Source organism: Chaetodon trifascialis, chromosome 16, assembly GCF_039877785.1.
Source record: "Chaetodon trifascialis isolate fChaTrf1 chromosome 16, fChaTrf1.hap1, whole genome shotgun sequence".
NCBI classification, from domain to species: domain Eukaryota; kingdom Metazoa; phylum Chordata; class Actinopteri; order Chaetodontiformes; family Chaetodontidae; genus Chaetodon; species Chaetodon trifascialis.
This window is the reverse complement of record NC_092071.1, coordinates 8,216,489-8,360,667: the sequence shown is the minus strand read 5'-3', so window position 1 is coordinate 8,360,667 and position 144,179 is coordinate 8,216,489. Positions and strand designations below refer to the sequence as shown.

The window sequence follows — 144,179 nt, the reverse complement described above, 5'->3', positions numbered from 1 at the left end:
AGTGACAGCTCACTCACCATCAAACATCTGAGATCAATGAGGTAGTTTATAACGTTGATGTCGAGACAGATAAAATGACACGAACTCTGCGACGCAAATAAAAAGAGAGACAACAGTGGTCGCACATCAGTAATCAAAGTTAAGTTTACAAATGCACCTCTGATGGGTGTTTTACAGATGGCTGTGTGAAACTGGCTCTGAACCTAAACAAATTAGTTTTTACTTATTTACTTACTCAATCACCTCATAATACTTTATATTAAAGTCCACATATTCACCATTAACTTGTTGCTAATTACCATTCATATTAGCAGCATATTAGCTCTTTAATAGTCCTCATAAAGCACTTATGAATGCCTTATTCTTGACAATAGGATTGTTAAGGGTTTGGATTATGTTCTTATGATCATAATTCATTCATTCAAGGTTTTTACTTTCTATGAATTAGCAGTAATAAGGAGTTAATTGAGGGAAAGCTATTAGTTAATGTTAGTAGATGTAGAATATGGTCATGCAAAATAAGGTGTTAATAAGAGCTTTATGATGTCTAATAAAGAGCCAATATGCTACTAATACACATGCAAATAAGCAGCTAGCTAATGCTGAAGTCTGCGTGATGTGTGCCAGTTCTCGCATGCATAGCTTATCCATCTGGCCCAAATTGAAGAAATATCTGTTGGATGAATGATGTTTGTCCCTCCGGGGCAGTTCAGAGACTCAGAGAATCGATCTGGATGAATGTTGAAGCTGCACTGGCGGCCTTATCTGCACTCTATGTTGGTTTTCATTTTAATTTGTCACCCATCGGTGTGATTGTATCACCGTCGAGAAGCCAAACAAAAAAACAACCCCGTCAGTCTCCAGTAAGAAAATCTATTCCAGACAAACATGGTGTCTCTTTGAGTTGAGATACCTGTTCCTCCATCAGGTTACCGCTTTGGGTTCTCACCAAACCTCCTGAGAGAGGAGATTTAAATAATGCTTTGCTGCTGATTTTAAGATTCACCACCTCTCCGTTGTTTGTTAGTCCTGCAGTTATTTTTGTGCTGGTGCTCTTTTGGTGTTTTCCTTTTTGTATAATGCTTGAATTCTCTCTCATCTCCTCCCCTCTCTCCCTCTCCTGCTCTCCTTCAGTCTTTGAAAAGGAGTGTGAGGAGCGAGTGGGTTGCAGGTGTTAACACTAAAGAGGGAAAACACGTCTCTGTAAACTGCATCAGAGCTTACCTCAGACTGGGTCCATTCAAACTCCATGCCAGATTGGAAATAAATAAATCATGTGAGTAAAACAATTAAGTCATGCATTTAAATCAGGGGAGAGAGAAAAGACGAGCTGCTCTTTAATTTCCTCACAAAAAGAAATATTTGGTTTGATTATTTCCACATGAGGAGCATTTTATATAGCACTTGCTCCTGCAATGACTGAAATTAAAAATCCACTTTCTCCTCAAATATAATACTGTTATTTCTATTTCATGATAGTCTTTAACCACTCTATGGAACGGACCACAATTCAAAGTGAAAAGTAGCGGTAACATGCATTTCTAATGAAGACTCTCCACTGATGCGTTGAGTATCTCATGAATCAGCGACCGGATTTCAACAGTAAAAACTGAAAGCGTGTGAAATTAAAATGTCCAGAGATGAAAATGGGCGTGATCGCGCACACATGATGATGAGCGGTGATAAACTGAAGACCAGAGAGTCCGGCGTGCCTCGGGTTGTCCAGGCACTGGGACAGTTTAATTGAGGTTGTATTAGAGACCTCCAGGGAGGAATTTAACTTGTCAGGCTAATCATCATAATGTTGGCCTTGGGTCAAGGCCCATTTTCATCCTTTCCATCAGAAAGGCAGGGTCACTTTAGTCAGCTGAGGACTCAGGCCACAGAGAGAGGCGAACGGTCGGATTGATTAACTTTTAATTAACTGTCATCTGCTGGGTTGCCATATTGTCCCAGCATTATTGTTTTTGGAGAGGAATAATTCAGCGGGTCATTCAAAGTGCTCTAAAAGTTTCCTCAGCTTTTATGCAGAGTCAAACGTCCCCGTATGGAAATGTGTTGAGGAAAATACATTGTTTCATTGCAATTCAACACAAATGTTGTCTTTTCTGTTTCACTTTGGTTCTGCTGGAAATGGCCAAGCAAATCATGCTTCTTTTGAAGTCTGTTTATGTCCCAAGGGTGTGAATAACTTAGTTGTGCTTCTTTGCCTAAAACATGCATATTTGAGGGGAGAGAAAGCAATGAATCAGCTTGTTTGCATTTAAATTAGTCTCTTACACCAGCGTGTATTCAAAAATAATCTTGCAAGCCTATCAAGTAATTCCATGAGGGTGTAAACTGTACCATATGCATATGTGTTATGCTGTTAGACTATTGCAATAAATGTGATTATCATTAATAGGAAAGCAGGTACTTGTGACACAGTGGACACCGCTGCTTGAATTTTATATCACATCAGAATCACTTTCGTCATCGGCATGTCTCCCTGAGTTAAAATAAACCTGCAAGACTTTCCCTGTCTGCCACATTTACACAGAAGTCATGACCCTGATTAGCACATGTAGGATAAATAAGGATCCTGAATATGTTTATGATGTGAGAATGACAGTGGGGGATTCAGTCAGCAAATCCTGTTGACACTGCAGTAGTGAGGGCCTGGGATTTATCACCCACTGACACATTTTGATGGAACCAGAAAAGCATGAAATTGAAAATAAACCATTGGATATATTGATCTATTTCCATCCTGTGGTGGTATAAAAATGTTTCTGTTGAAAACAGAGAAAAGTTTCACATATTCAGGACTGCATTTTAGAATATTTGCATATGAAAGGAACAAAAGGGCACAGTGTTGGGCATGGCATTGACACAAGTTAACAAAGTAATGAAGTAGTTTTGCTTTCCAGAGATATTAACCCTAAATGTGACGCGTTAGCTTGTCTAATCTTCTGATTGTTCCTCTCGCTGAAAATACCCTACCACAGCTGGAACCTCATAGCCGCTGATGTTATTGTTTAAAGGGTAATTTCAACCCTTTGATTCTGCTGCAACCCTCCCTGCCAGCATATTCAAGGCAGTGACTACATAATGTGGACACATGGATGCTGACTGACCATCGCTCAGTGCAGCCTGGACCATAGCGACTTAGAGCTGGTAATCAGAGCTAACCAGACATGTGCAGCAACTGTTGGACTCCCTGTTTCTCTGCTGGAAGAAGAGATAGTCTGTTGCTGCTTTGACAGTCGCTAGAAGTATGTTTATGGCCCTTTGAGAGAGTTACACTGTGGGTACCCGGGTTATAGCTGGGATAGCAGCTCTGCTATGAGAGGCTCTCCCACTGCGTGTCTATGTCTGTGGGGGAGTGTCAGCACATAGCCATATCCCTGCTGTTCATTGCAGTTAACTTAACTGTTCATCAGCCCTAAATATCTTGTTAAACTCTGAATGTAACACAGTTAGCAGCAGGGTCTGGTGTTGCATTTACTGCCACTGAATACGTCTCGTTCATGCGCTGATCAGGCTGCCAGCAGATATGTGTCAGCCAGTGTTAAGCTATTTGTACTTGGCATGCGTTCACTGTATGGTGTGTGTTGTTAGAATAATGGCTTGTACTAACATTATACGGCAACAATAATGTGTAATTAAAATTAGTTTGCGTGGAGCTCCCCTTTAATAGAACCACTTACATTGATATAAAGGTAAGTAAGTTAAATCTGTGATAGAAAAAAACATAATTGCTGATGCCAGAGGGAGAGAGTCTATTGCTAAGCCAAGGGCATCTTTCGTCGATCTAGATGTTCCTGATCCCTGCAGTTATGTGTGCATCCCACCATATCACAGAGATCTTAAAATGGGGGCAAATTTAAACAGCCTTTTCATTTGCTGTTGTGGCCCTTTGTGTCACCGGGCCGGGTTAGTCCATTACCTCTTCTTAGCACAGCGTGCAGCCTTACAGAGGTGAACTGAGAGATGCAGTATGAGGTCATGACAGATGAACAGCAGTTTAGTCGGAGGGAAGTGAAAGTTCAGGGAGCAGGTGCGTGTTGGCTCATGGATGGAGAAACCATCCGTCAGTGAGATGAAGGAAACCGTCTTTAAATCTGCTGAAGTGTCCTTGAGAAAAATTAAATCTGTACCATGTTAGGGCAAAAAGTCAATGACATGATCAAATAGATTTTTTTGGACATCCATTCATTTAATAATGGGTGCTTTTGCATATTTGTCCTATGTTATCACGCAGTCCTGCTTGGACTACACAAAAAAAGATCTTACTCTATAACAGGAGATATAAAAAGAGCAAAATGAACACAAGTACAAAGAGGAATAAAAAAAAAAAAAATCCAGCTAAAAACACTATGACCAAGATGTGCAAATTATGCACTTGGTGTAGGTGAAGGTCGTCTACAGTAGGTTACAAACCTCTCCTGCAGAGACTGTTAAGTGCTTTTTGTGCTAATGATATGCAAGATGCAAAACAGCAGGCATACCAAGGACAGGGACAGGACACAACAGCATTCTGCCATTCTCGGGTCATTGCAGGAAAAACACGCTTGCCATGAATCCAACGCTTCATTACGGATATTAAAATGTGTTAAGAGAGGATTTGCAATCTATCTTGTGTTCTTGTGTTATTATTAGTCAGTATCAATAAAAATGTAATATCTTGAAATACCTGACAAGCAGTTTGTACCAAATCTGGTTCAAACAGTCTGTGTCTTAACCCTGAAGCATATTTTGCCACAAAACCAAACTTGCCAGAGGTGCAGCATAATTGATCCGTGCAAGTCGGGACCAATGTTCAGGTTGGCAGCACTTTCTTAAAACAAGGCAAAATGTCCTTTCTTTGGAATGGATATCTGTATTCAAAACGCTGCACAACCAATGGTCTATTCAATTGTAAAAGGTCATACGGACTCTAATGAGGTGCCTGCTGGGAAAATAACAAGCCCCTTATGCCTCGATAGGCACCTCCCCATGTCAGAACAGGTCAGCTGTAGCAGGATGGAACCGCTTCACCTTGAAGAAGATGGCAGCTTTTGGAAAAATGGGACTTTTGGGGGGGGTTTACACCAAATTTGTTTTGTCCTATCTAATAAATGTAAGATTTAAAAGTCCCACATGTCCCTGAAAATGAAGCCAACATCAAGGAAAATTATAAATAATTCATTGCTGCACATCAACGTTAGATCAAATTAATGTTTGTGAGCGTATTTCCACTAGTGCCCTTCACCACCTAATGGATAATAGATACCACAAGTCTAATTACTTTCTAGCACAAAGTCACAGGTGGGACAGAGCACCTCCATCACGCTGTATGAGGTGAGTTGAGCTTTTTGCTGATTTAATTAACAGTTTATGTTAGTAACATTAACCCTCTGTGTCCTTGGTTACTCATTTAGCAGTCACTCTTAGGACAGTTAGAAACCTTGTGTTGTACTGAGCTTTGAGCTGAACTTTGTCCTCACAGTTCATATTCAAATACTTCAATCAAGCCTCTGCACAACACTGGGGACACCCCTTTTTAAAATCGGACGCTATGACTTTTGTACTAATTCTAACTTTCAAAACAATTAGCTGCTTTCAAGCCCCAAACCAATAAACACACGTCAACCTGAAATAATTCTTTAGTGAAATTAAAAACAGAAAAATAAAAATGTACGCCACATGAAATTCCGCAATCGTGCAACATTTAGACAGTACGGTGTCTCGAAAGCTCTGGAAGTAAAATGTCGTTTTCTTCCACCCAAGGTTTCTTAACTCACTATTACAGAGCCATAATCCTTTTGACATTTGAGAGAGTACTCATACAATAGCACACAATGGCTCCTGTCATGTCTAGGAACAGACACTGCACACATGGGAAGATGTGAGTATTCTTCGCCTGCACATGATACCGTAACTGGCAGGGGCGTGTTGAAACAGAGCAATGTTGTCAGTCTACATGCATGTGCATATGCATGCTTACATATGCATATATACACACATGTGACTGCGACCGCAGTGACAGACATGCAGAGAGGGAAAACAACTGCTGTGGCTGAATAAAGGTGAGAGCACAACAGTGGGTGGAAGAAAGGTGGGCTGAAGCAGTCGTCTCAGTGTGCAGGTTTTTGTGATGAATGTGGCAGCCGCTGTGCTATTTGATGTCCCTCCGTCATGGTTGACGGATTGTGGGCGAGTGCAGGTTTCTGTGTTGTTGACACCGCACAGCAGCACACAGTGGATTTGATGTTTGCTGACAGTTTGTCACACGGCTGTTACAATGAACCTTGGGTGGTGAGAGAGGGGAAAAAAAGAGAAAGGTCTTGAAAATGTCAGAATAGATTCCTGCATTTGGTTGCATTATGTGCGCCATGTACTGTCTTTGGGGTCTTTGAGGTGTCATTTACGCACAGAGCATATGCAGATCAAAGCTGACTTCAAAACAAAACGAATCTGACATTATGCCGCACCAAACTTTTCTGTCCTTGTAATAAAAAATAAATAAAATCTGTGAACCTATTCTGCTCCACAAGAAGAGGTGATCAAACACAATCAATGCAATGTGTTCCATTAAGTGTTTCCATCAACGTATTTTAATGCACATTTAGAAGTATTGCATTAGAACAGGCTGATGGAAACTGAGTGGAAAAAATTTCCTCAATCGCAAAAAAGTTCAATTTTTAAAGAGCTAATGTGCTTAATGGGAGATAGAAACACCTTTAGAGAAAATTCTTAAAAAAAACGAACATTTAACTCTTAACAGATCAAAGCATCTCCTCATCTCTAAACACAGATGTGAACTAACCTTCCTCACATTACTACTTGAAACAAACAGTGCTGATCACCTACTGGTTTCATCCTTGATTTGGATGTGTGCTTCCTGTTTGCTGCACAGCAATGCGATGCTCTGGTTCCATCCTGGAGCTTTTCGCTTGAAAAGGGACAAAAAGTGAGCAACAGGTTGGCAGCACATTCAGAACAACAGACAAAGCAACCGAGGGATTTTCATTTTCACAGAGAGATGCCTTCTCGAGCCAAATCCCACTCCTCAAATGTGTGGCACCTAAATGATATTTGCTCACTTTGCTGATGTTGCTGCTGAAATGTGTTTGAAAGACTGTGCTCAGGGTTTAGTTGAATGACCCACTTTCTGGTGAAAGGCGTTAATTCAGGGTTCAACTTGGGTTGAACTCTAACCTCAATCAAACTGAAACTGAACCATAATCTGTCAGGATTAGCATGTTCTGGGACACCCAGTTATGGTTGGGGGTTTTCTGTGCCAGTTCATGCTGTCTCTCTCTTTCTCTTTCATTTTCTCTGCGGGGTTTTCATCAAGACAGACCATTCCCCTTTCCACCAAGGCACATTTTACACCAGAAATAATGTAAGACTGGTCAGAGAGTTGATATGAATTTTAAAGTGCTTCTGATGAACTGGATATTACTTGAGTCCTGTATCATCATGCGGTAAAAGTTTAAGGATAGGTTTGGACTTTTTCAATTCTTAGGTTCGTGATTCTCATAAAGTGAACTTTCACCTCACTGCTGGAGTGTTTCTGCAGGCTGTGTTTATTTGACACAGATGGCTAATGCAGCTAACCGTGCTGATGTGAACTCTAGCTAGCTAACCGTGCTCAGACCCCATGTGGGTCTGGACTGTTTGTTTATGTCTCTATGTGACACCTCAGCTGTGAATTTAAAACTCGGCCGCTTCTCTTATTTAACTTCACACCCTCTCACTTGTAAGGACGGACACAAAATGCTCTGTGTCCATGTTTTTCCAGCATGTTCTCAAAGGAGACTGCAACTTCAGAAAATAACAACTTGATCTGGCAAACACAGGTTGAGCATATTAGCTCGTAGTCTTGTATTAGCTTCAGATGATTTGGGATGTGTTTTTGGACAGAATGACCAGTGCTCTTTTAGTATAGCATATGAAAGAGTTGAAAAAAATCTTTAAGCAAGAGTTCTTTAATTAAAGTTGAGTATAACTTGAATATTACTTTTAATAATGATGCAAGTGCAACACAATGCCTCGTGCCTTTGATATTGAACTGAACCTCCTCCGTTAGCTAATATCTCTTAACTGGCATCATGTGATTCACAGCAAACTCACTTGTCACTTGTTACTCATTAATTATAAATTATGTCGTGATGGCGGCTGTGATAATAATCTAATGATAATCCAATATATATGCAAATTTAGAACAGATGCAATAAAGACGATGCTCCAAGATGCATTATTAATATGTTTCCTCACCCACCAAAGCAGAAGTCAGAATCGAATGATCACAGTAAACTTTAAGAACTTTAACTCCTTAAGACTCATCAAAGTAAAAGCCTCTTTTGAAGTGGATCAAGGAAAATGTAAATGGGATTTGGACTTGTATCAAGTACAAAGAATAGCCCTCATACCTTCATAGACTGCTTCATCATGTTAGACAATCTGTTGCTGGTGCCTTTAAGTGAAAGTGCGGAACTCTTAAAACTTATTAAAAACGAATATTAACACAGCTGAACAATCAGTTTAATGTACGCTCATGTGTACATTTGCATGTGCATGCACAGACATTGAACCAACACTGACGAACACAGAGCTCCTTTCTTTAAGAGCGCTTTGTAATGGAGACATATTTGAAGTGACACTGGGCCGTTTTGATCACATTTTCACTGCAGAGAGAATTGAGAAAGCATCAGTCCAGCGCCAAGACTCAGGGGAGGGCTTTCTACAAACTTCACTTCAACTTTGCACCACTGGGTGTGAAAGAAAGTCAGGGGAAATCATTGAGGTCAAGCATATTTAGTATGGAGTGCACCAGTATATCTCGCAGTGCAAGCTGAGACTGACTTTTTTTTATATGGTTACATCCTTTTGCTTCCCTCACCGTGGACATTTTGAAACAGTCTGATATCTGTTTCATGCCTGTCTGAGCCTTTGATATTGTAAAAAATTGATTACCTCTACCAGCACACTAACTTTCTTGCCCCGTATGTCTCTCTCACTCTCACTGTCTCTGTCATGTTGCTCGTATTACACTTTCCATCCTCAGTGTCTTTTTCAAAGAACTGCCAGCATTTTATTAATAAACACCTTCAATCCCTCATGCACAGTTAAATAAGAACTATTCCTGAAAGTACATCATATCAGATGTAACTTAAATCCCTCCCTCAAATGATTAGCATTACATATTTGATGTGTAAATCAGCAATTAAAGACACATGGTGCAGTTAAATCTTTCAGTATTTCAGTTCAGGATGGACACTCGATATCCTGGCTAGTTAATGTTATCAACCAAGCACGCCATCAGCCATTATAGCAGCATGATGAATATCAGGAGCTGTAGGGGAAATGGACATTAATACCGCTGACTGCCTTTAAGCCAGTGAGAATCCTGGACAGGTGTGAATGATCGAAGCTCAAATACTAACATGGCAATTCTGGCCCTTTTTAATGCGGAGCCAAACTTGTACGTGAGGTATGAAAATTCTAAGGATCACCTGTATATCCAAGGATGGAGTTTAAGGATTTGGTCTGGTCCAGTGGGCTTAGTTGGCTCTCACCTCCATGTTTTTGCAGTTTGGCTAACATTCAGCTTCTGGGCTATTGAGGATGCATTTGCTTGACATGAAAGTGCAAGCTGTGGTTTTAATGAGATAGCAGAATTTCTGTCTCAGCAAACTGCTCATCGAAGCTCAAGTTTGGTCACGTCAGCCTGTCCTTGGGCAAGAGAGTAAATTACTACCTGCTAAGTCAATCTGCAGTGTCACTGAATAGAGCTTCAGCTAAATGCATTAGATCTCAACCTGAATTCACTCCCCTGTAGACCATTTGCTCTGGCACTCTGCAAACCAACGTGCTAACAAAGAAGTCAAAATCATGCCATGCTCTCATAAACTGGTCTGAAATGGCTTGGCTCAGCACCAAACTCATTGTCAGGCAGAAAAGTTCAGAACTTTTTGACACCCTGAATTGATTTCCTTTATGAACAGTGTTCTGCTTGTGTAGTGGATGCTTTGACATTTTAAATAAGAAAGTGTCAGTTTGCAGGTTCTTGGAGAGGCATTAAATGCGATCAATATGACGTCCAGGATATTGCCGACGCAACAATGAGGGACAGTTTCAAGAGTGATTAGTCTGATGTGCCTCTGCCAGACAACAAAGCTTGACAGATTGCCAAGTGTGTATCATTACCACCACCGCTAGCTTTTGATCTTGATTCACTGCGGTTACATCAAACACTCAAGAATCGTCTCCCACAACCCCTTCACTTCTCCTCTGGTCGCCATGACTGATATCAAATGAGACTGTGACACATCCAAGCTGAATTTTGAAGAAGGAGATGCGGTGCTTCCTTAAGAGACCAGGCGCAGCATAAGGAGGACAGTAATCAGTCATTTGGGGGATGCATCCGGTCGACCTGTTATCTGTTCTCCACCTCCCATCCTGATCAAACACAACAGGCACTCCAAAACAAACATCCGTCTATCCTGCGGGACAGCCAGCTCTTCTGGGTCACAGCTCGGATGAAAACGACCTTGACACTCAGTGGGTCTGCAGAAGCAAACTCTCAACATAAATTATACAAGGGCTACAGCGACCTAATGAAGCCTTCATAGGGTGTTTGAGTAACGTAATGAACCGTGCATGCAGTGGACAAGTAAGGTATGACTGAATCAATAGTATATATCATTGGATGGAGTGACGGTATGCTTCCTCATCAACAAGGCTCATTTGGCAGATCGAAAAGGCTGCAGGCTTGTGTTTTTGTCATGTTTACCTGTGCTGTGTATGCTTTAGTGAGTAAATACTGTACCCTTATCTTATCATATGGTGTTGGGAGGCAAGCATGATGTCCTCAATCCCGGCAACATAATAGACAGACAAGGACTTAGCATCGGTGCAGTCCCTCCTCGCTTTCTGCCAAGTGTAGCGGGGAGCACGAAGCTAGTGTGTATGTGCTGCCTGTCATCATCATACCGCATGTCTCGAGGTGGTCTGATAAATCGAACATGCTTGCATGATAAATTGGTAAAGGGAAGCCTCACAAAGCACTTAATAATCACTGCTAATTGCTCCATTCATTATCATCTGATTGGGGAGCCACATAAGGGTCTTTGCTACATGGGAGCAACAGCAGCTGTGAATGCTGTCACATGAGCCAGCTCTGCATTACTACCAGCTCTGCATTACTACTTACTACTAAACTTCTTCTTCATAGCAATACCAAGAAGAAGGATATGTAAGGAGAATAAAAAATAAAGCACAAACTCTGGTACAGGGGAGGAATGGCATGCTGGGAACAAATGGCACAAATACCACCATGATTATCAGTGAGCTGCTAATGATGGAATAATTGCAAGGCTCTGTAGACAGAGGCAGCCACCAATTGGCATTTTTCATGAACATACTTATCCATGATGAGCCAGCTACAAAGCTTTTTCAAACACTGGGGAAAAAAGAAGAAGCGACTTGCAACCCCATACTTGTTTAAAAGACAGACGCCGTTGAAAGATTGAAAGAATAGAATGAATTCTAGATCACCAGTGTCAGTTTGTAGGGTGTTCATCAATAGAATAAACCAAATGCATATGCAAGTCCTTGATCTACAAACCCTCTTTCATTCAGTGTGAAATCTGAGCCAGTATTCATCCCCAGTTCTTTTGTCTTTGTTTTCTTGCACTTTATTTCTTTGTGCGCTGTCAAAGGAACAAAGGTCTCAGCCCCTTTCTATATGTTTTTAGAAAAATCCTCCGAAAAAAAAAAAAAAGAGTCACAAAGGACATAAAGATAAATCATCTTCATTACTGTCAGCCTTGATGTCCCACACATTAAGGGTGCACAGCACAACCAAAGAACTTGTTGTCAATCGCACGTTTTTTTTTATTTAGGGAAATGATTTTTCAGTGTCATAGATATTAATGCACTGCTTTAATAATGCACAAAGTTTATAGATAATAACTTTTTTGTCACTTCCCTTGTGCAAGGCACACGGCGCTGCAAAGAGACATCACACAGAAAGATGTGAGAAGCACAACTCTAACTTAAAAACACAAGCATGGATCACAGTTTCCACAAAAGGAAATCTTGCTTTTATGTCCTTTTTGTTGGATGTCTGAAGGAGTACAGAAAAGAAACGTGCATAAGTACAAAAACAACTTCATTGTATTTACCAGTAATGATTGTCTGTGAAGAACATGCCTGTATGTTCACTTTTGACCTGATTTACCTGTTAATACAGATACTGTAATATTTTGTGCCTCACTTATTAATAATATGGCAACTCTTCATATTAAGGTACACATATTCAGCATTACCGAGGTGCTTATCAGCATACATATAAGTAGCATATTGGCTATTTATTAGTGATTATGAAGCACTTATTAATGCCTTATTCTGCAAGACTATATTCCAAAACAACAAGACCATTAAATAAGTGCTTTCCCTCAATAAACTCCTGTAAATACTCCTTATTGATACTAAGTAAGGAAGTTGCTGTACATGGATTATAATCTTAATAGCCTAACCCTAACCCTTAATAACCCAAAGATCCAGAATAAGGCATTAGTAAGTGCTTTATAATGACTAATAAAGAGCCAATATGCTATGAAAATGAATGCTAATAAGCAAGTAGTTAATGGTGAGTATGCACCTTAATGTAAAGTGTTACCAGCAATGTTTTTAAGAGTAAATGAGGCTCCTGTAAAATGCCTGAAGTGGCAGCAGGAAAAAATCTGGTTAAATTAACATTTATGTTTTGTTTTGTGACACTTCACAAAGGTTTACTTTAAAACCTTTCCAGGTGAAAATTAATGATAGAACTTTAAAATGTCTTGACATTTAGCTACTGTAATATTCTCGCACACTATTACACTTCAAAAAAAAAAAAGTAATAGGTTCAAACTGAAAGTGATCGTTTGTGGTGTTAAAAATATTTACGTATATCCCACTGTCCTAACTGTACGAGCTCCTCTGAGGATGAGCGCAATCTTCTCCAGCTATTATTCATCCACTCTGCCCTTTCTGCCGCACTCATAACTTCCAGAAGAGATCAGAGGTTTGGAGAAATCTGCATGTATAGAGTTTGCAATAAAGCAACACATTTATATACTGCTGTTTAATATTAAGGTGAGCCCATGTGTGGCCTCAAAGGCTGGAACAGTCTCAGTAATTGCCTGTGCCCCTCTGGTTAGAGCTGCATATTTTAAAGTGAAGACTGGCAATAAAAATAATAACAGCATCCATAACAAGTAAAGAGCATTTGATAGAAAACACGCACATGTAATAAAGCTCTGTCTGTCTTTTATACATACGCAAATATAGATTGAAATCATGCACCCACAATAAACAGAAAGCATGTATTCTCATATTCTTAGACTTACTGTATACAGACATAACGCAAACCCACGTCCCTTAACTTGAGATTTTCTCCCTGAGAAGCATCCATTTTCTTGCTCATTAAGTGCTTGCATTCTCAGTCATTTCACAACGATAAACAAACTCTTCCCCAGAGCAATTCTTAACACTCAGGGGGAAAAAATAGCTCTGACTTTTTTTTTTTTTTTTAGCCGACTCTCTTACACTTATTTGAGAATTAACTTTTGAAACCCACAACGGAATAACAAACATCTCCAAATTCATAAGAGGGGCCCTCATGCATATTTCAGGTGACTGACACACATTATCCTGAAGCAAGCTGGTGAAACCATCAGAAGAAATGTGAGGATTATGTCTCCCTGCTTCCTGCTGTGGCCTGTGTTTTCAATGACAATCTTTTATGCAACACGTAAGACGGTCTGCTTTTACCACTAAAAAGGATACATGTATAAAGAGTAGTTTTCAACAAAACTTTCCCACAAAAAACTTCGTTCGTTTTGTTCAATCTTGCCTTCTTGCTTTCACTGCCTCCCCTAAATGCTGATACACTGATGGCAAGTAGCTGTCATGCAAAGTTATGACCTGCTCATCAGGAGCACTTTGAGGGTTTGGTGTCTTGACCTGCATCACTTTGCCTCCTTGATAGCTTCTGTCAAGTCAAAAATTCATTTGTGCTTTTTTAAGAAGACTCCTCCTGCAAAAAACATCCGAGTCTCTTTGACTCGCTGTATGTGCAGCATTATTCACGAGCCACCTGCACACTGCGGCTCATCAACATTTTCCAACAGTCAGCTCGTGCATTTCACAGTTCTCCCAGAGGACTTTAAAAGGAACGCAGGAAGAATTTCACACAACATCCCAAGGTGGTGCCAGAGGAAAGGTCAGGGGATCTCAAAGTAACTCACCTTGATCCTCTGGGAACCATGAATGTCTAAAAACATCAGTGCCAATCCATCCAAGAACACATACTTTATTAATCACCACACAACATGCATACGCCATGCTATTTTGGTGAAATTGTTCCTCTGCATTTGACCCATCCTGGTAAGTCCTTCCTCTGCGGCAGACCAGGAGTGGTGGGCTGCCAGCTGACAGCGGCACCCGAGGACCCAGTTCCTTTTTGTCACCATTCAGTCAGGTGGTGATCTTCTTGCATATTTTTAGTTGGGGGTTTTTGTGGAGGATCCCCCAGGTGAACACGGGAGAACATGCAAACTCCACACAGAAAGGCCCCTTTCCTCAAGATAAAGGGTAGCAGGCACCGAAGGCATGGTGGAGGACACGCTTCCCAGCAGCCACAGCGCCCCAGATGGGAATCGAACCCAGGACCTTCTAGCTGTGGGTCCCACCATGCCATCTTTAACAGCATTATGGTGGCGCTACAGGAATTGATCACCAAAGTCATTGGATACCTCCTCTGGGCAACACGAATATTAACATGTCATGGCAGTCAAACCAACTGACCAACAGACCACCGTCACTTGAGCCTCTAGCTTGACTTGAAAGTATCAAGTGTGCATCCTCCTTCATTGTTCATGCACGTACAAGCAGACTTTGTTTTTGATGTGACTGAGCGGATAAGATAGCTGATAAAACAGAGGCCTGGATGTCTCCACAGAAAACATTTCAGATGCTGATTTGTTGAATAATGTGCAGAATCATCATCACACATTTCATATTTGTTTTGCTTTTACCTGACGACCTGACAATAGGCTTATGAGTTTCATAATGCTCCTAAAAGTTCAGCGCAGGATTATGCTGAGTTGACAGGGGAATCCTTGAGAAGATAAGTGTCTTTCTATCAAACCGCCCAGACAAAAGATACCTCTCAGCTTATCCATACAGTTATTCAGCAGGACAAGCTGCTGCCTGGGAAAAAAAGAAAACATGTGGGTGGAAAAGGTAATTGTCTTTCTTCTTCCACAGCTTTGATGTTTGGCAAATTAAAGACAAAATATGAAGCTGCATATCTTCACTATCCTGTCCTGAAAACAGGCAGTAGTTTGATAGCTATTGTTACACTTACTGTCAAACCCATGGCTGAAACTACTGGGCGGTTCATTTAATGAGACACCACACTGGGGGGGCTGCTTACAAAATGTGGGGTTACCTATGAGATAACAGAGGAAACTGTTTCGTAGTTCTTGCTTTCATAAAACTTCTAGCCTCAGACTGATTCATTATAGGCACAAAACTGGGTAAAAAGCATCTGATGTAGTGGAAGCTGTGCCAAAAAATCTACACAGCTGGCCAAACCCAAGCACACTGCGGCATTAATAGTCAATGCAACATTGAATTTCAAGATTTCTTGAATGCATTTGTCTATTACTATAATTGCTTCTTTAAGGTTCTCTTACAGCACACTGCTGCTGCAAACATGTAAGGCTGTCAGTCAGGTTATTTAACTTTGTCCTGTGGTGGGTACATTTGAACACTAGCAGCTCCATTTGTTGGGGAATACTGAATGTAAACATAGCTGTGCTCACAAGAAAAACTAAACTTAACCAATGCCTTACTTGCCTTAGCAAAACTGTTCTAATATCATAATATTCAGTTTGTGCACAAAAGCTAGTTTGTGTTTCAGAATTCATACTGGCTTTGTTTACCTGTGTATAGCCTCCTGCATCTGATATATAAGTAAGATAAATGGCTGAATATCAAATTTAATAACTTCTCTACAAATCTTTCCAACACATTAAACACTTTGTCTTGAAAGCCATCCAGCCAACCTTTTACTAGTGTGAGGCAAAGCTTCATCTGTCCATTTATCTCTGCAGCAAACACAGTATGTTTTGCCTTCAGATAACTCATGTAGTCATATATTAGCTTGAATTATATAAGTGGTCCCTCGTCCATCTATGCAGAGCTCTCAGATTCAGACCTGCATGTGTCTTTTGAACTTTGAGAACTGCTAACGGAGGAGAATCTAATCCCTTACATATTTATTGTATACAGTAAGTACACACTAATGGAGGTAAGCTGTATGGATCTGGAAAAGAATGACTCCTGACAGGAAATCTATTTTGTCTACACTGCAAGCATGCAGCTTAAGGCTCTATTTTTGAGACAATACACATCCCCTCTCTCTTCAGTGAATCCCCATGTCATCAGAAATCCCTTCCCTTCCTCTTTCATCTCCAGCAATTAGCTAAAATCATATTCCCAAAGCTTGTCTGTCATTGATATAGAAAATATGCTGAAAGACCTAAAAAATGATTTATACACCTTACAGTCAAATTTTGGGAGGGTTAACACACAAGCACACACACACAGTCTAATATCTCTTCCTCTGTTTTGACGATTTGCATAGAAATGATTGCCTTGATGAAGATGAGTGGTTGTAATTATTTACAAATCAAAAATGTTACAAAATCAGATTATATCTTATGCTCCAGATACGCATGTTTAAGCGGATGTTTTTAAGAAGATTATCATCTGGAAATGCTTCGTGTCACATACAGACATCAGCACTATGGAAAGGAAAGAGGGTTTGGAGGCAGAGAAATGCCATGACCTAAAAAAAAAAAAAAAAAAGCCTTTCTGTTAAATTTGTCTCTTTGATGACTTCGGTGCACTTCACTCAGTGGTTTGGATCGGGGTATGTCCTCTCCTGTGTAACTAATCTTCAATCATCGTTTATTTGAAACACAAAGGATTTAATCTTCGCTGAAAATCTGTACACGCAAGCGAAATCATTTGGCATGACGACGCTGAATTGCTCTTGCATGTCTTTGTAAATGTGTATCATTTGGCTTGCAACTGTTTGACATTCATGTTGGAGTAACCTTCAACCAACCACCAAATCCCTGCCTGCTCGACTGTCTTGATAGGCCGGGCCCTTTATTCATTTCCCACAGTGGTACGCCTTCTCAAGCAGCTGCCTTCAATTTAAAGTATGTTATATTTACTTGTTGCATGCATCGCGCCTCGCCTTTCTTCATTTTCCTCTTTTCCCCATATGCGGGTCACCTCAGGCTGATGAAGACAGAATGAAAGGTGAGTCGAGACGGTCGTTACTCCGTCTCTCCACATGACAAATGAAGTCCTCAAGTGTGACTGGCCATTTCGGGCTGCACAGCATCCGTATTTGTTTTGCCACCTGTGCCTCAAGCTGTCTTCACCGGACTGTAATAGCTCCCTCAACACCTGGCCAGAGCAGTCACCAGCAGGGGGTGGTGTTTATCCTCCCAATGTCAAATGAAACAATCTGGTGTGTCAAGATGGGCAGATGAGGGAAGCGTGGTCCTGATCCTCTGTCTGTCTGTGTGTCCGTCTACAGCGCTGCATCTATCGATCTGTCTGAGTTGCTTTTTTCTTCTCTTTTATCTCATCATTTATCTCATTTTTAAGGAGCAAGACAAGAGTTGAAGAGTGGTTTAATCACTGCAAAACAGTATTTTAAGAAATCTGCTTTCTGTTGGACCACGAGTCTGATGGTTTCCTTCTCAGGTCAGCATTTCATGAAAATTCTGTCTGGGTTTTACGATTTGCAAGGCCAGCCTGCTTGTTACCCAAAAATTGTAACTTATGGATGATGCTCGGCTGTCCTTCTCCTCTGACAAAGGCTTATTTTCTCTCTCAGTGATGGTGGGAGGAATCAGATGAGGCTTTGAAGTGCAGGGTGCCACAAACACACAAACAAGCTGTTAATGAACAGCCTCTGTTTGGAGCACAATGCTTTTGTTCCATTGGTTGGTTGTTTGGTTGGGTGGGTGGGTTGGTGAAGTGTCTGCAGGGATATGGAAGATGTGAGGGGTTTTGATGTCGAGTCATTTATTCTAGGCTCTGCTCCCAAGGCACCCGGGCAGCAGCATTGATTCAGCTGTTGTTTAGCTGTTGTTGTGTGGCATTCGGCTCTGTCCTGTGTGCTTTTTGTGGTATGCATTGTTTGTGCTCGAGTGTATGTTTTTCCCATATGCAAACGCCTTTAAAGGCGGCACGTGTGCGTGTACGTGTGTGTGTGTTACAGTACACTGCACTTCAACTTCAACTTCAAAGGCAGGCTTTAAGAAAGCTTTCCTTTGCTGTCTCATGCAACTCTTGTCCCTTTAATGAGGTTTCATCCTCCCAAAGACTTTGTGGATAACAAGACAGTTTTTGGAGTTTGTGGAGAGATGAGATATGTATACATTCTTGTTTGCCGCGCTGGTATTAAAGATCATACAATTTCATACAGGAGTACTATAAAAATATTTCAGTCACCTCATATATTAAGCCTCCATGCTGCAATAATTTCAAGAAATTGAGTGCTCCTTAACTTCAGAGGCAGTGGTCTTTACTCCAGAGTCAGTGCAGTATATCTGAAGACATTTAAAGTGAGAAACAGGCCATGCAGCTACACAGTCATGCATCATTTAGAGTTGAATGCGTCAATCTAAAATGCTCAGATTAAAAAGTTGTTCACAAGTTTTTAGAGACGCTGTCAGGTCGTTATGCAACTTGTTCCCATTGAGCCACTGATTTGTCGAGTTCCACCTGCCGAGCTCCATCGATTCTGTAGTTGTTTTTCAAGACTGAAACCTAGTAGCCTGTTGGTCACAGAGGCAGCCTTATATTTTCCAAAATAAACACATTTAGGCTTATTTAGACCGTAGAAAAACACAAGGAGTATGCAGTCATGTGATGTAAACCTTCTTCTTGTTGCTGACATCTGAATGTTGACATTTTATGTTTGGAATTTGCATCCAATGAAGCATATCCAAGACTGGTCTGGTCTGAAAGTAGAACTACAAGGTGTTAAATAAAATCCAACAAATGGTGAATACCTAATACAATTAAAGATGTGATAGATGGCAGCAGATTTCCATTTGTCTATGGAGAGGTTAGTCATTTCACCTCCCCATTGACCGGCTGCAGGAGAGGTCTGTTGAGCTGCTGGGGAATAGGTACAGGAATCCATAGTAAGTGCTGTCTCCTGGTAATGTGCTGCTTTTACAGGAACAGCATGTAATAGCATGTTTAAGTATAAATTGCTTAAGTGAGCCTCCATTAGATTCCTATCAAGAGCCTATTTCCATTAGTTATAAGGCGCATTGATCAGACTCTGGCAAGTGTGTCCGATCTGCCTTTCTACTGACTCAGCTAGGATTGTAGGATGTTTTGTGTGTGTGTGTGTGTGTGTGTGTGTGTGTGTGTGTGTGTGTGTGTGTGTGTGTGTGTGTGTGTGTGTGTGTGTGTGTGTGTGTGTGTGTGTGTGTGTGTGTGTGTGTGTGTGTGTCTTGCATGTTCGTGCAGGGCGGTATGGCTTTTGTCAGGTCACTGTGGTTAACTGATTGCTGTTTATCACATGCTATGCGACGCAATGCTTTCTGAGAATAACTCAGAAATTTGCAGCAATTTCTTTTATTTTGAAGCCATTTTCAGACATATTTTGGACTACTGTGTATGTTTCCTGGCATTCCAAAAACATGCCCGTATAAACCACAGTTCTTGTCCTGTACAAAAAAACGTTACAAAGTTCATCCAAAATTGCGGCTAATTTTGGGCCTTCACTGCTCTGAGTTAGACAAATCAACCGTTACTGTCTTTTTAAGCATAGACGTCTCTCTTTGTGTTTACTATCTCTCTGCCACAGCTTGGCCAGCAGGCACTGTCAATGGATGCACAAAGAGCGACTTTCCCACTAAAGAGACTGAAACTTGATTCATCTAACTCTGACTGCTCAAGCCTCCTACAGTAATAGCTTAAGCTGAACTTTACAATGCATTTGTGCACAAAACGTGGACTTTGGATTTTGTCCACCACCACTACTGTATTGACAGGAGGAACAATACCAACAACTTTAGAAGAATAATTGGGAATGCTTCCTCTTGGGACCACAATACATTCCATAGCAGTCTGAGCAGCTGCTTGATGGGTGGATGCACTGACAGACTGACAATTTTTTCACACTGCCAACCACCAATAGCAGGGTTGGACCACCAAGACTTGAAAGTTAAAGGAAATGTTTTCAATCATGACAGGAATCCAGGACTGGGAGGGAAACTGGTGGCAAGTGTGTAATACCTGGTCTAATAGTCTGAGGCCCACTCAGGCCCAAAGGAGCAATGTAAGACCAGTGTGTGTGGGTTTACCACCTGCAAGTTTCGGCAAAGAGTCTAGTGTATTGACAGTCAGTGACTGCCTGTGGCAGCAAAAACAGTGTCTTGGAACATCTCCTCTCTGTTGGCGAAGCAGCCGGAGCTAGTTCAGGAGGTGGATCGATACCAAATACTGTACATATTGCCTGGCTGACTGCTCCACACAGCAACAGCTCGGGAACCAAACTCTTGGACAGGCTGAACTCTCTCCCTTCCTGGAGTCGTTGAAAGCTGCTGTGTTGGGACCCCCCCCCCCCCCCCCCCCAAACGGAGCAAATGGCTACCCCAGGTGACGTATAATGGAGTAGGAAATGTTTGGATGGAACACCGTCAACAAATGCTTCAGATGGGCAAAATCCACTGCGGAGGATCATATTTGATGTGTAAATGTAGACATTTCTCATAATTAGTAGAGGCGTATCCCCCTCTGCTGTAGCACACAGTGATGAGAGTTTGAAGAAGCGCCCCTCCCACAGCTGATGTTTAGGATGACATTTAAGATGAGATTATGCTGGGAAGCACTGTGTGTGTGTGTGCGCATGTGTCATGTGTTGAAATGTGTGTCTGGACCAGTGGTTGTGAGAATATATGATGACAATAAAAACCATTTGTCATTTAAAACAATCTTGTGTACCGTTGTTAAAAGACTGAATTATTAATCTTAGTGTCTTCCATTTTTTGCATAATAACATCTGTGCTTTGGCGTACGTCCATGTGTTTGTGTGTGTGTGTGTGTTTCTCTAATCCATCATTCTTTGATGGATTTCACACAGCCAAGGAGCAGCAGTCAACTAGGCCATTAGAAAAGCTTTATTAACACTGTAAATAATGACAACAGGCAGTCCTGAGATTCACATGACATCCTGTAGCCGGGGCTGAGATGCTCCTGTCACACCAAATGTTTCCCAGCATTCATAGAAACAATTCAACATCAATGGTTATATTATTAACAATAAAAACAGTATATAATACAGTACATGACAAACATGCATCTGTTTGCAATGTTTTTCATCATTATTTTCAAAAGAATATTTTTCTTCTTCAAGTGAAGCTGAAGTTATTTCCCAGCCCACCAAAAATCTGAATTCATATTTTCTTTTTAGAAAAAAGTGAGATTTTGTGTAAGACATGTATAAAACAGTATTTGATAATTTGCTAATGCAAATTAAGCATTAGGTTTTTATTTATGTCCCAGTTGTTTTAGAAAAAGTGTTGTAGCAGTGACCTTTTCTTTTTTCAATATACAGATTCACTCATTCACAAGACGCACGTCCTAGCTGTGCAGCTGGCTGTGGGCTTCTCTTGTACAGCCAGAGAGCACATTCACTGGAGCAGTGCACAAGTGCTTGCTCAAGGACATCTCAACAAAGGGAGAAGATGACATAAAAACAAAACAAACAAACAAAATCATAAAAAAAAAGTTTAAAAAACCCACAAGCGCACGCTGACTTTGTATGCCAGCACTTCATTTCTGCAAGAAACACTATTATTCTTTCAGCAGTCTGTATATCTGAATTTAACACGTCATCCAGTGCAAAAATAAACAAATAGATAAAGATTTCTTTCTTACATGGATAATATTTTTAAAAAAATACATAATTCACCTTTCATTGTGCAGTTGTCATTCCTTTAGACACGTCAATGCTCAATACAACAAATCCATATTTGTTACTGCTTCAGCATGAAGCATTTTGACGAGATTGAATGCGAGGGGTGCAAGTCTATTGTTTTGAGCTGCCCATTTGCTGCCATGACAGTCAAACACCTGAGGGAAAGTTTGTCCTTGCCTACTACCTCTTGCTCCTCTTCAGCCCTGACTCATATCAGGTGTGCATGTGTCTGCACGTGCACGTGGGAGACAGAGGACAGAGGAGGGTGTGTGTGTGTGTGTGTGTGTGTGTGTGTGTGTGTGTGTGTGTGTGTGTGTGTGTGTGTGTGTGTGTGTGTGTGTGTGTGTGTGTGTGCGTGCGCGCGCTTGCAGATGCAGAAGTCAGCGAGTGTTTGTATCGCCGTTCGTGCATGGGTCCTTACGCTGCTGCTTACGTGTCAGCAGACAGACACCCTCTGGCCAGAGCCAAATAAAGTCTCCTCACCTGTTTGTGGCCTTTGAGGAAGACTGTGTGTGTCACCTCCCAGGGGCCAATGCCATGCTGACTTAAAGCCGCTGCAACAATCAGCAGACTCTACATGGTCAGGTCAGACAGAATAGCCTCAACCCTTCTTGAATCCAGGATCAGGAGCTGTTTTGTCTCTTTATATATGCCAAATGACTTCAGCCCAAAGTGGATGACTTTAGAGGATAAGTGCAGTGCATGAGCTGAAAGAGCTTAGTCCAAGACTTGGACTTTGCTTATGTAATTTGTTTGAAAGGTGTTCAGTGATGGGATTAGGGGCAAGGCTGCAGACTGTTTGACTTCTCTTTCCATACTATCTCCACTTGTTCGATTTACAACATCTCTGGCCAGAGGTTAGCAGGCTGGGCATTCTGGGTGATTTCGCAGCAACACATGGAGGAGGAAGGCTCCTGATGCCAGTTTAAATCCAATGCTTTTGGATTGTTCGAGAACAAAATGTACTGTACCTATTTTAAGCATTAAGCATTACGCAGATGTTGTGAAACGCCTGCTATTTCCTGTGCCGCTCAGTCGTTTGGAAAAATAAACTGGATTTAAAGAACATTTTGATAGATTGTGGGGTGGAACCTCTTTCTGAATCTGCTGCATCTTATCGGAGCCGTGCCTCTGACCACCTGTCAAATACAACTACAACATTCATTTGTCTTTAATCCCTGTTTTTCATACCGGCTCCTAAAAATATACAACTGCATCCACGGTTTGGTAGATGTTTTGTCATCTTCATTGGCTCGTGCTGAGCAACTAGTGTGTGTTTGATTTGCCTGGGTTTATGAGGGCAAGTGGGTTTTTACGTGGAGGGTTGGTGAACTAAGCAGATGGGCCAGTAGTCCATTGAAATTCTACATAGTGGTAGAGTCCTGGTGGTGAACAGTGGAGGGTGAAAGGTCAAAAACTAATAACTTTCTTACCTAAAATACATTTGGTAAGGGTGGAAATGAAGGATGCAGAAATGCCAAATATGGAAAAATGGTCGACCTGAAACATTTCTGATGGTCTGTTGGGACCTAATGTTTCTGAAGAAGAAAATTTCTTCTCTTGAAATTGAGGCAAGCTTGTACTCATGACTGAACTTTGAAATACTTCATCAAGTTAGTAGTTCTGCAAATCACAGGCGTGCCTAGAAATGTGTGTTAGCTACCCCCCAGCTCCATCTCTTGCACTTGCACAGACATTAGTGTACTGTATATGGTAACCCCATTGGGGTCTTGCTACCCCTATAGATAGATGACAGTGAGATATGAAAAAGCTTTCATAAATATTTTATTATGTTTAGGAATGCTCAGACAATAAATATTCCCCCAGTGTTCAGCTCAGAGGGAACGGCAGAAAAACAGCAATCTTATGAAAAGCCTTCGTGACCTTCACAGCAACCTTTCAAAAGCTCACTTTCCATCTCGATGAACTTATGCCCTTTTCTAAACTCCGCAGTCAGATTTTGAACTAGGGTCAGGCTAAACCAGGAGAAATGAAAGTCATTCTGATGTCGCTTTCATCTTCCAGTATGTCCTCTTTGGCTACAGTTGACTTTGCTCACCTCTTCCTAACATTTCAATCATGTTAGAGGTGGAGACAGGTATAATCTGCGTTGTAAACCCTCCAAAAATCCTACTTACTAGCTCTCAATGTACACAGTCTAGATTGAAAACAATTTCACACATGGTTTCAGTGGAGATTTCTAGGAGGCCAGCTTTTAGATCAGCTTTTTCTGTGAAAAGAGCAGAGCATGGTGAGATAGGCCCTTGCCAGAGATCTGTTTTTTGAATTAATCAACCCTGCGGGTTTACATAAGGTAGAATGGCTAAAGCAACAGTGGAGAAATGACTTAGCTGTGACAAGAAAGTAATTTCTTTAACCACCTCATGAATTTAAACAGTTTAACCAGAGATTGTGATTCACATGTGTGATGCAGTTTAAATTGCTCTTCTAATGCCATCAACCAAAACACGTCAGACATGTCATTGAATGATTCTCCCAGAGGGTGAGTTTAATCAAGGTTACCTATATTAAGCTCGTGAAAATGAAATGTGCTGCATTTATTTTGATTTTGAAAGGTGTGTTGAACTCCTTATTCAGAAGTTGGCAGGGAGACATGACTTGAAATCCATATCAAGATTTAACATCACATTTACGTCGCTAAAGGCGGCTTAAATAATTTCATTTTAAAAACATCTGCTTCCTTTTTTCACCTGTGATTCTGAGGATTTGCAGTTGAAATTTTGCACACTTAATAAACAGAAAACCATAGATTCTGTGTAAGATTTTGTTAATAAAACCCTGATTTATACCCCCGTTTTACACTGCGTCCCAACTAAGGACTCCTTTTCACATTTGTTTGCTAAAATAAACAATCACAGTGAAACAGATTAATCTTTCACATTTTAATAAAATAATGAAAAGATATTTATGGCTTCAGCTGTTCCACCGGTGGGATGTTTAAGGTTTGTAATGTGAGCTTCATCTGTCCTTACCTTTTCTTGGCCAAACACTAAATTGTGCGCCACGAGTGTATTTCAGATGAACAACTCTCTTGTGTTTCCTTTAGAGCTGCGCCAATCCATTCCAACACATCACTGACACTGACCTTATTAAGCAGATTGGATATCAGCCATGACTGATGCGCATTTGATTCAGTTGCTCTGCCTCATTCATTTGCTGTGATGAGCCAACGTTGGTATGCAAGCTACCGCTAACACACATCACTTCCTGCACGTGTGTGACAATAAATGCATTTTTACCTTAAAGTAGCATTAGGCCTTTGAAACCAGAAGTAACAAATGAAACATATATAGCACATAGTTTCGTACAGTTTTTTGAAAGGATGACATTTTGAAACATTGAGCTACTTTTATTCCATGTTTAACATGGCAATGACCATACCTGCTGGTACTACCATTTATCCCATAATTCAAAGCCTTCTCCTGTTTTTTTGTTTCTCATGGGGGACTCCCAAAACTTGCATGGCCCTCAAACTTTATTCTGAATAATTACTCATTATTCCATATGTTTTGTATATTTATTTGACATCAGTCACCAGATAGTGTATGAAACACAATCTGCATGCGCAGTCTACACACTACATGGAACTTCAACCCATCTGTCACCACAACCTGGCAACCCACAACCCGATTCAAGGGGCATGTACACAGCTGCTCTCTGCTCAGGCAGCCAGGCAGGCAAGCTGAGTTAGGGCAAGATGGCGTTCTACCTAAAAAAATCCAAATAGAAGAATTGATGTGTAGTTACTGCCTCACGTTACCATAAACACACAAAGTGATGATCAATTTCTGGCATAGAGACTTAAAGTCAATTGTTAGAGATTGGTACTCTGTACCAGTATGATAACCTAAGTTTAGCTTTTTGGGTTGGTATCAGGGCAGCGATGGTCAAATCCAGTGCATTCAGTATTCATAACAGATTTTCTTCTATTCTGTTGACTGAAGCCAACGTGTGATGATATGGCATCTCTACTCTGTATCAATTAACTCTTTCTCCTCTGCACCCTCGTCCTCAGCTGCAATTTCTGCCGCGTCAAGGCTTTTATTTCTTTGCTGCATGATTGATGCTATGGTATTTTCTTCAAGCGCAGGCAAATGCCATACTATTTCCAGTACGTCTAATTTGCATATGATTTGAACAGCTGTAGTAGCAGGATGCAACGCTGTTTGTGTGTATGACGTACTGTAGCTTTATCTCTGACAAACCCCCCAGTCGTCCATGTGTGTTTGTGAGTGCGTGTGCCTGTATGACCATGTTGGGAGCAGCGGTTCCTTTCACATCCATCCTGGTCATGCTCTGTCGATGGAGTATGTTGTTGCGTTGCAGCTTGAGATAAGAGGATCAAGGAGATACACCGCTGCCCTGGATGTGCGCTGGTGTGTTATCTCATTTTTTTGATCTTTTTGAGAGAGCAAGCTTGCGATCTTTGCCTCCAGGGGCCTTCTCAATATTTCATGACTGTGCAATGTATCTTTTGACACTGAAATATGCTGTGAATTAAACATGACTGACTGCATAATCAAAAGCTTTTAATGCAAGTAGAAGGGCAAGCCTCTTTGGGTCTTCCTTTTAATTAAAGAATAAATGGCCACAGATTTTGGTGAATTTAACGAGGCGTAGATTTGCTTGACAGAGTACAGGCACAGTCACTTCTTAGAAAGGAGGCCTCTCTCCTTTTGCCGCAACCCAACATTTATAGCCATTTCAATCACTTGTGAAGCAGGTCCACTACTTCATAGAGGCATAAAGGTGCAATAAAAGTTGTTTGTAGAGTATTAAATGTGGAGGCAGCCTTAAGGTTTTTATTTTCCTGCAGAAGCACCATCAAAGGAGATGGTTATGGTATTTACTACTTTAGAGTAGACATGGGAGTAAAATGCTAAAATTGTAAGGAGCTCAGTATCGGTAAATTCTGGCACTTGGGACTTTCAAATTAAATGAACAGACTTTGGCTTGTAATCATAGCGGAGGCAGTTAGAAATCAACACACAGCATTGCACATTTACATTTTAGAATCTTGTGACTCATTTTACGGCGAGGCTAAGCAAGACCAACCATGTGGGTGGGGTCTGCACCTGTCTTACGTGTTATTAACAAACTATTTCTAATTGACGAGGTAGACAAATTCGCAACACACCTAGGAAGTGTTAAAATACAAATCTCTTACATATAATTACTCCTCTATTGGTGAAGAGCCTGTTTGTATCACAAGTCAAGCTCAGGATTGCTTATAATGCCACCTTCTTGATGAAATATGCATCCGAAGTTGATGCAGGGAGTGCATCTGCAAAATTCACTAAAAGGATGAAGGTCATGCTCTTCTCCGCAGTGTATTATGAGCTATTTGATTCTAAAATTGTGTTTTGTTTTAAGAAAAACTTCCTAACTACCTTTGTGTGTACGTAATCAAGTGTTATCTTTGCCTCATCTCGGACTAAACTCATTTGTGCCTCCATGCCGTGAATAAATGATCATGTGCAGCACATGAAGGGGCTAAAGCCTATAGCATGGCTCCTGACATGACATTGACAGGGAGACATTGCCATAGATCTATTGTGAATGCCTTTTGGGACAGGCCCAGATGTCATAATACACTGGATATGTTAAGTCATGTTCATTTTAGATCCATCAGTTTAGAAGTTGTCAAAATTTAAATGAAAGTATGATTTATTATCAGGACGGATGAGCCTGCATCAAAATTAATCCAGCAATTAGGGCTAAATCACTGCTCTCCAGCTGCCATTGATAGGTTTCACTGTGGTATGAGACTTGTGTCTATTGTGCTTCTCTTTGCATTTGTCTAAATACACTATGTGTGTTAATGCTCTCATTAATAACATTTACTGCATAGTATGTCTTATCTTGATGCTCTTTTCTTCTAAAAGACACATCACACACAGTAGATGATTTTTTTTTTAAAGCTCAATGCTATACTGTAATGGCATCTGATCCCCTGAAATGACCTTTTTCATCTTTATTGCACGTTTGGTCAAGTGAATGAAGTTAACAGAACAACAGGCCTCTTCTACCAAAAACACGTCCCCTCTGTTACCTTTTTTAAATTTTCAGGAAACACCTCACAGTATCTCCATGCTGCATCAGCTGCAGGACAGAGTAGATGTTAGGATGTGTTGCTTTACCAAATAGCTTGAGAGGAAAAATAATCAGATTGTTAGCACCTCTAAAAGATGGTGATCGCACATGCTCCAGTGGCGGCCATCCCAGCATTTGAGCTATAATTATTCCTGAAATTAAAAAGATGGTGCTGTTGCAAAATCTGCTCTGTTATATTAGAGTAGAGAGCTTGATAAATCTGCGCCATAGTGCAGTATACTGCAGCCATATCTGCCTATGTGCCTTTGTACAGTGCTCGTATAGTAGAAATAGCAGCAACATGACCAAAATTGCCCGAGCCGTCAAAGTCAGAGGTTCAACCAGTTTCATGCCCTTGTTTAAGCTAATTATTGTTTTATTCATGCAAGTTATAATGTAAAATATCACAATCAAAGGCTATTTGTAGTACAATAGTAGTGAGCAGCGACCAAAGTTTTAGATTCATCATCTCTCTGAAAGGAACACGGAGCTTCTCTCAGATCTATATATTCAGAACATTTGTCATGACGCAAAAGGGCTGAAAGGACCAGTTGGTCAGGGTTTTTCACTTTTTAATGATCCTCTCTGGGACTTATTCCCCGTCTCTCTCTCTCTCTCTCTCTTTCTCTCTCTCTCTCTTACCATCTCATTCTTCCTCTGTCTCCCTCTCCATCTGAGGAGAAATCCCAGAAATATGGCTAAGGATTGCCCCACAGAGAGTACATGACCTCATTTCCATGTGTCACAGTGATCTAATAGGCTTGGACACTACGAGTGAGGATCTGAAGGGTTTAAAAATGTTCTTACTTGACTCTCTCTGTTTGGCCGTTCTAGTCGGGGATAATGAGGCCCTGGCTGCAGAAAGGGTAGAAGCATTTCCATGTACAACCACCTCAACCTCTCCTAGCTGTGGAACCATTGAGGTCACATCAATTTAGTGTAGCTATGAAACTTGAAAAAGACGTGTCTGGCGTTTTGTTGTTTCTTGCACGTTGGAAAACACTGAGGATTATCTGTTTATTTTGCTTAATGCTTCTGGGTAATGGCACTTGATTCTAAAAGAGAAAAAACACACTGTAATTATGCTAAAGAGCTTCAAATAATTAAACAAATTTGACAAAATACAAAAGAAAAGAAAGAGTATACCTGAGAGAGCTTTGCACAATAAGTTGGAGAAAATAAATCCTGACATTGCACCGCTGGGATTCTGTACAGAAGCCCTTCTAACGACCACTGACAGCTGAACATTAGCAAGGAACTGCATGTAACTAGCAACCATCAGCACTATAAACCAATTAGAAGGTGACTGAATCCAAGCAGACATTAACACAAAGCAATCTCCTTCACAGCTTTTCACAAGACCACAAAGGAGATGTCACTTCTTTTTTGGTAATTACCACTCTTTCAATTATCCTTGATGAGGGGGAAATTATTTTATGCAATAAATGACTGTAAATTAAGCCATAAATGTATGCAAACCTGTGAATTTGACATGGCTAATAACTGGATTTATTTAACCTGCGGTTAATTCTGCTCAGCACATTTATATGCCGTTTTTCTTTACCTTTTGCATCGTTTGAGAAGTCAGACCGTCCTTCCAATCATCTATGCAAATAAGCAGAATGAAAAACAAAATCATTTCACTATGCTTGATAATTAAAGTCTGAACCTGATGTCTAAATTTACCAGAGCACTCATCTTAATCAAGAAACTGCATTGTCTGCTTCTGCTAAAGACAGATGAATATTTACTTCAGTTTGTATTATCATTTTTTGCACAGCTTGGTTTTTAAATAGAAGCTGTTTTCACTCTTTTTCAATCTTTTTCTTAATCCTGCTCCTGAAACTCCACAGCTGTCTGCCCATCATAGTGCCATAACCATTTACAAGTCAACCTACTTTCCTTGAACAAAGCTGACATCTTACAGCAAACCACTTAGACCCTTCTCCTGTAGTTGTTTCACACAGACGAGACGTCATCCATTCAATTTTTTCAGTTGGCACCATTTTTACGTGTTTCAGAGAGCTTTTCCACATCAAGGACCCGCAAACAGATCTCTGCCTTTGTCTTTTGATGGCATGGGGAAGCGGTGACCCCCATCTCAGAGGCTTTTTGTTTATCAGATGTGATCTAATATAAAATTTCATGTCTGTCTCGAGTAGAGATGACCGTGAGATGACTGAAATGTTGAGTCTGAATAGCAGTCACAGTGCAGTCTGCCATTGTGCTAAGCATTACAGTGGAATGGACCTCAGTAAAATTAAAAATGCCAAAATTGGCTCTTTTGTTGGTGAAGCCCTCTTGACAGCATAAGGACCTTTGAGAGCCCTTTAAAAACAGTGGCTCTATTAGTCACCAGGGTAGTGGCTGATACAATAGTGTCAGTCTATTCAACTTAACTGTACGTAATGACGACATATGATTAAAAAAAACCCACCACAACAGCTGTTACGCAAATGGGGAGGGCCAACATACAAAAACCACGCGTAATCCCTCCTCTGCCTATCGAAGTTTGAGTAAATGTCGTTATCACTTCATTTCCATGGAGTCACAGTTCAGAATGAGGATGATTGTCTACCCAAAGCTGAGGAAGATAAATACCCATTTCACCAGTTTTCATATCATGTTCCTCAGTATCACAGCAGAGTGAATATAGATAGATCATTATACTGCATGTGTTCCAGGGGAAAAAAATTGAGTAGCATGGGTACAAAATAACCAACTACTTTGCATGTAATTGGGCTAGTCAGAGAATGAAAATCACATTTTCACTGGCAGTGTGTTGTTTAACTTGGAGCAAATAAAGAGCCTCTGAATGTATGTATTTTATATACATTGTTAGCTGGGGCACACGCAATATTCAAATTAAACCATTCTCCAAATACAGTAGATAAAAGCTGAGGGAGAGACACACAATGACAGTGGTGGAGGAGAACATCCTGAGCAGATGCTGTGTCAATTATGTACAGCATGACAAGAGGATGCAGGCTGGAGTGTAATTAGCCATTAATGGGTATGTCAGAAGTTCACAGTCAAACAACAACAACACATAATGGCTTCCTGTGTGTGGAGAGGCACATATTCCATAATCCCTTCCATATACATTGCACTGAAAAACAGGATAAGACAATGGAATAAAGGTAAAAAAAACAAACAAACAAATTATCTGGAAGGTTGTAAACAAAGCGAGACAACCAGCAGATGAAAACGCGCCTACCATAAGCCAGCTGATCTATTCACCCTCTAATCTTTAACCCAGCACTCTCTGACAGAGATAAACATGTTTTGTCGCAGCAGCCAGCGCGCCGCGTGAGGCCTTCATTAGGCCCTGTGTAGTCGTGTCCATTGAAGCACTGGGATCCCTCGAAGATTGATCGTGGCAGGCCCCAGATCAGTTAGGAGACCTCCCCCTCTTTCTGCTGCTGGTCCAAACCCAATAGTCTTTGCTAGGGAGGAGCGTAGGGACCCTCACTCTACACAGAGGCAATATCTTCTGATAAATTGCCTTTCCTGGCACGATTATACACCGGAGTGTTCCCCACGGTCTTTGGGAGCCATGTTTTAGAGCTTCAGCTCTGTGGGAAGGCAGTAAAAGTGGGGCAATTTGTTATAAGAATGGACAAGCAATGATCGGCTGAAATCATGTCAGATACAGGCATTAAATCAAATGTAGGCGTTAAAACTAAATATTATCTGTTTTTTATTATGTGTACATTATATATCTATATTCACTGAGCTGCAGGTTTGCGGTTTTCCCTTTTTTTTTTTGTTCTTTTTCCAGGAGGGTCCTCACTGCTTTCTCAGACAGACTTGAATACCCAGCAAAGGGAGCAGGAAGTAAATTCAAAGTGAATGGAGTGTTTTCCTCGATGCAAGTAAAGGGAAGTTGTTTCTTTCTTGTAAGACACCGTCTTGTCACATTGCTTCAAAACACTGGACAGTGTGCAGCCATCATTCAGTCTTTCATTACATCCTGACAATCACTGTTCCACTGTCTCTCCGGCTGGCACACAGTGACAGAGCAGAGAACGTTTAATCCCCAACTTCCTGCTACAGTGTTTTTGCCCTCAGGGCACTTCAGAATGGGGCGTGTTGTATTTCCAATCCTCAAATAACTCACGCCCAGAGCATCTGAAAGCTAGCTGACATTCAGACCCTGGAGTATCTCGAAGGTTTTTCCAAAGGCTTGGCCTGTACACTGGTTCACTGAAACAATGCAAAGTGATGTGGCTACGAGGGGAATGTCTGCCAAAACTGTTGGGTGCACTTTAATTATGGAGAGGGATTGTGCAACCCGCCTGACTGGCTTGACATTATTCAAAAGTAATTAGTTGCTTGTTATTTTAATTATGGATGAAAGGACACAAGAACAGAATTAACTCTGAAATGGGACTGCTGCATAGAGTGAGAGAGACAGAGAGAGAGACGGAGACACAGAGAAGGATTTTGTACACACTACATTATTTTCATTTTTTGGTCACTACCTGCACAGAACAAGATTTCTTTGATATGAAAGTCCTTTAACATGCTATTTTGCTCAAATCTGTAATGGGCTGACCCAAGTAAGACATTTTCTCAAACGTGCCTAGCTTGTACATGAATATCCAAAGTTTGACAGATGAGCGTAAACACAGAAAAGCCAATCTACAATAATATGTATAAGATAATATATCGGATAAACAATTTATGAGGATTAACTGACAGCCAAGTGACCTGAACAACTCGCAGTTTTTTTTAAATCTTTGTGAACTGCTCTGTTTTGTTGATTTCCTTATTGTGAGCATCACATTTGAACTCTGCTTTTATTCTTTGTCTCTGCAATCTTACTTGCAAAGCCCCTCAGTGATGTCTTTTATTAGGACTACAGTTTTGTCACCTGAACACATAAACACACATAAATACGAACAATATTAGGAAATTGCATCGTGTATCATACCGTAATCGTGTATTCTCTGCTGTATTTACCCTGAGGGACAGCAGTGCTTCAGGCTTCCTACAGCTTCTTTAACCACTAATCTTTCCAACAGTGTCTTGATTCCCCTCTGGGGCTCCAGATAGATTGCTTTAATTAATCACCAACGTACGCAATGCATACATAACAGGTGTTAACTACTGGCCAGGTCAACTGTTAAGTACTCCAGAGGGAAATGTCGGGAGAAATCGGGGAGCCACAGAGGTAAACTTTACACAAGGGAAAGGGAGGAATCACTGATAGCTGATGTGGTTAATAAGGTTCGGTGATGTGCACTATGCTAACAACAACGCTGCATCTGTGTCAGTGTGTGTATTTTGATGAAGATGCAATGTAGCTACTTGTTCACTGCTCGAGCAGCTAATAAATGCTCTCTTGAAGGAAACGCTGCAGATTCAGCAATAAAACGGTAGTGAAATGTGTGATGCAGGGCAAGTTAGAATAGGTTCCAATTGGGTATTTTCATTAAAAGAGCAACCTTTTTAAGCAGCATAGCAGACCATTGATGTCCTCACTGTGTGGTAATGATAACCAGAAGCACAGTTATTTCTTTATTTATTTGGATATATAGATGTTTACCACAGTTGGCTTGTTTAGGTCACCAGGAAGAATGATGTGATCATAAATAAGTGCTTATTATCATCACATATACCAGTTACTCTGCATTGACAGTAGATATTTACATTATGCATAACATTTCGTACTTCTGTAAAAGAGGCCTTTCAACAACACCTTCTTCCAATTTGTTGTATGACCAGAGTGTTTCTTGGAATATCAGTGATTGGCTTATTAATTGTACTGTTGGTGCTTTGATCCTTTGCTCCTCTGGTCCAAAACCCTGAATGTGTGTCTATGTGGAGGAATACCTGAGTCGCTTTGAATGAATGTAATGTAATGCAAGTGAGAAAGTGTTCACATTACTGTCAGATGTTACTGAGCAGTACACGGCACCGTTCTCATCAAACTACCACAAGCTAGAACTCAGGTCTTAGTAATTAGTAGCTTGACAATGTAGCAAAGGCAGTAGCTTGATATGTGGTTGCTAATGGTCTGAATGTAGAGTTACTCTTTGCTCATCTGTGCAGTGTCGGACTTGTGTGTGTGCATGCGTGCGTGTGTGCATGCGTGCGTGCGTGTGTGGTCCCTCTGAGGCTCATGAAAGGATTGTCATTTGACCCACACTCAGTTCTCAGTTGCAGAAGCAATACTGGAAGTGATTGAGGACGTCATTGTTAATGGCTTGATTACTTGCTCTGCCTGTTCAAGTTTGCCAAACACAGAGATCATACCCAGACCAACTTCGACACCCAACCCTCACGCCCCTCCCCCCATTCAGACACACGTGCACACAGTGGTTTGATTCCTCCTCAGCATTAAGCTTTTAGAAGGCAACAGCAGCAGTTAAGGCATGACAGCTCCCTGGGGACCCTCAGTGCAACTCAGCAGAGAGGTCTTTGTGACTACAGATTACCTCCTATTGCATTTCGTTTCCGGTGACAGAAGGCCCATCCTGGCCTTCCTCCAGCCCACACCTTGTCTCATTCCCATCCTCCTTCCCTCTCTTTTTCACCTTCTCTCCATCTATCTATCCATCTGTCCATAGCCAGCCAATCCTTAACCACCCTGCGGGAACCTATCAGTCCAACGATTTCTCCTCAAGCTACTGTCGACGTTTGGCATGAAAGCACAGGGAGTCAATCCCCTCAGAAACCTGCGGTGTCAATCCCGGATGCTTTGTCTGAAATAATTAGGACTTTCATTAGCATCAGGGAGCATGGCTCTATTCGTTACCTGCTTAGGCAAGCGTTCCCATAATTGGCGTCTAGAGCTTGAGAGGCTCACCTCCCCTGACACCACTCTCGGAAAACTAGATGTCTTAGATGCTATGTTTTCCCAGGCCCTATCAAGCATACACAGGAGAGCTGCTTCCTTTCCCTTGTCTCCTTTCCAACTAGAATTTAAAAGTTTGATCCCCCCCACCGCACTCTGTCTCTCAGTGCCATTTCCAGCAGCCACTCAGAATGAAGGCCGCCTGATCTGTCTCTCAGTATTTCAGTCTGTCACTCTCCAGACATCGATGTGAAAAAAGAAGACTCTTTTTGACACGCTGCCAGTGAAGAACTTTTGAAAACTTTGTAGGTGTTGAAAATAGCAGCAGTTCCTTCCCCACACATCCTGTTCTCTGTATATTGTGGAGCACTCACTCATATTCTAACTCACATGTACCTGTTGAGTTGTTGATGGAAGAAACTGTTGTCGCAAGCAGTTTTATTTCCTGATGAGATGAGATGTTGAACAGTTGCTTCTGCTGACCTCTTATTCTTCGGAGTTGGAAAATGGACGTGCGTTTGTCTCCCAGTAAGTGCACTCCCAGACAGTACAATCTTCAAGTGTTCTTTGTCTCTCACAAAAGCGGTGACGGCAAAAACATGTCAGCGGCTCCCTCTTTGACCACCCAACAGTATGAGCTCATGTGTCGTTGCTGCACTCGGGATGCGATGGAAAATACCATTTTGATACCTCAGTGGAAAGGAGGCTGCCTTGAATTGAAAAGTACACATTTTTGATTGACTTCTATGTTTTAAAATGCCTCTCTGGCTTTTCATAGCTAAAATACCTTTGTAATAAAACAAGGTCCGAAAACTTTGCAGAGTGTGCAAGTTGCCTAATTCTTACGACGCACATAAACATGATGCCCACGGTTCACCTCCCATTTTTCCTGTTATTTTTCACTCTGACTATCAAATAGAGGCAAAAACAATCTGTAATCTTGGATTTGTGTTTGTCAGGGCTTTTAGAATATCATACATGTAGGCGTTAATTCCGATAATATATGTTGGAAAACCTTTCAATCTAACTGACGATAACAGTTTTAAAAAGCAGCATCATCTCCTTAGACTTTCAGATTGTAAAAAATGTTAGAAAAAATAGTTTTCTGTTGACAAATATAAATGTTCAGCAGACAGTGTGGTCAGCACGAGGCGGTAAGCGCTGTTTGTGCTGTGTGATCGATCAATCACTTGCTGAACTCAGTCTGACAGATCCTGATGCATTTCAAACTGTTATCAATGTAGGTGTGACAGTTTAAACAATCACCTCACTCATCCAATATGTAGCCTCTTCTGTGTGCAGTAGCACCGCTGCTTGTTTTCCTTGAATCTGAATGATTTTGGAATTGTTTTTTTGTTCCCATGTGTATGGAGATAAACACAGGGTGGACAGATTTTTATCTATTTTTTTTTTTCCTAAAAGTGGAGAAATATCTGTGTGCGTGTGATCAAGGCCTCAATTCCTTATTCACCCAAATCTCGGAGAAGCAGGCCAATTAGGTTAAGGCATATGCAGTATTGAGAAGTGGGAACACTAACTGTAGCCAAGTTCAGTAATTCAAACCGAATAAATAAACCCACGTCATCAAAAATCCAAATCCATCTGTCTTCCATAGCTTAATTGAATTCATTGCTGCAAAAGGTTGCTGGTTCCCTGCTGAGCGTCAGTCTGCTTCCTCTGAAATAATGCACACCAATCCTCGCCTCCTGGTGCTGCACATTCACATTTATTTGTCACATCATATAATACGTTAAATGGAATGAAACACCGTGTTTAGTGTTGTAAAATGGTGAGGTGTCAGATAATGCAAAAAAGTGAAATCGCATTGAGAACAGCTTTTAAATTGAGAGCAGTTTCACAGTGGGTTTCTAAATGCTAATTAGCGCGGACCACCGATCAAACGGCTGTCATTCACTGGAAGTAAAGGAGTGGGTGGTGGAAGAACAGAGGAAAACAGCAGGCAATTGAAGTGCATCATTATGGAGCCCATGACATAAACATTACAGCCTCTCATGTTCTATCTTCTGGGATGGTTCTGTTTTCACACAGACTAGCTGAGGTCCCTGATTAGCCTGGTCACTTCTCCATCAGTCAGCTCAATGCTATTGCAGCTGAGGATCAAATATTGATAGAATCAGACTTTCGAGTGAGTTCCTCGAATGTTGTGATGTGAATATCAATTAATATCATCTTTCTGATGTACCAGTTCACACTCAGACTGAGCGCCAAAACATGCAAGGATAGGTTGAGATAGGTTGTGTGTGTGTGTGTGTGTGTGTGTGTGTGTGCGTGTGTGTGTGTGTGTGTGTGTGTGTGTGTGTGTGTGCGTGCGTGCGCATGTCATGTAGGTTTATGTTTTTGCGTACTGTATCAACTGCTGCTTGATATTTACCAGCCTTGACTCTTCAATAGTGAAACTAATAATTTGAGTGGTACCAATTTCTTCTAAAAACATATTATTTGGTATTTGGAAGTTCTGATTAAGCGCTTTATTAATGGTTACAGGTTACTTTATTGATCTGCAATTAGCCATTTGTCAGAAGAGCTTTAGGGTTGCCAGGCTGGAAAAAATGCTGTGTACTGACTCGCTGTGTATCTTCCTGCAGCTCAACCAGCTTTGACTTTCTCTCTTGCTTTTTAAGTCGTCAAAAGAGACCTCAAGTGGATACTTTGATCACTCAGCTGCGGGGAACCTGCATCAAAATCCATTCATCAATTAACATTTAAAACTCCAGAAAAGTTTTGTTTTCTGATGTGATAATGAGCATGACAGTCTCACTGTGGTGTTAACATGACTACAGACGTTTTATTTTGTTTCACTGTTAGAGAGGAAAAAGCTGTTGAAAAGGTCAATGTAAATGTAAATGCAGCTAGAAATAACACTGTTTTCTACCTCTTCATCACACCTACAGTGTCATATGATATGCTGCTATAGGAAATAATTCAGCATCTACTATCTGATGACATGACTCTAAAAGCCAGTGCTCCACCAACACCAAACTTATGCTCACCACACTACTTGTTGTTAATAAATTGACAGGATTAGTTGACTTTTAGACTCAGAATTATGCCATCACCAGATCCTAAGACATGCTAATTTGGATCATGGAACACATCTTATTTTAGAGCTGAAAACTTGTTGGCCTCCCTGGCAAACAGAGCGCTGCCATATGGTCCCAATCCATTTTAGGGCGCTCTCAATTCTCACCTCAAATAGATGTCATTCTTGGGACCCCAGGGCAATGAAGAGCTGTGCACTTGCAGCAAGAACACCCAATTTATCTCAGTGGGAAACTAATTGGGAGTCATGTTATGAAGTTGGAGTTAACAGGTGTTGCACAGAAGTCAGTTTCAGTCTATTTACACAATTTAACATGAAGGAATGTTAAATTAGCAGCCGGTGGTGAGCCTGTTGCCTGATATTTAGCTAGAAAACCTCAAACAACTGAGTGAATCACTGTAATATGTTTAACTGTGACACACACTACGAATTAAGTCAATGACTTGTTGAAACATTTGGAATAACAGAGAAAACTATCAGGTATTTTCTTCATTTATAAATATATGCACTGCAAATCAAGCTTGTGCTAATCCTCCAATCAAAGATATTGGATGCTGCAAAATGTAAAGGTAAAAATAAAGCAGAAAGTAAAAGAATATATACTACAAGTGGCTTAAAATGTTCAGCTGTGAAAGCCACAACATGGGGTTTTATTCCGAAAACAACTCAATCATTAATTCGCCATAAATGTCTCAAGAATACACTTCTAGTGTCCTGTGGGAGATATTACTGTAAGTGTGCTTAAAATACTGCACAGTTCATTACTTCATAGATCCTAAGCCCATTTTCACCACACTACCAGTAGCATGTATGTTAGCATGTTTCCCTGTGGAAAAAAATCTGCCATGTGACCCAGAAGGCCAATGCAATTTTCATTTATGTGTGCCTTTGCTGCAACCACATACATCACCTCTAGCGTTCCAGCGCCAGCCCGCATGTGCTTCTTACTAATAATTCAGTGTGAGGTTCAGGTTTTTGCAGAGAGAAAATCGATGAACATCTGTGTTACATGAAAGAGCATTCAATAGTGTTCAATGACATGGCTTTGGGGAAGGGACTACACCGCAAGCATTTCACAAGTATATGTGCATGAGGTAGCACTTTCTTTACTGTAGCTGGAGAAGCATTGCATTAAACATGGTGCTAATTTCTGAATCTGAAAGGTGTTTTCCATCACATTGAGACTCTCCATGTATTTATATATTTCAAATTTATGATGACTGACCAAAGGGGTCAGGTGAGGTGGATGATGTGTGGTTAACCCTCATTGATCATTACGATTATGCAAAATGAGGTTACCATAAGTGCATATACTATGAAAGACGATGCTCGTTTGCCAGCTTTCCATCATCAATCCAGCCTTTCCGACTGTAAGAGAGTGCTGGTTTAAATGGACTGCAATTATTTAGCTGTTTGTTTTACCTTAACAGACAAAGTGTTTTATAGTTTTGCCTCACATTCTCACACACACACACACTCTCACGCCATTAGCGACAGAGCTGCCATGCAAGGTGCTGGCCTGCTCATTGGGAGCAACTCTGGGTATCTTGCTCAAGGACATTGGTCAGGAAGAGCAGAGGGTCAAACCGCCATCCCTGGCATTAATGGCCAACCCGCTCTACCCCCTGGAGAGCTGGCTTGTCTTCAGAATCACAAGTCAGACCAGCTTTTTCTTGAGGCTTATGAAAGCCAAAGCAGTGGAGGTTCACATTTACCACTTGCTGAGCATAGCGAGAAGTTGGGCTCTTGCTAGCTGCTTGATTATTTTCATCACTGGGATGCTGAATCTGTGTTTTCATGGGGCTCATGAGGCTTTAGTTTACCCCAGGGCAAAGTAAGCGGTTGCTCGCTGATTACTGTCTTCACAGCATTCAGTCCTAGTTTAAAAAGATTCATTTGTGAAGGCTGTTCAGCTGTGTCAGTGGTCTTCCAGGCGTCTAGAGAGGACCGAATGTGAATGTGGGTGAATTTCGCCCTGGACCATCGAAAGGTTTCTCAGTCCTAGAGGCAGATGTCTGCTCATGTTCCTCACAGGCTCAGTGTTGAAATGAATGGTTGCAGAATGCTTGATGCCTTGTTAGCTCTCTGCAAAGACTTACAGCAACCAGGTAAAAACTATTTAACTCTGTTTGTGTTCATACTTCAATTCAATTCAATTCAATTCAATTCAATTCAATTCAATTCAATTCAATTCAATTCAATTCAATTCAATTCAGTTTTATTTGTATAGTGCCAAATCACAACAGAAGTTGTCTCAGGACACTTTCCATATAGAGCTGGTACAGACCAAGCTCTTTTATCTACAAAGAAACCAACAACTTCACATTGCCTACATTTTTCTGATCTATTTAATGCCACCCAGCCAACCATGCCACCAAGCACAAAGCCACTGTTTGGCCCATGTCAACAGTTCATGGTACTCTATGTGGAGAAGGCAGGCCCTGTGCAAGACCAGCTGGTATGACAGTGAAATCGACCACAGTGTATTGTCAGAGATCGAAAGCCTCCGTAAAGCCAAACAAGCCCCATTAGGACAGATCAGACCCTCTGGCAGGCACAGGTCTCTTTGTCATACTCACAATAAGAGAGCGGATATCCAGTGGATATCCCACTGCCACAGAAAATACAAAATTGGGTGATATCATGCACTTCTCTTATGACCAACACAGGATAGCTCTGTGTTTGTGTGTCAGGACAAAGGAAGGGGAGAATGGGAGGAAAAACCGGTCTTTCGGTCTGGCAGCAACAGTGAGTATAGAGCTAGCAGGGAAAAGAAATCCATTTATCTTGGTGGTGGTTGCAGGTGTCACTTATACAGTGGTTATTTCTGAGAAAAGTCCTGGTGTTACCATCTATCTACCAAGTATCTCCAAAATGTAACTGTTATAGGTTAGATAAATCTCTTGATGCCTGGTGCTTAGCTGGAAAAAAGACATGAAAATTGAAATAAAGCCCATACCCTGAAATGCCTCAGCACAATCTTACAAACCTTTTCTTCCCATTCTGAATGAAATCCTACAGACGAGTCCCACAGAAGAATTTATATTAGTGATTAATAAATAATTTGGGGAAAACCTGCTGCGCTACAGGAAGACCTTAGAAAGATAAAGGGTATTTTGAGATTAAGAAGTTTTGACAAATCTCCAAATGCAACAGACTGGCAATATTAACTTAATTATGTACTTTCTACTGTACATTTATTTGCAAAAATAGGCTGCAGTAGAATGCATTCAACATAGAAAAGAGATTATTACTCTTCTGTGCTATTTATTGGCAATGAAAAGAGCCAAAAATGTGACCTTACACATACTGATACATGGAATCAGTAAGTAATTTGGAGACATCACATTGATTAGGGGGTCTTGATTTTACTGCTGCTTTGTTAGCCATGACATTTGTTTACATTTCTTTTAATTATTTACCTTACTTTCAATTAAACTTTTTCTGTATAATGTGTTACCTGACTTGGGCAGGCAGTGGGACTTTATTTGTAGCACTGAGAGGCCACAGCTTACTGCACTGTTGGCCACTCCATTGATGTCCTGTTTGCTAACATGTCTGCCTCCTAACGGAGAACGGCCAAATGAGGCCATCTATCTTAGTCCAAATGAAAACTTTTAGCCAGGTCAGTGGCAGCAGTGGCAACCAGCCAGCTGCTCGCATCAGATCATTAGTGCCGGGAGCTCGACTTTGATCTCCGTGAAAGGATTGAACTTACAGCACCCCTGTTCCTGCACAGCGGCCCCCTGCAGCTCCATCACCCAAACACACACACGCACATACTGGCACGCACACGCACACCTTCACATCTGTAAGGCGGAGCAAAGCTTCTGACAGCTTCACTGAACAAGCAGAACCCCTGTGCTCGTTGGCTCTAGCTTTAGGCCATGACAGGTGGTGTTTGAATGGGTGTGTGTGTCTGTATGATAACAAGGTTCAGGGACTCTCTCTTCTCTCATGTCTGATCTTTCCACTTTAATATCTATCATGCTGTACAACTTAAGGTCTTGTGGCATAAGACTCAAAGCTCTGGTCAAAATTTAGCTTGCTTTGTCCACTGTGGTTTGCGTTATTACAAAACACCTATACAGCCTGAAAAAATAGTAAAGACTTTTTCATTGTAACAAATAGTTTTATTTTTCACAGCAGTTTTCACTGGAAGATGCCAAGAAGTTTTTCCTGTGTGTGAGAGAGCTCTATAAATACAGTGTGTGATATTTAGGGTTAGTGTGGCGCACAAGAGTTATTTGTTTCAGTAAAAATAAAAGATCAGAAGAAGAGCAGCACTTCTAGCTTCTGTTGGCATTATCTGTTTCCTTGTTGCTTTAACACATACGACAGCTATTATTGATTAGAAGCAACTACAGTTCCCTTGAGTTTTAAAGTACACTGCATGCCGTTATCTGCTGCTTTCAAAAAGTCTAAATACAGACATTTTATATAACTCAGCATGAGATATTTTTATTTAAAAATGTTTTGATGTGAACAAGAATCAGCCCAAACAGTGTGTGGCCTTTTGATAACACACGCATAGGTGAGGCTAACTAGGTTTAAAGGCCATGGATTAATCAATTTTCCCAAATGTCCTTGGAACAAGACGATTTAAGGACATCTTCAAGACGACTTTTGACTTGGGCTAATTATCAGGTCTCTTCCAAATGCCTTTGCCTCCGGCAGTAACACAGACAGCGATATGATTCACTCAGCTACCTTCCAGCAGCTGCAGCAAAGGTGGCTTAAAAGCTCCAGTGGCAACAGGGATCTAAGAGGTGTATTGGTATTCAGATATGAGCCATTGGTTGCCTTCTGGATGTACTAAACACTGCTCCCTGAGGGGCAGCACAGAATGCTGGAGGCAAATGCACCTTCACATCTCCAGCCTTCACTGCCACCAAAGGCATGAAACCATGATAGCATAGGGTTGGAGGTTTTCTGGGGGATTCAGTGAAAAGAGGGGACGGGGACTATATCATAGCTGTTTGTAATTATGTGCATTTTGTAGGAACCTGCAGAAAGCTGCATGAAATTGAGCACAAATAGGAAAGCAGCATGTGACAAAGAAATGAAGGTTTGAGAGGTTAGTAGCCATGTGAGGTGCCATTTTCAGCCTGTAGATTTTTAAACTTTACACAGTATCAGAGGGTGTTTCAGACCTTTTGATAAGTGGATTTCTCTCATGAAGTACTGATGATAGCAAACACTTGTTTATATTTGAGAGTTTATTTTCCAGACTCAGCTCATAAGATGATGAATATCTACTTCTATGGTTCACAGCCCCATCAAAGCAATATCCAATCAATTACAGCCAGCCACATTTATATGAAGTGTATGAAGAGACACAGTCCAGGGCTAAACAGACTGATTGAGCAGCCACTAATGATATATACATATTTTTTTTCCACAGAGGAAAAAAAAAACATTTTAAAGCAATTTCCTTTCATTGCAGTGTCAGAAAACGCCTATGTGAAAATTATTTTAGGGTTACAGACAGAAACACACAGTGAGTGGTGCTGTTAGGATAAATGGATGCAGTAATGTCTAATCGCTTGCTTTTTTTCAAACCATCAATCACGCTCCCTCTATCGAGAGAGTCAGCAGAATTTTTGTGTAAGAAATAAAAGCTCACCGCCTTCATGTCCCCACTTCACTGTCCTCCTCCTCAACATCAGAGATGAATCAGGCAAGTAGAAAGGAGTAAAGTGGATCTCGACAGCCATCTGGACAACAAACAGCAATGCAATGCACACTGGGAAGGAAAGGCGTTTAAGCTAATTAAATAGCAGCATCTCTATCCCAAATGGTCTTCTTTGCAGCTGACAAGCATGGTACCGCTTTTGTGCAACATGTCAGCTGCAGTGTGGCGTTGTTCCTGTGGACGTCACAGCGGTGATTACTTAAGCATGCAGTGTTAATTTTCTCAGGTTTTCAGTTCTATAGGTTGTTGGTTTCATTACGGAAAGAGCTATCAAAAGCAGCAGCGGCTGCACATGGAATGATAACACCATATTGACAAACAATTTATCCTGTGACACAGAATCACTGAAGAGGCTTCGCTATTAAGAGCTATTAGGCTAAAAGGGGTTTAAAATGTCCCCAAGTCATTGGTAAAACAGAGGCAATTTGCAGTATTTTCTGGACAAAAGCTGGTTTGTTAGTCAGCCAAAGGGTCGTTTTGCAAAGTCGATCAGAACATCTTGACTGAAAACCTATCTATCTTAAGACTCCCCAAGAAAGGTTAAGCAGATGTGACAAAACAAGAATACAATGCAGAGACGATTAAAATGTGGCGTCTGCCAGCCTGCACCTCAGGGGCCAGAGCCCACCATTACCACCAAGGATCATGGGGGAAAAGGGAAGGCGGAGAGATAAAAGGAAGAGCAGTGTAACATTTCAATGAGTTTTGCATCATTTCTCTTGCTCCGGGCAAGGCAGGAAGCGTACAGTGGTTATGATCAAGAATCAGTGCAGCAACACAAGTTCTTGACTCCACAGTGACGTCTAAGTTGAATGTGAAATGGTGCTGTTTGAGGTTCAATGTAGACGACGTTGCTCACTTGTTGAGACAAATTTATACTCTGTTGCAGTGTGTGTGAAATTGTGAAACAGAAGATAACCTTCACACGCACAGTAACTGATGGGGAAAAGGGAAAAGACAGCACTGGTGTTGCCTTTGTGATGTCTTAAATATGGCTGAAATGTGTTACTTTCCACACATGTGCCACATCTGCATAAGTTACCTGTTTCAGGCTGCTGTGCAGTCAATTCAATGTGTCCACTCTCTCCCACTCACTGACCGCCGAACCCCAAGGTGGACTGCAGAGTCAGAGTTGACTGAGAGGTGTTGCATAGCGAGAGTGTGTGTCATGAGTATTTATGTACACATGCTCATACACTTTGCTTCAGTAAGCTCTGGTTCAAACAGTGGCAGTGGCAGCAGACAGCGGTACCTCTGGTGTCATCCTTAAATGCCGCTGTTTGTAGCAGCTGCCAGTGAGATACATGGATGTATAATACATCCAGAGTGAGATGACATGTTAGTTGCTGGTGTTTGTGCAGCTGCTCCGACAGATGGATGCTATGGTAAAATACTGACCCGAGTGATTTTGACATGTTGCTTATTTTTGGGTTAACTCAAGCAGCGGAAGAGCTTGGGATGGTAAACAACTGAGTAGATGTAGCACACACAGCATCCCCTTTTTTTCTTTAAATGACTGAGTATTTGACAATGGGATTTGGTGCAGATAGAATGAATGGGAAATAATATGAATAAGACTCTTGTTGCTGTAAACACTAATCAAACCTTCAGTCCAAAGTTTTTTGAAAAAAGGAAAAGAAAACAACAGATTTGAAACACCATGTTTCTTTCAAACAGGTGGGTAATTGCTTTCTTTGCAGCCCCTCCTAATTGCTGATGCTGGGTATTTCAGCATTCACTTGTGTAATCAGCTTGCAGTATCAAGCTGATCACATATTGTTTTGTTCAGTCAATGGTTCGTGTCATCGTCAGAGAGAATTGAGCCTGTGAATGTTAAATTTGCCGGTGCGAAATTATGGGCCGACCGGAGAAAATATTGGTTGCTGAAATGAAACGCTCTCCCCTCTCACTGTTTGTCCTTGAGTCAGACGCGAAACCCCTAACTACTCCAGCTGAGCTGTTCACTTATCAACGGCAGAGAGCTACGGCTGCGCTGGCAGCTTCCAGGTGTGAATGTGGACTTAGATGAATGTAAACAGAGTTGGCAGAAGAGGAACGCACGCTCAGTCAACTTTCTATGACTTTGAGCAGAATACTGTTATCCTCTCTTATATAATGTTGGCTGTAATATTCATTTCAGTTGTTTCAAGCAATGCAAATATGAGCTGAAGTTTAATGCTTGTTGGTTGTGCATGACAAAACACACTTTTCTGACAGCTGGCTCGTTCAATTTCTGTCAAACTTTTTTTTTTTTTTTAGCTTTACTTGTCTCCTCTTTTCCTCTTTAATTTTCATGCTTGCTTTCAGGATACGTTTTGTAGTCGCTCAGACTTTATTATTATTTTTTTTATCTTGGTTGATTGCAGGAGGAGATGTTTAATAGAGATGGGTTAAATGTGTTGTTTTCTTTTATTTGTCATTTATTTATAGTCTGGGGTAAAGGGGAACAGCTGTTTGAAAAAGGTCAAAGTTCAAAAGCCTTTTTGCATGCCTCTGTGAGTTTTTCATACCACACTCTATTTCACATTAGAAACAAACAGCATATGGGCAAGCTGTAGAGCACACATGTTATTCAATTAAACTAAGTCATGCTTGAGACATAGATGATTGTTTTTAGAGTTGTGTAATGCTTGTTGTGTTGCACTGTTCGAATTGCCGGTTGGCATTTCCATCTGTCAGGCACTCCACAGACTCATTTTAAAAGGTTCATCAGATTCAAGCAGCTCAGGTCTGCCCAGAAATTGCATCATAAATAAATCACAGTTTTTAATCAGTCATCGCTGTTCATTTCTTTCCACATGGGTCCTCGAGATAGTCAAGAGAAGGCCATGCCTTTTGACACTGTGAGTGCAAAACATACAGTATAACAAGAAAAAAAAAATCAAGACACAAATCAAAGCAAATCTGATTAAACTCACATTTGCATCTAGAGGAATCTCATCAATCAATGCTGCCTTCCTGAGCATACTTCTAAAGGCCATCTAATGCCCAAGGACTCTGCAGATTTATTTTTAGGTTGAGCGTAAATAATTAAATAAAAAGCTCCTCAAACCCTTGACCTTTTGTCAATGCCTGTGATTTATCCTCTGACTTGACAGTCATTTGAATTCAATGGCTGTGCTCATTCCAACATCGGCTGTGACATTTATGTTTATAGATGATTATATCAGACAGCTGACAACATTTTTCACTCATGACTTTGACAGTGCAGCTTCAAGATAACGGTACTGTATTTGAGTGAGGGGAAATCGCAAAGCGACGCGTGACCTTGTTGTTCATGTTGTCGTCTCATCATTCACATTTTGCTTTTTGCGAGATTTGTAACAAAGTTCAGAAAGACGCAAGAGCCATATGGATGTAGCTGACAAAAAAGAGGCACATGCACATATATACACAAACACAACCAGGTCACATAAAGGCGCATTGCTTTGATTTATATTTATTCCCTTGAGGCTTGTGCTAGTCTTAACCATAGCTGACACATAACCTACTGTCAGTGAAAACATCCATCCATCCATCCGTTTTGGGAACTGCTAATCCTGCTCAAGGCTGTGAGGTTGCTGGAGCCTATTCCAGTACACATTGGGCAAGAGGTACACCTTGGAAAGGCACAGGGCTAACCAATAGATGAACACATTCACTCATATTCACTCCGACTACACCAATTTAAAGTTCCCATTTCACCCGACTTGCATTTTTTAGGACTGGGGGAAAAACTGGGGCACCGAATACATATACTGGGATAACATGCAGACCTTTTTGCTGTGAGGTGATAAGGCCACCGCTGAGCCACTGTTCCACCCCTAGAGACAGGAAACATTTAATTTATGCTGAATGTAATGAAATCAAAACTGGGAGCACCTCTTTAAGTTTGTCCCAGGTTAGGAAAGTTATAATTAACTGGCTTAAATCCAGATTTCATCCCCACATGGAGCAGAGTTCAGCATAAAAAAAAACACACACAAAGAAAGACACATTTAACAAATACTCACACTTATACAACAAAGCAGGCTTGGTAAGGAAGAGACTATCCAGCTGTTATATAAGCAGCCCATATTCCAAATGCCTTCCCCCTCATCTTGCTCCCTGCCAGGCCAAATTGCAGGACAGGAAATTCCTGGAAGATGCCAGTCTACATTTAAACATCACATGGATGATACTTCCAGACATGCTTCAGTGCTTTGTCTACAGTGTGTGTATGTGTGTGCATGAGGGTGTTTGTATGCAGTATATAGAGTGTGCAGGCATGTGTGTTTGATCTATATTAGAACTATAGGATGTTAATTTCCCTCATAGAACGGAAAGGATGAAAGGGTGATTATTCACTATGTGATGCCCATTAGGAAATCAGTGAATTGTTGTACTGTACGTTAGTGTGTGTGTATGTTTGTTTAAGCTAATGTACTGTATCAGTTTACCATATATCCATATGTGCATGATTGCCAGCTGTGTGCATAGTTGCTCAATCCTTTCCCTCTGCAACAGGATGGGTGCCGGACTCTTCTTGTTTTGCCCTTGGTGAGGGGTGCTGAGCAAATATGAGTATGTTTTTTACCCCTTGCTGATTACTGAAGTATTCTGCCTCTTCGGGGTCTCTGGATGGGGTCCCAGAGAGTTGCCAATCTGTCAGAGGACTTTGCTGCATATGGGTGTAGTGACAGAGACACCTGGAGGAGATGATTCCAGTGAAATGGCTTACTTGATCTAAATCAAAGTGATGTATTGTTATTGGATTTTTGTGCTAGACTAAGGTAGTGCATGTGTACCTGGTACCAGAACATGACTGACTGATAATAGACTTTGAAGTTGAATCACATCATCTGTGACTGTATGATTGTATGGTGGCAACCCAAGAACCTAATGGGCGTATTTGGCCTCAATAAGATTCTTGCATACCATTACATGAGCGTTGACCTTGACCTGGCAGTGGAAGAGACGCTTTAGAAATTCCTGAAACCACACTAATATGCTTAAAGGCTTTGAATATTGATGTCAGTGCTGGGACAGTGCTAATGGACTGGCAGCCGAGGCTGATTTTGTTGTTTTTTGGTCATAAGGGTCTAGAGGGGTTGTTCCTCTTTTTTATTTTATCTTATTTTTTTTAGATATTGCACTTCTTATATTTCTTGGAATAGCTAATACCAGGGAGCTAAGTACAAACTATCAAACCTTTGAGTACGGAGGAGCACTGCGGATCCCATGTTAGTTATGGGACCATGTCTTTCATTCTTGCAGGAACATCTGAGCATCCTTGTGCCAGGAAAAGAGTGCAATCAGTGATACAAGGGCTTGAAATAAGTTTCCTTCCCAGGGTGAGAAGCTTGGACATCTGTAAGGGGCTTTGAGTAGAGCTGCTGCTCCACTGGGTTGAAGGGAGTAAGCTGAATGTGGTTCAAGCACATGATCAGGATCCCTCCTGGATAGATCCCTGTGGAGTTAGTCTTAGAACACCCAACTGAGAGCAGACCCACAACATGCTGGAAGGGATTATTCATCTCACCTGGGCTGGAAATGCTTCAGGAACTTCCAAGAGGCCCCCGAGGAAGCATTTAGGGAGAGCTGCTTGGCTTACCCTGTTTCCATCGGGGACCGCACCCACACAAGCAACGGAATAAGGATGAACAGAATACAGAGATAACATACGTTTAAAACTGTCGCTGGTGACATAGTCTCCCAGTGTCCTAGTCATGTCAAAAATAATGCTTCAACCTCTCAAAAATAGACTAATTTGGCGTGAAAGTCTATATCTATATGTCCAAATTCCTGTCGAAGTCCTTTTATATATTCAAAACACATTTCTAAATATATACGCAATGTATTTCGCAGTATGTTTGTGCCTGTATCTTGTCTGTGTTCCCCCCTATGGGAGTGACTCAGCTGTGCGCTCGGGTGAGTCACTGGGACCAGGGGGGAGTGGACAGCCAGTGGAGGAGATATCTAAGGCACGCAACCACGGGCCTTCAGCCCTGTGGGGAGAGAGAGATCCAGTTTTCTCGACTAGACAGGTCTGACGCTGGAGCGACATCGCCTCGGGGGGCTCAGGCAGGCGCGGTCACATGGAGAGAGGTAGTGTGAAGGGCAGTGTGGTCGAGAAGCGCGCCCCAGCAGCCGTTTAGTGCGAGCACACACATTTAGGAGCGTAAATGTGGATGTAAATACACACCGCCGCCACTCAGGTAGACATATGCTGCTACGCACACTGCACATTAATAAATTGTTAAAATGAAAGGTTAGCTTGCTTCCATAATTTAGATTTTTAGTAATTTGAATGTGTCGGGTCATAATTTCATCGTAAGTTTGACAATTAATCTAAATATTCAGTGTATATGTAAATGTGATGCACAGAAATAACATTCAGTTTGAACTTCATGTCACACTGGCTGGTTCTGCATGAAGGCTACTGATTATTGCCTCTGCTCTACAGCAAGTCTGTTAGTCATTAGTCTTCTGTGAGGTCTAACTGCACTGATTGCCTATTAGTTGAAGCCAAGATTAGCCTATATGGTCATGGCTATTTGGTTTATATTTTGGGAGTTTAAACAATTTTAACAGGTGATTTCTAAAATAACATCAACATCAGAGCATTGTTTTTCTCCACTATTCGACAAGTGCACGATCACACCCAAACGTAAAACATTGTGGCAGTGCTTTCTGACAGCCCTTTGTGTGACCATCCCCTCAACCAAGATCTGACAGATCAGGTCATCTGCTCAGCTGATAGATTAGAAAAGGCAGCTGCCGAAGGTATTGTACGACAAGCAGTAGACTGTGTGTGTGTGTGTGTGTGTGTGTGTGTGTGTGTGTGTTTTGCTGATGTATGTGTGCTGGGGTATGCACATATCTTTCATGCTGTCACAGCATGTTTCATCTGCCACTGTTTATATTCGCATATGCTCAAAGGTTTATTTTGCATTTGTGTGTTTTTGAAGGTCTCCATATGATTTTGTCCCTATATCTGCAGATGGTATGCGTGTGTGCAGTCGTAATCTGACTCTGATTAGGGCCCATACATTTGCCACTTGATGGCAACCGATTTCTTTGGATGGCAGCAACTGGAAGAGAAACATGAACAAATGAACCTGTTGACAGGATGTCTGAAAACCCATCTGATGAAATGTGAGCCTTAAGGGTTAGACTCTGTGTCATGTCAATACAAGTGTCCCTGCTCCGATAGACCACTTCCTCCTGCAAAGCTTTGGACAGGTCTTTAGTAGAACTCCATCAGTCAGAGCAGAATGTGTGTTACCTTAATCTTTGTTGCAGTTGGAAACGTTGCACATGTTGGCTGTGGATTTCACAGTTTTTCACTCAGCCAGTCTGTGATCACTTTACACCAACAGAGAAGGAACAACCATATCGCCAGACAAGAATGACAATATTTGAGCGTTGTGTGAAATCCTGGATTACATTAAAAGACAAGTTTTTGTTTTCGCTCTTGCATCCAATTGCAAAGCATAATTGGTTATGCCATCGGTTGTCAGTTCACTATGCTTACATGATTAAGGAAAGAGAAAGGTTTCACTGTTCGGGTTGTTCAGGTCAGGAATCGTCCAGTATGGATGTAACTTCTTGGGGTAGTGGGCACAAACAAAAAGCATTAGAAAAGCAAAGCATTGATCAGTACTGCTTCCTGTACAGCGCCATCTAGGGGTCTGCAGAGACAGTGGTGCTATCAAATTGTGATTGGAATTAAAAACGTTTTGGCAGTTTGGTGATATGGGAGACAGCCCTGCACCAGTTAAAGCTCCAGATGTGTAGTGAGGAAATATGAGCCTGAATCCATTAAATCTGGATTCATAATGGCAGGAAGTGATGCTGTGTGTGTTGAATATGGTGAAATCCTGTCACAGCCCAGTTTATCTCGTCTCCTTTTTTTTGTCATCTTATGTTCTTTTTTTCCCTCATTTATTTGGGAAAGTGGCTCACATTAATTTTTTAACCATCAGAAGTTTGCCTTAAGCCACAGAAGATACAGAACCCTTGCAGGACAGACGCTTGCTGTACGGTACTTCACAGATATCAGCATTTCAACCCATTTCGTGGATTTAGATCGTTAAAATTCTTGTACATTTAGATTTATTTCTTTTAAGAATTCACCTCATTAAGAGACAAGCCAACCAAGCATCACATATTCTGTCAATTAGCTTGAAGCTACACATCCTGATGACAATGGATAAGGTCAGAGCATCGAATTCCTTATTGTGAACAGCTGTGTGTTTGTGTGTGAGAGCTCTCAAATGTCTCACTGTTACGCCATGTTTGATTCTCTCCAACGATTTATATCCCAGTACAAGGTGATGCGGTTGTGTTGGGGGTGGGTGGGGGGGGTGGGGGGGGTGGGGGTGATGTGTCTAACATTGTGTCATTCCTGTCTGCACGCTCCATCAAGCCTGTCAAAGCTCATTGCCACAGTTCATCTCGAAACCAAACTGTGAAACAGACCTTGTAATGGTATTGGCTTGACTTATCGGGCTTTGATTATGTCCAATAGACACTCAATGCTGAGCAAACAATGATGTGAGGGGCCTGGGCCTCATGCTTCACTCAGTCTTATTTCATTACTCAGAAATATCAGTGAGATACAAACGATAAGGACACAAAAACGTGATGCTGCGGCTCAGGAGGACAAAATGCGAGGATACCTGCAAGACCAAAGAGCCAGGATGAAATGAAACACCAGAACAGGTGGCTGCCCCACAGGGAGGCTGAGAGCTAATGTGTCTGCACCGCAAGTAAAGTGTAGATAATTTGAAATCACAGGGAAAACTCTTAAATCTTTTATCATAGCTGTAAAACACTTTTTGTAGGGAATGCAAAGTAGCTTCTAAATAAGGAATGTCTCTAAACTTTTCTAGGCTGTTTTAATCAACATCAGCCAGACTGTACTCTTATCTGCAGTGTAACCCAAAGCAACAGAGTGTTCTAATTTCACAGATTTAGTCACAGTGATGAAGTCAGTCACTGTGAGAGATTAGAGATTTAAACATCTCTACACCTGCAGCTTTCTCTCCCTGCAGGGCCAGCATGCTAAAAAGGAACAGAGTAGATGCACAGGGTCCACGAGGCTCTGAGGGGGAGTAAGAAAGTGGGATTATTCATACAAAGAAGCTGAATGACTTTTAGTTTCTCAGTACATGGCTGCTAATCTTCTGGATGTGACCGCAGAGTAAAGGCATCAATGAGTCCTGACAGCAATGCAGTCATATCACCACATTATAACTTCTTTAATGTCTATTTTTTTGGTCTTTTCTGATGACTCTCAGCATTGTCAGTTGTTCTAATTACTTCTGACATGAAGCTTTGACAAAACATTGACTTTACTCTTTATGAAGTACAAGTCAACTTGCTGATATCACATTACTTTAGTCTTGTACTGTCAGTGACACCAAAAGGGGAATGCCCTTCAACCCAGAACCCTGTTATGTTATATTAAATGCTAGCTCAAATGCTAATACTTTCAAAATGGAACTCGCAATTAGAAGAGTACAATTATCAAATCACAAGAGCCACATTTAACTTGGGTAATAACCAGCTGCGGCTGCAAAAAATGGAAATCTTGCCGGTGTCTTTAATATTGAGACTCATCCACTCATCCATTTGAAAACATACACAGTGGACCATTCACAATGACCACTGTTGATTGTTTGTGTAGAATATGGTCTGATCACATCATGCTGTTTTCAGACAGTCAGCCACCAGCTGGCTTGGTAGTAAATGTAAAGTTAAATGACTGACAGCTGGCGGATGGTGAATTAAGCACGTCATATTGTTTTAAGCCTTAAAAGCTCCGGACTGCTGTTTGGTTCTGTGAAGCCACTCGTTCTGTCAGTCTGCTAAGCTAACGAGACCAACAGCATGTCCAGTAGTTGCTATCAGTACTTTTAAACATCATGATCATACCTGAATAAGTAGACATTTAAAGTAATATCTTACTAAATTTGAATTTGAATGGTAATGTTATTTTCCTAGAACAGCGCTTCTACATTGAAGAAGTTTGCGTTAAAAAATCGGATAAAATAACGATCAGCAACTGCATCATTTTTTCTGATTATTTTCATGTAGAAATACGACCAATGCTGGAGTTAACTAAGACATTAATCACACTTTAAACAGCAACTGGTCAGAAAAACCATATTTGCATATCTTCCTTAAACTGGTCAGCCTTTAACATGAAATTGTTACTGCACCTGCCACCAAGCTCCTATTGCTGTGATATAAATAAACACGTATGAATACCGTGAAATCCCATTTGAAGTTGGTCAAAGCCAGTCAACCATATGTGCTACAGTATAATCTGAAATAATATGCATGTTTCCCTGCCTCCCGCTCCCCAGTGCTTTCCTGTGTCGAGAGCTAGACCCGAGGCTTCCTTGACAGAGCTGAGACCTTAAACAACCTTATTTTATGCTGTATGTGAAATGGTGAAGACTTCAGCCCAAGTAACAACTTAACAACTTCAACCCCACCTCATACTTCAGATATGATGAATCTTTAATGGTCCCTGAGGGGAAACCAGCTCAGCTGCATCAGCAAATAGCAACAGGATACAGCCGAGGAAAGTAGAATACAAAATGGAATGGATAGAGAGATTATACATAGAGAGGTAGATGGATGCTATGGGGAAGGTTTTTTGATCTCACTTCCTTAAAAGTTTACATTTTGCACCAGTACTCTATACACAGAACAAAACTGTGCCACGTGTGCTGAAGAAAGAAAGCAGTTTCTATATTTTCCATGGCTGTTTGGGAAGTGCTGTGGTACAGTCTTATTGCTGCTGGCGAAAGTGTGATGCTGAAAGTTGCACCTTGGCAGGATGAGCAGAACAATGAAGGTGATAACATTAGTGGGTGTGGGAGATGGGTACATTTCTGCTCAGGATGCAGTACAGTCCTTGTTCTCACCTCTGTTGCAGCCTGCAGGGTGTCAAGCTCAGCCCGACAACCCATCCAAAGTTTTCCACTACTCTGGCTCCCCAGTACACAAACACAAGAAGTGAGAAATGACAAAAATTGATACTCGCGTGGGGGTGGCACGGTGGTGCAGCAGGTAGTGCGTGTGCCTCACAGCAAGAAGGTCACAGGTTCAATCCCTGGGTCGGGCGGGGCCTTTCTGTGTGAAGTTTGCATGTTCTTCTCGTTCTCTCCGGGTACTCCGGCTTCCTCCCACAGACCAAAAACATGCTCATTAGGTTAATTGGTGACTCTAAATTGTCCTTGGGTGTGAGTGTGAGCGTGAATGGCTGTTTGTCTATATGTTGCCCTGCGATCGGCTGGCGACCGGTTCAGGGTGTACCCCGCCTTTTGCCCAATGACAGCTGGGATAGGCTCCAGCTCCCCCGCAACCCCAAGAGGGATAGTGGGGTATAGACAATGGATGGATATTTGTGTGTGTGTGTGTGTGCACACTCAGTAGTGCTCAGATATATGACTGAATAATAATATTAATAACTAAAGAATGTAAAGTGAATAAACCAGTAAGGTATTAATGAAGTCTGGCTGTACAGTAGATGATTCATGCACCAAGTAGCACAGCATAGCAAGATTTTGCACCATAAGATTTGTGTATGTAATTGTGTGTGTAATTGTAACAGCGTCACATGCATTCTCCTGATTTGTCCTCTTGTTTTTATCCCAGCCCCTCAGCCGCGTCTCTGTAAAAGAGTCGAACAGGTTTGCTGTAAGCAGATGTAAATTCTGCTGAACCTGTCATATTTGCTAACAGAGAGCTGGTTGCATTTGGCTAACTGCTACTGGTGTATCGCCTGAGACTTATCCTCCTGGCTGTAGGTGACCAGCTGCACATGACCTTGTGTTTCAGCTGTTGGGTGTTTTTCACCAGCGCCTAAAGTGTAAATGTTCTGCTTCAACATTAGACACTTCCTGATGTCATTTCTGGACCAAACAGAACACGTCTTGTCTTTCTACATGTGCTTTTATCATATTTTAATAGTAGAAGAGGCACCAGATATATTTTGTATTTCTGTGTTTAAATTAACATTTAATTGATGTGCAAAAATTTGTGTGAAGTCCAGTGTAGTAACATGTAATAAGATTTTTTTTCCCCGCATGAAATAGACACCAACATCAGTATAAAAAGAAACAATAGCATTAAGTAGGGGTACATTTTATCCTCGGACTTATGTTTTGTAGTATTCTTATTATTAAAAACATCTAAACCAACATTAATCTGTGAATCAAACTTGAACCTTAAACACATTTCCAAAGCTTCAGGCAGGTCAGAATAAAAGCAATGAGTAATTTTCCTGAAGGACCATGGGAAACCTATCATGTGCAGCTCAAAGCGTCAGGGGTCATTGAACTTAAGTTCCCAATAAAGCCTGTGCTTTATGGTGCTTTCACTTCCTGGTCAATGTACCTTATCTACAAAAAGACATTGCAAGGTCGTCATGCTGTGTGAGATGTTTGCTCTTGCATTGAAAACGAGGGTATGTTCTGTACTGTTGTGCTCAACAAATGGTGAAAAAGAGGTCCAATGGTATGCGTAACATTCGTAATGCACTTTTGACAAAACATCGGCACTCTGTACACTTCAGATAATTTCAGTGGCATTTAAAGGTACAAGCGCTGCCAGTATGGTGTGTTTTTCTTTACTCTGTGTTACCAGAGGCTCAATTAACAGCTAAAAATGAAGGGATTTTCAAACCTGAAAACACAACAGGGATTCTCTGAACTTGGAACACCTAGATGGCATTCACACTATGTTTTGGGGCATTATTGCTCCAGTGCAACTTTCTCAGCCTATCACAGTCTGTCATTGTAGTTGCCCCTTGCTCGCAGCAGCTCCTCCCACCTCCCACTTTATCAAATTTGGCATGCAGTAGTTCAGGAACTGGTAAGATCACCTCAGGGTTTTTCTCACGTCATTTCCACATGTATGATCACATAATCCTGTCTCCTATTTAACTATTCTGCATTAGTGATTTATGTTCAGCGCATGTGGTTCAGCAGAACATGAGGCTGGTTGGAGTAGTAGCTTGAAACGCTTGAAAAAAAGGTAAGTGTGGAACAAAGGGAGGTTCAAATTACAGATGACAGTGAATCGCATGAATGAGAGTGCAAGATACAGAAAGATGCATCAGAGTTACAATATGTCCAAATTGCTTTGAAATGGTGCTTGGACTTTAAACATGAGCTTCAGAGACTTGCAGTCTTTATTGGGCCATAACCAAACAGTTTAGCATCTGCAGACACTCAAATATTTAATATTTATCATTAATATGCCTCATGCTAGGCATATTAATGATAAATATTAGGCTGCATTGACACTGTCAATGCAGCCTAACTTCAGCAGTAAACTCCCGGTTGGTTAATTACATCTCGCTATTGTTCAAGTGGGCAGAAAGTTATGGATTGAGGCTTTAACATTAACCTAAACCACATGTTTATTGACCAAAATAGTTGCATATATTGCAACTATATTTGTAGGAGACATGATTCAGGATGACTTTCAAAAATAAGGAAAAAAATAACTGTCTTTTGGATTTAATCACTGTAAAATATCCCATCTGAATATGTGCGGACCGCAGGCAGTTGCAGCTGTAAAGAGTAAAGCTGGGTGGGAATTTAAAAAAAGCATGAATGTCAGAGGTCTCTACAGGCATTAAAGTCTCTGCTAATTACCAAAGTGAAAGTTCTTAGTTGTCTTTGACTCACCCTCAATCTCCCAATTTGTCCTTTTTGGCCTTTTGAAGTTGGAGATATTTAACACTGAGATGTGAGGCTTTACGGAGGGACAATGGTTGGTTAAGTTTCATTTGTTCAGTGAGCGACTTTTACACATGGGACTTCAGAAATAAACAAATACAATTAACAATTTATTGCTTTCACTGGTGTGAGAAATGACAAGAATTGATACGTGTGTGTGTGCAAATGCATACTCAGTCGTCCTCATGCATTCAGGATCCTATTCATCATCTGCCTCTGATGATTGTGGATTGGAGTATCTTGACAGTAAGTCCTGGTAATTAATCCCTGTTTATACGGAGTGTCTTGGCTAAAGGAAGAAGTTATGCAACCAACCCTCCGTTACCCTGCTCACACTGTTACTGAGCCAAAGCAGATTACATTTGAGCTGTTAATGAGGGGTGCGGAAAACCAGGCCGAAACACGCACACACAGCTAAATACATGTCCCAGACAGAGGCGGAGACATCAGAGAGAGATCTGCATGCAGCTTTAAAATCACACACATGGACACTGGTGGTCAGTCCCATCAGCCCTCGGTGCTAACGCAGGGGGCACAGTCTAAATTAATGCGAAAGGTCAAATTATTTTATGGCTGACATTTTACAACGTGCATCATTGATTGAGCAAGTCATTAAATGTCATCTCTAATGAAGTCTGTGGTATATTGATGTAGCGGGGTGGTATCTTTAGCGTCCTGACTTTTTAAACGTTGTGAGAAGAGGTCGCTATCATAAGCATGGCAGACATCAAATTTCTGAGTGGCTGTTGTTCATTTGACGGGTGTGGATGAATCGATGGCAATGAGTCACGAGGTTCACTTTGAAGTATTAAAAAAGCTGCACATTTTTCAATTGCAAATGCAAAATGCAAAGCTACACCATATTAATGCTGACAGTTGGTCCACTGAACTATATTTGTCCCTTTAATTCCCTTTAACTCCCCTTACAGTTCGCTGTATGCCTCTTGCGTCAGTCTGTGTTTTGTCATATAACTGAAATGCCTCTATCATCTCCTCACAGAGCCTCCTGTATATCCACTGCAGGGTAACAGGTCACCCTTACTTGTTATTTATGTCCTTTGACACCCCTTCTGCTGTTTAGGAGGCTGTCCTGGCCAACCTGACATCCACATATGCTACCAGCAAAGACTGAAAGCATTTTCTTTGAGTGTATCTCTTGCTGCTCTGCAAAAGGATAATTCGGACTTCAACAGCAAAGCCCTTACATGCAGAGCACACATCATAGCACTTGACCCCAGGCAAACCCCTCAGCCCATTCTTCACACTGCCTTCATCCGGGTCTAGATCCAGGCCCCTGGCCTGGAAACAGCCACACTCTGGCAGGAATTTTGTCCCCTCTGCCCTATCATCACTCAACAAAACACACCATAACTGCCATGTGTGGACGCTGCGTTTATGGGTATGTGTGTATAAATGTGGATCTATTTCATGTCTTTCATGTAGTTATGTTGTGAGGTATAATATGTGTATTTACGTGAGGCTCTGTCCAGACTATGGCAATAAATTTCCTTGGAAGCAGACAATAAGGAATCTATCTATCTAACCTTGACAGGCAATTGGCTGACATGGGAGGATCGTCAGCTGATGCAGCTGTCCCATGTGTTCACTCTTTCTCTCTCTTCCAATGACTGACATCCACCCCGCATCACTTCCTTTTGATTTGCACCCTCGACTGCTCCACTGCAACCATGCACTGCTCTCATTTCTGGCGTTGCTGACTTGCACACTGTTTGTTTTGGGCTAACTTTAGCATTAATTACTACCATTTTTGTGCAAGTGAGCATTCTTGGCAGCAGGATGGTATATGTGGAGTTGCCTCAGAATAAACTGCAGTGGTCATGTTCACTGAAATGCATGTTTCCCAATGAAACTGTGTGGCCAGTTAATGTGGTTTTATTAGTTTCTGGTCATTTGATCAGAAGATTAAGCTATAGCAGGCTTTGGATACACAGACAATACTTGTTAGCAGGATCAATTCTTTGTTTCTTCTGGTCTTTTCATGATAAGTGCAAAGAATATTAAGCAGGCTGCAGTATGTTGCCTTCATTTTAGATAAAATAACAATTAAAAAACGAATCACCATATTGAGTTTACTGATAGCTGTCCACCATCTGTGGACTGAGTGCTGAATATATACGACTTGGAGGCAGTATATTCATGACGAGGAGTCGGTATATTCATATTCTGGGTATCTCATTGCACACAGTGATGAAAGCAAGCGGGTGAAGTCCTAAAAAGTGAGCCATGTGCAGACTGCATTATTCATGCAGGGCTCCCCGCACTCCCAGCTCTGCACTCGCTGAAGAGCTTGTACCTCAGCTGATGAAAGGGCCGGCTCTGACGGCACGGTGCTGTGGTACATTGCAGACGGTTGTGTAATAATCAGAGGGATTCGCTGGCTGTCCTTTGCAGCTGCCACCCTGCCCAGTGGAGGGAGAGGTGCCAGCACAGGGGTCCATCAGCCAACTGCTGCTCTGTTTCGAGTGCACTTTCCTGGAAGGAAGAGAGTCACTGGGCAAGACTGGAACAGGCTGTGCTATTCCTTATGAAAACTGTCCTGTTACATGAAAATATGCCCTTTGGTAGAGTTATGTCATGCCTAAACTAATGTCCTTAGCTATGTCCCTGAAGGCAGCTTGTACTAAAATGACCCTTGTTTATTTGTGATAACTCAGTGACACACGGTTTACAATCAAGCTCCAGAAGTAGACAATGAAAGTACAAATGTGAGTCTCATTATTAGACTGTAGGCGAAATACTCATTTGTGTTCAAACACATATAACAACCACCCTCTGCTTCTTCAAAACTTGTGGTGTACTGTCTCGTACTCAAAAAAGACGCAGTTTCACTGTTGAGAGCTCATCCAGATGAGTGACAGGTGCTAAAGCATAAATTTGACCAACTGACGCACAGCAGGACAAGACTTTTAAATGTGTTTTGCTTCCAAAAGGAAATAAGCATAATTTCTATCCATCCTTCCTGGACAAGACGTACATATTAAAATCAAGAAGTTATTAAATGTCTCAGCAAGCCAGTTTTAAACATGTAATTAAAGTGACCCCTTGAGATTGAAATTGGATAAATGTATTTTGTCAGTCTACTTGAATTACAGCTCGTTAAACCACTCATTGCCTGAGAGTAATTAAAATATGAAGTTTGAAAGTGACCATGTAGTGTCCACTCCAGGGCTCCCACTTTGTGCAGATTTTATGTTTTGCTTGACTGGATCAAATTCACTGATTTATCTGTGTCAGTATGAACTGCTCTGGCTGGAGTGGAGGGTAAACCCAGGTATCACTCGCCACTTGTTAACTAAGGATTAATCCACTTTGAGTGTTTATTCTAACATAAATCTGCCTGACAGGAATTCATCGCAATGTTAACTAATGTAGACTGATTAAAAATTGAGGATTTTTTTTAGTATATCAGCAGTTGCTTGCTGGTAGGATGTCAACAATTACTGTACTTTACAATTTATTACTACATGTTTGTGCATGATGTAGCTCCAAAATCATTGTTTCTATGCTCCAAGTATGTGACGTCTTCTATTAATAGCATCAGCCTCTCCTTTTCATCACACTCGCACACTGCAGTGCTCTGCTCTTGACAGGTTATTATCATCAACCGCAGTCTGTGGCTTGAACTCTGGAATTGCCTAAATTTTGAGTGTCTGCCACATTTTTTTCCATCAGCTGAAATTTGTAGTCTTACAGTGCTTCACCATCAGCAGGTCCTTCCTCACAAACTTCTGTTGTTAGTCTAATTGTGCAGGAGATGACTGCCGCTGAGCAATCTGAGCTCCTGACAAGTTGTCAGAAAAAGTGGTGGAGAGTACATTTACTCAAGCACTGTAATTAAATGAAAAACAATTTTGAGGTACTTGTACATTATTTGATTAATTCCATTCTTTGGAGATATCGTACTTATTGCTCCACTACGTTTATTTGACAGATGTACTGCACAAATTCAGTCTGTATAATCAAACATAGATAAGCTTATAAAATACATTGTTAAAGAATAAACCAGTTTCTTTTTGGCGGGTGATGACCCCTGACAAAAAAACTAAGATATGCAAAAGTTGTTAGCAGCTCCACCAAAGAGACATTTCCCCTCTAAAGTCTCACACTGTTTCATTTAAATAACTGTTTTAGGCCCAGAAATTATCCAATATTTCACCAAAATCAAAACAAACACAAGATAAAGGTGATAGTCCCCAAATGTGTGCGGAACTGTTCTTCTTTCATTCATTATCTCCTGTTCCTTAAGTAAAATAGCTAAAAGTAGCTCCACTTTCTCTGTGCATAATGGCACATATATTTACACAACTACTAGCAGTACTACAAGTAATAAATGATAAAGATGAACGTATGCACGCTGATAAATGCAATCATTTTATTGTAAAATTCCACAGCTATGTGCAATTCCCTTAAGAAAAGGATTTTTTCCAGTACATGTATAGCATATTATGCAGACCCTAACAGAATTGATCAGTGCCCCTTTTATACAATACTCAAATATACATAAATGGCAAACAACTAACATACTGTATGTATGAGGATCATATGAAATTTATTTTGTTCTTGGATACTTTTTACGGAGTTCTGTAATTCCAGTGCGTATTATTTTGTTTTCTGCAGTTTGACAAAATACATAACAATAGAAAATATCTACATGTGCTGTTCACGTATATGTCTCATTTGTGGGTCCCAAAATAAATAAAATCACTTTGTCAAAAATAAGTACAGTGTAATAAAAGTCCGTGTTAATGCAGGCAAAGGACTGAGACCAGATGACACAATGCTTGAATTAGTCCCAATTCTTCAAAACATCCCTGTTTGACTGAAAACAGATTCAACATGCACACTACTGAGTATAAACACACTTCAGTATCTCCCATACGCCGTTATATCTCTGCATTTACAGTAGAGTGCACAAAAAAAATAGATAAATAAACAAGCTTTTACCAGCATGGAAAAAAAAATAGCATAATGTTTGTTTTCTGCACTAGTGTTCAAACACAAGACATGCTCGGTTATCAGCAAGATGGGTTTGGAAATAAAGTCTGATACAGTCTGAATCAGAAATGTCTTCCAGTTTATCCTGATAAAATAATTTCTTTTCACTGGGCTGGTTTGTATTGGTCTGTTCTACGTGCTTTTGGTTCTGTACTATATATAAAACAAACAAACAAACAAACAAAAAACCGTTGGCGTTGGCATTGGCGAGTCCAACGTGCATCGTACAGCATTTCTTTCCAGAAAACACACACTTCTAGCATCAGTTTAGTCTTCCACATGTGGATTCACAAATGATATTATAGTCTGATATTCTCTATTGCATGTGTGTCTGTTTGGCACTTTTTAAGGTGGAATCGCTCTTTTCTGTACACTACTGAACACTGATGAGGACCAGTCTACGTCACTACTGACACACTTACGTCCCTAAAGATGTGAGATAGAGTATGTGCACACTGAGGACAGGTTGAGACTAAGCAGCAGCTTCGGAACACAACAGGACCACCGTTAGATATAAAGGGGAAAGAATCTGGTGAATGCATAATGTCAGTGTCATACCTGGTGCTTTATTAATGATGGCAAATATCAAGACCAATGAAAACATGGCGGTGGAAAAAGTGGAAATAATTAATAGTCATCTAGACAAGCAACTGTACTTCTCCTGGTGGCTTGGGAACTGTTTTTTTTTCTTTTTTTGTGTATGTGTGTGTGGTTTTTTTTGCCCCCCCCCCCCCCGAAAATATTCAAGTCTACTACTCAGAAGCTGCACAACAGGTAATGTTGCAACTCACTAATTCAACAGATGTAACAGTTTGACAGGCCTTTGTGAAAGTAGTGTACATCGATCACAACATAGAAAACACAAGATAAATAAGCTCAAGCTCCATTGACACGTCAACAAAAATGTCTCTTTGATATAAATGACAGCATTCTGTGGTTCTTTTCAGGGGCTATATGGACTTAAGGTACAATTTCTTTTGATAAAATAAATAAATAAATACCATCAATGAATAAATAAATAAATAAATACCCCATTATCCCCCAAGTATTCTACATGGTCATTCCAGCATAATACAATAAGTCTAATATACTGTATGATGATATACTGTAACAATGCTGAAATTACAAAATATATACCCTTTTACAAAATCCCAAGGGCTTGACAAGTGTTTTATTCCCTTTATAATTTATGTACATAGACAATGTGATTTACACCTATTCCTTGTGAGTTTACAAATCATACTGAAGCACTGTCTCCATTTGTTGCATACTGGCGTCTATCAAAATTGATCCGTAACGGGCTGTAATTCATGTGCGTCATATTATCATACATGACATTTACAATTTAGATGCTTCCGCGCATTCAAAGCAAATATGAATGAATAACATAGATTGAAAATCTAAAATAGGGGCTGCACGGTGGCGCAGCAGGTACCTCACAGCAAGAAGGTCGCCGGTTCAATTCCCGGGTCAGGCCTTTCTGTGTGAAGTTTGCATGTTCTTCCCGTGCATGCGTGGGTTCTCTCCGGGCACTCTGGCTTCCTCCCACAGACCAAAAACATGCTCATTGACTGTAAAATTGCCCCTAGGTGTGAGTGTGAATGGTTGTATGTCTGTATATGTTGCCCTGCGATCGGCTGGCGACCGGTCCAGGGTGTACCCCGCCCCGCCCGTCGACAGCCGAGATAGGCTCCGGCCCCCCGGCGACCCCGGGATGGATGGATGGAAAATCTAAAATAAACAAATGAATGAAATTCCGCCCGGACAGTGATTCAATTTGCTCACCGTGCGTTGATTTACATTCTCAATGCGTTTCTTCTCAAAGAGGCAGGGATGCGGGATGCTTGATAATAAGGCTTGCACATCTGTTCTGGACACAAATGCGGATGCTGTTTTACTTGACTGAAGCGCTTAAATTCATTTATTATCTATCTTTTTTTTTTTTTTTTTTTGCTGGTTTGGTTTTTCATTGTTAAGTTGCTCATCTTAGAAGAACGACAGAATGACCCCGGTTCTACCGCAGGGACAAAATACCCTAAAACTGTCTGTACTGACATTTGCATTAAAGTGTAGATCGGTTTGAATTCCTCTATTTGAAGGCAAAACACAGGTGCAGTTATTCTGTTAATGTGAAGGGCAAAAAAAAAAGAAAAAGAAAAAAAGAAATGATGAATTGCAGAAGAAAACCTCACTTGTTTTTAGTCCAGTTCCTCTGGAAAACTCGCATAACCAATAAAACACCAGCAGTGTGTCATTATGTAAATGCTCGCTTTTAACGGCAAATGGAAGCGAGGATGAGAGGTCAGTGTTGTCTATACAGTAAGCTAATGGCTGCGAGGAACGAGATGAAACCAGTCGTCTGGCCTGAAATTCTGGGCTGATCCTCCCACCTGCAATGTAAAGACGAATTCTCAACTTAAAAGGATAAGCTGGGCACATTTTTTTGTCATTTATTTTTTCCAATTTTCCTAGAAAAAAAGGTATAATTAAAGCCTGAATGATAATCAACAGTGCTCATTTTTTTTAGTTTCCATAGCCAACAATAGAAGACCATAAAACATGTGGATTTTTGGCCTGAAAGGTGCATGCAATAAATGTAAACCACTATGTAATAGTAAAATATATACAGTGTCTGTACAGTTGAGCATTTTCCATAAACGGCATCCTCTTTCTCTGACCACACATAGAAAATGCAACGAATAACTGTGCCCACACTTAAGCTAGATAACTTAAAAATAAATCAGCATCATTAAAATGAATTTGGATGTCACTGTCTAACATAGCATTATTAAAGTGCTTCAGATTTTGTGTCTTAAGTGAAAAGAACAAGTGAAAGTAAATAAGACCGTTCATGTCATTTAGCCTTTCTAATAGATGCTTGTGGTGATGTGAATTGCTATTTATTTCAACTCTTTAAATGCGGAAGGAATGTATCTGTTGACATAAAAACCCAATTGAGAAGAAATTAACAGGAAATTCCAAATAAAACGTCCAGAATGAAACCATGAAAACAAAAATGAAACTAAGACTCAGGTTACTGTAATTGCTCACACAATCAGCGGTTTCACAACACGTCTACGAACCTCCTCGCTCCATTTAAATGTAATGCTACAACATTTGCAGTGTCTGTCAGAATTATCAAATGAAATGAGCAAAGTTCAAAGAGATTAAAACTAGGGAATTAAAGCAAGTGCTTTAAATCAAATTAATGGGTATTTCAGTGGGTCCCCTCCTTCAAAATGTCCCTTGCTGGCACAGAGCATATGTAGGATGCAATGAACTGTATGACAAGGCTGGACACACAGCCAGGCCTAGAGATAGAGATAGGAGACCCAGTAGACCAGGTTGAAGAGACCAAATGCAGTGGGGAAGAAGATGCGTGCATACGAGTCTATCTTGGCGATGCGGATGTGCAACCTGCCGTGCCGCCAGGCTCCGGAGCGGCAGTCTTCGAAACAGCAGAAGAAGCTGGTGCAGTCCTTCCCATCCAGACACTCGTAACCGTACTCCTCGTCTCGCTCCTGCATGTGCGTGGCGTTGTTCATCTGAATGGCAGTGGCTGAGCGTGGACGGATGTCCACCGTGGGTGTCTGCTTTTAACAGGACAAAATGACAAAGTCAGCCACCAGAGTCTCAGAGCACCGTAATCAAGACCTCACTGAAGTAACGGGGGACCTAATTTGAGCCGCCATTTTCTGTCATTAGTGAGTAAAATGTAATTTGCACCTTTAACCCTCCAATGGACCCTTTTAATGTCACAAAATACATATCGACATATATCTGCCACCTGTGGTTGTAATTAGTGAGGCTTATCGTGACAAAGGGTTGGTCCCTGTGGAACCCATGATGCAAATTACACCTTTGTGCTGGGGTATATGTAGCAGCTGAGGAAATCATAATACTCATAATGCAGCAGTCCATATTGCTTAGTTTAGCAGCTAAGTTAAGCTAGTGCTGGGCAATGCCCCTCTATTTTTAATTCTGATTCCCCCAACTCTTATAAATTTGTGACGCTGAGTAAAATCTGATTTCACTTCTTCTTTTTACAAAAAAAGGTGGGATGTTGTGCAAAACATATATAACACAGAATGTGATAACTTGCTGATCCTTGTTGACAGAAACTCAAAAAGCAGTGCAACGACATTTATTGTTTGACCTCATCAGCTTCACTGATTTTTGGAATTATATGCAGATGGCTATGCATCATTTATTCTAACCACAGTTTTTAAAATTTGCTGAATTCCCAGTGACTCACCAAAATGTCACAATTTGGCCCTACATGGATGTTGCAAGCATTTTTTTTTTTTTTCTGAAATACATTTCTAAGATTTGTTGTAACTGGCTTACTGTGCATCATAAAGCTAAGCTTAGGGAGGAGCATGTGTTGGCAGATGTGCAGCACACACGGCTCAATATTTCTCCAGCCCACTCTTTCTGTCACTAAACAGGTTAAAATAAATCTTCTTTTCAGAATGTGCTCACCACTGGAGGGCACATGCCTTTCATTTGTGAAGACTCCTAAAATAGGACAGTGACATCAGTGAGTCTGCAGCCCTGTCATTCTAAAGGGAGACAATTAGTATTCAAACAGACTGTGTTCATCAGCTTTTATCTTGAAACACCATGCCACCTTTGCACAAATTGGAATTCTGGCTGTTTGGCAGATTAAATGCCCCCCCTTGGCAGAAATGGAAAGTTCCTTGACCTTGCTGATAAACTAGGGTGTCAGGCTCATCATTTAAAAAAGACGCAGTGAGTCGAGCACACTCCAAAGTTCAGCTTCTAACAATTTCACATCACCACAAAAGTGCCAGTAGCTGTCATTTATAGGTTGTTCTTTATGAGTTGTCTTCCTAACACAGGAACAATAATCCAGAAACGACTGCACTAGGACCAAATGTTCTACAGCGTTGATTTATGCTCTGTGTTGTGAGAGTATGAGGTACATTGTAATATTAATCAGTGTTTATTTGCAAAAAAAATCACAAACCAGCAAATACTTTTTTTTCCTCTTGCCACATGAATGTTTTTGCCCCATTTTTATGTATCTACAACAGGCATGCTTGCTGCAAATAAAATAGGCCGTTGCAGTTTTAGTTTGGACATAACAATATCTGCTGTAAGCATGCATCCTCAAACAAGCTTAAAATACTTAAACTTGATTGATCTGTTCATTCCCTACAACTTCTCATCTTGCCCAGCACTAGTGCACAAACCTGCGGTCCCTTTGAAAACCATACATAACCACAACGAAAGCAACATACGGGTTAGTTTCGGCAATTTTGTCCTCATTTGACGGACAGTATGTTGAGTTAAGGAGGGGATTAGCGGAACAGGTTATGACTCAGTTCTCAAAGGGGATTGGTTGCACTGGAGGAAGCGCAGTGGAAGCTCAAGCAGAAGGAGCATTAACAGCATCCTGCCGCATGGCCTGGTCAAGCTGGGCTGTGCTGAGTTGGTGTTAGCAAAAAAAACAAAACAAAACCAAAGAAAACAACAAAGATACAACACAGTGGCATTGGCAACTTTAACTGGCTGAAAGTAGACAACCTCTCAGAGAAGATTCAAGGTGGAAGCACTCTGGATCACTGCTGGAGGATCCCACGGTCATCTGGCTAAAGTGGAGTGTTTGATGGTCGTGTTTAAACACTGCAGGTGGATTTTTCAGCTGTACATTTATACTGATGAGGAGCCTGTAAATCTAAATGAACTGGCCTGAAAAAAATATCCCTCTTAGTAAAAATACTGACTGTAAAAAATAAATGCTGTGGACCTCTGTGTGGTAAAAGCAGATTATCTTGTCTTGACTTATGTGCTGGGTTAAATTTAGACCTTTGCTTGCTCCCACCCACCCTGGATGCTTTTTGGGTGTTTAAAGATTAGCACGTGTTAATCTTCTGAATGGACCTCCAACTCTAATTAGACTTAACACAGTGCAGGGGTTGTCTATTTCAGTCTGTTAAGGCTCTGCTGACTCTGTAAGAAGCGTCAGGTTGAGAAGCCCAACAAACACACAGGTATAGATTTACTGGCAGGAGTAGGGAAAGAAGAGGAAGCTATTGCAGCAGCTGCTAGTTCACTGCGGTTACAACAACAACAAAGAGTGAAACAGGACAGAGGGAGCCAGAATGAGTCCACACTGGGCCTGGACTGTTACATTCCTCTGGACACGGGATGTGTGGGATGCTTATTTGAATTTTAAAAACTGCGTAAGTACGTCTGGCTGGCTGCCTCCGCACTGTGCACTGCAGAGTGCCCCTTTTTAATGTTATCTGTGATACCTATTTAGTAACTTATGAGGAGTACAGTAAGAATGCAGGTAGATAAACAGGGAATAGAGAGAGGCGTATCTGCTGTAGAACAGACAGAAAAGCAGTGAGGTGCTGGGGGCTCAAAGAGCCAAAATGCATCAGACACATGCAGTCAGACACAGGCAATATACCTTTGAGGAAAAGAGCCGGAGGAGCTTTTGTCCAGACAGGAAACAAAGAATATGTGGAATTGAAAGAGAGTACCAAAAAAACAAAGAATACATGTAAACAGAGAACAAAAGACATCAATAAAAGGAAGAAAGAAACAGAAACACGAGATAACGTGTGAAATTTACAAGCACTAAACTGTCTAACTCAAAATGGGAAGAGAAGAAATATACTGTAGAGAGACGTACATGTTACAAACAGACACGGGGGAGATGCATGGTGGGATATATGTATCTCACATGCTTCTTATGCCAGCATCACCTTAGGAAAAATATTGCAGTGCATACATATTGCAAAACTACAGAGATTAAGTAAACACATTTCAGAAATTCAAATACTCCCTGTGAGTGTGACAGTACATTTTCACGAGGTTGGAGACTTTTGTCTTACACTTCATCAAGCATCCTCATCAGTTCCAGTGCGTGAAATCTCACAAATATTGTGGTAGTGTATATAAATGAAAAAATAAGCTGATAAACTGACAGGAGGAAATCTGATGAGTTGAATTTTAAGAAGACTTAAATCCCACGCAACCAAAACAGCTTACAAATGGTGAAATAAACTTTTCAGGTTCTTTAATTATATTTCCGATTATTTCCACATTTTTAACAATTCATGAGCATCAAAAGAAGTTTGGTCAAAGACCTTCGCTTGCATACTTCATCACGCGAGCATCTTGGCAGGTCATGCAGAACCTAGAAAAGTCCCTCTGAGATGGCAAACTGGCATTGCACCTTCCACTTTATTAGTCATTCATTTGCCCACGAGACCATGTGCTAAACCTTAGTTACAGCGGTTGAAACTAGAGCGCCCCACTTTCCCCCCAAGTTCCAGTTCGATACTCCTGTTCACCCAAGCACACTATGCTCAGAGCTTTAAGATTTAATATCTTTCAAGTTCAATTCCCTCTCAAAAAAAGCCATAACTGCAAAGATAGATTTCATTTGGCTACATACAACCCCTCAAAAAACACATTGCATAGCATAAAAAATAAACTTGTTCTCATACGTAGACTTTAAGTGGTAGATTTGAGCTAATTGCCATTCATTCTCTTCACTTCTAGAACCATAAACCAGCTGTAGCTGATGAGGAAGAAGTGCTAGTTTTTGCTTCAAGGGTAAACATACTCGGCCTCATAAGTGCTCATACAGTATATTTCGCTGAGGGTTCACGGCCCTTCAACCGAGCTGCCATGATCTCTTGAGGGATTTAAGGCTCACGAGGCACAACTCTCCTGTCATGTGACACAGGTCTAAATTACAACTGTAACAGATGTGTGGTGGATTAGGAAAAGGTTCAAGCTGCACGCCTCGCTCATTGAGTAATTTGATGTGGTGGCCCCTGGGAAGATGCTCCCTTAGGGATACTAAGCAGTGTATAGCTTTTTTCCACAGCTTATCGCGGTACTGTAATGCAGTGGGGGAGGGAGAGAGAGCGCGTGGGGAGAACTTGACCTTTCTCCTGGATAAAGGATACTGTAAACACTGTAAAGACATTACATAAAGATAAATCACATAAATGAAAGTGATGCTTGCTAAACTGAGCACGGTCAAAAACTGAAACTTAAGGAAATTATGTGCATAGAAAACGTTCACTTCAGTTAGTTTTCGAAAGACGCTCACCGGGTTTTTCTTCTTCTTGTCCTTTTTGGCACTCGGCTTCCTGTTGCTGACAAAGTAGTGCAGTGTGCCGTACTCTATAAGCGCGGCAAAGACGAAGATGAAGCAGACGGACACAAACAGGTCCATGGCGGTCACATAGGACACTTTTGGGAGGGATTTCCTGGCAATAGTACTCAGGGTGGTCATGGTCAGCACAGTGGTGATGCCTGGTGACGAGATTGGAGGGAAAATGAGACAAAACGAGGCAAAATAGAAATGCGTGAGTCCAATTCTACTGCACTTCTTGCACCGTCACATAGAGCCCACAAGACACAGAGCCTTGCATTCCTGTTTCATCTAAAGAACGCTCTAATTTAGTTTTTCTATATTATAAAGCAATTTCCGTACATCAGAATGCTGCCTGTCTTATATCGTGTTTTATCTGTTGGAAGAAGTAGCTTGCGTCACTGTAATTAGTGCAGTTCTTAATGTGTTCTTAAAATCTGTCAAGAACATAATGTGCGTGATGCTCACAGCTGTATTCAGGCATTTATTCAGGAACTTAAAGAAGAATTAATTAAAACCATTGCACATGTTGCTAACAGAACAGTCTCCCCAGAATAGTTTCGCAGCTGGAGGGAACCTGAGACGAGCTCAAGCGGACGCTTTTAATAATTTTCACAGATCAGTTATCAACCTGTTAATAGATTTTTTTTTTTTTTTATTCAATCAATACAGCCATGTGCTGACACATTTTTCATCTTAGGAACACGTGTGCTCCTAAATGTTTCAGTGTAGGAGGTAAATCTTTCACTTCAGAATCACATTTACTGCCTAGTGGGAAAAAAAGAAGACAATCACAAGAGAATTAATAAACTTGGAGTTGCATATCTGTAGCATATAGACACATACATGAGGCAGGATTAACGTTTTGATTGCAAACTCTGAGCAGTTAGACGCCCATAAGGGAGGAGTGAACAGCTGTTTTACTGTCCCCTTGATCCGCACACTTTAATGGTTTAGCTGCCATTGACCACCACGCTGGCATTCCTTTATCTGACAACCCTCTCTCCTTTTACCCGCTCTCTCTGCCTCTCATGATGATGTCAGTGGAGGAGGGGTGATGCTACATGACGCGAAAATCCATTTATAAGTGCACTGATGCGACAGATTACCGACAGCAGTGTCACAACTCCCAAGCAACAACAAACAAACAACTAAGAAGACCGCCTCCTTGTTATAAATAGACTCAAGTCGTGGCCTTGTATATAGAAGATGATTTATTTCTGTATTTAATGTGGACTGAAAGACGTCAAGATTAACATTGCAGCATTGTGAGTGAATTGATATATTTCGGGATGGTACTGAAGGATTAAGAATTATGTCATCTGCGTTAATCCGCTTCCTAACCACCTGGCTTCCTGTACCTCCCGCATCATCTTTCAAAGGAAATTAAGATATTTGACTCCTGGTACAATTTTAGTAGGGAATTAATAACGTTATTATTCCGACTGCAAAAACATGTCTGGAGCTGCAGAAGCAGGAGAAAACAAAACAACCTATTTTTAGAGAGATTAATGATGGACAAAGTAATGATGATAGTGAGGTAGAATGAGGGTTTCTGGCTGCAGGGACTGTTTTGCATTCAGTCGTGCTCACTAATGATCACATCATGTGGACTTGAGGTCAGGATATAGAGCCTTAGGGGGCCAAATGGAAAGCTGACTAAGGAATATGCATGTAACTGCATCACAAGTGAACTTTGGAGGACGTGCCCTGGACACCAAGGGCAAGTTCAAAAGTTGACAAATTTCCTTGAAATCCTCACATTTGCCCTCTTTTTTCCATTCCGTGTCCCTCGATCACACGCTTTGAAGAGGCCACCTGCATTATTATTGTGCTGAGGCTGCATCTCTGCATCTTCCCTGTTGTACTGCATAATTAATACCTCATTAAGGCATGCATGAAAACATATGTGCCAGGGTAGGCTCTTCTAATCAAGATGGACTAGATTCCTAAGTAGCTGCCCCTGTCTAAGGAGGGGAAAGAGAAGGAGGAAGGAGAGGACAAAAGGAAAGGAGAGAATGGCAGGAAGCTTAAGTGGGCTGCTTTTCTCAATATAAAGTGGTGTGTGACCAACACAGGGATCTTGATGGGTTTCACAAGAGGGAGTAATTAAAGCCAGGATGGTATCAGGCTTTCTACATGTTTTATCTGATATCAACATGTTTCCTCATGGGGGCCCTTGGTTTTTAGCTGCAGCATTTCCTCATGGGGGCCCCCCACACTGGGAGCTGCTTTTGGTCTACTGATGGGGGCGCTGCCGAGGGGACAGCTCTGGTCTGGATGGCTGGAGGCCTCTACACCTTGGTGTGGGGCCTCCTGCCTGCCTGAGTCGTGGTGGTCTTGGGCGGTGCTTCCTAGTCAAGGGCCAGGGGCCCTCTCAGTGTGGATGGCCCCCAAAGGTGGCTTATTCCTTGCCTTGTCCGTATGGGTATGTGCGCGGGTGTGTGTGTGTGCATGCGTGTCTGTGAGTGTGTATCTCTATATGTCTTTATGGGGGCGGGAGGGCTGGGTTTTCTTCTTTGTTGTTTTTTGTGTTGCTTTTAAGTGCCATATAAATAAAGTTTGATTTGATTTGATTTGAACATGTACAAGAAATCCTAAAAAATCTTGTGGCAGAAATAACTTTTAGTCAGATTTTTACCCAGTGATGTCCTGGCGGGTACGGCATCCTTGTTGATCCAGAATGAGACCCAGGAGAGGACGACAATCAGGGTGCATGGAATGTAGGTCTGAATGGTGAAGTAACCCATTCTCCTGCTCAGGTCAAAGAAGACAGTCAGCACCACATAGTCTCCTGGAGAGAGATACGTAACAAGAGAAAAGAAAGGGTGAGGGCGTTGTGGAGCGATAAAACATATGGGGCAGACAGTTTATATGCAGGGTGGAATCCACCACAAATCAAGGGCAAGATAAAAAGTAAGAAGGTAAGACAGGAGGTGGACAGTATGCCCAGTTAATTAGATCACTTCACATCGCCTTACTATGATCAAAGAAGCTTGTCAACACACACACGGCAAGCACGGATTAAACAATCTGTAAAGTCATGGCCTGATCAATACATAATGTTGTGTAACCAAAGTCTTCACTGCATGTTTGCCGAAGGCAACTGGAGATCTAAAATGAAACCGAGTGAATCAGAGAGCTGGACTTGCTTGGATAAACACACACACACACACACACACACACACACACACACACACACACACACACACACACACACACACACACGCCCTCGTCTCCTGCCAGTAGTTAGCTGGAACATGACCACCAGCATGCAGCTGATGATGAGCCATCCCTGTGCTGGCCGCCTGGCCCCAGCAGATGTTGGGTGTTAAGAGGTTGAGGTTAGCTGAGCCCTGATAGACCTGACCCTGGCAATATGGATCATCTGGCCCTGTCTGTTTAAAATGCATGCAAAGCCATGCATGCACACACGAATGCACACATGCCTGCACACACAAATGTGCTTTGAACAGCCTTGCAAGGAGGGTGAACTGAAGCAGGACCAAACACAGTAGACAGACATGGAAAAGAACAAACACACACATTCCAGTCGCATCTGTGCCAGCTTGACAATGCAGCCATGCTCGCCAACAGTTACTGTCCTCTCTATCCATGTACCTGACTGTCTGTTTCTCCGGGTTTAATGGCAGTTCACTGCTGGCCTCCAGCTCAGTCAGTTGTCTGCTAATTGATTAACATCAGACTGCTAACAGTGTCGGAAACCTCCCCTGGCCTCTCGCTGTGGTTTGTAACCTGCAGGGCACTGTGTATGTGTATGTGTGTGAGCATGTGTGTGTGCGTGTGTGTTTACGCACCCACAGCTCATGGAACAGTGTCTGCAGCTGGGGACTGAACAGCTGGCTAATAATTTTCCTCAGGAGAAAGGGCGCACAACACATACTGCAGTTTAGTGAAAAACAACCAACATCTGTGTATTTGTGTGTTAATGAGAGACAGAGAGAGAAAGAGATGAGACTGTCGGTGTTTATTATGTCTGCGAACATGTGCGCCCTGCGTGAGTGAGTCCTCGTAGTGTCTGGACAGGGACCAAGTCTTTGAGATTTATCCCAGCATGCACCTCTGTTCACCCAGCCATTGATAGCATCATTAAATAAACCAAGCGCAATATCCCCAGCAGCACAGCCATAACCATTCATATCCACGTGTGTTTTCTGCTGATGCAGGCAGGTGCATGGCATATTACAGCGCACCGCCTCAGTTTGTAGGAGTACAGGAGACACATGAAAGCTGCTCTCAGGGGTCCTGCAACCCACTATTTTGTTTTTATTAACACTACATTAACAGGGGCCCAAAACGGAGACCCCTGACAGCTGAGAAACTGCCAGTTAATACACTTATTCCAGCTTGGTCAGCAGCGCAAGGCCTCCTTCACATTACCTCAGACTCTTAATGATAATGGGATTTCCACCACAAGGGTGAGGTCAGCTGGTATGAGACCCTGCTGCCATACGCCTCTCGTCTTCTGTTCGCCGGTTTCATTACAGGCCACAGCGCTTGGCAGGAAGACACTTTGAGGAGGTGTTATCGACCGGTGCCCTCCATTCTGGCAGCCTGATGCATCTGCATCAGCCAGCCTGCCATTATGACTCCGTCGTAATGCATCAGTTTGTTAATAACTTCCTCGTTCTGCTCAAAAACAAAATGGTTTCCAGTTCCCTCACTAGTTTAAGTGTCTGGCTGGGATTTCACAACGTTGCCGTATGGGGAGCAAATGGTTTCGTGCTCCAGAGAAACAGGCGCAGCACCATTAGTGGACTGTGTGCTTTGCATTTATACTTGATTGCAATGAAGTATTCTGATCACATATGTTTAGTGTCCACTCCTGGTCAAAACTGCAGTCTATGTGTGTGGTGGGTGGGGGAGTAGCTGTATGTGTTAATGAGCTTCCCTACCACCAGGATGATATTTGATATTTGAGAATTCTACACAAAAAGGCCTTTAAATACTAATTTTACCCCAATTGTAAAAATAAGTTTTTTAATCTGTCCACTTTGGACGCGAACCACATCAACTTCATCTAATGTCATTAGTGGATAATGGTGTTTCCCTTCGCTCCACACTCACTACGTTTACATGCAGTCAAGTAACCCTTTCATAACCGGAATATCAGCAATAACCTGGTTGCGCACGGCCATGTAAACACCAATAACCTTTTTGAAAAACCGGAATATTGATTACCCCTGTTTGCTCAGGCATGTAAACAGGTTAATCCAAATGTTTCAGAAACCGGAATATTGACCATTACCCGAATACTGACTGCATGTAAAAGTAGTGACTGTTCCTTGTGGCCTTGCAGCACCTCAGCAAGCTTAAAACCTCAACGCATGCAAGCAAACTAATTTTTGTTCTTGTCTCGTTATTGTTGTTTGCTTAACTCGTGAGGTGCTGGCTGAAATCGTGCCTCTACAGAACTGGTCTCCGGTATTGCTGCTTGCTGCCTTCTTGTTGCTCGTCTCATCCAAGCAATTTATCACAGCGCTTCCTTGGGTCCCGTGCAATACACCTGCCACAACATACTTCACCTGTTCTTGAATGTAGTGCAGCGAGAGATGGAGAGCGAGCTGTGCCCAACATGCCGTTCTGCGTTGTCACAGTTAAGAAGAAGAAAGAAAAAAAGACTATCCTCCAAAACCTTTCACAGCCCACTTTAAAATGCACATAGCTAGAAAGCAAAATAATTTTGTAGAACTATGTCAGGGGAATTAAAAATTTGCAAATCGAGCTTTTCATATGATAATTCAATAATTCGGCAGTCGTCAAACCACATGAAACTTCAGAATGATTTAATCACCGAGACCGATTCAAAGTCGATTGGATGAACGGTTGCTGAGAGAGACAGAGGCTCCCTCCGTTTCAGTGAGATTAGGAAACATGGTCACATGCATGCCTGTCTGTGTGGGATGGCTGTTTATTTCTCATAAGACTGCAGCAGGGGTATCAAAGCATCCAAGCCTTTGTGCCTGCACTCCTCCTAATGGGGGCCCTCGAACTAACCTTAGCAAGACCTGCACATCTGTCAACGCCAACAGACGAGGGTGCGTTCACAAGAGTGTTTACACTTCACATCTTCACAGGGTCTATATAAAGATCTCTTTTGCCACTAAGGTCGAATGTACGTCGTTCTGTGGATCAACACTGATGGCGCAAGTATGATCTCATAGTCTTTCATATGCGTCCAACAGTGCCCACATATCCTGTGATCCTGCAGGCAGCTTCACATCTAACCTCATAACCATCAGTTCAGCTTCATGTGCTAATTCCTACAGTGGCAAGAACACACTCAGAGCTCACATCTTTCCTTTGTCTTTGCTATAAAAATTCCCTAAAAGTTCACATTTCTCCAATCCCATCATCTTATTGCTATAATTACATTGCTATCCATTCCCTCCTGCTTGTAATTCCTGAATGAAAAACGCTGACGACAGCGGTGTGAAAAATCAACCACGCAGACAGCTCGAAACTATTGTTTGTATTAAGATATGGTTTGAAGTATTTTTATTAGGATCACAAATTTCCCTGGCAAAAGCTATTTACTACAAGCTGATGTAATCTACGGAAAGCAATAAAAACTTGGCGGGGATGATCATTCATCAGAAAACAGAGCTGCTTTGTTGTTAAAGGCTGCAGAGACAACAACACTCAACAGATTTAGACGCACACACAAACAGCAGAGGGGTAAAAAAAGATCACTCTTCCATATGAGCCGCAAAAAAAGATGGATGTTTTATGACTAAGTTGAAGTTGTCCTAAGGTTGTGCATTTGTTGGGCGAATACTGAACCTGCGAGAGGGAATGCTGAGCCCAGTGTGGCTGTGCATTATCGCACAATAGCCACAGGGGTTTTCATCGGCATATAACATGGTAATGGAGGACTGCTGACACGAAGGAGGGAAAAAAAAAAGTGTCACATGAGAATATCATTCTGCTGGCAGCCAGGCTGTAAATTGGTGTGGATATGGATGGGCAGGAGAGACCTGAGGCACATGCTGGCCATCCTATGAAGACAGACAAGCAGACACATTGCAGAGCTGCTGACAGGCTGTCTTACTGAGCTCCTCTCCTGTCAGGGGTCATCTACATCAGAGGTGACAGCGGGTGTTACTGTGCGTGCGTGTTTGTGGGAAAGACAGGAGTTTTGCTAATGACCGGGGTTACGCCACGGCTGCTCGCCAGGGTCGACGATACTTAGAGAGAATGTTAACTCACCGCTTTCTGTGACATGACTAGAGGCCAGTGATTAACCAGTTAAAACGGCTTTGCATTTCGCCTCCACGGGCTGCTTTTTTGTAGCCAACGGTGGCTGGCACGATGATGTCACGGCATTGTCATGGTGAGTAACTGCGGCAAACACAGCAGCATGATTAAACAGCAGACAGGAGTCTGCAGAGTTTGATTGCCTTGTTGTTAACATTGTAGTGAATGTGACAGAGACAGATGATTATCCCCCTCTCAGACACACTAATAGCTCTCAAATTATCTAGAGCAAGACTGTTTATAGGATTTATGACAGGTAGTAAGAAGCTGCCAGAATGGTTTTCCTCATCATTATTTCGGGAGTTTAGGGAGAAGTGGGGAAGTTAGAAAAGCGAGGATTTATTTATTTATCATTTATATGATGATGTCACGTCCTGTCATCAGGGCTGGATTAACCTGCTGAGGGGCCCCAGGATAAAGTTAACTATGGGGCTCATTGAGGTGTGCACACACACCTTGGTCACTTTTGGGGACATTACATAGACCAGCACTGATTTCCTGGAGACTCACCACTAATTGACCTTAAACTTAACCACTGACCCAAAAATCCACCTTTTTCCCAAATGGCTTTTGTCCCCAGTTGGACAAGCCGTCCCCACTTAATTGCTTTTTAGCATGTGTCCCTTAAATTAGCTTATGTTAGAAACAAACATAGACATTCTTACAACTCATTTTGCCCAGAATCACTGAAAACTACAAGTACTTCCGCGATGGCACGCTACCCAATTTTGCTGTAAAATTTGCCAGAATTCTCGGCGAGTTTCTTTCCATCACATCATACAAATAAAAGCACCCAACAGTCACGAGCCACCTCTCTCACTTTGTTCTCAGTCTCTCACCGTTTCATCCGTGTTCCCGCTTACCTCGTCTATAAATGGCTTCATTATTCCTTATTCACAGACTGAGGAAAGATGCGATTCACACTTATTACATAAGCTCCAAGTTCGAAAATTCAACGCTCCCTCTGTTTTCTCCTCATGTTTAATATATCACCTCTTTGGTCTTTCTTTCCTTCTAACTATTTTGGCCAGGTGACTGGTATCTTAAACAGTCTGATGGTTTGAGCTATTTGTCCCACTTGTGCTTCTTTAACAAGGACAGATGAGCTGCAATTCAAAATAAATACAGCTAATGTGGGAAAAGTAAAAGCAAGGAGAAGAGGAGAGGGAATGTGATGCTACGGCAGTGAGAGAAAACTGCATAAAAAAAGACAGAAAGCTTTCCAGAGAGCACTTGGTGGAGGATTTGTTCAGCTTAGAGAAATATAATGGCAGACCTAAAAACACAGATGGATGGACAGGTGCCTTGATATTTCAAGGCAAGCTGTCAGGCGGAGATAGATGGACAATGTCTGCGATTTGCATCTTTCCAGTGATTCAACGATAGCTATTTGAAGTTTTAGCTTTTACCTTCATACAGCAGTGTCCTACACACTGTGCAGAATACAGATTGTCTCTTTGCAGAAAAAAAACAAAAAGGAGCGTTACAGCAGGAACAGCAATTTGCTTTCAATAAACAGCAGAAGCACTGAGTAGTTAGCTTCAGTCGTAATAACCACTGTGGCTGAACAGCCTGCAGAGCCTCGAACAGAAAATCGAAGGGCAACGGTGTCACAGTGTCGGCCATATTTTTTATAACTGATGATAAACTGTTGCTGTTGTGATGTTTTTGCTGTTCCCAAAGACGCTGTTATCCACAAGTACCCCCCACATGTCCTCTTTAAGAGCTGCAACAACAGAACATACACTCTGTAATGCCGTGACGCGACGTTGCAGAACATTCGAACTTTTAAAAGACACGGTCGGACACACTGCTGACTCGCTGAGCTGTGCAGATTAAAGCCGCTTACTGCAGTGTCAGCGATCACAATCACAATCAAAACTGAGAAGTGCTGCTATTTTAGGTTGATTAACATGAATCACATAAATACAGGTTTTGCACAACAGGAGGAATCCGTTAACATTTATTAAACCTCATGTGACGGCAATGTCTGCTTTCATAAATAATTAAGCGCTGTCAGAAAAAAAGGGTATCTTCAGGATGATTTTCAGTCACAATGGCACAATGTACTGGTCTTTACAATAGTAACAATGTAGTTTAAATTTAAATTCGATGGATAAGCTCAGACAAACACTGTATAAGCCTAGACAATCAATCCCCACTTCATTGCCAATGGCTTTGTGCTATTACAGATTAGAGTTTTTGGATCCCCGGTTTTAAGCTTTGAAATCTAATTAATCATCCTCAACATACTGACTGAGTTGCCCAAAACTACAGCACTGATTTATGCCCGTGCACACTCAGACTAAGCAGCATTTTCTTTTAAGTCTCTTAATAATCACAAAGCTTTGCCGACACTCCCAGAACAACACAGCAGGCGCACTTAAAGAAAGTCCTGTTTTTGATGAAATACACCTTACGGGCAAAAGTGCTGTTTGTGCTGAAGTTCATATATGATCCCAGCTATCCAGCATGAATATTAACAATACATTCCCTCATACAGATTCATGGCCAGTTTGGGATTTAATTTCCCTGTAGTACTGGTAATAGGCCTCCGATAGATTATAGCATCTGTGACGTTCATTAGCATAATATGCGCAGATCAGACATATTGTGCTCTTTTCAAGGCTTACACTGCTAATAGCATATGTCCCATATGACATATGGATTCTGCAGCATTCTGATACCACAACAGAAAAAGCTTTCTTACTTTGTTAAGTGCTTCCCAAGAATTCATGCACTGCACAGTGTCATTATGATTCATGAGAAACCTCTGTTTTATTAGCAATTCTGAGATTTATCCTCTTATGAAATGCATTAACCAACCAGACACAGGATGTTCCACCACTGCTCTCTCCTTATTTCTTATGGCTAATTACTTTGAAACCCTGGGTTGCAGAATATTATGTAAGGCCAATAAGCTGACTGAGAGTAGTATCTAGCACCCAAGCATGGAACTTTATAAGAATTTATTGAGCAATGAGGGCCTGGCCTCGGAACAATTGCTCCACAGAGTGGCATCAACTTTGGTCTGCTTTTAAGATCTAAACAAGTCTCAGTCGGGTAACAAGATGAGACTGTTAAAGTTCATTCTATGTGTGTGTGCATGCGGATGTGAGTATGTACAAACTCCATTTATATGCTGTAATAACAGTTGTTGCAACCTAAGATTTCTAAATCTTTCTGTGCATGACTCTGAAATAATGAGCCCCATTGTTGCACTTCAGTCACACTTTTCAAAGAAATACTGTGTACTTTCTCAGAGCTGCACACTAAGGACTAATATACATTTGGTACATTCAGGTACCTGTTTGAGTCATGCTTCTAGCCTTGTATTATGTCACTATGACACGTCATATTGGGTCAACATTGACAGCTTTGGTTACTGGTTAGTTAGCAAATATATTCCATATAAAATTAAATAGTTAATCAAATATGACACATGGTTATAAATTAAGATATGTATAACAGTATATGGAATTGATTCATAAGCTCCACCTTGACCCACTACAACATTGAAATATTGTTTTTACATTACGGCACCAGTAAAAATAGAACAATAATATATTGTACATAATAATAAAGCAATCCACAAGGACAAATCCTGCGTAATGAGCACTTTCACCTTTGATACTTGAAATATATTCATCTGATGATACTTTTAGTTCAACGCACAGTAAGTGATTTCTAAAAACAAACATCCTTGTTTGTGAACGACTGAGCCTGTCCAGGACGCCCCTCTCAAACCCAATCATGACACTATCACCTGTCGTCAATCAACCTGTTTACCTGTGGAATGATCCAAACAGGTGATTTCAGAGCTTTCCCAGTCTTTAGCTGCTCCTGTCCCAAATTCAGAATAAGCAGATATTTACAAAAATCGAAGAAGTTGATGAGGTAAAACTTTAAATATATTGTCTTTGTACTGTTTTCAATTGAGTATATGTCAAAAATGATTAGCAAATTATCATTACTGTATCATTATTATTTAGTTGAGTGTATTCAAATTGCAATATTTCTACTTCTTCCACCATTGGTTTGTTTTTAGTACACAGGAAGGACAATAATAACTGACATTATCAGTTAATCTCCCCATTAATTTCTCGATTGTTTTGTTGGTGAAATTTCAGAAAGTGATAAAAAATGACATCACAAATTCACAGAGCCCAACGTGACAAATACACAATGTTTTTCCTCCCACACCAAAAATTAGTACATAGAGAGAGGAAAACACACATACAAGTACTGCACCATGTAGTAGTCGTGGTAACAGTAGCACTGAAGTTTCTTGTAGTACCAGCAGGTATTTATCGTGAATTACACCATACCTTTGATTTTCTCCCTTCCAGTCTCTCATTCCTCCTTTGTCGAAATCTAAGAGCAACCCCATCAACTGAAGTCTGACCTTCCACTGCTTCATGCTGGTGCAGTGACAAACATCTTTCAGAATGACGGCTGCACCAGCAGAAGTCAAGAAGAACACAAACCTCCAAAAACAGCATCTCTGACAGCTCTGACCTGTTTTGGAATTGGCTGAACATCCTCCTCCTCTTTTTCTCCCCTCTCGTCCTTTTTTTTTTTCTTTTCATCCCTGCATCTCTCCGCCCCGTGACCTCCATCTTTGCCTACCGGCATCTCGACCGAAAAAAGAAATCAACAACACCCTCACTTATTTACGTCCACTTGCTTTCCGCATCTTTCTCCCTCTTGCAAATGAGATGACTTTAATTTTGTAGTCGATGTATTGCGGTGCCCTAGTTTATTGCCCTGAAACTCATGTTGCACATGTCGTTGTGCTGCGGAGAGGTTTGGTGTCCTTAAAGTTGATGAAAAAACATACATTATGTAGACATTTATATTCAGATACTGAGGCTGAAGAGGTAGGGACTTAAGTAAGCTGCAGGAGTGGAGCCATGGGCTGTCTTAGATATTGAATATTATTCTATTTCTCAAGCTTCACCCACTGTCTTCAATCCATATTCCTGTGTGCTTCATGGTCTGTCGGCCAAAAAGAACAAACACCACAGAATGCTGAGAGGACTGACAATCTAACATGCCACAAAAAAAGAAAAAAAAATCTATTTCTCTAAATCTGTGCTCCTCTGTTTTGCACCACAGGCGCTCTTTTATATGCAGGTGGTGGTCGATGGGGAAGAAAACAAGAGCTTTATTTTCCCAAAGCAATCTCTTCTCCTATGGCCTATCACCATTCCCTGTTTTCAGGTTTTAATTACTGGCTTATTAGACTGTCAACTGAGAAAGGCAGAGGGAGAGAGGGAGAGAGCAGGCGGGGGGGGGGGTTGCAAAAAAGTAGGACACAGGAATACACCGGGCGCAAAATAAAAAAATCATCTGTTTTGCGAGAGTGAGCAGGGAGGAAGGGTTGGGGTGGGCTGTGCACAGCAGACGCTTGTACATGTGAATACTGTTAGTGTATGGGGTGGGTTCGGATGTGTGTGTGGAGGATGGGGAGGAGTGTAAATTGGTATTTAACTTCACAAAAGGAGGATTCTGGCTGAGTCAGAGCATTTTTCCTCCCACTCCTGCCCATCACAACTATCACCCAGAAGCAAGAGGGAGAATACACAGAGAGAGAGACAGAGGTGGGGGGTAGGAAGGGGGGGGATGAAGGGAGGGAGAGATTAGAGACAGCAGCTATTATAGCAACAGAGCGACCACGGCTAATGCATTGTTTCAGCACTTCTTAACCTTTTTCCTTCAGCAAAGACAGAGCGCCCGTCATCTGATGAACAGCGGCAAGGTATTATTACTGTGATTAAATTACTGTTTTCATGTACAGTCATGGATAACATATTGTGCAACTGATTGCGCAGCATTTCAATTTGTCTCCATACGTCTGACTAAATACTCTCCGAAAATAAAGTGATTTCAACAAGCGAATTAAGCCCAGCAGTTCCACCTCTGCTGTTCGCTGCGAGTTTAATACTTCATCGTTCACAGCAGAGCGTCGCTGAACTACTTTGCGTGGACATGACAGGAAACCTGTGATACGGCCATGAAGTAACATCTGAACGTTTTCCTGCTCTGTATGTATCGGCATGTTCCTCGCTGTCATACCGCGCCACCCTTTTTCACATTTTCGTGAATTATTCGGAGGATGGAGTGTTACTCATCAAGGCAATTTATGCGTCTGAAACTGGAATAATTTCACACAATATGCTTTCACAGGTGTTTTATTTGATCAGGGATGCAATGTCTCAGTAACAATAAAAAAAAGCTATTGGCGTTGTGATTTTATTGCTTTTTGTCTCCCTCCATCTTTTCTTGATTAAACCAGGCAGGTGGTGACAAGCATCCTTGTCTCAGTGGCATTGCTTTTTTCTTTTTTTTTTTGTTCTTTCAAGGAATCTGATTACATTTTCCCTTTAATTTGCTTTGGATTCCTGCTATTGAACCCATACGTGACGTGACCGTTACCACACCACCACTGGGGGATTTCACAAACCTCCTGACGCCAAGGCAATATCGTCCCACCTCTCTTTTAAGTGGATTTCCTTAAAGGAACAGCTTTTCTGTTTGGCAGCGCAATAATAACACAGCACAGCCTTGATGAAACCCCACTAATCATTACGACACAAAACTCAGATGTTATCTAAGGACTCACAATCAATAATTTTCTTCTACAAAGACCCCTCTTTAAGATTTGACCCCAAAGTGACATTAGAAAGAAGGATGGGGAGGAGAAGCTGGCGACTGAATGACCGTGGCATAAAATATTTAAGGACTCCATCTCATCTTGGTGTGATTCTTCGCTCGTGTTGTCAAAAATATTGTTTTTTCAATACACATCGTTTCTGAATATCTCGAAACCATTTCACCGCTCGTTTTCCGCAGTGTCGATTCGCTGGTACCAGCTGTGCTTTCTCGCTCTCTCCTCCCTGACAGCGGGACGTCACACACGCCGTCGCCTCTCACTCCCTCACAGGGCTCTCTTCTTCCCCTCACTCGTCTCATTTGCTCAGATGAATTTCGCTCACAACAGGTCGTGGTGTATTGCAGGTTTTGTTGCGGTGTTAGCTCATTAAAGAGGGCAAGTGCAGAGCCTCAGCAGCCCGTTTTAGTTGAGAACAGCAGGAGTGCTGTTTGGAAATACTTTGCATTTGAGGGAAGCGAATAAGGAGAGGAGAAGGATAAATGCATGCCCGTATGCAGGCGATGCTACAGCAATGCTAACGAAAGGTGTTAACACAACAAATTTAGCAAAGCCCTGAAGGACACACACACCGACCTCTAAAAAAGAATTTGGAGAGGCTGCTGACAGCTCCCATTTCAACACCACTGAAGCATTAAACAAGATGGCCCAGTAAACTGCTGTTGATAAGAGTGTTTGTGCATGCTCACAGCTAAGCTAATCCCCCTCAGAGCTATCAAACCTGACGGATCTCAGACTGCAGAGTTTCAGCTGATAGGAAAATACTTTGATTATGATCTAAACTAAATGAACTTAGATGCTGTTGTGCACCAGTGGTGGAAGAAGTTCTCACATCCTTCAGTTAAGTACTAATACCACACTGTGAAAAGTGAAAGACCTGCATTTAAAAACCTCACTTTAGTAAAAGTCTGTCAGTATTATCGGCAAAATGTACTTAAGTACTTAAAAAGCAAATTCATTCTGCAGTAAAACGTCCCTTTCAGTGTTTTACTATTATATATGATGTTTCTGGATGAATAACACTGCTGCGTTAAAGTGTACGTTGCATTTTATTGCTTTAGATGTTTAAGGCTGAGCTAATTTTAACTACTTTATATTCTGTCTTAATCTACAAATATGAATCATATTCTACTTTATATTTATCTTTCAATACAAGTCTAAATCTTTATGCCCTTGGTTGTGTCAATTTTTCCCTGTGGTAAAGAAAACAGTGTTGGATATTGCTATTTTTCAAGGTATTTTATCAAAGTTAGAAATTCCAGTACTGTGGTAACACCATACTTCACCTTCTGTTATGTTGCTGCAGCAGAACTATATCTATTCCAGCTGTATGTGAGAGTGTGTAGGAGTGTAGTTAAGGATTAAATTATGGTCTAGGTCCCCATTCGCAGGCCTAAAGATAGAACAATGATGCACTCTGCCATGCTATAAGGGGAATCCTTTGGCTTGTCAGAGAATGACTGTGCTTACCGCGCGCATGGGCGTTCATGTGTTTGTCTCGTTGACTGTTTCCTCTCGCCGGGTCACTTCCTTTCATCCACAAAGCCTCAAGATTCGCCCCATCAAAGAATCATCTGCAAACTGTGGAGCTCCGTAATCGGGAGAGGGCCACTGATGTGTCCCTGGGCTTTCTCCACTCAAACTGAATCACACAGGCGGGCGCACACAGACAACAGGGCTGCACGCCATGGCTTTTGGAAGGTCACTCTAAGAATAGCTTTCAATACATAAAAAAAAAAAAAGGACCAGATCCAGTGGAGAGCGCACACTGAAATGTGCATGCAAGCAAATGGAGACATAGGAGCATGCATTAATTCATGGACACAGGCACAGACCAAAGCACTCTGGATTTTGTCGAACACACACAGATATGTTCCACTGACTGATGCTCGTAGCGTACATTTGTGCACCGCTAAAAGCACAGCAAATTAACCACCTCACGTCCTGCTGAATACATCCCATGATTCACTGCTGAGGAAAGTGAGTCTACTTGCTAAACAAGGAAGAAAGACAGCAAATGGCATCGACCTTTTATGCTTGAAAGGAAAAGCTTCTTGCCCATCTATGCAATGTTTTTTTTTTTTTTTCTAAAGCTCATTTATTCCACTAATGTGCTGGGAAGATGGTTAGCAGCTGCACAGAGACCCCTGTGATAGCATTTGAAAGTGAAAGTTTGTAAATGCACCACACTGGCTGCATTATTGAGTTTCTTTAGACAAATGAATAAATCACCCATTTCAATATGCTTTTCGCCAATGCATATATACAGTGTGTGTGTGTGTGTGTGTGTGTGTGTGTATCTATCTATCTATCTATCTATCTATCTATCTATCTATCTATCTATCTATCTATCTATCTATCTATATAGAAAGATATATAAGTTCAGTGGTACAAAACACTGAACTTAATTATCCATACCTTACCATGTACATTCATTCAATTTTCCATTAGCAATATTATTTTTATACAATAATAATAATATTTTTTTTCATTCTATATCTTGTATTTTTTTATTCTCTTTTTATTCCTGCTACTATTGCTGCAGCTGTCTGTAACACTCTAATTTCCCAGTTCAGTCAAACTGGTGACCAGTGATTTTTAACTTTCTGACTGCTTGCTTGCAAAAAAAAACCTAGAGAAGTTTATCTAATATTGTTGCTGAGAATTTCTAAGATTTAGCCTCAGACACAGTAAATCCACTCATTTCACACACGCTCATAGTCTCCCATCCTTACACACTTGACCTCTGTAAACTAGCAACATGGGTCCAGCTCTGTTATTTCCCTTTGCAGGACCTATGAAATGCCACGACTACCATCCCTTTCCATTTCATTCCCTTCGCCCTTCTCTATCATTTGCTCGCTGCTCCTCCTCTTCCCTTTGCTCTCTCTTTCATTCCTCTCTGTCCTTGTCTGCACTGTGATGTTCATCACTGAACTCCAGCCTGGCAGATGGGTGAGAACACAGCTCCCAGCGTCAAGCTTAACCCAGTCATTGAGGGGTTAACTTTGAGGTTAACAGCAACGTTAGCTGTGTACCTAGTTAGCGCCTTGGCTGTCTTACATTCAGATCCTCTGTATCTCTTTTAGCTCCTCTCTTTAGGTCCACTGGTGTCCTTTAAAGGGTCCTTGCTTGTCAAGCAGCAGTGTTTTTTTTTCTTTTAATTTTTGGCCTGAGATAGTATGCGTGCATGCAAGTGTATGTGTGTGTGTGACTGTGGTTGTAAAAGCAGGTATAGGCTTCCAGGCAGTACAGGCGGCCCTGATATGAAGTGACATGTTAAGAGACCAAGCCTTTGGACACTGGCTGAGGGAGGGAAGAGACAACAAATGAAAACAGACATAGCCTTTATAAAAAGCTACAACACAAGTGCATCAGGGCAGCAGATGGCATGTCAGCGCCCCAGCCCCCTTTCATTACAATATCACTCAATCGTTCTTTAATCTTGCATCACTTTTTTATTTTTTTTATCATGATGTATTTTAAAGAGATACTCCAAATACGAGATAATGCAGGATGGTTGCACTGTGACATGTTGAGCCTGGGAGAGGTTGGCTTGTCTCACAGAATGAGAGGGAATCTCTTCCTCTGACTATTTGCTACAGTCATCCTTGTCTGGATCAGGCCAAGTCACCTGTCCGCTTAGCTTACCGTTAGACGTCCCTCTGTTGCCTCACCTGACCCGGTTTGACTCGATTTAACTGATGGGGATGCAGCACAGTGCTTGAACTGCAATGCTGTAAAACGTTTTTTTTTTTTTTAAAGAATACATGTAACTAAATATAACCTTCCATGCAGGGCAAACACATAGAACCCTTTAGCTGGCAGGGATTCAACGTATTGGAGAACATATTGTGGTGCACACTAGCAGATGCTGAAATGAGAGTTTGAGTTCAGGGTCGTCTGGATGAAGGACAGTCTCCCTACTTAACGGTCTATAGTCTACAGGCTCCTGCTACCAACACTCCATCAGTCGAGATTAGAAAATGCAGCGGTCAACAAAGCAGCAGTGTTTAAGCTTCACTCTCAGTGAAGGGATAAAGCAACACGAATAAAAACCATGATAGCGTTTGTGTTTCTTATAAAGAAAAACCCTAACATTTGTACTAATGCACCACACTTTCATACAAGTATGCAGCCACAACTGCTTCACATAACATGACTACAATAAGGAAACTGAGCTATCATAGTCCAAGATACAATAAATTATAACAATTAATAAAACGCTTGCTAGCAATCTAGCAATCTAAGCAATTACAACTTCTTGACATATGCTCAATTGAAAACAATACAAACATTATCTATCTATCTATCTATCTATCTATCTATCTATCTATCTATCTATCTATCTATCTATCTATCTATCTATCTATCTATCTATCTATCTATAGACAATATATTTAACATTTTACCTCTTTAGCTTCATTGATTTTTGTAAATATATGCTTAATTTGAATTTGATGCAGCAACACATTTCAAACAAGTTGGGACAGGAGCATTTCACAGGTAAACAGGTTCATTGGTAACAGGTGATAGCATCATGATTGGGGCATCCTGTAAAGTCCTTCTAAAGCAACGATGGAGCGAAGTTCACCACTTTGTGAACAGGATTGTATAAAGGATATTACTACGTGGGCTCAGAAACACTTTGTAAAACTGTCAGTGAACAGAGTTTATTTGCGAATGACTGCATTCTGTTTTTACATGGCGTACCAAGTTTTTTGGAATCAGGGTTGTAGCTCGAAAGCAACCTGAATTCTACTGTCAAAAATGTGAATTTATCATCTCAGTGATCATAGAAATAAAATGTCTAAATCACGAGTACAACTGTTCATGACAAGAATGTTTGTCGAAATGTTTGTTAAAATGCACAAATGGAGCTGATAATGTTGCAGCGTGTTAAGGAATATTTCTGCATTTCCAGCACACCTTCCAGGAGCGCTACCCGCTGCATGGCGAGTACTTGGGATGACTGGGAAATTATAAGGCTCTAACTGACTGCTTTTGGAGACAGATGTTGCGTTCATGAATCTTGAAGCAGGTCAGATACCCAAACTGACTGCAAAATGAGACAAGAGGTCTCTCAGCCACAGTCAAGGTTCTCCGCTCTGACAAAAGAGCAGATGGCTGTTTGTGGAAATAACAAACCCGATCAGAGAGAGAGAGCAAGTCAGAGGACGCTGCAAATTCTCCACTACAGCTCATCCTCCTACGCAGATTGCCTTTTCACGTTGTCACTTGAAAAATGTTGTGATTAAAACAGAAAATTTCCATGTTTTTACAAGTTCTTTTTTATTATCAACTTGCACCACAGTAGTTTGAGCATTTGGTTTTGCAAGTGCACATGCACTGTACACACCAGAACAGCCTCTCTGCTTCCCTATGTGTGTGTGTGAGCATTGCAGTGCAATCAGGGTGATATCAGCTACTCCCATGGCTACATGTATACGAGTGCATACAAGCTGGGTTTGCTGGGCGCCACTAAATAGCGAGTCTCTTTGTCTGATTTCATGAGTTTATTGAAATATTTAAAACAATAATCTACATTACAGAGGCCAGTGCATTATTTCTTGTTAATGTCACCACATCAAAATTGCACCGTGATCAAACATTTCTAAAAAGTGCTCTCTGTTAAAGCTGATGACTCATGGTCACAGTTTTGTTTGTCACCGTTACAGAGCTCTGGCTTACCTAACAGGGATAGCAGCTATTAACACCCTCAGCAAACACAACTTAACTGTTCATCATAGGAAGGCTTTGTTCATTGGTTCCACTGTTACCAACTGGCAATATATTGAAAATAAGATTAACATTCAGCAACAGAACTCCCATGCATGTAAAAACTACATTTTAAAAATAAAAACTTCATATTGTACTTCTTTCTCTAGCCACAGTACAGTACGTGCTTCTCAGAAGAGAGCCTGGACTTTTATTGTGAAAGGGAAACAATGCCTTAACTGACTAGACATACTGAGCTGTATATGATAGCAAGAATAATGGCCCTGCTGCCACAGTAACTTTACTTTCTGTAGCCTTCCAGCCAGCAGTACATTCTAAACAGATGGAGCACAGCCAAAAAACATCCATTCCCCCGATCAATACCACATAACAGATAGACCAGGATGAATATCTCATAAAAAGGAGACTGAGCTGATGCTAAAAAATAAAAGATCGCTACCTTTATGTTGGTCTTATTAGGGAAATGTGTAGCATCTTTTTCTTTTTTTATCATTTAGCAAGTAGCAAGTTTGGGCAAGTAAGTGCTGAAGCGGCTGTGTTTCCTTCTAAGCCATTTAACAGTAGGATTTATGGGGGGATCTTTTGCTTGTGCATGTATAATAGACCCTTATTTTAAATGTTCAGTCACTTCCTCTGGATAATGCAGCTGATCTAATGAGAATGAACTCTCCTCTGGCCAAAGTTAATCTCTGCGGCAGGCAGGCCTTCTTTCATTCACACCACAGACAAGTGCAAAGAACACAAACACTTCCTTGCAGAACATCACATATATTACTTACTGACATCTCATGAATATAAACATAAACAGACAAAAGCATATGCATGAAAAAACAGTTGGGGCCCTTCTCTAAAACGTCAACACCGTCCAGGAAAAGCAGCTGTTTTTTCCCTCGAGCAAACATTCGTATTCCTGCATCATTCTGAATGGAATCCAGCCAACGCATCATAAGAAATACTGTGAATGACGCACAATTTCCTTCTCTGTGTTATTTAATAGCGCTGCATTCTTTAAAGCCATCCAACCTTGTTACAGCATGCCATGAAGGACAGTTCACTCAGGTATAATAGCAGTAAAATCGGAAAGAAATGTACATGAGGGAGTCAATATTTCAAAGTTTTGCTGGCAAACAGCATTTCTATTTTGCAAAGAAAGGCTTTCTAAATGTATTCTCACATTTATAACAAATCCTCACTGTGCATTTCATTGAAGATGATGAGTTTTACAAAAATCTTTCTTGGACATGTAACAGATTATCATAATATTACTAAATAAAATTACATTTACTAGTCCACTTTTCAGTGTCAAAACAACAGTTTTACAAGTGTTCCTGAGCCCATGCAGTCATATCCTTCATACAATCATGTGTTCACAAAGCACTGAGTCTCACTCCATCCTTGTTTGTGAATGCCTGAGGCTCCCCAGGATGCCCCTTTTGTCCCCAATCATGACACATCTCCACGATTTTTGAGGAGCAGCCACAAAGTGTCCCGTAGGTTATGTTGCACTGGCTCACAAAGAGTTCTTAATGACAGCAGTGGCTGTGACACTCTGAAGATTTCACACATATTCAAAACGCCATCTTAAGCGTCACAATTTGAACCACAATGTTCGGTATATAATTAAAAGCCAAAAGCGTTGAAAGTGTCACTTGTGCGTGTGGGAAAAAAAGTCAGGACAAGTCATAGAAAAGCTTTTATGGAAGTGCATGAATGTATGAATGACTGGGAGCCATTTTGGATTAGTTATCCAGTGCTTTCAATACATCCACAGCTCCTCCAATTGTGCCGTCCTACCCTGAAAATGTCCATCCCACAGGAAGTGACATGTACAGTAGGCACCTCTTATGGATTTTATTGGAGGCAGTGGGAGCTAAACATAACATTACAAGTCAGGTCCTGTTATTCTGCTAGATCATGTTGTAACCCCTAGCAACAGACAGGATCAGTCTGCAGATCAGATTTGAAAGATGAATCGCAATTTTCAGAGAGTCAGAGAGAGATTTACTTAATTTTATAAAATATTTAGAGTCACTGGCATGCAAGGTACCGCCTGATAACAGTAATAATGTCCCTCATCCATTCATACATGAGACTCCACCATGTCATCACATTAGGGTGAGCTGCCTGCACCCTCCTGCCTCCATCAGATTAAATGCACCGTGCCCAACGTGAATGTGTCATGCAGCACCCATGGAATCGCTTTTATGTTGCAGCCACCACGTGTTCGAGAAATCGCTGCTGACACACAAAAGCAGGTTGTCACTTGCGAAGAACACGTGTATTCAGTCAGCCTTGACTGAAAGCGAAACAAAGAAGGGGCTTGTTAGCAAAAACAATAGATTATGTTCTTACCTGAGACAGTCCTGACAATCTCAGAGGTGTTTCTCAGGCCCACGAAGGAGAACTGGTAGAGCCTCCAGGAGCGGATGTCCCCAACCTCCACTGAGCTCCTTTTCCACTTGTACACAATCTCCTCCCTGGGGTAGCCATCTGAGCAGGAAAGACCCGAGTTAAAGGAGCTTTGTGCAAAAATGACACAATGTTTTTTAAAGACTAACATTCATCCCTTTCAGGAAACATCTTCAGACTTGACTCCTTCCATAAGCTCCCTGCTATATAAACAGTGTTCCAACGCTGTTCAGTAGAAATCTAAACCATAGAGCACACTGTTTTATTTCAGAGTAATCCATACCCACTAAGTCAGCTGGCTTGCAAATAAACTGTTTCATGAAACAACCATTATATAACAGACTCCTGCACAACATGTTGACAAGATACCCAGTCCATCTGTGGAGAGAAAACTTCTTTTTCTGAAGCACTGAGCTGACGTAAAAGCAAACATTACATGATTGATCCATGGCTGGCTATGAGTCGGACTAATGTCATTAACTCAAGAGGATGCTCTCCGGTTGTGAGAATCACAATAGCAGTCTTACTTGTCTGACACTGATTCACTTAGACGAGCAGATGCATTTTCATAATCAAATCATACTTCTTAGCATTGAATTTATGTCCAGTGTTCAAATTTAGGAAAAAAAAAAAGAAGCCTGTTTGACGTTATTTTCAATGAATCGCGAGTTCAGTTCAGAATTGGGCTCCTTCTTTCGTGACAGGATGTAAACAGGTGCTAAAGTCTGAATGTAATCAGCCAATTCTCTTTCGATTTCGCTTAGCGCCGTCTTCAGTCTGGTGATGAGCCGTGTGCAGCCGACGAAGGAGAGAAGGAGAGAGCTTTAATAATGCACGTGAAGCTTCCTCGCTGCAAACTTAAAGTGGCTTTGTGACTAAAGTGCTCTCAGAAATTCAGTAATGCCTGACCTCAGAGCAGCAGGGGATGGAAGGATCTGCCCCGTTCGCCACGTTGCAAACATCCAGGCGGGCAGTCTGCTCCTTCGCTGGCAGTGCATCCAGGACAAATGACTGATTCAGTGTCCTTTCAGGAAGCTCGAACAACAATGCTCCTGGAGCTCAATAACACAAATTCACTTCGGAACTAGTTGTCTTGTTGTTGTCGAAATTCAAATATTAATACGAACATGCAATTTTTGAGCTGAACTGAAATAATGTGCCGCCCCTCGTTACACTGGGATCTGATCCTTCTGGCCATAGTCACAACCACCGCAAAGAAGGTTGCATTGGAAATTCCACAATGCTCTGTTGCTTCGCGGCACGTGTTGAGAAAACATGCCGCGTGATAAATTGCTGCACACACTGCTCCGCCTGCTGCCTCTGAGATTGAGCTCATGTACTGTACATCAAGTGATTTTCAAAGTTCTGAAAACATCCATGGCTTTCATCAAATTTAAATGAACGCCTCTGTTCCATTTTTAGGCCCGATGCCCCCCTGGTTTCTCTTTCTTGTTGCTCTGGAGCTATTTAGGGAGAATTCTCTCTCGAGAATATCCCATGGTGCATCTCTCTGTGGATCCATAGTGGCCTCATTAGCATAACTTATCCCCCATACGCCCCTTACATGGGGGGGGACTGACTCATTTGGACTCGTGTCACTTTTTGAAATGTCTTTTAGAGTAGTATTGACAAAGTGCAGGAAAATCAATCAGTGCTTTGCCTCTGGTCGAGTTGGCAATGAGACATCTATTATTAAATCCCTTTGCTGGAAAAAAAATAAAAATTGGGTGACAGTCGTTAGCAGTCAGAGGAGAGAGGCACTGCGCTCTGTTTATCAATAAACCACTTCTTGGTAAAGTACCTGTGTATCTGTCACGTCTTCTTAACTATAACTTAAGTTCACAGTGCACTATTAGACTATTTGGTCCTGGAGGATCATGTTAGTACTGAGACTAGGAAACTGGCTCTAACACAAGTGGAACAACCTGCAGAATCTCTTAAAACTAGACAAGCTGATCCCCTTTTCTGTATTCTTGGTGCACCTCAGCTCTTTTATTGTGCAAGTGTCATAATTTAGTTTTTATCATTTTATATGTATTATAATTTAGATGCAAAACAAAGCTTGCTCTCAATGTTCTTCCCTGGTGAAATAAATGTAGCAAGTACATACTGTGAATGAATGAATGAATGAATTTTTGTTCACATCGACACATAAATACACATTGTTACATCTATAACAGAGCTCTTTAAAGCTGAGGTTGCGTTTTAGCTTGCAAAGAGAGCGAGACATCCTGCACATCCTGTGATCCCACGTCATCCTGTTCCTGTTGAATAATTATTCCTTAAATGATGTCTTTGTTAGGCTCATATGGCCACAGTGTGTATGTGTGTGTGTGTGTGTGCGTGTGTGTATGTGTGTGTGCGTGTGTGTGTCTGAGATGAAGCAGAGGAAGTGAGGGCGGGGTAAGACAGTAGGGGATCAGCATATGGCCAGACTTACAGCTTGAAAACTCCAGGGGACACGAGTGCTCATCCATTGGGAAGTTGTTCAGTTTAAGCTGGCACTCGGCATCGATGGTCAACCTGCAGAGACACAATGTTTGGATCCACTGACTCAGATGTTTGATAGTGAAAAAATGATAACAAACAAAAAACAATAAAAAAATTCAAATATATAAAATCAAATGAATGTGTGTAAATATAGTTTTTCGACACCAGTCGAAATGCAATAGTTTACATTAAGGAGTGAGTAAACGTGAGCATTAAACCCCCACCCTTATCTGTATTAACATAAGGGATTATTAATTAAAATTTCACTGAACTAAATTGATGTTTTTCACAGCAACACACCCGTCTCTCCTTTTCACACTTGAGGGAGTTTGAAGGCAAAGTCATTAAACTTCCTCTTAATGAGAGAAAGACCTTAAATGACTTTACCCATCCATGCACTCGCCATTGTCATGTATCATTGTCCTCCCAATCACAGCGGTCATCCTAATTAACCAGTGGTTAAATTCTGAGTTCCTTAACAAATTAATGAAGTGGAGGGGTAGTGGTCTGCAAAGCAGAACATCCATCACAGCTTGATGGAGTCCAGAAGAGTTCACTTTCTCTCTTATTATCTCTGATGATCTATTGTGGCGTCAGTATAAACGCCCTCTGTGTTTATGATGGAACACAAAATGTGATAATAAGCACAATTAATATTTCCCTTTAATTGATCCTCCTGTTTTACACAGTTCACTTTTTTTTTTTTGTTACTTTCTTGTTTTACACTCACAAACCATCTGCAGCCATGTTATTATTGAGCCACGATGCGGGGGCCAAAAGACGAACGTCATCTGGTGCTTCCGCCCCGTCGGAGCGGTAAATTCCTGGCCACTACTGCGCATTTGTCCAGTCTCAAACTCTTCAGGCAGGAAAGGGCCATCAGACAATATAGCAATATTTATAAATAGCATTACATTTATAGTATTAAAAAACATCTTCCCAAGCATTTCAGAAACTCAAATTCAATAAAAAACCTGTGGGAAAATTTAAAAATACTCCCTTTCAAGCCGTATACTCAATGCAATGGTGTCTGCAAGCATCAGTTTAGGGCAATGTAGTTCCTGTGTTCCCTTGTCTCTGACAATGACCTGCCTCATTCAGTGGGACAGAGTTCCTGCATGATAATTAATGTCAAATCTAAAATGCCGAAACTTAAAATTGCCCAGGGCCTGCCCGGGATCATCAGTACCATGAATCATTTATGGAGAGAGGCTGTAAATTGTTCACTACACCTATTGCTTGCTGCTCGCAGTGGATGCCAGGGAGGGCAGGAAGAGCCTTAGTGGCAACAAATTGATAATAATACACATACAAAATTTAATGTGCTGTACATATGTTATTAGTTCTTAGACCACATTTAATGCTCATATTGTTGAGACAAGACTAATTCATTGTTATCTATCTCATTTAACCTTCCCATGTGACGAAACGGTGACAATAACTGATCGTCGTCGAATAATTCTGTCACACAATCAATCAAACCGTGGGTCTCAGATCAATGAGAAATAGCCACAGCCGTTCTATTCCTAATATCTCATCCGACGTTCTACCTGAGGGTGTAGAGTATCCGACCATCGTTCCAGATTCGAAGCATGCGATTGGGCGTGGTGATCCAGTGGGCGTCTGCCTTCTTGGAGTTGCGGAAAAAGGTGTCCGGGATCCAGATCTTCCCGACCATGTTACTGTTGAGGCGCAGAACCTTCATCGTGCTGTTGAATTTTAGCCTCCTGTCATACCAGGTCTGAGCGAAGAAGATGTCGATGGTGTATTCCTGAAGACGGATAAAACACAGCTTTTACTGGAATTGTTATGTTTAACTTCAAAAGCTTTATGTAACACACTAGATAAAAGTCTGTTTCTCAGGAAAGCCTTGCAAACAGTATTGTTTGCAGCCAGCGTTGTCACCAATGTGTAGCTTTTAACTGTGAGATGCGATGAGATCAAGTCGAAATGTGGGCTGCAGAAGCACTGTTTCTTCTGTCTGAGGGGGAACTTTTCTATACCCGTGGAAACTTGAGCACATTTGCAGGCACATTCCCCTCAGACAAGATGGTAGATGGTGTCTATTCAGGCCAAGAAGTCCTTTTGTCCCCGCTAAAGAGCACTGCTGAAAAAGACCATCTTGACGCCCTCAACCTGAAAATTAAATGTTCACCGGGGCAATTAATAATTCCCCTTGTTTGGCTCAAGTATTATCTAACCTCATAACCTGCCGCCTTGGCAGCACTTTGTCCCGAGTCTGACAAAACCCTCTGCCTCCTATTCAGCCCCTTTGAGAGGTGTGTTAGAACACACGCACGAGGGATGAAAACATAGGCGGTAGAGGCATGGGCAGAGTTGAAGAGCTAAAAGGTGTCAGAGGGAAGGGAGCGGCGGTGAGTGAAAGGGAGCTATCAGTTTTTCTTATTTATTTTGTTATTTGGAATGGTTGAGCCCTGAGGTTCAAAGTGAAGTACAGCAGGAGAGAGAAAAAAAAATCTGGGGATTTGTGTGCAAGAGGGCATAGAGGCATTAACTTCCTGACAAAGCTTAGCCCAACAATAAAGCCTAAATCCACGGCAAAGAGTCCTAAACGAGATTTGAGAAATAACATTTTCACCAGGCAACATTCCCATCCTTTCAGCATCCCTTTTTTCCTCAAAGGACAGACAGTTCAAATCCAGTGATGAGAGAAAGATTGAATGCCTGAGGATCTTCATCTGGGCCCTGCTGAGTGGGATAAACTTCTTTTTTTTTTTTCTTCTTCAACCTATATATACTGCAGGATCTTTCACAGAATAATTTCAATTCAAACTGCTGCACGCATCTCAGAACGGCGAAGAGCTGCTCGTCTCTAGTGGCTACAAAGCATCAATTTACGATTCTCTTTCTTCTTCAAACCTTTCTCTTGGTCTGTCCCATCTCTTCTTCCTCTCTCTCATGAGTTGCAACTTTGCGATATTGCAAAGACTCCCGAACCTCACGGCATTTGTCACGTCATAGTGTGAACACACCGGCCCAGCCACGCTCATTACATATGATTGTGAAGCGATCAGTCAACGTTTCAGGTCAGCAGAACGCCTTCGCCACACACACACACACACACACACACACACGCACACACACACACACACATGCAGGCAGACTCCGTAATGAGAGCACAAACACATTTTCTAACTGATCCCACTGATGCTCCTCTTCCAACTTCACTGTGCAGTAACTGAGAGTGGGTGCTGTAGCTAAGACCGAGTGAAACGGAACTCCACCGCCATGTCGAGCCGACTGCTCTGCACAATCACAACAGAAGTGGCTCCTCAGCAGGAACATGCAACAGAAAAGAACAAACATAAAGCGACACTGATGTCAGGTTTTTCCAATCCCTCTTCCTCTCTAGCATCTCTCCTCTTTACTATCAGATGGCCTGCTCTGCCCTGTTTTGGACATCACTGCAGTATGACAGCTTTATATGTATTCTGTTATCATTGCTCAGGTTTCAAATCCAGAACTTATGCGCTGTGTTACTGCATCGTGGCAGCATTACCAATGATAATCAGCATGGGGTGTTGTCTTCCCACCTGAATCTGATTCAGCATTTCCAACACTTTCAGCCTTTGTAAAAGCGTTCTTTCAATCAATACGAATACGCCGATATGATTTTTGGAGGCTGATGCTGTACCAGCTCTCCCACTCATATTGGCTGAAACTGAACAAATGCTACACTGACTTGGCTTCACAGACATAAGCTTCTTACATCTTAAAGTAAGCAGGTTCAACACTGATAAGGAAAAATGGATGGTTGCATGTTGTTTATAGCAAGGTTACCCTATGTATCACGTGACTGCAAGGTTATTTCATTGTCACTATACAGATTACTGGAACAGAAGTAAAAAGAAAGCTTTTATTTGACCATTTTTGTCTATAGAAAATAAACAGCTTTGCAGCTGGTGATCACAAATACATGTAGAGCAACCAGAACACGATTTGAATGTGTCTCTCTAACTATAACAACAGACAGAAACGATCAAAAGCCTACAAAAACCTCGTCTACAAACCACATCCAAGGAAAACCACAAATTGGTATATTTATTTGAACAAAACACAAAGAGTTTGAACAGGTGACACCTTGGACTGCAGTCGATGCGATTCCTGGCAACAACAAGAGAGAGAACATCTTGGGATTTGCCAACGCACGCAGCCATTTGCAAATATGCTGCTTTGAGATCTGGCCTGTGTTTCCAGCAACACAACTGGTCGACTGTTAATCAGGAGTTCAGATTCAAAATAAGAGGTGTTTAATGCAGTCAGATGCATTAAATGGACCACATTTATCCACTGTGGTGCAAAGGCCAGTGCAGCAGTTAAGTAGCTGATTGACACCTGCATTGTGTTGCTACACTACAGGGGCAGCGGGGCAGCATAGTGATTAGCTGGACGAACCAATCCTCCATGACAGCAAGCATCTGACCTGCTGAAGGGTGCTCGAGCAAGAATCTCTGCCAGCTCCAGAGAGGAGAGCTACTCTCTTGGTCATTATTCACTCACCTCCCTGAGGATGGAGGCAGCTGAGCAAAAATTGGGGAATTTGGTTATACATGCAGTTTCAGGCTGATAATTAATAACAATGATGACACATTGACTCTCTTTTCTAGTATTACTCACCATATTGATGGCATTTACTGGGCCGATGCTGTTGACAAACATGTCTGTGTGGATCACTGTCGGTTTGACTGAGAAGAAGCACAGAAAAATCCATTTTAGAGACGAGAAATGTTTTATCATATCACACACAACAATTTTCAGGATGTTGTTTATCAGTTTTGTGTAAATCATCGTCATCAATGAGGAAAACAAGGGAAATAATCTCCCTGTTGTGAATGTGTGAACACAAAGCTGCTGGAAAACAGATATGCAGGTGCGAGGGATGAAATCATGCAAAAGAAAGTTTGGGATTCTTGCGTACTGTTCACGGTAAATTCAGTGGAAATGCAATCAGGGACCTTCGTGAGGCATCAAATTCTCAACACAGAACAACAACATCATCTTACATCTATACTCAAGCCACAGGCTGAAGCAACCAATCGAAAAATCAATCAAACACCATCAATATTTGATTAAAAAAATACATCCCTAGATGGGAAAAGCAAAGTAAGTTATTTCTATCGCAACAGCTCCAATTGGGGAGACGAGCTTGGAGGAATATCTGACAAGTACTCTATGTCTCCTAACCAAATAAATAATATAACATCACATAAAATATCCAGCTAATATTTCAAGTCAAAGTAAATAGTCCCATCTTTTCTAACATACGAGGCTAATATGACTACTAATGAAGAAACATTTAAAAAAAACAATGTGAGATTTTGATCTTGGGATTTATAAAGTTTGTGTCATATCAGGGATGTTTTTTAGTTCGTTAGTATTGAGGATGAGGATGCTAAAGATTTGAGAGTGTGAATTTCTGGCTTAAAAATGAAAATGAAACAAAATAACACCCAAAATGTACTTTCTTTACTAACCTACGGTGAACAATTGGGGTCATAACTTCTTATGATTTCTCGCCATTTTTCTTATTGCAGTATTTTGTTTTACTACCACAACTACTATAACTCTACTGCTGCTACTAATAAAATATTCATATCCATAATCAGAATACAGACACAGCAATTTCATCTTTTTGGCTTGACATCTAGCTGGGTAGTGTTTTCTTCACTTCCTTTTAGATCCACTCGCTGATGAGATTCAGCTCACTCACTTTAAGCACATACAGTAATTTGTGTGAATCAAATGATCCCACTTCCCTTTCATGACACTGTATTGCATTACCAGGTCTGACATTTGTCAGACGGTGCTGATGAAATCGAAGCCCTGGCTCCTCTGTCTGCAAGGAGACTACACCGGAGCCTACAGGACCAGTTTCATCTTCAAACAGGCTTCCTGCCAGACTCAGAGAACCGCACATTGTATTTATGGCCAAACTCCTGACCCATTTACCAGGATACCTATGTGCCCTCTGCAACATCCCATCCATCCCTTTTTCCGTCCAGCTGCGCTTCAGGCTCATCTTGAAAGCCAATCATCGGCCCTCTTTTCTCACAGACCTGCTGGTGCACCGGTGCTCCCACAGAGCTGCACTTTTAGGTTAGAAGTTCCTCATAAATTTTTGACTTTGGCTTTTTTGGACTTGACAAGATTTGAGAGAAGATTACAATTCTCAGCTCGAAAAAGACAGCAAAACAAATAAGTCATATAACATTACAGCAGCAGGTACTCAGGAAACAATTAAATGCCATGCATTACACCTCTTGGTGTTTACTGCCTACGCTGGTTTAGTGAGACGGACAGATGGACGTCAGACAAAGAATGGCTGAGGAAACTGGACAGCTTGGTGTCAAATGGACGTCCATGCTCTGTCAGATCCCCTAAGTCAGCCTGTATCCGCTTTTACACTTTGCCATCTAATGCGTATGTTTATGGATGACTGGACGTTGCATCCGAGAGGAGGGACTCAGCCGGACTCGAGGCTTGATGCGGGAACGATAGCGAGTGTGAGGGATAGACAGAGGGAGCGAGTGCAGGTTCCCATCCATTTCTCATGGCACTCGCAGGCATACATGAGTGTGCACTGCAGCCCGATTCCTCCACACAGACTTTAACATGCATGAACAATCTCAAGCACACTCGCAATCACACACGCTCACAAACACACTGCTCTTACTGGGTTCTACTTTACCTCACATGAAGCTCTCAGTGTTGCTTTTGGCCAGATATATCAGTGAGTGGCTATGAATACTGGGGATCTTATTGCGTTGGCAAAATAGGAATTTCTGTATACTGAAAATGTGATGCATAAAATATGTAACCCTGGACTGTATTATTAGTAAAATCACATAGAAAGTTACAGGCATGGCATTAATAGAATTTCAAGAAATAAAAACAAAGTTGTCTTATTATACGCAGCCAACTGGAAAGTGGATGTCTTTCATAAATGAACAAACAGACGCCAAGGAAGCATTATTCCGAGATGCCAGTGAACATAAAGTGACTCTGCAAAGATTTCTAACTTGGCGTGTGAGACAACACATGCCGATACACCCACCTCAGGCATCCAAAGGCTGATCGAATTAGCACACAGACTCTGACCAAATGCATCACCGTGCATTACCAGTCATTAAGACCTGTTAATTAAATCCATTAAACCCTCTGTACAATGACTGTATGTCCTTGCCGTTGCGCTCCATGTTTGCGAATGCTATGAAAAAATCTATTTTCTAGAAGGCAATGACCTTGATCGCTGCTATGGATGTGGTATAAATTAAGGATTTTCAAATTTCCCCTCTCTCTCTCTCTCTCTCTCTGTCCTATTTGCTTCAGTTTCCATACGCACAGTAGACTCCAGGGGCATTAAAATTAAATGAGCATCACAATGGACTTCAAAGAGAAGCTGTGGCACAATCAGCGATGAATCTAAATCCACAGCATTTCAGCGCTCTGAGGAGTGGAGGAGAAAGTTCGCTTTGCCGTGGTATGGTTGGTTAGTTGATTGGTTGGTGGATCAGATGACAGTATAGCCAGCTAATTATAACCCTTCTGTAGCTGTGTAACTTGGCAGCAGCTGGAGGACCAATGATGGGAGAGCGAGATCATAGCGTGTTTGAAGATGACGGTTAAGACGGTGGCAGCCAGCCGCGCTGCTATGCAGCGGCTCTCTGGGTTGAAGCTGCACCTCAAAGCAGATCTGAGCTGCTCTTCAATTTATGGCACAAGCCCTCTTCTGAAGTCTTAAGACTAAAGATGATGCCCTTCATGAAATGTGCACGTTAAATGCGGCATTGTACACATAGTGCAGTATATGCGGAAAACCATAAAAGCAGCTCAGTGTAACAGATTTACAATACACATCCGTGGCTTTCATCTTGTGCCATCATTTCAGTCAATTCATTTGTCATGCTTTAAAGCTGGGGTAGGTCAATTCCCAGCAGTGGCACCTCCAGCTTGGAGGGTTTTTTTTTTTTTCATCTAAAGCAAATAGCCATTAGGAATTGGCTAGCTGGGAAGCTTCTGAGCTCCCTTTTTGTTGCACTGGGGATGCCTACTGCGCTCAAAAATGTTTATTGGGCACGTTTAAATGTTGGTGGCTCTAAGCAGTATTCAAACCTTAACTGATAACTTGTTATTTAATCCCAAGAAACCATGTAATATTGCATAAATTAACCAATTCCAACTGCACAGAATTTGATCATTTAACGCTGGCTCATCAGTTTGGAATCACTCTTCTTCGTCGGAAGGAGTGCTCTTTTGCTTGTTTTAGTTTTTGCTTTCCTCTTCCTGTGGGTGCACTCCACTACGAGACACAGATGAAGTGCCTTAAAATGGAACTCTGTGACATAGACTGATAACTGGACTGGGGCTTGCCATTCTATTCTTGCCATGTGTAGCTTCACAACAGCACTACCCAGTGCCCCTGCAGTGGGTGGAGGAGCAGTCCACGACTAGCATAGAGAGTGGTATATCTTTATCATTCTATAAGTGCATGTGACAGATTGTATGTGACAGTTTTCCCAGGAATACTGACCCATGAATAAAGTGTTCAAGGGTACTGAAGATCTCCCTATTCAGCTCTTGCAGATGGACGTGACAGGCTTTAGGATATATGTGCACTTGTGTAGACAAGGGAGACCTGCCCAACTGTCTGTCAAAGTGAAGGGAGTAAGCTACTTGTCCACTTCTCACATTGATGAGACAAGGCGTGCAGGACCATGACGGACTGCTATCTCCACCATAACACATGCGTGTACATAAACACATGTACACACTTTATAGTCAGCCCGTCTGCCTGTCAACTCGCACAACAAACACACCCATAGAGAGGGAACAGGCGAATACACAAAGACACCTTGTACTGCAAGGCATGGTGTGCATATTAAACACTCTCCATGTCCAGTTTCTATAGCAGTGAATATGAACAGGCCATTCAGGTGCAACTGGCCTAAACACCTTCAATTTATGCATTTTAAAGGTCCATAATTCTCAATGTTTTACAGTTTGCTGCAGAGTAGTGATGTGCGATATTACGATATATGTCGTAGTGTGACAGAAAAATGTCTACCGTACGATATAATCCTCTATTGTTTATATCGTAATTTTAACGTATCGGCTAATGTAACTGTAGCAACGCTACTGCTTTGTGGTAGCAGTTTACGTCACCTGCAAGAACTTACGGCACTGCTAACGTTTTCAGCCATGCGTGCAAGAGCCAGCAGGAGCATAGACGTAAACAACGTAGCAGAGATGGAGAGCACAGTGGACGCTGAACCAACAGAACCCAAAGAGGAATTGGTGCCGAAAAGAGGGAACAGGAACTCCATTGTTTGGCACTGGTTTGGATTTAAAAATGCAGACACCAACCAAAAAACGGTAATCTGCAAAACATGCCGCCAACAAGTCGTTACTAGCGACTCGAACACGTCTAATCTTTTCTATCACTTAAAGACACGGCATGAAGAACAGTACAGAGACAGCGATAAAATGCGACAAACTTGAATGTTACTAGCACTTTATGTTGTTACTGCATTTTATTTCTTTGCACTTTATTGCATTACTTGAAAACTGATTGCACTACCAGATATTTTTGAATGGTATTTGTCCATTTGATATTTGTGTTTTATTTGTTTTATTTTTAATTGTTTTTTAACTGTCTAGTAACAAAACAAAAATTAGTAACAAAAAGAGGGACTCTGGGACTAAAAAGACTTTTTATTGTTTTTTAATTGTCTTGTCCCTTTATATATAAAATATGTGTTTTAGAAATAAAAGCAGAAAAGATCAGAGGAATTGGCATTCATTTCGTGTGTATATATATAATTTTAAGTAAAAATACTATATGGGGATATATATTGTTATCGGGATATAAAATTACCTATATCGGGATATAAATTTTTGTCCATATCGCACAGCACTACTGCAGAGATGTTCAAAATCCATCAGGGAGTATGACTGACATTATCACCTGCTACCACAGTGAGGCAAGTCACAAACAAGTCTCAAGTCACAAAGTCCTAAATTGTGTTTTGAGTTCTCATCAATTCAGGCATCTTTCACCAAAGTGAATGCCATTTTAGATTCAGAGATTTATGGAAATAATGCGTGTTTGTGTGAATTTACTACCATCAAATAAATAGATCAGGTATTTTATCACTATATTTCTGTTGCGTTGAGGTTTTGGTGGCGTTTTATTAAGTTTGAATCCAGTTTCAACATCCAAACAACAGCCAAGCATTATTTTGGCCTGATCACGAGTAGCTAACAGTATTATTGTTACCTAACTACGGGTGATATAATCTGCAACTGGCAATGTGCCATTTAAACCAGCAAAAAGAGGTGGTCTGCACCACCTAACAATGTGAAGCCCACCAAACACACCTTCCCCTTGTGTTTGTGCAATGAGACTTGCTGCTACTGGATTCATTCACAATATATCTATTGTCAGGAAAAAATACTTCTTATATCATAATAATTAATCTTTGGGCCTTGAGACAATATCAAGTGAGTCCAATCAGGCTCTGGTGTTGAAGTCAAATTGTCTTTTTTGTCAAATTTAAAGTCAACAGACTCATGACTCAAACAGTGTTGTTGTGTGAGAAGCACATGACTCCAGTAATGGTGATTTTAATTCATTCTCACATCCTTTTCTTCATGTGGAGGGAAATTTATGACCTCTTAAAGTCAACCCCCGAATAACGACAAAAGAGTGAGACTGTTTTCTGGACTCCTTAAAAGCTGATGTGTTTTATATTTAAAAAAAAAAAAAAAAAAAAAAGTGAACTTAAAATATAAGTGTCACTACACAAGTGTCTTCTCTCAGTATGAGTTTCTATACTGATAGTAGACTTCAGAGGCATTAAAGTCGAATGAGCATCACAATGGAATTAGGAGGCTTTTCCTCTAATTGCTGTCTGCTGGAGAAAGGAAGTCTAAGACAAATTTTCCCTTAATCTAATGTATATTTTTTGGTGACAATTTTGAGAATCGTTGCTGTATTATAGAGATAAAAGATTAAAGAGGGGTATATATAGTGTTTCAGGCTTCACACACTTGCACAAACGTGGATATCTGTCTACAGCAAGTGAGAAAATGCCATGCTCCAGGCTTCAGAGTCCCTTCTAAAAACCACTGCATGACATCACAGATGCTGCGTCTCCATTTTCCTACAGTTAATGGGCAAAGCGTTTGGCTATAAGCATGCATGTCACTTAATAAGCGCATATGTGTGTTTGACTGCAAATTTAACCATGAACGTGGGTGTACTTCTTTGTGATTCTGTGACTAAACGTATCATCCGTGAAAAATCAGCGCCCACCTCCAATGTCAGGTCTGAGTTTGTTGTCGTATCCATCTAGTAGGCTGTTCAAGATGTGTGTGACGTCACTCTCATACACTTTGGGAGTCAGCACCCACGTCTTGTTGGACACCTCATCATCGTCATCAGTCTGGAAGGAGCTGTGGGGTGGAGGTGGGGAAAGGGAGAGAAAACGCATGTCAGTCATTTCTTTTAAAAAGGAGAACAAGCAGTGTCTTTCCATGTGGGCTCTGTTCACTTCATACCAAAATATTAAGAGACAAGAGACACAGTGCGAGCAAAGTGCTCAATGCAAGGTCAGGAGATGAACTTGGGAGGATTTTCAGGACTCTTTATCGCCACATCATTGCTACTGTAGACACACTGCAATACATGTGATTAATCCTCCCTGTCCCTTTGGTGTCTGTCCTTTATGCTAGTTGTTTCTATTTTTAAGTTACTGAAAATAACTTAAGGATTAACATATGAATCACATTCAGTGCAACACATGTGATGCAGAACATGTATATAAATATACAATATTCATGTAGTTTTGGTCTATTGCCCTGCAAAGCCAAAGTTAAAGTCCTGTTGTCTGTATTCCAGAGTACATCATTTTTTTCACTGTGAGATGCATAAATTCTCCTCACTTTGCACATTTATTGTAATTTCCATTTCTCCGTTTCTACCCTCTTTAGATTGATTCAGATTGATACTCCATATCAGACATTTTAAACTCAACCCACATCTAGGACCACTCAGGGGCGAAGAACCCGCCAGTATTTCAGGACCAATCCCATCATGCATTCAGACACAGTAAAAACAACCTGTGTGCTGACTGATGTTTGATGTGAAAATGAGATGAAAGGACTGAATGTATTTGCTTCAGATCTTTGCATCCCCTGCATGAAGATGACATCTTCGTGCCACAGACGCTTGCACGATATGTGAAAATTGCAAAAGCACAAAGCAATCGTAGCCTAAAAATAGCACGAGGCTCATACATACAAGCTCATCTAAGAGAATATCAAACAGGAATAAAAAGACCTTTTGGCTGATGGAATCACGCTGTCTCTAAGGGGGACATGCTAATTCATTATCTGAGTTTTACACTTCTTGTTTTATTTTCATTGTAACCCACATCAAAGCATTTTACTGTGCACCACCACACTAGTTGAGTGTTGAGTTGTTAGCCATTCATTTTGTCCACCTGAAAGCCTTTTGCACACTTTCCCCCCACAGAGAAGTGTTGCTAATGTTTCCAGTAATGTGATTAGATTGTCAGCAACTTTGTAAGCATCAGTGATGCAAACTCAGCGTAGTTTAGGCACCTGATGTGAGCATTAATGTGGATGCAGCATTGAATTCCCACCTTGACAGATTCATCGTTTTGTCTTATGTTGACTGAAGACTGAAACAACTTCAGTCACTCTTCGAAGTGACATGTTTTCCCTTTTGTTTGCTTCTATCCAGGTAAGCTTGCCTCTCAAGAAAGGAGGGCAATTTTAGGCAATTGTCACTCAGTAGAAGTTGGAATTTGATAAAATTGCCAGGAATTCAATCAAAGTAAGCCTCTTTTGTGTGGCCATGTATTTCATATTGTAACAACAGACACACCAATAAATATTTAAATTCAATTTAAAAGTCCAATATTAAATGTAAGACATGAACTCAAAGTTTTTTACTTTGTTTTAATACTGCAACTAAAGTTTTACATATAATTTAAGAAACGGAATCTAATTTAAAGTCTTCCCTTTGTTTCTCCAAATGGCCTTCATTTTAAGAAAAAGTGATGAAAGAAATGGCCCTGAGTTTGAATGAAAACCTCCACAATAACCTTCTTTAACGTCTAAAATTCTCAGTCAATTTTCAACTCAGCATTTCTACAAAAATAACGAATGAATTCCAAGATGCCGACGTTGAGCAGCTTGACGGCAGAATTGCTCGACGTGTCATAAAGAGGGTTTTTAGGGCCCCCAAGTTTGTGAGAGAGCCAATTTTCCTCAGTTTACTTCCTCAACCCAGGCGTCTCAAACTGAAGGGATAATGATGTCTCAAGAGCCCCCGACCACAAATACAGCCATGGTGGAGCTGTAAATGTTTCTCCTGCTCTCTTTTGGTGAATTATATGTCTAGAATGAAGGTTTATCCTTTGTTAGAACAGATCTTTTTTGTGGTTTGAAGCCTGAATTAAAGATGTGATCCCCAATGATAATGCATGAGGGCGAATTTATATGCTGACAACAACATGCTGCCATGGAGAGGGGCTATTGTATGTCAGGAGACTTAGAGCGACATGATGCTGTCTGCAATAAGAGGGGAGGTTAGCAGCGCCAGCAGGCAGGGGGTGAGACACTCTGAGTGTGTGACAGAAAGAGACAAGTGGACAGAAAAACACATACGTGACGTGTGTGAAAGAGACTGTGGGCCATAAAAGCACAGGGCGAATCTGTGCTGCATCTTTTCATTCAGTTTGTGCAAGCACTGTCTGTGTGTAATTAGTGTGTGATTTACTAAGGCAGCAGTTCATTACGCAATCAGTGTCTGGGACTGCCTTCTCGACGTGTTTTGTAGGTGAAGGGAGAGTTCAAAAAGTGCAGTTCAGTGTTGGGATTTTCCTGAAATAAGCGAACTCAGAAGAAGGTAAACACACAGGACTTCTGATTAAGTTTTATTCATAATATTAAACTTAATTAAGGTTTGTAAAAGCATCGCAGGACTGAAAAAGCTATGGAACAAAAAAAAATGGTGCAAAAGACAACATGTCTAAATGTATCCTGACTAAAGATGGAAGAGCAGGTTTTCATCATATCACATATGTCTCAACAAACAAATCCCCAAATCTCAGTTCTTTTAAATCATTGCTTAAACTTTACTGTTTGCTATTGCCTTTAATAAATGAAATCTGGGGCTATTCTTTCATATTTGCACTCTACTCTAGCTGCACTGTGATTTTTGTCACGCTGTTTAATCTGCTTCACTATCTTATTGTGCTCTTTATTTCTGTGTATCATTTACATTAATATTTTTTGTCGTTTTTTATATCTCGTCTTCATGCTTTTCCTTATGCAAACTGCATGCAACTTCAAATCACAGAACACTATTCAGCAACAAGGCACTTCAACTTGCCTCAGCTTACCTTACCGAGAGTGCAATCAGTATCTCCGTATTGCAGCAACTCCCTAAATGTCAAGCTCTGCTTTTTCTTAATAAAACAGTCACTACTCCCAATCCCCGCTGTGTTTAGTGTTAGAAAACGGACAGAAGCTATCCATTGTTAACCAAAAACAAACGAACTGAAAATTCAAGAGCCTGAGTGATATCCAATGAAATGTGCAATCACACACACATTTTACAGCTCCTGCTATTTGTGCTACCTTCCTTGTATGCACATGCTTTAGAAAGAGGCCTGCTTCACCGATTACATGCAAGTTGTGCCTCAGATGACAGAAAACTTGCATTTGCAGCTGTGAGATAAATAACACAGATTCATTTAGATGCACAATGCATCAGAAACGAAGGCTGAGACAGAGGAGAAAAGCGATAGATGGATAGATAGAAACAAATAAAGAGAGCTGACGCATTTTTAAGTGGTGGCGTCACAGCTCTGGACAACATGTGCCCCTCCAGGAACCACTGGAGCGTCAGGGAGATGGCCAACAGCATAAAAGATCAACCTTGAAAACAGCTGTGAGCTTTCAACAAGGCTTCAGAGCGATGAGAAGAAAATAGACTTCTGAATGAAATAATAAAGAATCAGGAAGGGTGAGAAAAAAAAGACACCGTTTCCATGGCAAAGCACAAGGATGGAAGTTCTGATAGCTTTCCCGTGTTTTTCGGCTGGGTGCAAGGAGTGATGTTTTGACCAGCACTCTTCCTTAGACTGCATTAAGTACCATCCGTCTCCACCATAACACAGGAGCCTGATAAAAAACATTAAATCTTAATTATTTTACTCAGGTGGACCCTTAGACATGCCTTACTTTATGTTGGAAAAACGTACCCTGTCTCTTGCACAGACTCGATAGATAGATACAAGGATGGATGCATAGATGGGTTGATGGATAGATAGGACTGAGCAGGGTGTGAGAACTTGAAAATATCTGGTGTTTTTTCAGGTTGCTGAAATCTTACCATCTATATTCATCTTTCAGAGTATCTCTGTGTTTATGGAAATGTTCCAAAGAGGAGCACATCAAAGGAGGAGCCATGTGTGCTCCACTGCAGGCAGATCTGAGGTTCTGCCTGCTAATTCGGTACCTGAGGATCCACAGAGGTCTGCGCCTGTGTGTGTGCGCCTGCTGTTACTGTTTGTGTGTGTACTCGTGTTTGTTTTTCATGCATATGCATGTCCGTGGCTGCGTACGTAATGATGGAGAGTACTGGAGTTAAGTGTTGTGTTCACAGCTACCCTCACTGAGGACAATCTGACAGTTTCATACGTTCTTCCTCTTCACATTTAGCGCCATCATCACTCTGCTGTATATGCAGCAGTCAGAACGTGTCTCTACTACTGAGCGGATCTCAATTAAAATCTCATCTCAGGTTTCATGTAACGCAGCGGGGAAGTGCCCCGTCCTCTGCAGTTTTACATGTTCAAAGAAGGACTAAGGAGGGTAAAACAGCTATGGAAACAGCTATGCGCCTACCATTAGCATCCACATCAGGACCCTTGAGCTATGATTTTTGCATGTTTTATGTTAAAACTAATAAAGGAACCACATCTGATGAATCCTCATGCTTATTATCAACCCACATGAAATTGATCCTGCACCTACAGTATGGCATCAACACAGCAAACCGCTCGTGCACATCAGGCCTAATTTCACAAGCTCTACTCTTAATAACCCCCCAAAAAACAAACAAACAATGCAATCATTTTAAGTGATTGTAAGTTGTGCTTCTGGTTAATAAGTCAGGCTGTCAATTTGCAAAAATAAACATCTGCTCACAAACTGGACTGTGTCAGCACACTCCACTTAACTGACCTCTGGCAGTAAATGTCCAGGCTTCACTCACAGATCACTTAGATTAGCTACCATTGGCATGCAAGGTTGACTTGTTTCACTCAGTGGTACACTGAGGGAAATTAGGACAGTAATGTTCCCAATATTGTCTCCTCAATCAGCATTTAAATGTGAACTTCAGCTGACATGCACAGCTGGGATGTTTGACGTAAAGATGATGTAAACAAACCCTTTGACAGCAACATAAAATATGCTGTCTAGTGTTAGTTGGTGCATTAAAAAGCCTGCCAATCAATAAGAGAGTGTGTTTTAAAGTTCGAGGCTGCAGGATGAGCTTTCCATTGGCATTTAAATTACAGTGCTTTCAACTTTCTGGAAATGCTCGTAAAAACAGGCCATATATATTAACACGAGGAGAAACCCAGAAAATTGGTGGACATGTTTTAAAAGTATCCAAAGTTCACCTGCTGTGTACTTGTGTCTTTAAAATAGAAATGCATAAACCTTTTTGGAATAAGGGTATCCAAAAAAGACCTAAATTTATCCACAGAATCTCTCTGGGCAAAGAGAGAACTCACATGGCTGAGACAGCAGGGGTGGCTGTGGTGAAAAACCTTAGATAGGACACCGTCTTAGGTGTGTTTTGTGCCAAAATCCATGGTCCTACTTCAAGTTTATCATGATACTTATTGACCTGAGGAAAAGAGATTCATCACCACTGCTGCTAATTCACACCACCATCCAAATCTATCCCAGAAATGTGAAATCACGCTGACCTTAATACCTCCTGGGTGATGAATATGACAGAAACTGTAAGCGAGAGGCAGCTATGAGCTTTGTCATCTGCTTCTGTCTTGTCAAACTGTCTGAACATCAACATGAGAAAAGAGGAGGCTTGACATAGCCACGCTATCAACTACATTTTAAGAATTCTGAGACATAAACACATATGATAGTCATTAATGGGAGACATGACAGATTGACAGTTCTGCGTCGTAAGCCTTTCCACGTTGTGACGAGAGGCAGATAGTGTACGATGGCTTGATTGAGTGCAATGCGCCGTAGGTTTCCCATTTAAAGGGAGGGATTTTTAAATGCTCTTTGGTGAGAACGAATGCTAATCTGGGATGACTGGAATGCAACAAGTGGCGGGCTGGACTCAGGATTGAATTCATAAAATTGGCATAAAATGTGCTCTCCTATAATATTTCATCCATACTGACAGCAACTCCACTGAAAACTGTACATAGCATGTTCTTGCTATTAAGCTACTATTATCCAGAAATTTAAGCAACCGATGACTGATTTAATTTAAGATCCTTTATTGTCATTTGTTTTATGTAATATTATGGCAACTGCAAATAACTGTGTGGGTGTTGTTGGCAAGGTATCAGTTTGTTATTTGTTACTTGTTTAACAAGGATCTTTTGTTTGGCTACAGCTACATGTAGCATTGTACAGCTTTTGTTATCTTATATAGCTTTGACATCAAAGGGATGCACTTACATTAGCAACTCAGCATTTTCACACCAGAGAACTATTCAGGTGCAATGTTGTAAAAACCCTGAAAGATTAAGAGAAAATGTGCAGTACAGAGAGTTTTTCAATGCTTTAAATGGAGAAAGGCCCAATGATATATAGCTCTACTTAACTGACCTCTGGCAGTGAATTTGCAGACTCTACTCAGTCCAGAAGAAACCAGATTAGCTACCATCGGCATGCAAGGTTGACTTGTTTCTCTCAGTGGTACACTGAGGGAAATTAGGCCAGTTTGTAATGTTCCCAATATTGCTTCCACAGAGTTAAAGGCTCAGTCAGTAAATTCTTATTTAAATGTGAGGTTATACTGACATGCCCAGCTGGGATGTTTGACTTAAAGATGATGTAAACAAACCCTTTGACAGCAACATAAAACATGCTGTCTAGTGTTAGTTGGTGCATTAAAAAGCCTGTCAATCAATAAGAGGGTGATAGCAGAGTCCACTTCTGTGGTTTAAGGTTTGCATTTAAATTGTGGTGCTTTCAACTTTCTGGAAATGCATGTAAAAACAGGCCATATATAGTAATACACAAAACATGGCTGTACCAAGGACTAATAATATAATACTAGACAGCCAATAGTTCCCCATTGAAAGGACCAAAAGCTTTGTTTTTTGGTCATTTTTATCTAATTATATTAAATTTTAAGTAATGTATCACTATTTGACAAGCAATAGAGGAATATCTGTTTATCATTATTATGGCCCATGTCCTGTATGCAATGACCATCAAACCAATTGAGGCTCTTGTTGACCAATGAGAGGAACAAATTAGCATTACAACATGTTTTGGTGAAGGTTAGAAACTAAAAATAGAAAATAAAAAATGAACTGCAGTGTGTCCCAAATTGTGGTTACGTAAAGAACTTCATCAGCCACCACCTCTCAAACGCTGGAGGTGAGTTTGCAGAACAGACCGAACAGGAAACCTGAGCAGAGCTCCCTCGCTCTGACATCACTTCCTTCTGTCGCGGCATGTCGCGGTTTATCAACCCCAGTGGATCCTGGGCCTACACCTGAAGCTTTCTGACCGACTGATCAATGCCAAAACATTTGCAACACTCCTTCTGCCTCGACTTGAGGCTTTTGAGCCAAACCTGGATGCTGCGATACCTTTAATGTAAAACAGCATGTGACTTTACACTGGGGTTAATGTGTGTTGATAGCCATCAGACATCACTACACATAGTAACTGTCACAATGAGTCACAAAGTAGCATAGATTACTGAAAGCATGCCCAAGGCCTTGAGGAGAGATGTCTTATGTAAGAGGTCTCATACATGAATCACAAATGACTTCCAATGCAACTTCCCGAGCAGCGGCTCTCTTTTAATTATCAAACACCAGACTTGTTGCCGCAGATATTACCTTCGTGCAGGTGTTTACACAAAGAGCTCACTCTTGGCCCTGTGATTATCCAAGAAGCAGGCAAATGTCAGTTGCATGTGATCTGCCTCAGTTCATTATACTTCAACCACTCATGCACAACTTATAAAATCCATATCCCGCTCTGGGTGCAAGAGTGGATGAGGTGTAGTGTTTACTCAAGCGTACTGTGAGCACTACTTGTGCATACAATTACAAAACACACAGGCCTGACGGTGCAGGCTGGGCAGGGAGCCCCAGGGCTGCGATCAGCTTGACGGTGATTGAACGTCGACTGATTTATCTGGCTCCATTTTTCACCCTCCAGCAACACAAGACGAAAGCGGTGCGAGGAGCCTAACCATCCCTCCTCTTGACTATTCTTATCTCGGTGCTCGGGAATGATGTCTTGACAGGGACGACCAAAGCAGCTCCTCTCCATAGACTCAAATGTGCACCTCAGCGAGAGCAGAAATGGCAGTCCATCCACTGTGTGCAAGACAAGGATCAGTCCATATGTGTTATCCTTGTCCTTATTGTGCCTTTACACTTGAATTCTCTCTGACTGTCTGCCATTTTGAAATGCTTTGTTTTTTTTATTGCAAATACGTGGGATGAAACGCAATCTCACTCATCCTCAAGTTGTCTTTAACACAAACGACTCATTATTCGAGTTGGGCCACATCGACACATGCGTTCGGTAATGAGGCTTTGGCTCTTAGCACAGACTTGATCCTTAAAGGTAGCTTAGCAGAGACTATATGTAGCCTTAGCTTCAAGCAAATTAGCCAGCCGCTGTGCTATTTCTAACGGCGGACAGATTGAGAGAGACACGGGGCAAACTGTGTCCACATAGGGACGTTTATCCGCATTAAATCGCTAAATCATCCGCTACATATTCAAAAGCTGTAGTCGCTTTTATTTCCCATGAATAGAAACAGAAAGGGGCTCGAGACCTCAGAGAAACGCGATACATGTGTCGCTGCGCCTGGAAAATTCACATTACACCTCCACGTCGAACCACAATGATAATAACGTGATATAAATACGCACAGTAGGCGCTTCGCTCGTTTCTTCTAAAACTGTACATCTCCCTTCAGATGGCCAGCCGCTCAAACGGCAGGCTTGTGTTGGCATTAGATGGGAGGCACCGCAAAAATTATGTAAAATAAGGCAGAAAATGCAACCCAACACAGCCGACACAGAATTACGGTCCACGGAGGAAATATCACGCATTCATCGCTTACCTTGTCGGGAGATTAACGACAATAAACGCCCAGAGAAGCAGCTTCAGGGGCAGGGAAGGCTTCGCCATTGCTGTCGAGCATTTGGAGCCTAAATTTGGCGAAGCCATCATCACCATCTTCGTTTCCTCTTTATTGCAGATGGACGTGTCCGTCTATTTACTGTGTTTCCTGTCTACGATACATTACGCACGTTAGCAGTAGCGGGTCCGCGAATCCAGACCCGAGGCGGACGTGCGGTGGAGTCAAATCAGCCAAAACAAAATCGATGCGAGGCGAAAGCCTGATTTCGTATCGCTCGCTTTTTTTTTTTTCCTTTTTTTTCGTGTCTGTTGCCGAATCGACAGCCTAACTGGGCCCTCAAAAACTGCCACAGACGATGAAGCCCCCCCCCCACCTCTCTCTCTCTCTCTCTCTCTCTCTCTCTCTCTCTCTCTCTCTCTCTCTCTCTCTCTCTCTCTCTCTCTCTCTCTCTTGTAATAAGCTACACTGATATGGAGCAGCTGAGAAAACCAGCGGAGCCTCAGTCTGAATGCAGATTAACACCGGGGTCAGGGAGGAACTGATGCACGTTGCTGCAGCACGGATCAACACATGCGTGCTTTCACCGAACGGAAGCAGGGGAGCACAGAAGAAGGGGGAAAAAGCCTTAGCTTGGCGCTACAGGATGAAAAAAATGGTGGTTTTATTTCTTACTGCCAGCACACTACGGGTGCATACCACGTGATGCTTGTTAATAATATATATATATTTTTCAGTGTCAGGAAAATTACATTGCTTCTGATGCGAGTGTAAAATTTGATAACTTATTACTGCCGAATAATGTGAGTCAGCAATTAACAAAATTCAGACAGGGGCTCACAAAATGAGATCAAAGGTGGCATCCTGGGGTCCCTAATGGTTTAATGAGGAGCAAACACCTCAGTTTATGCAGAATGTGTGACCGCGATTAGTCTGTAGAGGACAGGAAGTTGTCATCATGCTTCACTGGCACTTTTCCGACCTCCAGTGCAGACAAAGAAACTCTTGCATAAGTGATGACACAAATCCTTTCAGGTGGAGAAGTGTGTGCGTGCGTGCGTGCGTGCGTGCGTGCGTCTGTGTGTGTGTGTGTGTGTGTGTGTGTGTGTGTGTGTGTGTGTGTGTGTGTGTGTGTGTGTGTGTGTGTGTGTGTGTGTGTGTGTGTGGTTTCCTTGATGCCACCCAGATCTATTTGGGATCCTAAATGAGCCGCAGGCACCAGTCCAGGCCAGTCACGCTTTCAGCACCTTGGACAGCTCTATTAGTTTCATCTGCATTATAAACCACCAATCAGCACCAAGGACAGCTCCCGTCAGTTTGTAGCCGCTTAAATCAGAGGAATGCTGCCTCTCACGGCCCGCCTGATTCAACGGAAAATAAATAAATAAATAAATCCTGACATCCCCAAAATGGAGCCCAGAAATCCGTTTAGTTTACTTTGCTGTTTGATTTTGTAATTAATTGATGGTTTGACTGAATGAGGTTAAGTAGGAAAGCACCCTGTGCCAGAGGATATATTTGTGTTTGGACAGCGTGCACAATACTTCTATGATATATCTGATTTTCCAGGTCTCTAGACATATTTTGAAAGCAGTCCAGGGAGAGTATCCTGAGGTTTGCATTGTCCTTTGAAAGGTGCTCCAGTACCCATTTCAAAAATCCTTACATAAGTATGCTAATGCTCCTGCTTTGGTAGGGTGTAACTTCTTTCCAAGGACTCCTTGAGGGGGTGTTTGAGGAAAACTATGTGTTCATAATCTAAAATACAAAATGCTAGCCTGTCCCGCACTGTCTCATAAATTACTTTGATGCGGCTGTTACACTTGACAATATCTCTCCCTCTCCTCTCCATCTCTCTCGCTCTCTCTTTCCCTCTGGACACACACATAGCTTGAACGGTAAGTTTAGAGTCTTACTTCAGGAGAGAGCAGGACAATGAATAGAAATGAATAAATAAAACAATCGGTCTTTGTTCGGTCTGTGTGATGTGAATGGCTTGAGCAAAGCGGGTCACGTGTCCTCAGCAGCATTGTTCTGCCTTCTCTTTTGACTGACCCAAGGACACATATGTGTGTTCATGCCTGAGCTCACCTGAACTGCACTTCTTGTATATTGTTATACACGATGAAAGATGAGAAGAACAGCTTCAGTATATCAACACATGGTAGCAAAATGACTAAAACAAGAAAAAAATAAATAAATGGTGTGTTTTTTTTCCCATTTTTTATGTATGTATACTTTTCCCCTATCCAGGAAAGTGTTGATGTCCAGTGACACACAACAACAAACAAAAATACACTTGATTGATCTAAATTGAAATGGAGCTTAGCAGCGTGAAAGCTGAAGGGGGGGAACAGTGAGAACTAACGAGAATGGCAGGTGCAGTGAAAACAAGCAGGTGCTTGCAGAGTCGTCACGTTGTCATGGTGCATTAGCCCAAATTCCCCTCTGAACGTTTATTCCACGGACATCCAGGCCGTGAACATGCTGCACAGTCACTTCTATGGTCCCATGAGGCTGTTTTTCATCCGTTCGTGGCCTTTTAAACTTCAGTTCACCCAGAATGACAACCAGTCATTGTCTGGTTCCTGTTTTTCAACATTTGTTATTAAAATTTGACTCCGGCAATCAGATGTGATTGCAGCTGTTGCCGCCTAAGTGTGACATGCATGGAAGATTAGGTGCGTCTGATTTGAAAACACCATCATGTGTTTATTTGTGGCAAGTGAGGCTCAGCGTAGGTTAATCATCTTAAGGAAATTGACAGATGCTTCATCAGCCATGCAGTGCTCCTCAAAGCAGCACAAACCAGCAACCACTCCTGAATAAAGATTAGATAAAGACAGCTCACGTTCCTTGGTGATACTGTACCTCGGCACTTCTTGACTTAGATCACAGGTTTCACAAGGCAAGCGGGGGACTCATTTGGGTCATTTTGACACTCTTTTTATCTTTGAAAAATTTGGCTATCCTCGAAAAACACTGTCTTTTTGTGCTATTCTATAATTTTTGTGCCTTTGCAACACTGCTATGAACTGAGTGAAAAGCAAAGATGCGTAATCTCCATTATCCTCACATTTCCTGTATAAATATTCTACAGAGCTACCACTTTGGAAATGTAAATGCAGGCCTTTCAACAAAGGCACACACATACATGGCCTATACATCATTCAGTCCCCAGGGCCGGATATCTCTCTCTGCCCTGCAGGCGTGTCACCGCAGCTGTCAAGAGACTCTGGCCACACAGGTCATGACCCGAACTTCAGCATCAGAGATGCTGGTTAGTGGTGGGAGGTATTGATCGAGCTGAGATGGAGGAGGTAATTTAGATAAATGCTGATATGTCCAACGGCCACTATATTGTAACACCTAATTAACCCATGCGGATGTGAGACAGTCACGGTTGGTTGATAATTAGACATATGAATGAGAGGATGGGTGGAGGTATAGAGCAAGGAGGCTTTTGCTTGCTTATTGCCGATCACAACACGTAGACTAGATGGTTGCTTTTAGTCTATATGGCTTGTATTGACCATTTATTCTGATTATTCAAGGCAGCCAGTTAATATCCCTGACAGATTTGTCTCCGCTTCTCTTTTTCATACTCTTTCTCTCTCTCTCTCTCACTCACACACACACACACACACACTAACAGAGAGAAAGCGAGAGAGACGTCAGGTTATATTCACTCGGTTCAATAGTCACCGCACAAATTTGAGCCAAATTGGCGCCTCCCCATATCATGGATGCACCTGAGCTCTCATGCACTGACCTACCTCCACAGAACTCTTCATCTGTGTGCGCCTATAACACTGAGAAGATATTGTACATGCAGATAGTTACCTTTTCTGACATCAGTGTACAAATCTTACAAGGCCCCAGGCTTCCACATGAAATTAGTGTTATACAGATGTATTAGACAAACCTGATCCAAATATCTGTAGTAAGCAAAAAAGAGCATGTCTGGCTGTGCTGTCATGTTGAAGTGCATGAAATGTATTGAGTGTATTAGAATGCAGCATAATATAAATAACAGAAGTCAGTTACGGAGCATGCAGGGCTTTCATGTCTGTGTTCAAAAAGATTGGGTACACTGTGGGCAATGACAGTACTGGCATTAGTGACATGTCTTTTTTTTTTTTTTTTTATCAATAATGATTTCATCTTGCATGGCATCCATTCTCTCTGCAGACAGAGTGGCATGTGTGAGTCTGGCTGCGATGATATGTTGTGTCATCTTTAGATAAGAGCTGGGGGAGGTGTAGTCTTCTATAATGGCATCATTGGACACACAGATGCCCAGTTCCACTATCATTCCAGTTTTACAACCCACACATATGCTGTCACAGCCCCACTCGGTTAGCATCAAGCTGTGGGAGCAGAATGATCTACGGTAAGCATTATTGGATATGAGAAGCAATCTGGCATTCAGACCTAAGTGATGTAACATCAGACATCCAGAAACAGTAGGAGAAAAACATACGCAACCAAATTTGAAACTCGTTCACCAGGAGATTTTGCCTGGATTCTGCTAAAGCGATGACAAAAAAAAATGAATAAGTGCTGAAACTGTAAAAGACAGGTGCGTTATAAAGCCAGGTGGTCTGTTTATGAAATGCACAACACATTTCCTCCTCACTGAGAGTCTTCGGACATCTGAAATACCACCAGACTGGAATCCAGGCTGTCTTTTTTATGTTCCCTTGCTGTTATATAGTCTTTATTAGACTCCCTTTAGAAAAGATAGCTCCTTAATCCAACAACATGTCACGCTGTGTCATTTGGTGCTCTCTGCTGATTTAATGAGGGCCCCCATTAAGAGTAGCATCTCTGCGTCTCTTCTTGTAGTTCGCTTTTACCTTCATAATGGTTTCTTTCACTCATACTTTATCCATCATGAAGCACACTGATTACTGGAACAACCTAGTGGACATTCTCAGAAATGGCCTTGAAAATAAGCAGTTTTGTATCATCATACCTTAAACCAGAATATTAAATGTGCTGTATATTAGCTGTATATGAGTGGAACATGTGGGCCATTCCTTGTTGTCAAACATACCTTTCTGTGCTACCATTGCTACAGTACCTCTCCCAAAACAACTGGTAACACAAGTTCAGACAGTATCTCAAGCACCTAAAGTTGCATCATATTCTTCTTATTATTGCATTTTTAATTAAAGTTGTTTTCAAAGCTCAAGTTATGTTAAGTAAAGCCTGGAGGCTTGCAGCTGAATAACACCATGATATCACCGCAGAGGATAACAACACTAGAATAGGCCAGTAATCCCCCAGCTGTGGACAGCTGCAGAGGGTGTGAACTGTTTCAGATTTGTGGACATTCAGATCTGTCAAACTGAAGGGGGCAAAGACAACCAAATCAATCACCTCTCCGGCGTGATGGCATGCCCAAACAGGCTTTTACCCTCACGCTGTTTGCATTTAGCCTGGCAAACTGTGTGGACTGTGTTTGGATGGTGGGTGGATCTCACTTTAAATACTGGCCTTTAAGAAAAATGACTCTGTGAGTGAGCAGATGTGATGAATGATTGAAATTTTAGGCTAAGCATAATGTGTAGTTAGGTAGGATGCTGTACTTAATCTTTATATAAATATAATATTGTTCTAAATAATTGCATGTGAACTAGATTTGTACTGAGCTACAAGGAGGAATCTGGAATTAAGGTGCAATTTAATTGACAACAGTCTAACGATCATCAGCCAATCAACAATTTGAAGTGGCTTTCGAGGCCGTTTTGACAGATTTCTGGAATAATAGCTGTCGTCCTCTTGAAGATAAGTTCGAACAGCTGGTTTAGGACATACTGCACATTGTAATGTTTGGAACGGTCAATAGCTTTGGCTTAATTTTCATTGTTGTACATGCAGCATAGATATTTTTGTCCAATTATGATTATCACAACCCTGATTCCTAAACAGTCGGGACACTGTGTAAAACAGAAATAAAAACAGACTGCAATCATTTTCAAACAACCCGGATACCCAGTCATGATACTAAAATCATCTTGGATTTTGGTTAAGCTAGTCACTTGTAAAAGGACCATATGTTTTTGGATACTGCTAATTGTTAGCGACAACTTTTTGGCCATATGGTGAAAAGTTCTGGGAATACACTGATCATAAGGATATTTTTTTCTCCCCATGAACCTGAATTGCTGCCTAAATCTGTTTTAAGTGTTGTGAATTCAAGCTGACTACAGCTGCCATCCTCTGTGAAGGAGCGAGCAACACATCCAGCTGTCAAGCCTACAGGGGAAAAGCGTTTGAGGTTTTTGATGGAGATTTTTCTTTTTTTCTTTTTTGCAGCTCTGATTATAGAGAATCCACACAGGCTGTGGACAACTTTGGTGTGCAATCTTTCACATGGAGCTTGTTTAAACAATACTTTTCTTTTGTTGCTTGTCATGGAAACTTAAAAACTACATTTTCACTTACAGTTTCAACAGTTTTAGGGTGTTTTCAGGAAGTTAAAAGACCTAAACTATGCAAATATATCAACCCTGGCCGTTGGTATCCTCTTAGTCACAGACAAAATATGAGGACCCCTCCACCATGAGCACAACAATGCCGGGTAAATTATCAACTGCTGCTATGAGTAACCAATATGCCAGCTATGCACAATGGGACAGAGTGCTATGGCCTTGGGTTGAACAAGATGTTATGTAAGCATCCTGATGGAGGCACAGAAATGAGTGATGAGGTTTGGATAAAGCCCTTTCCTACGCAATGAATTTAAATCAAAGGCATTAAAAACCACTGAGGTGTGTGAAGATGCACTGCGCTGATTAGGTGAGATAGGACCCATATTCATAAAAATAAAACTGCTGTGCTGAGTCATTTTGAATGTCCTCATAAAGTGAACGTGATGTGTTGCTCTGCCCTGGAAAAGCAATGTTTCCAGTGTCAGCCACAATTAAGCTTCCATCTTCACGCTTACAGGTGATACTGTATGATGAACAGTATTTCATATCATAGTCATCATATCCATACACATTTTCCCCACAGTTCTCGTCCAATCGCGTTGACTTATCCCATGACATCACCACGCTGCTAATGAATAACAAAGATACGGTATTACTCTGCTTTCCTATCTGCAGTGGTGTGAGTCACAGCCTTTGGCCACCATTAGGAAACCCTTTTAATATTATTAAAATGAGACATGAAAGAAATATTGCCTTAAGAATCGATTCCCCTGCTGTTTTCTTAATGACTTAGGTGACATCCTCTAATTTGAAGGGGTGTTGAACTCATAGTGGTGCAGGCCAGAGTAAATGGACTAAATGTCTCCTCCTCTAGTGTGGTGCTTTGGATGCCATTAAAACACAGAGACATAGAGTTTATAGCTGATGGTCGATGCGATGGTGAAGAGTTCCCTGGGGACTGTCCATTTAGCGACAACGGGTGCCAGCAGCCTATCCTCTTTCTGACACAGGCATCAGGCTACATTAGAGCTTTTTTCTCTTATCTGTGATCAAAGTAAATATATAAGCCTTTACAGACTAACAGTATAATATGGATTCTCAAGTCTTTTTTGGAAACTCAAGGCTGTGATGAATGGAGGGTGGCAGAGCATTAGAGTTCTTCAGATGACAAAGCTGGCCTCTGGCACATCTTCAACTACATAATACGGTAGATGGAAACAGAGAGGCCACCTTGGAGGTGAAAATACCGGCAGCACTTGTGGTGCTGTGGAGAACAACTTTATTTTGGAAACATCAGGGTGTGATGAAGGCCACAGGCAGAAATGTTTTTCACTGTGAAGTTGTTCTCTACAGCACTACAAGCATTGCTTGAATTTTCAAGGCATTAGCATTCCGCAAGCGGAACAGCTAATCTTGATGGCAACTGTTGTGTAATGATAGGGAGATTTACTTTTGATAGAAAAATGCATCATACTGTAAGTACCTCCCAAAGCAGATAAATATTTTGGCATCTGCATCCGGTATGTGTTGAAGCATTTCTGTGTTGCAGCTTTCTCACACTTTGTTTTTCCTTTATAAAGAGGCTTTAGAAAAAAATAATAATAATAAAAAAAAAATAGACAAATTCCTGAGATTTCAACACAGAAATTTCGAAAACACACTCACATATCCCAGCTTCCCTCTGTTTGAACTTGTTTGGCATTATCCTGCGTGCAACTTGCACCATTCTTCCATTTTGGCATTTTTTCTCCTCATTTGTAATCTGTAGTATCTGCATCAGTGACTTTGGGCTCAATTGTGGTTTGTGTTTGATAAAGCCGTGACCCTGAAGAGAACATAAAAGCCTCAGAAATAATACCAGAGCTGAAAGCAGAAACTCCCTGTGATCTACCTTTGGGAGTGGAGATTATACCTGCTTAACGTCAAGCAGACCAAATACCATATAAAGAGGCTATGAAATCAGCCAGCTAAATTTCCCCCTAATCACAGAGGAGAGGTTCGATGCTGGCAGGCGCCCCATGAGCCACAGTTCAGGAGCGTGTGCAAGCCTCATGGAAAGCAGATGACTGAGCTTGACTTTTACAGGCTTAGAGTAAACTGAAAATCTAAATAATCCTTACGGTTTGTTCAATCCATACACAATGGATGGTTTACTGGATCAGTACAATTTAGATAGAGGCAGACACATTGTCTTTTTGAACTTCCGTTCAACAAGGTGAAACAAGTCCGAAAACTGAGTTTAAATCTAAGGTATTGTTATATTTCTCGCTTGGTTGATGAACTCTCACTTTGATTTCTCTAGATCATTTGCCAAATTCAAATGGAGTGAAAGAGAGCAACTTGTGCTGGATTTATTTTTCCTATGTGCACAATGTTGAAGGCATTGCCTAACTGTAAGAAAAACCCCAATTCCCAAAAATGCTGTGTAAAAATAAATAAAACACAATTTGATAATTCGCTTATCCAGTCTGGCATATACTTAATTTAAAACAGAACATTTAAAAATCATAGATTTTTGTAAATATATGTGAATTTGATGCCAGCAACATGTTTCAAACAAGTTGGTACAAGAGCAGCAAAAGACTGCTAAAGCTGTGGATCGCTCCAAAAACACCTGTTTGGATCATTCCACAGGTAAACAGGCTCATTGGTAACAGGTGATAGCATCATGACTGGGTATGAAAAAGGCATTCTGGAAAGGCTCAGTCGTTCACAAGCGAGGATGGAGCGAGGTTCACCACTTTGTGAGCACATGATTGGATAAAGGATATTGCTACACGGGCTCAGGAGCACTTCATAAAACTGCTGGTGGTAAATACAGTTCATTTGTAAACGATTGCATTCTGTTTTTATTGACACAACTTTCCAACTTTTTTGGAATCAGGGTTGTAGAAACTAACTAGCAGCTGTTTTGGCTAGAAATGAAGTTGATGAGAGCGCTGACAGAGAACCAAAACAGAAAAGTTTTCAGCCAGTGAAATCCAGACATTGTGCTGAAGGACACTTGAGCTGAGGAAACCTTCAGAGTTGGGAGATAATTCTGTGTGTTTGTCACTATGAGCAACACCTTTCACACTAACCGTCCCAGACACAATGAAATTTTTTGACTAGCATCACTGTTTTACAGTTAAGCCTCTGCATGTTTTTACGCTGTGTGCAGAATGACCTCCAGTATTGGTACAAGCTGTTGTACAGTGCCTCTGTGCCCACTTGTATTTGTGTATCCTGAGATGTGGCTGTACATCTGGTGAGTGCAGGTCATCTGCCTGCCACTGTCTTTTATCCCTCTCCACTGGGCACTGGGGCGTATGTGGAAGCTTGTCCCTTTCTGCTCCCCTGGTCAGCAGCCGTCAACGGCCAAGGAGCCCCAGTACCGGCCTGGCTTGCTGTATGAACTCGGACAGCAAAGCTATAACCGTGTGTTGTATGCCTCTACGACTTTGGATCCTTGGGCTCCTCACGCAGAAATACTACCAGTGCCAGAGGAAAAGTGCACTGCTGGACTGATGCTTGGAGACAGATCAAGGATAACGCTTTGGTTTTTGAGACATGAAGGACAGGAAATCTGCCAGCAGCCACAGTCACTGAAAAATAACAGGGAAAGAGACGAAGAGAGACAAAGAGTCAGAGATAACCTAATAGGTACAATAAGAGGAGGTGATGATATGCAGGAAGTGCAAACAAACAAGAGGCGTTGTTGATAGAGACCTCCTGTTGACAAGAAATCACATCAGGAATTGCTACAAAATTCAGTCTCCTCTATCACATCACAGAGTTTAGCAAAAGTGCTTTGTTTATAAAGCAGCCTAATATATTCTGGATCAGTGGGAGTGTCTTCATGCCTGTTGCCTAACCCAAGGCCATTTGCGCTTACCTGGGGACCTGAAACATGCTTTGTGTCTAATTTAGGGATGAGAATAGAGTGCCTTGGGCTGAAAGCGATGCATTTGGTAAAATTGCAGTGTGTAGGACTCCGCTTTGGGAGTGTACTTGAGTTCACGGTAATACCCCTGGTTATGTTTTATTTTTACAGGCTTCAGGTGATGAGTCGCTGCACTCACGAAGCCTCCAAACTGTTGGAGTTAATTTGGCAACGTTTCACTCTTAATGCTGAAGTTGGTTTGAGACAAATTCTCAAAAGAAACTGAGCAGAACAACTGTTGCCCATACCAGCACTATTAGTAACTATATCTATAAAAATAAATGTATTCGGGAATAATCTAATATTATGAATAAAAGCATCCACAAAATTGCATTAAACAGACCTTCAGGTGTACAACTGCCCCAGTTCTTACTCTTCCTGTGCTGCTGTGCATTAAATACTGCAATATTGTGCAACTCATAAAACACCTTTTCATACTTATTACACTCAAATCATCATCAAATCGTACTCCATGATGTTCAACTCTACTATGAACAGATATGACATTTACACACTAAACATCCTGTTTAATTAATATTTATGAGCATGAACAAGTGAACCCCAAAGCTGAAAGCCAGACAGATACAACTATGTGATCAGGATCGCATTTCTGCAGCTGCTCTCGTGTCAAATAATGGGGGATTGAGCAGTCTGCCTCTAATAGAAGAATAACTGTTAGGTCATTTACACCCAAATGGGTTTTATTTCATAAAAGTGCTCTGAACCAAAAGATGGGCCTATATCCCCAGAAAATAGCCTTGAGCGCTGTCACACTATTCAAAAAGTTGGCCCATCCACAGCAAATGGAATGGCTCCAGGAGGTGTTGCTTGACGGCTTCAAAGATTAGTCTTCACTCTCTTTTGTGTGACTTCCAGAGAGTTTCTCATGTTTGCAGAATTAGACCGAATGAGCCAAGGTCACAGAGGCACTGTCTTCACTTTGACTTAAACCACATTTCACTGGATCCAGGCATGCTTTTGAAAAGCTGCAAATGGCATCAAAGTATTGGAGGTCAGACTGTGACTTTATTTGGGTTTTTATAACTGACTGTTGCAGATTAGTTCTGTAAAAGAGTTGGCATATTGGAAAGCATCTTCTAACTCACTTGATTTTAGTGTTACTCAATGAAAGATAATGAATGGGCAAGGCACTGTGGAAGAGGAGAGAGAGATTCATTTAACTTACGTTGCAGTTGTAGACACTTTTAACAGTCTTAAAGGAATATTTCAATCTTCTAGCTAAAGAAAGATGGCGTGTATGTGTGTGTGGTGCGAGAGCAATTGATACTGAAATTAACATTTTTCTGGGTGATGTAAAAAAAAAAAAGCACCAAGCCAAACTGGACTGAACCCAGAACGCAGAGGAGGAACATGAGTCCACTCCTGCTGATGTTCTACATTGAAAGTTGATGAGATTCAGTGTCCATTTATATTTTAAAGATTTTCAATTATGCAATGCACTCCTTTGATAGGCACTATGTAAAGGTCAATTTGGGCTTCACACATTGAAGGTTTGAGTAATTCATTTGCTGTGGCACAGTCATTTTTCTTACTTGCAGCAGAACGAATGAGGACTAATGTGGTCTGCCTGCAGTGTGTTGTAAATTCTGATTTGTGTGCTAGTGTGTTAAAGGCTATATGAGTTTCTAAATTATGCATCGACCATATTAGCAAACTTTCTATTGAGCTCAAATTATCCTGTATAGAAGATACACTTTTATGTTAACTGTTATCATACGACCCATGTTCCATACTAAAGAAAGCAAAACTTTATTTATACCCGATAGCATATTTCATTCCAGGTGGAACAATGTGCTACTTAAGTCCACTGAGCTCCAAAAAAGCTCGTAAGTGGATCTTGAAAACAATTAAAGTGACTAAAGATAAACTGATTTATCATCTCTTGTTCACTGTTAATATTCAGCATTTGTATTTTGCTGGTTCCTTTATGGGAAACCTTGAGTTTGCCTCAGCCGTCTTTGACTGATGGGGTTTCTTTTTATTTTTGTAGCTGCCAAGGTCATTGAAAATGTTTTCTACAGCTGTGCTCAAAACTTGACCTAAAAAGTATTTCCTGTATGTTGTTGACTTCTTTCTGTCATTTGGCATTTCAGAACCTGTGTGAGGATCCATGTTCAATGGTCCTCCAAAACCGCATCATGCTAACCTGTAGGAAGGTACTTATCCTTTGGCAGCACAGTCCTCAGCAGAACAACAGCATTCACTGGAGAGCCTGCATGCATAACGGTATGTAACTGAGAAACTGTGCCACTGAAAAGTCACAGGCACAATCACTAAATCCTGAGAGGTAATCACATCATCATCATCACCATCCCCGATGTTGTCATCTTTGTCTTCAGTGTTGTTTCTGCTTCATTATACTTCATTTCATCTCATCAACACAATCTTGGTGACACCGTCCTCGTAGTGTTTACAGCATCATCAACATTATAACCATCATCATCCGTCTCATACTTTATGCTCAGCCCTGCACTTTCAACCGTCTCTCATCTCAGATAGATGGGGCAGGGTGAGTGAGCATTCAGGAGGGTGGAGGTAGGATGTAGTTTTTCTAATGTGAGAACAATTACCTGGATGCATGATTTGATTTAGAGCAAAGAGACAGCCACATCCTGTGAAGCATAATGGATGCAGCTAAGTAACTTCTTAATGCCTTTTCTGGAGAGCATTCAAAACCTCTATTGGATTTTTTTTTCATCATCCTTCACTTCCTCCCCCTACCTTTCTGCTGCCTCTAACATTCCCTCTATCATTCTTCAAGCTGTATCTCTTCCTCTGTCTCTTTGTCCCTCGCTCTAGCGTTGCTTTCCATGCTGCGTCTGGTCTCATGCCAGTTGGGATGCATATGAAACTCGCTTGGACGGCTGCAAGACAGCGTGGAAGAGTCACTAGAGAGGCAGAGAGAAAGCGCATATGAGATAACGGTGGTCTCGCTATGCCCTGCCAGTGGTATATCTGATGCTCTGTCAGTCACATGCTAACCTACCGTGGACCCTCACTTGACATTCAGTACATAAAGTACTGTACCTTCTGTGATGACCCTCTGAGGAGGCCTCTCACTCCAGGAGCCTGATGTGCAGAATCCAGTCATTGGGGAGATGCATGTCATCAGTTCTGGCCCAAAGATATATAAGCTGGTGGCTGTGAGCCAGCTGCTCTTTCCCCTCGCTTCCACTCTGTTTGTTTTGTTATATTTTCTTTGTCATTTTCCTTTTAGTTATGTAAAATTAACTTATTTTTAGTTGCTATCTTGCATGTCCTCCCCTTCTTTGTCCAGCCTTGAGCTGGGTTGTGACAAAACGAGTGCTTGTCTGCCCCGGTTTTGTCACAAGATTATAAACCTAAGGAACAAATGCTTATGCATGTATTGGAACGTGGGCAATGATGCAGTAATAATCTGACTAGTCTCAACCCTAGTCTTCAGACAGATACTGGTGGTGGGCACTTATGCACTGATTTCACTGGAATCTAAAGGCAACCAGGGAAATGGTCCCAAGACATTGTCTTCACCCACATTTTCCAACACACTAAAGTGAAAACAGCAAACTGGTTGGTGTCCTGTTGAGACTTGCCTGCAAAGGAGATGCATGGGTCTTACTGAGATGTGGCAGTAGTCACCAATTACATGCACCAGTGCCTAACTTAATTTCTACACTATGGGTTTGCAAACACATTGGAGACTAATGCTGTTCCCTTCCAACATCCACCTTCAGCGCTTCCTAAATTAGACACCACAAGTCTCAAAGGGGAAGCTGCTGCCAAGCCTAACAGGGGAAAAGGTACTCATGCTCAAACAGATACCAAAATACCCCAGGTAAGCCCCCCAAAAAGCCCCAATCAAGTACACTGTTAGCAAAACATAAGTGGACCAAATACCAAACTCTGTCACAAACTACCTTTAAGGGAAGTAACTGGCATTAGTTGGTGAATAACCACAAAACGAGGCTCCACTTGTCTCAAACCACCTCAATACACATGAAGGGAGACCTGACAGTTTGACACTGACAGTCACGTCAATAGTATTGACAAAGAAAAGTGTGGGGTGTGGAGATGAATTGCATCAGTAGTGAGTGGAATGAATGGATGAGTGAAGCATGTTAGTGTGTCTGTGTTACTGTTAGGGGAAGCAAAAACATCAAACCAAATACAAAACCTGGAGATGTGCAGTCTAGGAGAGAAAGACAATGAGACCAGGCTGGTAGTTCTAGCCTTAGAGGAAGCCTGCACAGGTGCCACAACACTACCTTAACAACCCTCCCTGACTGCAGGCTCATGCATGAAGAGGCCAGCTGAATCGCTGCAGGCAGAAAGGGAGGCTTGTTAACACTTTCAGAACAGGATACACTAGATTTCAGCTTGAGTTCGGTTCAGTTTGTTTTGTATGTTTTCAATGAAGTAGATATTTCTTCTCCTTTATCTACATTAAAACGATTTTGGTTATAGACCCGTTCAGGAAAACAGGTTGTGGACTTAAATGCATTCTGTTCAGTCACTGGCTCGCAGTGGGATCGGGTAGCCACGTCCAAAGGAGCAAAGCATGGAGGCAAAAAATCCAAGAAGGCCAGGAGGAATAACATGACAAGGGGGATAAACCACTACAGCTGGGATGGCACAACAGACAATTTGGCAGAGAGCAGTGCCTCAAGGGCAGGGTTTAAGGAGATACCACAGTTTTTCTCCATTGATTTGATGTACTTGCCAAGACTGCAGTTTTAGTGATTTCTGCTTCTCCTCACACAGTTCTCTCCACTCTTCACTCAACTATCAATCACACAGAAAGCTTTGCAGAACATTCACACAAGTAGGCAATGAGTGCAGAGAGCGCTCTGCTCGCAATATTGTCATTCTCGTTCCCAGTGAAAAGAAAAGTGCTTCTGCGGTTTTGGCTAATTAACTGTGAGAAAATATGCAGAGGTCGAAAAAAGTGAAACCACATGTAGCGTAACTGCACCAGGTGACCAACTTGGTATCAGAGAGAGTTGGAAATGCAGCCGTGTTGTGGGCGTGTGTGAATGACAGGCAATATATGGAGTAGTAAACAGGCTGACTCAGATATTTGATCAATTTTACAGCATTTTCAGTTTTATGATTGCGGCTGTGAGCTTCTGATTTGATGGTCCTTATTTATTTTTCAAGTTTTTTTTTTGTGAAAGTGTTCTCTTTGACACAAGTAGAACCAGAGTTTTGAGAACACAACACAAGCTGGTGTTTGTAATACTCGCAAAAGTGGTCTGTTCTTTGAAGCAGAAAACATAAAATCAATGGGAGAAAGCTGTTGTTGCCGTGACAGTTAAGGGGATAAGGTTATGGGATTTAAAGGGTTCTTAAATTATTGTAAAACTTTTAATGTTGTACAATGGTTTGATACCATGTCGAGCCTCAGTTAGTAATTAGTTCAGACCTTTTATATGTTTTCATGGCTGAGCATTAGTTGAGAAGTTTTTACTTTTTTTTTTTAAATAAAAATGAAGAGAATTTGTTTTTTGTTCATGAAAGTAATTAACTGTTCTGTTCTCACAGTCTGCTGTCAAGAGACTTTTTTAACATCTTGCCTCACATTAGCATAATAAGAAAGTTTTTTAATTGAATTATATGATGGAATTAAGGGATAAGGAACCTAAACGCAGCATGAAAGCAAATAAAAAAAAGATGGTTCAGTGGCCTTTCAGGACCGTAAACTGAATTTGTCACCTTTAGTGGAAGTTAATTGGCACTTTGAATTAATAAAAATCTGATTATGTTGACACACATGCATCTGTTCAGACATTTGGCTGCCCGGCGTATTTATGAAACACAATTTGCTTCGTTTGCCTAATTGAATTTCAGTCAGAGGGAGCCGTTCCTCTCTGAACAAAACACCAACTTATGAAAAATTCAAATGCAAGAATTTTATGAGTTTGGCTTTGAGACATCATTTGGAACAGAAAGGGAAGCAGAGGGCTGGAGGACTGTGCAGAAATGTAGGGAGAGAGATTTGTCAGCGGTCAGGTTTGGCATACAAAAATGATTTATTTAGTGCTAAAAAATCAAGATCATACACGTGGCCGGTCTCAGAATGAGTAATAGCTGGCTTCCGAGGCATGTCACGGCCTGGCTGTGTGTGTGCCCGGGCAACGTTTTAATAATGTAGCAGTAAATTAGACTTCACATCATTTCAAAATTGGCACCTGTAAGAAAAATTCTGCCTCTTGTTGTTATGATTTTGACTTAGATAAGTTAGATAAGTGGTTATTGTTGACAGGTTAGGGTCTCCTGATAAATATGTTCTTGCGTGTGTGCAGTTATTTGTCAAATTCGCATCCTCAGCCACAGCATAAGCAGAAGAGAAGTCTGCAAAACAAACAGGGGACTGGAACAGCTCGGGCCGATCAGTGTCAAACATATCACTCCTTTTTTAAACCACCACACCAGTTCCAAAAAAGTTCGGACGCTGTGGAAAAGGAAATAAAAACAGAACGCCATCATTGGAAAGGAACTGTGTTTACAGACAACAGTTTCACAAAGTGTCCCTGAGCCCATGTGGTCGTATCCTCTATACAATCATGAGTTTCACAAAGTGGTGAACCTCACTCTGTCCTTGCCCAGTTCAAAAAGTAGTATGCTTTCGAGTATTAGAAATATAATCTAAGTATAGAAAAGCTATTACAAGTACACTTTTACTTTTTGTGCTTAAGTGTACTTTTACAATGTGTACTTCTAACTAGATGTCTTTAAGCTCTACTTAAATGTATTAAAGATTAATATACTAAATCTGCAATACTTAAAGTGCTTTTTCAAAGTACTTAGATTTAAAAAGTGTTCTTCCTTGTAAGTGTATTATAAATTGTTCTTTAGCGTACTTTTATAGAGTGTACTAAATTCCAAATACTTTCGATAGTAATACAGTGTGCATATTTTCAAGTCCTGTGTAAAGCATGCTTAATCAAAGTGTACTTCAATTTCATGCCATTTGAAGTATATTTAAGTATATTTACAACACACTGATATAATACAATTGTACTGCAAGTGTGTTGTGCCAAGTTAGCGACTATCTACACTTCAAGTATACTCAAATGTTACTCAAGGGCTTGTTGATGAAGTGAAACATTAGATATATTGTCTTTAGGATAAGCAAATGATCACATTGTGTTGTGTTTATGTATCACACATCTCAACTTTTTTGGAATCAGGGTTGCAGACTCACACATCGTTAAGAGGCCCGTGAAATCAAATGAGGAGATTCAGCGTGACAGTGACACTGATAATGACGACCTACTGAATGCAGCAATCACATTGTGTGTGACAGAGAGCTACGACCCCTCTCTCTCTCTCTCTCTCTCTCTCTCCCTCTCTCTTTCTTTCTCTGTCTCTCTCTCACACACACAAAACGTCAGAACCTCCCAAGTGAGAGGAGACATTTCATGGTTTTGAACAGCTATTTCACCATCCCGCACCGCTCGTACCTTTCCTCCAGCAAAGTGAGTCGGACTTGAGCACAAAAAGAGGGGAGAAAGAGGAGAGTGAAAGTGACATAAAAAGGGATATGAAGGGAGAGAAAACCGACAAAAAGGCACATCAACTCTCTATTCGATATCAAAAGGCTCTGTCAATGACTGTGCAGTTTTGTGCGTCTGTTTCGGGAAAAGCTTCTGAAGCGTGGAGAAGAAGTTGCATGCATTCATTGTACATGTGATGTGATTGTGTGCTTAGTTGGGTTTTTGCAACAGACAGCCAGCAACCAACCAAATATTGCAACACCTCCCCCTGCTGGATCTACTGCAGTGAGATGAGCAGATGAATAATGTAGGCGCTCTCTCTAGCTCTCTCTATCTGTCCCGATCTTTTTCTCTCAGTCTCTTACTCTCTCACCCTCTGAGCTTTCTCTGTCGTCTTAGCTGCATGTCTCTCTATATATTTGATGTATTTTAAAGATCTTTTCCATTCTATCTATCTATCTATCTATCTATCTATCTATCTATCTATCTATCTATCTATCTATCTATCTATCTATCTATCTATCTATCTATCTATCTATCTATCTATCTATCTCTTCCTGTTGTTGTTTGCTTGGAGGGTGGGGTCAGAATGCCGGATGACACACAGTGAAACAATATAAGGGGTGGATGAAGAGGAAAAATGTAGAAAAATGTATTGCCTGAGGGTGGAACAAATGCCAACATGAAGAAATTACATCAGCATTAGCTCTGTGTGTGTGTGTGTGTGTGTGTGTGTGTGTGTGTGTGTGTGTGTGTGCCTCAGTTTTTGAGGGGTTACACACAAACAAGTGCTTTCAATGTGTGTTCCCTAAGGATTTTTAAATATGTGGCACTGTTTATGGTAACCAACCACATAATTATATACTAGAGCAAAATATGATGGATGTATGTATACACACTGTGTGTGTGTGTGTGTGTGTGTGTGTGTGTGTGTGTGTGTGTGTGTGTGTGTGTGTGTGTGTGTCATATAGGTCCACGTACAGCATGCACACACAGAGCTCGGTTTGTTATGGGTGCTTTGCAGTTTCTCCTCTTGCCAAAACATGACAGAGGAAGAGATTTAAAATCCTACAGATCTTTTGTGTTTGAGAAGGAAATCTGCAGGGTTTTTATGGGAGCGAGAGCCTCAGGCGCACCCTCATGTAATATGCAAATGTTGCCCAAAAAACAACAGTAGTACATCTGTATTTTATGACAGCGTAACATGTTTTTCCAGTCTTTTCCTCATTGGCCCACTGTGTTTTGAAATCTCTGAATTTCTGAAAACTTCAAACAGAGCAATTGCCCAGGAGAGCTGATAAAAGAAGCAATAAAATAAATAGATAAGTAAGTTAAAAACAAAACAATGACATGGCACAATATTGCAAAAGAAAGTCTCGGCTGTCTCTCTTAAGCCTGGCGTCTTGGCCAACACAGTTACAGCACTAAGTATTTTACATTATTCCATATACACACCAATTCATCTCATTTGCATATAAATATATTCCCACAGGGTTTCATGTAATCAGTGTAAAATGTTACTATTCAGAGCATAGTTGTGTTTGAGTGTTTGGGGTCAATTGGTGAGTCCTTGAGGGCAAGGACAAGTCTTCAGTCAAATTGCAGGTTGTAATTTCAGCCCATTTGACCATTAAAACGTCACATTTTTACATTTTCCCTGTCAATGCATTGGCAAGTAGTGTATTTACACAGCTGAGATCAGTATCAGTGATAGATCATTGTGGCTGGAGGAGCTGAGGAGGCGAATTATAACTCTAAGAATAAAATGGCAAAAATAACCCCCCAAAACTAAGATTAACGCTATTTTCCTTTCATTTTCAGTATAGTTGCAGGAGCTGCAAAGCTTTCAATACACAACCTTCACATTCAACTCGGTGGCACCAACAGTGGACTATGCAAACTGGATTATTTCCACAGCTGCAAGACCGGGTCAAACTGCACTAACTGCTGGCACAGTGTGGTGTTATTATTATCAATGATCAGTGATCAGCAGAAAATTGACCTGTAACCACACCACAGCTACGCCTCTGGTTGACGGCTAAAACGTCTTTCTTACAAATCATGACATACCTGCTAATACAGCCAAAATTACTTTTTTAAAAGGAATAATTAGCTTTAAGCAACCCATCAGAATACAAGTTTATGTGGGATTGTTTTTCACCAAAACAAAAATGAACCTTTTGAGATTCATATTTGAATCACAAGTAAAAATGAATAATTATTGTTCTCATTCAAAACATGATACTGTGTTTTTCCTTTGAAGTCTCACGTCAAGTCGAGTCTGTAGGCTAGTCTAGTGTCAGCTAAGTCAAGTCTCACTGGGGGCAAGTGTGAGCAAAGTGAGCCAAACCATACAACTAAAGATAAAAGGCACAGGTCGGTGACGATTGGTTGTGACATTGTGTGGCATGATGGGAAAATATGACAACAGAACTGGAAGCAGAGAAACATGTCCTCCTCAAATCTGGTTGTCTTGAGATGATTCCCCTCATAATTGCAGATGGTGCTTCCTAACTACATATCCAATTAATGTTCTGCACTGTGCTTCCTTTGTCACACACCATGCTATCCTGTAAGTTCCTCATTGATTTATGCTCTTGAGACTAGAAAAGCACCGGCCTCCAGAGGAAATCATAGTTTGTAAACCTGCACAAGCCAATACATTTATTGAGGTTCCAGTCAGTGCTGTGTCATACTTTCATGGAGTCAGTTTTGCAGGGTAATCCCCGGTGGGAAGCAGGGCAAAGCTCGCTCCGAAAGTCCACGGTGCAATTACTTGAAATAATAAAATGTGATAGGAAGAAAAAACGTTATGCTCTTATGATTGAATTCAATACAACTTGTGCCCTTTGAGTGGCTATTTCTCCTCCCAGAATAGATGGTTTCAAAGGGGCGTGTCAGGGTAACAAGATATGATTGAATGGGAATGTGTGGCTGAGCAGAAGTGAGCTTCATAGCCTTTTGAACTGCAGAGCTTGTTAGTGATACGCATGGAAAATATTGGTTTTGACAAAGAACATCCGGGAGGCCTTGGAGGGAGAAGGAAAATTTGGAGGGATGGGAACAGATGGAGAAAAAGGGGGGGTAAAGTAATATCACAAGAGAAGAATGAACACAACTGATCCTCTCTGAATCCCTGAAGGGGGAAAAGGTGCTCAGGTTGAACAGGGCAGAAGACAAATACGAACCATAACCAGGTGATGCTTGTGCTGACGGTGGTAAACGTGGGTTTACACTGTGATTTATAGGAGTGAAACGCAGCTCTAGGCAGGACACACACAAGCCCACGCACATTCACACACACAAGTGCATGAAGCTTATATGAGGTTATGACTATGTACACACACAGGCTCTCACACACAGTAAACACATAGGTGCAAAATGATGCCATGAAACTGGCCAAAGTGAAGCTATAAATTTGTTACATTCCTCAGCTCTTTAGATATCTATGGGCAAATGTGTGCCTGGTGTTCAATGGGCCTTCTGGCTCTGACAGGTGCAGTACTGTAGCTGCATCGGGTCAATACTGAACATGCCTGCTGGAGCTTAATACAAGACAGCTGACAGCACACACATTCTGATAATACCCTCTAAAGAAAATCATTTCTGAGCAAAAAAAAATTGTTCCAAATAGCCTCGCACTGAACCAGGCAAACATATTGTCCCCTTTGGATCCAAGAGTATTTATGCTTTGACCTTCAAGAATTAGGCAGTGTTTACTGACTGTGTAGCCAACGAGCTTACTGCAGCAAAACTGAAGCAAGGGCCATTGTTTGGAATAAAAGAATTCAAAACCGCAAACGGGTCGAATTTGTTCCACATAAATCCAGTTGTATTACCACAAAGAGTGGATTGTGTGCTGCAGATATGGTCACTGAATGCATAAGCACCACTGCTGTGCAACAATGAGAGAGCACACTGCAAATAGAGGTTTTCTACATATCATTTTAATGAGTGTACCTATCGGTGCAACTTGAGAGATTCTGCTTGACGCAGTTAACAAATGTGATTATCAGAATTCCCTTATTTCATCACAGCAACACTACTCATGTTTTACTAGAGTGGTCCAAAAATAACAAGGGGCTCCATATGCCTCTATAATGTACTATGTCTGTGGGTCTTATTAACTGGGGGAGTTGAAGTGGTGTTTCTGTAAGCAGTAAGGAAACCAGTTAATTCCACATGAAAGCCCTCACTTGCAATTTAATGGAACAGGATGCATTCGGTGATGTAAGCCAAACAAATTACCCCTCTGTTGTCTGGTATTAAATATAACCACGGATTGCAACAAGCTTAAGACCTCTCTTGATTCAGGATGCTTGGCTGGCAAGTGGAAAGCACACAAATGTAATCCAATGATGGTAAAACAACAACTTTTAATTATGTTACATAACTGCCATTATATAAGTCAACCCTACAGACAAATTGAATGTGTATCCCACAAATAAAGAAAGCACTTCTGTAGATGACAAAGCGGCTTTTGTCTTATTAAAGTCCAGCATACATATTTAGAGGTGGAGGAGGTGGAGGATGATGTTTGCAACCTGGAAGAGTAAATCTGAAAGAATGGGACGCAAGAGAGTGAGAGGAAAAAGTTGAGGGACGTCTATGAAGGAAGACGAGATGAACGGGTGAGAGAGCAGTAAGCTGATAAGAGACTAGCACAAAACATGATCAACCAGCAACAATAACTAAAATATTTTCATAATGGCTTCTTTTATTGGTTTATTATCTGCTACATCTCTCTGTCGTAATTGTTCCTGGGCTCTTCTGCGCTCTTCTCTCAACTCATTGTCATCTTTTTCTCCTTCCTGGCCTTTCTCTCCACCGCCTCCTCCCAAATCACTATATTCCCCTCCACTATCCCCAGCTTCTTCTTCCTCACTTTACTCTGTAATTACCCCTGTTTTCTCCCTTTGCCTTCCATTCTGTCTTCCTCTCACTTCTTTGTTTTCCTCATTCTTACTTCCTCCTATGACTTTTTCTGCCTCTGGACCCTCGCTCACCCTTGTTGATCATCTTCAGCTATCCCTTGATCTATCATCTCACATGCCCCCGCCCACCCTCCTCTCCTCCCACCCCTTTCCATCCAGCTCCTATTCTCTCATTTCACCTTAAGTTACTTGTGCTCTCTGTCTGCCGTACATCATTTCTATCTTGGCTCGAGTTCGCTCCTCCGGGAGAGTAGAGAAACAGCTGCAGTAGGTTGGAGCAACACAGTTAGCAGTGTTGCCTCAGAACTAGGAGGTTGTGGGTTCGAATCCTGGGTGTGGCAAGGCCTTTCTGTGTGGAATCTGCATGTTGCATGTTTGGCTAGGTTTCACTAATCATTGCAAGATGTATCTTAGGCCCACTACTGCTCAGGGATGTGTCAAATGTGGAGAACAAATTTCATTATGGCGCACCAAATGTGACAACGCAGACTCCTCTGATGGGATGGTTGAATAGGAGATCAGTGGTTCAGTGAATGTCAACAACAAGAAGAACGAGAGTAATATAAGGACAGAGGGAAAAACAAAACTGTGGAGACAAGGTGTGTGCATGACTCTTGTCCTAGAAAACAAATATAAACATGAATGATTGAATGGGGGAAGGCAAAAGAGGATGTTTGTGTTCTAATGAGAGCTGCGGGAAGAGACAATATGCTGATGATATCATGATGGCCTAGAGAATATGTCCCATTCTTATCCTCATCATCACCCAGTCTTTCCTCCGGACTGACGAGTCTTGCCTTCGGCCGCCTCCACCATCATTAGTTGATGCACAGCGTTCTGCCACGTTCAAACAAGACTTTACGACTAGCTCATTTAGATAAACCTGTCACTGTGGTGGCTCTGAAAATGTCGTGTTATATGACTAACATTATCCTTATTGCAAAGAAACAGCTCGTGGGCTAAAGTCTGCGTCGCTCCACTTCCATGAACCGACCTGGCCAAGTTTAGCAAGTCATTTTCTGTGTTCTGTTCAACATTATGGCAACAAATGGTAACATCGCCCAAGAGCGACTTCTTTTTTGTGGTATTTGCATCTGAGCGCATTTGAGGTTGATACTTTCGTTATATGGGGCTGCTTTGTGTCTTGGTAATTTGTGGAAATCTCATGCAGTGCGCCGGAGCCCCTCAGGGGAAACTGTGCCGTCGTCCAATTTGGCTGAAATGAACAAGCCACAGCTCTCGAGTTCAGTTCGGGGTCGAACGTCATGGACAGAAAAGGCAGCACATGGAGCCAATTCAGAGGTGTTTGATGGATGTGATAACTTCACTTCTCACATTATAGAACTGTTGCTTTTCCTTGGTGAAATACTTATTTGTGTGGCAACATCGGCCAAAGCTTGTCATCTCCACAGAGTAGTCAGTGATGGCAGTTTATGTCACTGCGGCACTGCAGATTCACATTTATTTGGATTTCATGCCTTCTAGCATTTAAAAAGCACATATTTTAAAGAAGAACAGGAAAAGTTTTCAGACCTTTTGCTTAAATATTCATCAAACAATATTTTTGTGATATAATATTTGTGTGAGTCATTTGTGTAGTGTGAGTCACTCATAGTGACAAACTATTCTCAACTCTACCTCTTTTCTGGCATCTTTCAGCTCATTGTTTTGGTTTTACAACCAGTAATTTTACATTTCATCATTCTTGTGAACCCAAATTCCATCCTCAGTAAGCAGTTTTCAGTGCAAATGGCTTGATAAAACCACTGCACACTACCTGCCCAACATCAAACCATTAGCAGACAAGGTTAGCAGCAAGCTGCTAGTGGAGCATTTACTGTAGACTCCAAATGAATCTGAATGTAGCTTGTTTGGTTGCTGTTTGGTGTTTTAGGTAAAAGTTCCAATTTCAAAGTCTAAAAAGTAATCCATTACAAGGAAGAGTCCCTTATTTAAAATGTACTCATGTTTAAGTATGGAAGTATTATCTGCAAATTGTACTTGATGTTAGAATTATGTATTGTAAAATGGAAGGACTTGAGTAAAGTAAGTCAAAATTCCAGTACAGTACTTGACTTAATGTACTTTGTTGCATTCATCTCTGTACAAGGACAGACACCTGAAAAGGTGTCCTACTTTTCCATCCTGTCTCACTGAGTCACCATAAAAAGGTTACCACTTTGTGTCATAATACTCTCACATTACCGCTGAACATTTTGCTGTTATGGACTGGACATTTAAATTTTATTTTAGCTCCTATTCAGGAGGAGCTTTTGACAATGGAAGGAATTCACAATGGCAATGGCAGCCTTGGAGAGTGCAATTCAATATTGACTGCTTAAGCCCTGTTGAGGAAAATAAATGACTGATTTGAATTTTTATAAAACAGCCACCCTGGTGCAGGGAGTTTCTGTTGTACATAAACAGTTTGCAGCACATGTGCAGATAGAAAGCATTGTTAAAAATAAAAACAATACTGTCCTTGGACACAAAGCCTTTATAACAGAAGCATTTACTTTCAGTGGGTGCAGAATGTAAAGTAATTATCTTTTGCTCCAATTGCTTTTTCCTTGCTGTTTTCGTATTCATTTATTCATTTCAATTGAAGGAGAAAAACAAATCACAGATCCTGATACCTGGCCAAGTAATCTATGGAGTCTTCCAAAGGATAATTGGGGGAAGACAGCGGGCACTGGAAGTGAGCGAGCCACTGAAGCAAAGGGACAGAAAAATGAGCAAGCGGGGAGAGAACTAATAGAAATCTCAGGAGATGTTAGTCCCTGATGTGGCTGCTGCTTGAGAATTTAGAGTCCTGGAGAATTGGACAAAGGCGCTTTGTCTGAGTGTGGGAACGAGTGATCTGGAGCCTCCATCATCTGCACGTGGACACTGTGAACTTCCACAAGAAATGAGAAATCTCACATTTATGGTCAAATACCCTGAGTGCAGTGCAATAGGCTAAATGCAGTGCTATTTTTCCTCTCTTCGTGAGCAAAATTCATTGAAGAATACCAACCTAATTGTTGGCCAATGTCCAAGAAATACCCCAACAAAAACCTATCCTTCAGCTATCAAATATTTGCTGGATCTGAAAAGTTTATAGCTAAGAGGCATCAGCTTTATTCAGATTTCTTTCACAACACTTTGTGATCAGATGGGCGATCCCGTTTAGCATTTTCCTGATTTACCTTTTTTTGCGCAGCTATTACTACATTTTGACAGCATTGCAAGCCCTTTTGTATAACGTGGGGATTGCTTGAATTTATATTGATTCCTGCAAAAACTCAATTCACAAGACAGACTGTTCAGTGCCTCTCTAACTGGGGATCCTAGGGAAACTAGGAGATGGGGAAAAGCAGTGTCTTTTCTTAAAAGGGAAAGGAGAGTTTGTACTTGTGACAATAGCCATCCACACAGCGCTTTTGTGAAATTCAAAAGTGTGTCTAAAAACGCAAATCAAGAGAAAAACACAGTATACGCATTTGAGGCAGAAACAACTGGAGTACAATTCATCTTGCACCCAGGACTGAGTGGGACACGTCCCCACTCCCCATCCCTCCACCCCTCCAAAAAAAAAAGAAAAAATCTGTGCCTATGAGGGAAAAAGTGACAGACAGAGAGAGGGAGGAGGAGGAGAAGCAGGCAGAGAGAAAGAGAAAAAGCCTCTTCTCTTTACTCCTCTGCCAGGGAGAAACAGCTTTATTACATAACAGTCTCAGGGCTTGGCAGCTCACATGCTTTTAAGGAAGAAGCACACGTTCCCCTGCACCTGAAATCTCATGGCAGGGTGGGAGAAGATGGGGACAAGGTGGAGGTTTGAGAGCAGAGGCGGCAAGAGACGATGAGTGAGGCGAAAACAATCAGGAACAAAATACAGATGTCAGCTGAGATGGTTGCAGGAATCAATTAATTACTCAAAGCTTTGACATGTTCTACGTCGCTTTAATGAATGCTTTGTGTTAGTTAGAACTCTTTGGCTGTAAACCGAGGGGTGTCAGGGAAATATGAGGTTTTATATTACAGTTCTGAACAACAGCAGTTTGTTTGAAATAGAGCACAGTCTAGTCCACATTCACATTCATTGTAAGAATATCAAAGGGAAAAGGCCTTGCAGAGGGTTTGCACCACTGTCTGCCTGCAAATTAATCTTTATAACTTTTAGCCAGTTCCAACAGATTTAAAGTATAGAAGGGGAGCAACACTATTGCAGATCAGAAAATAATGACTGATGTATAGTAAAATACACTGATGCACTATGATTGAATTAATCTGAGTCTTGAAAACCAATTACAGTGATTTAAAAAGTTGGATGGTTGGGAAAGTTTGGACTTTAGGGGAAAATGCTGCATGGCTTAAGGGTGTGGGATTAGGACAGTTGTCCATTTTAATTCTAAGTATTATAAAGTATGACGTGCAGTATGCCATACTGGGTGCCCACTGAGCAAACTTCAAACTAATCAAGAGCTATCTTAGCCGTGAAGCTGCACTTTCACCCAGCGGTGCTTTGAGCTAAATGCTAACGTCAGTATGCTAGTAGGCTTAAAAGGACAACCTTTGTGTGTTAGCATGCTAACATTTACTAATTAGGAACAGAAAATACAGCAGAGGCTGATGGGAGTATCATTATCTATGTCAAGTATTGAGCGACAACAGTTTTAATAGAAGTAGATGTTGCAATATTTTACACGACAAATGGAAACTTTGGCCTGTTAGTGGTGCTGGAGGAAAAGTCAGGGGATCACCAAAGTCAGAGCGATTCTTCCTCTGGGCACCTAATGTCTGTCCTGAATTATATGGCAATCCATCTAAATAGTTGCTGAGATATTTGAGTCAAGGCTTAATGTCAAGGCTGCTGCTAATTTGGGCTGCAACTGGGTCTGTCGAAACCCTGCTCTGGCATGGTTCAGGGTTCTGGGCGTCTTGAATCATTCAGGTTTCTTCTTACCTGAAATGGCATCACAGTTTTATGTAAGTGTAGCTATTGACTTATGTGTACACATATCTGTGTTTCCTGCTTATTTATTTTTTTTATATTCCCTCATCCAACCAGTGAAACCTGTCCATCAAAGCTGACACATGACACATCTTTAAAAACATAAACCATGTGAGTTCTTACTTTTTTACTTGTGATGTAGACAGCACACAGTATTTTATGCTTGGACCGAGCTCTGCTGTATGTGTCGTACCCTTTGTCTGGTAATCCATAGCACAAGGACAGAAGTGTAGCCACGACTTTCATTTGTTTTCTTTTTATTTAAAGACTAATGCAGAGAATCAGATTCTACAGGGCCATATCATAACCAAAAGAAACAAAAAGAAAACATTTACAGAAGGTTCACCATTTCATCTACATCCATCAGAACCCTTTGTCAGTATCATTGAACTACCAACACATTCCTGTGTACTGTGTGTGGGTATGTGTGTTTGTGTGCGTTTGGAAAGCGTGTTTGTCGATGTCCGTATGTATACAGTCTCACTCTAACTTCTCTTACCTTAATCAACTTTTGTGCTTTAGAAAATTAGTTTTTTTTTTTACATTTCAGTGAAAATCAGAACATATTTTGCTTGATAAAAATACAAGAAAAAACTCCAGTAGGTATCTAGGAATAACCAAAGACTCAATGTTGAAAAGCAAGTGCTGCTGAGAACTGCAATGTACCTTGCATCAAACATAATGAAATAAATGACTGACGTGCCTACAAATGTGATATTTACATGTATGCTCTGCATATGAGTGTGAAGG

At 41.3% G+C, this 144,179-nt stretch overlaps 1 protein-coding gene across 4 annotated transcripts; it reads right to left on the bottom strand.

The window, feature by feature from the left end:
- Window positions 1-64,437: 64,437 nt before the first annotated feature.
- Window positions 64,438-116,229, bottom strand: gabrg2 (gamma-aminobutyric acid type A receptor subunit gamma2). 4 transcript variants are annotated; one of them, XM_070982540.1, is made up of 10 exons: window positions 115,627-116,229; window positions 106,531-106,670; window positions 99,834-99,901; window positions 96,746-96,966; window positions 95,146-95,228; window positions 92,649-92,786; window positions 73,248-73,400; window positions 70,562-70,767; window positions 68,903-68,926; window positions 64,438-66,053 (listed from the first exon to the last, which is right to left on the bottom strand). In XM_070982540.1, exons 1-10 carry the CDS (start codon window positions 115,740-115,742, stop codon window positions 65,772-65,774), a joined length of 1,431 nt encoding a protein of 476 aa, XP_070838641.1. In that variant the 5' UTR covers window positions 115,743-116,229; the 3' UTR covers window positions 64,438-65,771. The 4 variants fall into 4 exon arrangements, with proteins under 4 accessions (XP_070838641.1, XP_070838638.1, XP_070838639.1 ...); XM_070982537.1 differs by having other exon boundaries at window positions 64,438-66,050; window positions 115,627-116,187; XM_070982538.1 differs by lacking the exon at window positions 68,903-68,926 and having other exon boundaries at window positions 115,627-116,187.
- Between the last annotated feature and the right edge of the window lie 27,950 nt (window positions 116,230-144,179).

Bases quoted from the DNA above. Each gene is read 5' to 3' on its own strand.
- gabrg2 (XM_070982540.1), bottom strand. From the start codon at position 115,742: ATGGTGATGATGGCTTCGCCAAATTTAGGCTCCAAATGCTCGACAGCA. The intron at 106,671-115,626 runs GTAAGCGATGAA...TCCACCCCACAG, and splicing joins GTCGTTAATCTCCCGACAAG to CTCCTTCCAGACTGATGACG. The intron at 73,401-92,648 runs GTAAGAACATAA...ATCTCTCTCCAG, and splicing joins GATTGTCAGGACTGTCTCAG to GAGACTATGTGGTGCTGACT.